This window comes from Pseudonaja textilis, chromosome 3 (assembly GCF_049901715.1).
Source record: "Pseudonaja textilis isolate UNSWEBS1 chromosome 3, rPseTex1.2, whole genome shotgun sequence".
Classification (NCBI taxonomy): Eukaryota; Metazoa; Chordata; class Lepidosauria; order Squamata; family Elapidae; genus Pseudonaja; species Pseudonaja textilis.
In genome coordinates, this window is record NC_141992.1 from 109,979,411 (window position 1) to 110,119,742 (window position 140,332).

The 140,332-nt window shown below is 38.4% G+C and overlaps 1 protein-coding gene across 1 annotated transcript; it reads right to left on the bottom strand.

Moving 5' to 3' along the window:
* Positions 1 to 1,696: 1,696 nt before the first annotated feature.
* Positions 1,697 to 94,360, bottom strand: PSD2 (pleckstrin and Sec7 domain containing 2). Its single transcript, XM_026700897.2, has 15 exons — positions 93,970 to 94,360; positions 79,064 to 79,666; positions 77,226 to 77,714; positions 72,504 to 72,698; positions 56,137 to 56,217; positions 53,958 to 54,070; positions 49,456 to 49,514; positions 26,408 to 26,497; positions 24,629 to 24,672; positions 18,906 to 19,096; positions 16,952 to 17,022; positions 6,409 to 6,566; positions 4,127 to 4,271; positions 3,536 to 3,679; positions 1,697 to 3,195 (listed from the first exon to the last, which is right to left on the bottom strand). The coding sequence occupies exons 2-15, from the start codon at positions 79,600 to 79,602 to the stop codon at positions 2,968 to 2,970; spliced, it is 2,547 nt and encodes an 848-aa protein (XP_026556682.2). The 5' UTR covers positions 79,603 to 79,666; positions 93,970 to 94,360; the 3' UTR covers positions 1,697 to 2,967.
* Between the last annotated feature and the right edge of the window lie 45,972 nt (positions 94,361 to 140,332).

Here is a 140,332-nt window from a genome sequence, read left to right on the forward strand (position 1 = left end):
TATTAAATTAACTTTATGACCATAATGGATAGGGTCTGTTACTGTCAGATCCGTGTATCTGCCATTCTTCAATGGAAGAAGCGGGGAGGGAAGTTGGTAAAAGAAATCCTTTTTTGATGTAACTTGGATATATTCAATCTTATATTGAATTTGTATAACCTACGCTTGATATACAACTGAGAGACTGAAACCAGATGCCCCAGAAACCTGTCACTTCTGGAAGAGACAGCAAAAGAGAAGGGACCATAAAAATTCCAGCCAGGAGACGTTTCCTGAGAAACCCCTTCAGAAGATCGTTCTCAGAAGAGGGGAGGGGGAATTAACATGTTGATTTTTTGTTTTACAAAGTACACATCAAGATAAGGGGAAGGGTCCTAAACTCCCTTATCTATCACTGCATGCCTGGGAGAAGTTAGATGCTGCTTTTGAATCCCTACTTGAATTGTCTCATCTCAATAAAGGATTCCTTTTGAAACACCTAGACTTCAGAAGTTCATTCTTGTCGATTGAAATAGGAAAAGTTCAGTAGCCTGACAGTTACATTCATCACTCAGGAACTACTGTATTTGGTTTCAGACAGAAAGCTCCTTGGATACAACTTACTTGATCCCGGAGATGGTTTCAGTTCTGCTCTTCATAGTGTTGTTCATAATTATTTGATAAACATTTATCAAATAGTAAAACCAAATAAATAATTTTCATTGCCTCTTAGTATTGCTGCCTTTACTGAGCAGTTGATACATTTATGGGCAAGTAAGTTGCAATATAATGTCAACAACAATAGCAATGTCTTGAATTTAAAATTGCTAGAATTAGAATATGTTTGGTACGTTTCCAAGTTTACGGTATTTCGATTCCCCCCTTTTTAAAATAAAGAATATTACTAAGGAACATATGAATTATTTGAGGAATGTCCCATCAATAAATCAATGGCTGAAAGTTTCTATTTGAGAGAAAGAATTGGATGGCACTAGGAGAGTGTCTCAGAAAGAAACAAGGGAGGATTTGTAATCCACTTACAATGACATTAATACCTGCAAAGATTCTATACCAGAATGTAAAGAGAGTGCACTTTACATTCCATGAAAACTCTATGGTAATTTATCAGAAATAAACTGTTCTCAAAAACAAATCATGGAGAATAACATTATCTCATATTCAATCGACTAACTTACTATATGGAAATGCTATAGACACAATGCTTGTTAATTTGAGCAAAGCATTTGACTAAGTAACCCATGGCATTCTAATTATGGAGCTAATTAAATCTACTTGAATGCCATGACAAGTAAATATATAGCTGTCTAAAAATCATAGCCAGTCATTCCTTATCAAATTGAAAGAAGGTATAAAGTGGGATGCTACATGTCTTAGTTTCTGTACTTATCAACATTTTGCTAATGATTTTGATGAACAAGTTCAATACTTAACAGATCTACAAATGACATAAAATGGAATAATTTAATTACAAATAGGAATCTCAGTCAACTGAGCCAAAAAGAGAAATGTCATTGTATTCTGTATCAGCAGTAATCATCACCAGAAGTTATTATTCCTTTATTGCCAACCTGCCTCTATTTGGTTACTACATCTAAAATTGGGTGAATATTACCACTCCCTCTTTCAGTAAATCACCCCAAAGGATCATTAAATAAGGATAAATATTTTACTGAATAGTTAAAAATCATGAAAACACCAAATAGAGCTTTAAATGAATTTTCTTTATTAACAGTTTTAGTATTTATTTGTACATAATTCTTAGTGCATTCTCTCAAATAAAATTATCAAACTATACAAAAATGATGGTTAAAAATTTGGTGACAAAAAGGGTAGCATCCTTGGTGGTAAGAAATATGGAAACTCAATAATTTATAAATTCTCCAAAGCTGTGAGAATCCAAAGAAATCTCTTTATTATCTTTATTTTAAAAAGCTGCAAAAATATAAACTGTAAATTACTGTAATTAGCAGCTACAAGATCCTTTAAAACTGGAACTTGATTGACTGTGGAAAGTGTATAGAAAAAAAGATGATGATGAATCAATCCATAAATAAAGTGCTGGAGGTCTTAAAAACCACTTTCATCACAGCAAGAAAGGAACAGAAGCACCTCCCATTATGCAAGTATATTTATGCTTACAGCAAAATGGAATTCGTACAACTATCTGTGACTGCAACTCAGTTTTCTACGGTCATCACACACAGAGGTTATCTTGCAGATGCTTGGATGGCCAGGAAGAAGAAGCAGAAGGAACAGGAACAAGAACTGTGAATTGGCTATTTACAGATGCTGAGAGCATAGCAACAGCAACTTTTACTGCAGCAAATTCAGATGGATTTTTGTTAGAAATAGAAAGGAAAAAAAAAAGTTAAACTACCTTTTCAAAACATTACTTAGTCTTGCTAAGAGTTCCCTGTATATTAAAGGAATTTTATTCCTGCTATTGTTTTGGCCTAAGTTAGATTGCAAGTTTATATATCTGAAACCAACTACACCTGTCTGGCAGTAGGAAGGTATAGTAATATAGTTTTTACAATTCATGTGGAAATGTGATTCAACAGATACCCTGTCCAGTCCAGAACCTCTTATCAGCAATGAATAAAAATCTTCCCACTGTGTTCCCACTGTTTTCTTTGTAAGACTATTGCAAGGGCTGTGAAGCTACCATTTCACTCATAGTTTTTTTTAAAAAAACAGAAATTAATTCAGTTGGGTTCCCATGTTATCATAGTTTCACACATGTTGTTCATTGGAAAATGCAGATACTCACAAAGCCCTTCTATGGGAACGTTGCCCTTTTATTGCATACTCAGGAAAACCAATACGGGCGGCCTAATTCCAAAAACATAAGCACCAGAATAGAATTAGTGTAAACTAAAACACCTTTGAATTCTTTCTATTGAAGTAACTCTATATCTGAGAAATTATTGTGCTCACGGATTGCAGATAAGGAGAACCAGCTCTCTCTTATTGACTCCCTGTGTGTGAAATATTTGGCTCTAGAGTGTCTTTTTCTGCCTTACTACTTTCAACAGACAACTGCCCTTGGGTTATAGAAGGACTGGAACAAGTCTTCCTCAAAGAAATATCCTGGGTCTCCATTGTGAAGAGGTTGGCTTCAATTCTTTCCACGTCATCTGTCCCAGCTTTTATCTTTGCACACAAGAGGTTGATATATGTCTCATATCGGTTTTTCTGTGGAGGGCAGTAAAATAGAATGAAACATATTTATCTGGCCCAAAATTATTTAGGAGATGTGCAATAAAAAACAATAAGGCTGCACGGACTGTGCAAATCACAGGTATATTTATGTCTTTTACAGTTGAGAATTATTCCTGATTCCTCTAGAGAAAATATAGTGAATCCTGAAAGGACGTAACTTCCTTTCTTAGCTAGGAAATACCTTTTGCTTGATCATAGGATGGAAGTAGATTATTTTGTCATATGCTTTTGTGCACGTCCAAAAATTCATCAAGTTCATTACTCCTACTGACAGCTATCATTTGCCAACTACAGTAGGTGATAGAAGACTCACCTCAAATATTAAGTAATGTTCCTTCAAACGATATTCTTCAGACTCTTTTGACTTCAGACATTTCACTACAGGATGTAGTTTATGTTCAGTTAATTCATCTGTAATTTGCCTCATTTTATTCTCATGGGACTGTAGCTGTTCTTCCTGATACGAGAAAAAAAAGTTAACTCATCCCTTCTGTAGAATAAACCATTTTATTTTAACAAAGGTGTGTCTCTGATTGATTTCAAAAATGATATTTCAAAATGTATTCTTCTTGCTGTTTCAAATTATATAATATGCATAGGATAGCATAGTTATTTTAGGCAGGTTATAAGTATTTTAAATAAAAAGGTGGCATAAGTCACCTAAGATACGGAAAAGAAACTCCTCTTAGGTCTGGCAATATTTCAGCTAACTGCCTCCTGCCTTCATCACAAAACAGACCAGCCAATGCATGTTAAGAGGGAGCAGAAATTACTTGCCTTCTTTCATCTGAGTTTGGAGCCTTCTATAATTTGTGTTGCAAATCCTGCTCTTGCAAAGAAAATGCATGTTTCATTCAGTGCTTGCCTGAATTCCAGGCTGCCCTATGACACATTTCAGTTTTACCTGACAGAGTTTAGTTAATGAAGATGGCAAAAGAGGCCGGCAGAACTTCTTCATGGAGCAAATAGCAGCTGGAAATGCTGGGGCAGAAAAAATGGCAGCTACCAAGTTGATTCTCAGGATCCATGACAGCATTTCTCCTTTACTTCTACGGAAAGCAGGCAGCATTGAAAGTCAAATGGTCAGAAACATAAGACACCCAGAGAGAAAGACATTTACTGTGCCATTAGTATGAAATAGTGGTGGGATTAATTTTTTTTTTAACTACTGGTTCTGTGGGTGTGGCTTGGTGGGCGTGGTAGGGGAAGGAAGAATACTGTAAAATCTCCACTCAGAGGTGGTATTTGCCGGTTCTCCGAACTACTCAAAATTTCCACTACCGGTTCTCCAGAACTGGTCAGAACCTGCTGAATACCACCTCTGGTATGAAAAGGAGAACTGGTGATTGGTACTAAACTGACTTATCATATCGCTGCCTTTCTCTTTCACATCACTAATTAATCCTTTTACTTTGCATTCTTCTTAAAAGATAGAGGTTTCCTCAAGTTGAGTTCCAAAGGCTGATTACATGTAGGTTTCTTGGCAATGGAGCAGTAATGGATTGCCACGGCCACCTTCTGCAATGTTGTTTTCCAATTTGCTTATCAAGATTACAACCCTGGTCTATTCTGATAGTCTCCTAATGACGTTTTTGCTGGCATCTGCTGCTGTCTCTTGCTACAGATTATACGAGATTATGCCATGCTCCTTTTTGTGCCACTTCAGGTTTTTCTTTCTGATATGTACAGGAACCAATTTTTGCAATGTTGAAAATATTAGCTCCTTTTGATGAGGCTTCATTAAAGTTAACCTCTTAGACGATTCCCCACACAGTTCACAGAATAACATCAACACAAATGAACTTAATCGACAATTGGAATACAAGGAAATACAGGAAAGGAGCAACAAAGGGGGCCTGGGTAGGGTAGATTACAGAGGATGCCATTGAAACAGTAAGAAAAAATGATTTTCATTGAATCAGAATAAGCAAACCGATATAAACATATCAAGAAAGAGCTCATCATTTTCAGGATGCAAACAACAGGGTTTACTATTTCAGCCACAGGCTTAGACTTGCACATATTTTTTTTAACCTTTGTCAGTGGTTCTCAACCTGTGGTCCACAAAACCCTGGGCGGGGGTGTGATGTCATCCCAGGGGTCTGCAAAGACTTGAAGAAATGTTATGATTTAAATCTTGAATTAAGTCCACAAAAGGGGGTCTGTGGTGAAGAAAAGGTTGAAAACCACTGACCTAGATTATTACCACTTCTTCATTACAAGGGAGAAACTACAATTGCTTTATGTTTTATAGATATAATTATATATTTGTCTGGACAATTTATGAAACCTGACAATTATGTTGAGATTTATATTCTTTTTTGTTTTAATGTTGAAGAGGATAGATTATGTCTACAATCCAGGAAATTTATAGATTAGATCTACCTCTTCATTATATGTATAATTTATAGATTAGATCTGCCTCTTCTTTGATTATATATATTTTTATTTTACACAGTATTTATAGAGTAGCCCTGAATTGCTTCTATGGTACTATTGCCTTCAGATAATGGCTTCTAATGCTAATTACATAGTAATTGTAGGAGACGACCAAGCTAAGCCCAAGGGAGGGATCAAACGTGTCATATGTCATCAGTCCTTGCACACCACAAGAGATCTAAATCCAACCCAGCTTGAATGCCTTTCTTATCTCCCGCTCTTTTCTCCTGACTGCTAGTTGGTCAGATTCTTGCAGAGAACTTAAGCTTGCAATCAATCTTTATACTCATTGAACTGCCTGAATTTCCTGATTTCCCCAGAGCTTGATAGTAATATCATATTTTTCATTTATTGAACAGTAAGATCTGATGATAATGTCAATTTAAAAAGAATTTTAATGTAATTGTGAGACTTTGCTATATTAAAAGAGAACTTATAACTGAGGAGACACAATCCACAGATCTCAGCTCCCATTTTTGAGGTCTCAGATGTCTCCAAGATCATATCACTCAAATTTACAAACAAAATTAACGGTTGTGATGATTGTTCAGTTTTTCATTAACCTAAGAATGAAACAGAAGAGTTAAGCTTCTGGAGGCTGAATATGCCCTATTTTCCCTTTAAGTTCCCCAGTTTTTATGGTGATGTCATCAGATCCCCAGAGCCTTTGGAAGGTGTAAAAACAACATCTCAAATAAGTTACCCCAAGTTCTAATAATCCTGCCTAATCTTTCCTGTGATACTTACGGAGCTTGAAAGAGAAACACTCTCCAGTCTGCTGTCTTCAGTTTCAGCACATTGGATTTTTTGCTATAATCCGAGGCTTTTGTGGCTAAGGCATGATGAATGCGAATAGCATTCTTTAGATCCACTTCAGAAAGATCTTTATCAGGTTTATATTCGTCCTGTGACAAAACAACAACAGCTCATCCATAACCATTTGGAAATGACCCTTTATATCTGCTGGCAGATATTTCTCCAGATTTTCCTTTAAAAAACCTGAGACTCCAATCCAATGAAGACCATAAAAAGAAATAGGAAAGAGCAGAATCAGATGATACTTACAAGAAGAATGCATAAAGACTGAACAAATGTCTTGGACCCAATAAAGAAAGGAATTCAGCTTTGAATACTCTTCCAGCAATTACTGAATCAAATTTTTTGGATTTATTTAAAATTAAAAGTATAAAGCATGCTAGTTCTTTTATAAATTTTGTGTATGCAGCCTTGGGACTGTTGTTGACAAGTGCTACATGCTGCACAGTTTTAAAAAATCAAGCAAATAAAATAAATGCAGATTGCAAAGTATAATGTTGCATTTTTAATGCATGAGATATATGATGAGGAAGCAAGGATGTATTTTGTTATAAATAAGCCTTTCCTGGAGTGAAAGAGAGGGACTGATGTACTAATGAGTTCATCAATGTGGTGATTCATATGTCGCCGGTGAATGAACAGTGTAATATTTTTACTGTCATGTTAACCAAGATCTAAAAGTAAACTGTCTACAGAAGACAAGCACTTTATTGTTCTCCAAAAGAAGTTTATTAATTCAATGTGGTAAAAATTGGGTACACAATTCTACACAATAACATATACTGGAATTGTATGATGATATTATACTATTTGATGCTCCCTTTTGCTATAAACTGAATAAGGCCTATATACAGACATCCTTGCTGTTAGACTAATTTTCCAATCTGGAGTTTGCCCTAGACTTCGGAGACCCAGGAGGCCCTGTCCCATAACTGAGGTTTCACGGAGTTGTTTATCTCTTGTGGTGATTGCAGGCTCCATGATTTTTTCCTGCCCTAAAAGTCTGGGTACCTGAAGATATTTAACGAGATTCCCTTACAATGTTAAGGCATTGCGTTCCTACTAATGTCTTCACATTCAATAGTTGTTTCATATGATTCATATGTGAGTACCATTTCATCACATCCATTCTTCTTGATATTTCTGTTCCTCATTGACAATCTTTATGTAGATACTGTCAGGCATTTCTTGGCTGTTGGATATATGCCACATATCTCTCCATGATATGACTGGTGACATGTAGATAATTCTTATCTGTATATTAAGAGTATGATGAACAATTAGCTACCATTCATACTTTCTAAAACCTTAAGTAAGAATCACTGAATCCTTCAAATATACATGATCACAAACAGTTCCATTATGTAGTGTGTTTTAATCAGGTGTAAGGCAATATAGTATACTAACATGCATATGAGAAATATAAACCTGGTTTATACTTCTTTCTTCTTAAAGATCCAGCAGAATGTTCCATTGTTACTCATTAATTTATCTATGGTAAGTTAATTTCAAGGTTAATTTCAAGGATGATTCTGATCAAAACTCTGAGGTACATTTTCTACCATCTTTGGACAGTATTTCCACCGAAACATTATAGTACTAACCCAATGCGCAGGTTCCTTGTTTTTACTTCTACATTATTTCCTAGCATTTTTTCTGCTTTCCACTTCTGCTTGGAAATGACTGGTATCAAGTATTTGGAAAATGTCATGTCCTGTCAGTGGGAATATATTTTACATTTTTAAAAACATTTTATTTGATTTGTCAATCACTTACAAGATACAGGTATAAGAATATAGTTTTGAATACATGAGATAGATACTTATAAGAAGCTGAAGTATTCATTTGCAGGTAGGACATTGCAATGTATGATTTTATATACTATATTTAGATCGGACCAGAGGCGGCGTAGTTCTAGGTTTTCTAGGTCTAGAGTTTCAAGTCTGGTGGCATAAGGTATTCTACAATGAGTAGAGGAGTGGAGAACTCTTCTTGTGAAATATTTCTGGACTTTCTCAATTGTGCTAATATCAGGTACGTAATGTGGGTTCCAGACTGATGAGTTGTATTCAAGTATTGGTCTAGCAAATGTTTTGTATGCTCTAGTTAGTAGTGTGATATTACCAGAGAAAAAGCTACATAGGATTAGATTAACAACTCTTAATGCCTTTTTGGCTATGTAGTTACAGTGGGCTCTAGCACTTAGATCATTTGAGATAAGTACTCCAAGGTCCTTGACAAAGTTTGGATCATCAACAGGGTCTTGACTATTTAGCTTGTATTTTATTTTCTGATATATTTTTTTGCCAATATGTAAGACAGAGCATTTATTTGTTGAGATTTGAAGTTACCATTTGTTTGACCATTCTGATACATAGTCAAGGTCTTTTTGAAGGGTAGTAGTATTGTCTGTGGTGTTGAATAGCTTTACATTATCAGTGAAGAGAATGCAGTTGCTCTAAATATGATCACAGAGGTCATTTATGTGGAGTATGAAGAGAGTTGGTCCTAAAACACTGCCTTGGGGGACACCACTGTTGACAGGTACAGAATTTGGCAGGACGCTCCCAATTTTGACCATTTGTTGCCTGTTTGACAGGAATGCTTCTATCCAGTAATGCAGGTGTCCAGAGATAACGTTTTAGGAGTAGTTTGTCATGTACCACTGAATCAAAGGCTTTACAGAAGTCTATGTAGATTGCGTCTATTGCTTTGCCCTGATCGAGTTGTGTAGTCCATATGTTTTTGCAGTGTAAGAGCTGCAGATTACAGGATAGTTTTTTTCTGAAACCAAATTGTTTGTTAGAGAGTAGGTTATTTGTCTCTAAGTGGAGGATAATGGATTGGTTAACAATTGATTCCATGACTTTACAAGTGACGCAGCATAAGGAGATTGGTCTGTAATTTTCAGCTAGGCTGGGGTCTCCCTTTTTGAAGATGGGGATGACCGTGGCTTGTGACCATAGGTTAGGCAAGGAGCTGGTCCTGAAAGATTTTTCAAAGATTATGCTTAGAGGTACGGCTATGGCAGTGGATAGCTTTTTTAAGAAGTAGGCACATATTCCGTCTGGTCCAATAGATAGAGATGGTTTTAGATTGCGTAGTGCTTTTTCAACATTGTCTTCTGTAAAATTGATATGTATTAGATCATTGTAGTTGTCTGTGGTTTGACTAGGAAATACTGGGCATGATCCATTGCTGTTTACAAATACTGAGCCAAAGAATATGTTAAAGAGGTTTGCTTTGATGGTGTCATCGTTGCAGTCTTTGCCATTAGGTCCTTTCAGGGGTGGGATGGACCTTGAGTCTTTCAGTTTGTTGGAATTAGTGACTATCTCTTTGCTTCATGTTTCCTGTCACTTGCTGTAGAAAAATCAGTTTCTGAATTTTAATCACGAGTTATATGCATAGAGGTAAACAGACAATAGATAGAAAAATTATATGGTAACAAAAATTAAACGTGGGGTAGCAACATTTGCTATAATGTAAATAAACAGAAATTCATTACTTTAAATTTTCTTATTCAAGCTGAATAAATGTAGGCACCTACTGCTAGTTGAGGACAGAAAGCTGTCAAATTACATATTCTGCTTATATAATGAAAAACGTTCCTGGGAAAAGTATGATTTGTTCCTGTACTGTCTAGCTTCAAATAATTGCTTTAAAATGGTTATTTCCTGTGTAATTTCCAGGGTCTCCATGAAGAATTGCCTTCAAATACACTGGTTAATAGCTTTTGTCTTAATTTTTTCTAATCTATATTTTGCACTTTTTATTACATTTTATTGCAGATTATTTTGTGCAAATTGTTTTACTGCTCATCAGTACACAAATCAGGCTCCAAAGGAGAGTGATACGTTATGGAAATAAATAAAATAAAATCAAGTAAAATAAAATAAAATGATAAAATAAAATGATTCATACATGATTTAAATGAGAGGAAAGAAGGGGAGCTCATAGGATATGCAGATAGCACCAAACTGAGGGGAATAGCCCACACTTTAGAACAGGGGTGGGCAAACTACGGCCTGCGGGCCACATCCGGCCCATTGGTCATTTTAATACGGCCCACCTCTGAAAAAAAAATCAGGGCCGGCCAAAAGAGACCCCGTGCCGCGCGCCAAAAAATCGCACACACAACACGGAACTGGGCAGCTGCTTCCCTGGTGGCAGGGCTGAGGCCGCCACCCAGGGAACGCCCACTGCTTTCCCTCGCCAGGGCTGATGGGTGGCATGTTGCCCTGCGCCACGTGGCCCCCGCCTGGCAGTGCGCTTCTCGGCTGGTCTCCTCCTCCTCGGCCGTACCGAACAAACAGACAGAGAAGGAGGAGACCAGCCGGCTGGTTGGGGGAAGCTTTCTGAGCCGAAAGAAGCAGCTACTAATCTCCGGTTTTGCTCCGCTTCTCCAATGGTTCGGCACCACCCTGTTCTATGCACCGGCTGCTTGGACTTGCTGGGCCTGACACATAGAACAGAGCATGCTGCAGGCATCTTGCGACAAGCCCCAGGACATGTGGTCACCTGCTGGCTGGCCGGGCCAGGCCGGGCTGGAAGAGGCACATTCTCCAGGAGCAGGAAGAAAGCGTGCTCCGGGAGGGCGGGTGCCGGGCAGGTGGGCGGATGTTCCGGGACCACTTAAAGGTTGACTTTAAGAGTGCCCCCATGGAAGAAGCCGAGCAAACGTAGTGGTGGCAGGGGTGACGGGGCATGTGTGTCCCTCCACAAGGAGTATGAAGGGAGGCAGACACCACACCTCTCAGGAAAAAAGTAGGTGCCAAAGCCCTGGCTGTCACCTGGGAGGGCACCGTGGAGGGACCCATCACATGCCCTTGTTGCCCCCGCAGCCTCTACTTTTGTTCTCGTTCTTGGCTTTTTGGGGCCCTCTTAAAGTCAATCTTTAAGAGCTGGAAGATGATTTGTTACATCGCCACCAACTCATTGTTGGGAGAGGTGTAGCCCCTGAATACACAAGAAGTCTTGGGCAAAGTTCTCTGACTTTTAAAACGCATCCATGCGGTGTTTGCCTCCCTTCATGCTCCTTGTGCATGCCGGGAGCACCTAACTGGAGCAAAAGAGAGCGAAGTTGACTGCTATGAAATTAGCACCTTAGCTTCCCCTCTTGCTCCTCACAGTTGCCCTGAGCTGGTGCGGTTCTTTACTTGGGCAGCCAGATGCCCGCAGCAGCAACAGGCAGTTCCGCCCGGGCTCCGCTCAGGTGTCCGGCTAGGGCTGTCAGGAGTTGCTACCGCTGGCGCAGCTCTGCGCGGTTCCAGTCCCGTATTGCCTTGGGAAGGGAAAGGCAAAACCAGGAGCCGCTGAGCCTGAGCCTCTAGTGCCACTGCTGCCGTTGCAAAGCACTGCCGCAGCTCTTCCTTTTTGCCTTTCCCTTCCCGAGGCAATGCGGGACTGGAGCTGCGTGGAGTTGCGCCGGCGGTAGCAACTCCTGACTCAGGGGGCCTCCGAGGGAAGGGGAAGGAGGAGAAGAAGGGGGGGAAAGGGGGGGGAAATTCCCCCAAAATCTTGTGCTGACCCGGCTCGTCTGTCAAATTTTAAAAGTCAATGAGGCCCCCAAGCCAAAAAGTTTGCCCACCCTTGCTTTAGAAGATAGGCTTGATATCTAGAAAGATCTTGACAGACTTGAACAGTGGGCCCTATCCAACAAATACAATTCAGTGGCAGGAAAATAACGTAGGCAAGAAAACCACATACACAGATATAGAATAGCTTGTATCTGGCTCAAAAGCAGTAACTGGGAGAGGGATCTAGGAGTCCTGGTGTACAACCACTTAAGTATAAGCCAGCAGTTTCAGCTGCAGCTTCTTAAAATGCCAATGGAGTACTAGGCTGCATCAACAGAGGGATAGAATCAAGATCACATGAAATGTTAGAACCACTTTATACTGCACTGGTAAGACCACATTTGGAATAGTGAGTCCAGTTTTGGTTATCATAATGCAAAAATACGTTGAGACTCTAGAAAGAGTGCAGAGAAGAGCAACAAAGATGAAAAGGGGTCTAAACTGTATGATGAAGGGTTAAGAGGACTAAACATGTCTAATCTAATGAAGGGGTGGCTCACCAGTACTGGAAGGGCTGTGATAAAAAAGAGGGGGTTGTCTTTATTTTCTAAGGCATCTGAAGGCAGGATAAAAAGCAAGGCATGGAAGCTTGTTAAAGAGAGATCCAACCCAGAACTAGGGATTTCCTGAAAGTGGGAACAATTAATCAATGGAACTGCTTGTCTCTCCAAATTGTGGGTGCTCCAATTACTGGAGGTCTTCAAGAAAAGTTTGGACAGTTATTTATCTGGGATACAATAAGGTCTCCTGTTTTGGGCAGGGGATTGGACTAGAAGACCTCCAAGATCCTTCCATCCCTATAATTCTGTGGTCCTATGAAAATAATAGGGTTCCTTCCATAGCAACATGTAAAACCACCGAACCAGTAGTTACACCGGTCGGATCCCACCCCTGCTTTAAAGGATTTGTTCGGCGTTCTCACTTGAGTATTTAAAGCAACTGTAAGAAGAATCTTACTTTGTGTTTCTACTTCCCTGTTATCTCTTTGCTTTCTTCCTTTTACTCATCTCAGTCAATTTAATTATTATTTTTACAAAGCTTTATCCTGAGAAAAGAGGTGGAAGGAAAGGAGTGGCAAGACATCAGAAAGTCTTTTCATGTTCATGACAGGTGGAGAAGCATCACAAGCTCATTCTCAAATCACTCTTCAGTGAACAAAATGCCCCCCCCGCCCCCCGCATGTTCATCCTTTTATATCCTGATTCAGACATTTAATTCACCAGGACTGTTTATCAGATTTTGTAGTGCTTTTGCCTACAGAAAAGGTTGAGTTAGGCCTATCACTTGATCTTCCACTGTTAACTGTATACATTGAAATGGAACTTTCTGAATGTCATTTTTTTTACTATATGTTGATTCATTGACTTAATGAATCAAAATGCTGAGCTGATTTTCCATATGTACTCATGCCATGCAAAAGCAGCAATCCAAAGTATTTTACCTTGCTTCCACAGATGATTTGTCAGTTTTCATTGATTTTGAAGAAGAAAATGATGTCAGAATCAAGCTGAGTAACAGTTGTTGAGCAAAAAACTGCTCTGGATTAGAGAGCACACCCATCAATGATACAAGCAATATATATTCTACACGCATATATTTTAAAATATTTTGTTATTTTATTGTTTAAGTAAATTATATTTTACATTTGCTTTGGCTTGTATACAGCATCCAAAAGAGGAGATAGGCTTCTATGGCAGGAAGATTGTTAGCATTGATTATATTTCCTACACTAGAGGAAGTAGAAGGGTGCAAGTGTCAACAGCCGCTATTAAATAGTGTTTAGGCCAACTTTCTGCAACTTGCCATCTGCCACATGCAGTGAACCATAATTTTAGGTACGAAAGTGTCACTGAACTAAGTGGATTTTCTTTTGCAAAAATACTAAGATTTGAGACATGTATGCAATTTTCAAATAAGTAGATAAATAAAAATGTACTCTGCTTTCACACTGAGGAGTTTATATCATTTGAAGAACATACTTGGATAAATCTTTAAAATATCAACAACAAATTTATTTCCATGAAGAAAGTATTCAAGAGACAGAACATTATCAGTCTGTTAACTCTTCCTCATGGAACAGAAAGAAGATGTGTTTAAGGATCAGGCAGCTCATTTGGATACTGTTGAAACAGAAATAATAGGAAATACTTGTAAGCTTGGGTTTTAGATTTTGGCAATGGTTTGCTCTCTGAGCTTGCTATTTAGCTCCCAAATGTTTCCTTACCAAGCCAGGTAACATCATCAGCGGGACTTCAGTAGAAGTGTCTTATTCTATTCCTCTTTACCTTACGTATGTCTTGTGTGTTCATGCGGTAAGTTGGTCATATGACTGGCTATCGGTTTAGTGATATATTTATTTTCTGAGGAGTTGGTTGGTTTGCTGTTGACTGGCTGTTTGGTCGGTCTGGTTCTTATGTATTCATATGCTGCATCTAAATCAATATGCTTGTTAATTGCCCCTTTTGTAGAGTACTAAGCTTCAATAAATTCACATGTGTGGCAGGTGTTAGCATGGCCAATGATTTTCATTCCTTCCCAATCAAACTAGTGTTGTTCATTGTCAATGTGGCTTGAAATCAGGGATTTTTGGTCATGCGGTTTGACTATTAGTTGATGTTCTTGTTTTGAATTGTCTTCCTATTTATCCAGCACAGAACTGGTTACAATAGTTGCAATTAATTTTGCATACCATGTTGCTGTTGTCTTCCTTCTGTATTTTGTCTTTGACCCTCGATAGCACTTGTCTGAATGTAAACAGGTTTGTGAGCTATCATTATTCCTAGGGATTGCAGTATTCTGGCAATCATTTCAGATGTTCCTTTGATGTATGACAGGACTTCTTTCCATATTGAGGTTGGCTATATATTTTGTCTGGATTTGGATGACAAACATTGTATTATTGAAGTTTTTTTGACAGACAATGCAGAGGAAAACATCAAAAACGCATTTCTCTTCTGCTTTTCTTAGTGACTTGGTGGTGAGTATGTTTTGGCTCTTTTGAAAAGGGTCTGGATGCAGCTCCTCTTGTGCGCAGTGGGGTGGTTGCTTGTGACATTTAAAATTTGGTTAGTTTGTGTGGATTTTCCGTATACACAGATTGTTAATTTGCCATTATCTTATCTCCTTATATCAATATCTAGGAAGGGGAGTCATTCTTTTTCTTCCTTGCCTGTAATAAAACTGTTGAAATAGCCTACTCCTAAATCATTTAGAAATATAAGAATGAAAATCAGAACCTAAACTTGGGCCCAGGAACAAATAGACAACCAACTTGGATTCTGGGAAGTGCAACATGATCTGAACATTTATTTATTTAATTTATATCCCACCTTTATTATTTTATAAGTAACTCATGGCAGCTAACATATCTAATACTCTTCCCTCCTCCTATTTTCCCCACAACAACAATTCCAGTTTATTTCTTCCTCCTATCACGTTAATCTACAAGAGTGGGGATTCCACAATTCATGGGGATAATTCTGAAAACCCAGAAAGCTCCAAAATAGCTTAGCCATCAGGATTCCATATAAATATAAAGTTGATCACTCTTTCTTTGAGAAACCAATTTGAACTTCACCTTTGCCAGAATCTTCAGTTATAAGCTAAGGGCTTCAGTTCAGATGGCTTATTGTCGTGAAATCAGATTTCCCTACATAGAATAGGGGTTGGTGAACCAGTCCGAAGCTGATCGAAAATAAAAAAGAGGCATCTCAAAGAAATTGTTTATTTATTCTCAAACTAGTTGTTTAGTCTTTCTCGAGAAACAATGTTCCATGCAAATCCAGCTGTATACCATCTTCTGGTCAGCATTTTCCTGACTCTCAATACTTCCATTTTATCTGGATTAAATTTCAGCTTTGTATGCTTTTATCTACCCAACCTTTTCAATATTTTTACTAGTATCATGCAATCAGAAGATGAACAAGACAGGCAGAATTTATTATTATTTGCTTAACAGTCCAATTTGCAGAATGGCTTCAGGCTCATTTGGATGTGGGGGGTCAAGAATAATGAAGCACCCCAAGGCTAATTACCAAAGGGTAAATCTGTCAGCATCACTTTCCAAACAGAACAGGAGCTATAAGAACTTAGGAGCTACTAGTGACTTTGGTTGTAAATGGCAAAATAGAAGCTAGATGATACTATTCAATGCTCTAGGACCTAAATAATGATTTTTTTCCTTTGTCTCCCCCTGAATTCTCAGGAATTCAAACAAGATAGGATTGTTTTAGTTAACCTCTGTGTGCAAAAAAGTCATCCCCCTTTAATTAGCTCTTTACACAAGACACACAGACTCCTATGACAAAACAGTTCTGTGACATATAGTTAGGAGGAAAATGGGCAGAAATTATTGCCCCTCTACTAAAGATGGGATACAGCATCAATGGCATTTTGATTATATGGAAAAAGAATAATCTGTACTGTTCATGAAAGTCAGATAAGTAATAGAGTCAGAGTTGGCCTTATGTTTAGGTAGTGGGGACCAAATATTAGAGGCATCAGATAATGGGGGAACTATTGGCAGCTCCCCAGAAATTGCTCCTAAGCCCCATAGCCATGCCAATCTTTTTGGAATATCATTATTAGCCTGTAACCTCAATTGTGATGGACAAGCCCATCCCACTGGTATTGTTGCATCAATAGCCAAGCCATTTGGCTTCTGAAATTGGAACATGAACATATGTCTATGCGTACCCTTCTTTTCCAACATTCTGCTGCCTATAAAGCAAACTTGTCAGTTTCCAGAGCCATGGTTTAAGACTAGATTTTGTAGGTTTCTTCCTACATTGCATTTCTTCTAATATCGATCAATTGGGCATTTTAGGTTTTAGTAGAAATCCTTGCCTTGAGAAAATATCATTCTGTGGTAAAAGGAATTTATCAACCATCCTTACCTTTTGCAAATACAGTATGGTCCCTTTAAGCACAGCATAAAATTTCTTCCATCCCCTTCGTCCTCTTGGGGCTAAAAAAGATAAATATTTCCCATGACTTCATGATTATCATGTGAAATCACAAGAAAAATCCACAGAAAAGTCCTTTCAAGATGCAATCCATAAAAAAACAAGATAAGAGAGACTAATGAACAGAACCAACTATCAATACTATATGAAAACATTTGTTTTCAATTTAATAAATATGATAATGTACAGGTAGTCCTCGGCTCAATTCGTTTAGTGACCATTCCAAGTTACAACAGCCCTGAAAAAAGTTACTTATGACCATTTTTCATACATACCGTTGTCATATCCCCATGGTCACATGATCAAAATTCAGGTGCTTGGCAAGTGGTTCACATTTATGACGTTGCAGTGTCATGGGGTCATGAGATCACCTTTTACGACCTTCCCACAAGCAAAGTCAATGGGGAAGCCTGATTCACTTAACAACTGTGGCAAGAAAATTCGTAAAATGAGGCAAACTCACTTAACGAATGTTTCACTTAGCAGCATAAATTTTGGTCAATTGTGGTTGTAACTCAAGGACTACATCTATTTTTAAAATAAATAGGACAAAATATGAAAGGAACACTTTCGAATTATCAAGCAAGAAATGGAATGAGGGGTCACTCTTGGACCACGCCAAAAACAAAAACCTGAGAAACAGTGGTACAGAGTCCATGCTGTAAGATGCTGTTTCCTTTAATCATAGCATGTTATATAGGATGGGTTAGCCATTCACCATGGCTTTCCACTGCACAATGAGCTAATTTGAAAGAAAACACTTTAATAAGAAATAAGAGTCTAGTCATTGGGTTGCCTTTCGAAGCAACCTTTGGATTACAACTTGGGCATATGAAACAGTTTCTAAACCAATCATAATCAAAGATTATTGATTCTGTGGTGCTACATTGACAGTGGAAGTTATAAGCTATCAACAAACAAGAATGGCAACTATTTCACTGGCTTTGTGAGAAAGAAAAATATAGGCTATTGATCTATCAGATTCAATAAGGCCTTCAGATGGTAGCAGGCCCCAGAATAAAGAGACATGAACCAAAGTTTTAGATAGGATGATTTCAAAATGTACCAGAACTGTTTGTAATCCTGCTGAGTCATTGCTAATTGTGAAACATGAGTCTGCAAAGTCTGTAGCTGTATAAATATATTTGGACATGGAAGGACGAAACCATGAGAAATAAGGAACTGAAAGTAGCAGGTGGATAAAGTTTTGAGATGTGGAGATTGTCTGTCAGTAAGAAAGAACAAGGAAGTAAGTTGTGAAATGCATGCAGAAAAGTATAAAAAGAATGCCTTGGGATAAGTTTGGAGCCACTGGCCACAGCTATTCCTTGCTGGACTCAGCTATGTCACTGGACCTCATTGCAATGGGTTATTGATATAAGTTGTGTTATGATGGCTGTTCATGTTCCAAATTGCTCATGAAATAAACCTCTGAATCTTAAAGTAAGAATTATTGTTTGTGTTGCTGTCCTTTTGTTTCTTTATTGGAATTTTCCTGTGACAGTTTTGATTGGCTTAGATTTTACTTAGAATCTTGTGTAAACCTAGTCACTGTAGCTCATTAAAACATGATTAAAAGATGAATTTAATGTTAATTTAACATATGAAACTAGGATTTTAAAATCCGTTGGGGCTGAACTTAACTGAAAGGAAAGGTAATTGAACCTGAAAGTTGCCAGAGTAATATAAAATGAGGAGATGGAGATGATGCTTTCATATGTGCAAAGCTGTGAAATAATTAATAACATGCACAAAATTAATTAACGGTAAAGATTATTTATTCCATCTTTATTTGCCCTGACAGTTATAAATGCATCATAGATTCAACTTGTTATTTCATCATACCAATCTTGTCCTGATCCTGTCCTCCCCAGTTAAGACTTACTTCTCTTCCCATCCATGTCAGCATGGGTTTTCCGAGTGAGAATGCCATGCTTGTAGGTAACAGCATTCTGGGCCTGGGGAGCATCCAGGAAAGGGTTACTGCCATCAACTATCCTTGTGATTTTCTTTGCACTGGCACCAAATTTATCATCCACCAATTCCGATAATGACTTCCTGAGTTCATCTTCATCACTTTCAGGCAAGAAAAAAAAAAGAACAAAAAAATTAAACTGAAGCATAGAATTTTTTTTGGGGGAGGGGAGGAATGCTACGCAGTATTTAGAAAAGCAAAAAAGTCCATCAGTAAGTTATTGTGGCTGTTGCTCTAACGTTACTGATATAGAAATATTCTTTTCATTTTGTTTTTTTTCCCCTTTTTATTAGTTTATAACATAAAATACAAACATACAAAAGCAAATAATAGGAAAAGTAGCGGAGGGAAAAGGGAAGAGAAAAGTGTAGAGAAGAAGGGAAAAAGAAAGAAAAGGCACTGACTCCCTTTGATGCAGTAGAATAAGACAGTAACATCGAACCTCAACTTTTTACTTTTACATAATAGCATGAACTAGCCATTTCTATAACAACAAATCTATCTAATCAGTAAAACCCAAGTTTCATTTTTTTCCTACCTCAAGCCCACTTGTTTCCAAGTAGAAACAAAAGTACTTATGTTTTTTTTCTTTTATCAAAACAGTCAGTTTAGCCATCTCTGCTAACTCTATCAGGTTTTGCAGCCACATCCATCCATTGTAGGAATTAAAGCAAACTTTCATTTTTGTGCATAAAGTAATCTTGTTGCCATCAACATATATAAATAACATCAATGTTCCAATTTTTCCCCAAGTCATTTAATATAGAAATATTCCAGATTGCAAGCATCAAAGAGTGGCCCATATGGAAATGAAGGGATGGAGGTCATTGTCTCAATTTGTCTGCATACTGGCTAAATTCTGAAGCTCTAAAACAGAGGAACTATAGCTAGACAACAAAATATGTTTTCTTTTACACAAGGGGGATGAGCGTCATCTTTGGGGATAGCTTCTGCCATGCCTAGCAGTAATTTTTCAAGGTGAAACCTCATATGTCCTGTGCAAATGGATGAAGATGGGGAAAGTTCTTAAGATTCAGTCGAATCTTTAACCAGATGGGAACATGTCAGGTTATTTTTATGGCTTTCCAAATGAACCAAACTGACCTGATTTGAATATGGATCATCCTGAATCATCACTCACTTTTACAACCTTTAGGCCACTGTTGTTAAAGCAAATCACTGCAGTTGTTGAGTGAATCATGTGATTCTTAAGCAAATCCAGTTTCCCTTATTAGTTTTGTTTTTCAGAAGCCAGCTGGGAAAGTTGCACATAGCGATCACATGTTCCTGGGACTCTGCAACTATCGTAAATGCGTGCTGGTTGCCAAGTGCCCGAATTCTGATCACATGACCCTGGGAATGCTGCAAAGGTCATATACGCAAGGTCCGGTTGCATATAACCCTTTTCAGTGCTACTATAACTTTGAATGGCTACTAAGTGAAGTTATAAATCAAGGACCAGCTCCACAGTACAGTACTCCAAGAAATGTGAGGAGAGGACTAATAGAACTGCCAGGGCTCCAAGTCCGTGTGTGGCTCTAGAGCAGGGGTGTCAAGCTCATGTCATCAAGTTGGTGTCACGTGACATATTGGGACATATTCCCCCTTTGCTAATCTGGGCATGGGTGTGGCCACCACGTGATGCATCTGGCCTGTGGGCCGAGAGTTTGACAGCCCTGCTCTAGAGGAGGAGCAGTGCAGGGAGGAGGAACTGGTGCATATGAAAGATACAGAGAGTATTTTACTAAGCCACAGTACTTCACCCATGCGAGGGGTTAAATAGAAAGGAAGAGGTGGCAGAATAGTCAGTATCCAGTGCTCCCATCCATTTTCCTCACTCAGTACAGCAGGCAGAATTCTTGGGAAACGTAATAAGCACATGGAACAAACGGTCCAGCAAAGGGCATAGATGTTGGCCATCTCGTATGATCCTACACTTAAAGGCAGGGAGAGAAGGTGGTGGGACAAAAAGGCAGATGCTGATTTTGTGGAAGACAGGGGGCTTCCTTATCATCAGTTCCTCCAAATGATGCACATCTAATCCTTTGGAAATTAGTATGTGAAACATGACTGTGGAGCTGATGACTTCAGGACAAAAGAGTAATCCAGGTGTCCATTATCAAGCTGATGCTTATGTTTCTGTGAAATTCTACTAGAAGATTGGTAGAAAATCACCCCTATGACCTTTTGGAGTGTGTCTCAAGTTAGAGGCAGTTTTTGTGATATCATCTGACCATTGTCCCCAGCATAAGCATAGTTTGTGTAGCAGGCAACATTGTAAAACTCGATCACAGATTTTCTTAAAAATTAAGCATTTAGTCATCAATTTCTCTGCCTCCTTATAGTGACCACCAGTCAAAAGTGAGCCCTGAGCCTTATTCATGGCACCTCACCTTTTCTTTCCTTCGGCTTCCCTTTCTGATTTGCTTTATTCTATCATGTCCACCGCTTGCCCATGCCCACATAGTAGCAGCTGCCTTCCTGTCTGCTTGTGCCCTGCCAATCATTTTTGGTGGCTGCCGAATTGTCCCTGTGTCCAGTGCTTGCTTATGCTCAATCTGTCTTCACCACCTGCTTGCCTGCTGGCTGCCTCTCTGCAGTGCCAGAGTGCCAGACTGCCTCTTCTTCATTCCCTGTCCATTGAGAAGACTGAAGTAAACAGTGGGGTCTGACAGCACAAATTTTTTAGCTTCACTTGGCAAAAAAAAGCTATTCAGCAGCTAGGCTTTGGTCTCCTCAGTAGAGCAGAAGAGAACAAGAAAAACACCCTGGAAGGTGTCCGCTGGAATTGTCTCTATTTCTCTGGAGAATTGGAGTGGAATGAATTCTGTGAGGAATGACTGATCTTCAAAATCTCTGCTTCTTTCTATAATTTATTTCGGGCTTCTGAGCAATAGTCACCAATTAGGCAATATCATAGAACTGATGAAGGGTGGATCTCATTCCATTGCACTCACAAAGAATTAGAGAGCTCTGAGGATGCCGCAGAAACCTCAGCAAGTGGTTACTACAGTCGAAAGAAATAAAGAAAAATGAGCCTGTGATTCCTGCAATGCATGTTGCTAAACACAATAAGCTTGCCAGCTTGGGGGGCATTGGGGTATCTATAGATAACATATCAGATCTATCTTTTCCAACAATTTGCCTGATCCATTTCTTTCAAGAGGTTTGTAGGTCTGTGCTCTCATGCAACATAAATAACTTCTCTTGAAGAAGTTTTTTTTAATCTCTTGGAGTGAGTCTTTTTATGTAGATTTCCTCTGAAGAATTAGTGGAAAACGGGGCTTGGCTGCTTAGAAAAGGAGAAAAAAAAAGAGTTCTGGTCTAGTTCTGAAACATTGCATCTGGCCTTGAAACCTGATTGGATTGTCACTGCGTATTGTATCTCAGGAGACATTTAACTTTCAGTTTGTCAGTACTGAATCATATCAACCCTCTTCCTGCAATATTCAACAAAGGGCAAAGCATCTTCGAAGCATCCTCAATTATTCTGAAACCTTTCAGAGTGGGAAGAGGCCATATTGCTTGAAAAGCATGAGGAGTCTCAAATCATTAAATTCTGCTATGATGCTTGAAGTGTATCTTCTTTCTAGTGAATTTTAATTATAAATATTCACTTCTTAAATTGCAAAAAATAGAGCTTTCCAATAAAATAAGTATTTCCCCCCCATTAGTCCAGAAACTCAAGAAGATATAAGAATTCCCACCAAAAGGAAACTTGTCCCTTAAAGAAACCTGCCCTATTCCTGGACTGGGAGGCAGGGGTGGGATGCTACCGGTTTGGGCCAGTTCGGGTGATGATCCTAAACCAGGGGTCCCCAAACTTGGCTGAGGAATTCTGGGAGTTGAAGTCCACTAGTCTTAAAGTTGCCAAGTTTGGAGACCTCTGTCCTAAACACTTGAGCTGCTGCAGATAAAAAACAGAGGAGCTCTGAACAACTATCACAGCCACATTTTGGATCCTGGAAAGGTGTCAGCATAACACTTAGAAGGGACCTTGGGGTGAACCCTATACCATTTCAGAGAAATGGCTGTCCAGTCTTTTCTTTAAAACCTTCAATGTTGGAGCACCCAGAACTTCTGGAGACAAGCAGTCCACTGGTTAATTGTTCTCATGGTCAGGAAGTTTCTTCTTAGTTTTAGGTTGCTTCTCTCTTTGTTCAGTTTCCACCCATTGTTTCTTGTTTTGCCTTCTGCTTCTTTGGAAAATACATTGCCCCCCAACCTTTCTGGCAGCCCCTTGAAAGCCCCTTGTTGCCTATTACCCTCTTGGGCAAAGCATGATAGCCATTTCCTCCTTTCAGTGGTCCATGACAGTACATCTATAGTATGTAGATAATAAAGTTAAAAAAAAGGTGAACAACATTTTTACAGAACTATAGATATGTTGAGGCTGGGTGTGACAAGGAATGGCTGGGAGGGGAGGTGCTAGGTGAGGCACCCCTTGACATGAGTGACATTGAGTTGGTCATGCCCAGCCAGTCACATGACCACCAAGCAATGCCCAGCCAGTCATGTGACCATCAAACCATGCCCAGCCAGCAAGCCACACCAACCAGTCACACGACCACCAAACCACACCCACAAATTAAAGTATGCCCACAGAACCAGTTGTTAAGAAATATGAATCCCACCCCTGCTGGGAGGCCCTTCCCATCATCACCCATGCCCTTGTAACCTCTTGTTTAACAATGCAATCTACCTGGAGCGGCACCTAAAACTTCAACTGGTGCAGAATGGTGCAAATATATGGCATATATAGCATTATTGCTGCTTGAACTGCATTGGTTATTGGTGTGTTTCCAGGTGCTGGTTGTCACATGCACATCTGGTTGTCACAATTCAAGATGTTGGTTGTCACATGTACAGTCCTGTATGGTTTTGGGCCAAGGTACTTGAGGTATCATCTTTTTCCAAGAACCTCCATCCATTCAATTTGATCTAGGAGATTGGGCATGCTGCAGATGCCATCAGCCAGAGTGTTGACTGGCAGAGACTATAAGATGGGCTCTTTCTTCATGGGGGGTGGGTGGGTGGGTGCAGCATGCACGATAAGGACTGATTGGGCAGGGAGGGGAAGGGCGGGGCCAGCCAAGGGTATGATTTGCCAGTTCTCCAAACTGCGCAGAATCTTAACAACTGGTTCTATAGAACCGGTCTGAACCGGTAGAATCCTACCCCTGGTTAGAAGGCTGACTACAAATAGAAAACAATACCAACCGGTAAATGAAATGATGCCTACAGTAGGTAATACAGCTGCAGTCATTTTATTGAAGGTAATATTACATCTAAAGTATTTTAAAGAGCAACTGGACTACTCCATTTAGATTTTTCTATTGTATTCTTTGAATTTTTGGAATTATAGATTTTAACAAGCTAGTTTAAATAATGATTTGCTATATCTTCCTGTTTTATAATACTAAAGAAAACTGCTCTCAAAACAGTGTATATTTATTATTGAGAACAATGATTTTTACAAACTCCTAAAATCGTTCATCATTCATGTCAAGATGTGCATACTGCTTATATTTTGAACATAAGTCAATATCTTTGTAGGGGTTACAGTCACCAGACAATAATCATATATTTAACATATACATCATATAAAATATATATTTAAAACAATTACTTACATTGCCCATTCTAGTTTTTCATTTTTTATGGAGTTATACAGGGTCTGAAATAAGAACATAATATTATCAGAATATTTCTGAATATCTATTAAATTATGGGAAAATATTTTTACAGTTATCCTAATGTAGGGTGTAACAGATAAAAATTGCACTTGCTCAGCAATCTGTGTACAAACCTAGACATATACATTTTGCTTCAGCACTGAAGGCACGGGACAATATCTTTCACTTCCCAGGGACAATAAGCCAGATCAGTTTAGTTTAGAATAAGGTGTGCAGTAGACATTTGTTCTTGAACACCCTCAAGCTGCCTCCTTTGTTTAATGGCCAGCCCTATATGGAAAAATAGGTTTGAAGAGCTTATTTATTTATTATGTAACCATTATTCAGAGTATATGAGCAATTAAAAATCAAGACAATTTACTTTTTTCATCAAGTATGCCTTTAGATGCTTTGGTTTTCCGCTAGCATTTTTAGGACTAGCTTAGTGTTTTATCTTCATAGCTCTGGTTTTAAAAAGATTGTAACTGAAATAAAATTCTTCGATAATAAAGGTCTAATTTAAGTGAGCTTTTTTATAAAGAACCAATTCTAGCAGCTGCTTGATATAAATCTATATTAATCATGTTTACAGTGTCACAGACTACATGACCATTTTGCATTACTTCTTCACTTTTACTTCTTGTAAAACCTGTTGGTTTTTTTTACTGTGAAAAGGATAAAAAAATAAACATCTGTTTGGGAAAACCTATATAGCAATAGCACTTAGACTTATACTGTATATCATTTCACAGTGCTTTACAGCCCTCTCTAAATGGTTTACAGAATCAGCATGTTGCCCCCAAGAATCTGGATCCTCATTTTACCAATCTTGGAAGCATGGAAGGCTGTGTCAACCTTGAGCCTGTGGGAATCGAACTGCCAAACTGCTGGCAGCTGGCAGTCAGCAGAATTAGTACTACAGTACTACATTCTAACCACTGTGCCACCACAGCTCTTATACCCCTCCATTACGTTCTAAAGCCCTCTCTAAACAGTTTTCAGAGTCAGCGTATTGCCCCCAACAATCTGGATCCTCATTTTAGTGACCTTGGAAAGATGGGAGGCTGAATCAACCCTGAGCTGGTAGGGCTTGAATTCCTCACTATGGGCCGTTACATGACAAAATGGTTAGAAATTAGTATGTAATTGGAGGACATAGATATTTGGCAATTGCATCATATTCTGATACTTTATGTTATCTCTATTTTGCTTTCCAAGTTTATACTACTTCATAAGGTAATAGAAGATGCATCCCTTTGAATACTCCTAAGCGAGATTGTCCTACTTACACAAAACAAGTGCTTTAAATAAAAACTTTGTAGCACTGTTAAATCATTTTCATGGTGGCTTTCAAGAGACAGAAGGCTTTAACATGAAAGAAGTCTGAATTCATTACTTTCTATATTTATAAGCTGAAATAGTATAACACTTTCTGATGATCTGCATTTGAGCTTCATCAATCTGAAGGCCTCTATATGTCGTGATCTATAATTTCCATAATCTCCAAGCATCATGTCCATCAGTTATGTAAACTGAATAATATGGATTATAGTCCAAGATATTTGTAGAACAGGGTGACAAAGGCTGACGTAGACAATATCTTAAGAATGAAAATGAGAATTTTCAGGTGCAGCATGTAAGCAGTGGTAGCTTATCATCCACTACTGTATCTGTAGTGTGAATAGGGCACCTGGGCTTTTATCAACCATAATGACTCATTTCTGGGCATAACATTACCTTTAATAGATCCTTTGCAAAATCTTTCCCATCATTTAGTCCATCCAGATTTGCTGTAAACTGTTGGCAGGACATCTTTTTTCCAATATTCTATAATGCAGAAGAGCAGATCACTGGACACCTTTTTTCAAAAAACCATAATGTTTTAAATACTATATGAAATATATGAATATTAAGATAAATGAGGCAGATGTTTCCTATATAGCAATATTTCTCTAGAGATCAGGTCCAAAGTGCAGCAGAATGAAATAGAAAGAAAAACAATGGATTCATTTAATAATCAGCCATCTTTTAAATGAACCAGGTTTGCATGTGAGCATGAAGTTAACTAAAAAATTCTTGTCTAGATTCCATACCTGAAAACATCCCAGAGAAATGAGATAGAGGATTCCTTACTTCAATCTCACTGGTGTCTTTCCTTAAAATCAGTTTGAAAAGCCCTTTTCATCTAGTACTGCATCATGGGACTCCAAAGTGTTTAACTGATAAACTATCAAAAACAGAAGCTTACCTGGAGGTAGGGGAGAGGCAACGGCCTAAACCATTTCAAACAGTTGTAATCCCTGTTCATATATTGCTGATATGTTCCTATAACATATCTAGTATATTTCTTATGCTAGATATGTTAAATATTTTACATTAGGGCATAAAAAACATTCAAATCAGGGAATAACTTCAAACATACTTCCCACATTAATTTAACAAATAGAAAATCACCCGATACAGCCTTCTAATAGTTTTGATGATTAAAATGTTCCTGTTTATGCACAGAAGCTGCATTATTCATTGATGCAGAAATCTGAATTTTATTGATCTGACATAGAGATTCAGTTGAGATATATAAATTGCATTGTTTTTCTAAACAATTCAAACTGACTGATTTTCTGAATTTTCACACAATCATAATTCATAGATTAGCGCAGAGTATAGGTATACCACTGGCATGGCATCCCATATACATAATCAGAAGCTGAGAGTGTTTCTGGATGTGATACCAGAACCCTAATTTTAGGAGGAAGTTATGGCCTGTTAAATCTGAGCAATTGCCAGAGGTGGCCTCCAGTAAATGTTGTGGAACGTGTTGAAATGGATTGCTATGGGGGAAAGTACAAATAGTCCTCACTTAATGATGGTAACTAGGACCAGAATTCCTATCACTCAAATGAGGTTGTTGTAAAGAGTGACGACACATGATCCCCATCCCTTAACGATGGCAATCCCAGCAGTCCTGGCTACTATCAATAATCCAGGATTACAGGCTCGTAAGCCTGGACTTCATGTAACTGGGGTTTGCCACTTCTTGCTGGCTTCCAACAAGTCAATGGCAGCTTACTAGCAGGCGGCAAGCAGGTGACTACTATGGAGTGCAGCCAGGTGTGAGGGTGCTGTGGCACGAATGTGGCTGGGCAGACAGAAGCCATATGCTATGGAGTACAAGTTCCTATGGGGAGGGATGCTGCAGGCAGATACACACTATAGAATTTCAGACCCCAGGATCTTGTACTTGGTAGTAGGGCTCCTCAAGAGAAAAAGGGGCAGCAATTTATAGGAGTGACTTGAAACCTTCCCTGATGGCTTTGACTTTGCTTGGGAAGCCAGCAAGGAAGTTTGCAAATGGCCATCATGTGACTGAGAGACTATAACTGTTGTGAATGCAAAATGGTACCCAAATCATGATTATGTGGCCCTTGGGCTGCTGCAACAGCTGGAGCATCAAGGATCGGTCATAAGTGCCACTGTTCAGCACTGTTGTAACAGTGAATGGGTTGGTCTGAACGAGTAATCCAAGGGCAACATATATTACAGTTTGTGGAGCTTATCTTTTAAGAACTGCGTTGAATAAGGATCTTATTTATTTATTTATTGAATTTATATTGCTGCCTATTCGCCTGTGGCGACTCAAGGTGGCTTACAGAATAAAAAACCCCATTTAAAATAATAAAAACAAAAAGAATCAAATAAATTAAAATAGTACAATATAACAAAATCACCCCCCAACTCCCACCCATTCCCTGACGACAGCAGAACCAGATCTTCAGCGTCTTCTGGAAGAGTATTAGAGTGGGGGCCATTCTAATTTCTGGGGGAATGATGTTGCAGAGAGAGGGAGCCACCACGGAGAAGGCCCTTCTTCTGGGTTCCACCAGGTGTACCTCCCTTGGGGCTGGGACCCTCAACATTCCCTGCCTCCCTGCTCTGATAGGTCAGGTAGATGTGACCGGCAAGAGATGGTCCCTCAGATAACCTGGTCCCAAGCCTTGAAGAGCTTTAAAGGTGACAATCAGCACCTTGAATTGCACTCGAAAGCAAACTGGCAGCCAATGCAGCTCCCGCAGGAGAGGTGATACATGCGCATATCAGGGTCTGCACAAAACCATGCGGGCTGCTGCATTTTGCACCAACTGGAGCTTCCGGATGCTCTTCAAGGGCAGCCCCATGTAGAGCGCGTTGCAATAGTCAAGACAGGAAGTGACTAGGGCATGTGTGACTGTGAGTAGGGACTGTTGGTCTAGGAAAGGGCATAACTGGTGCATAACCTGCAGTTGTGCAAAGGCCCCCCTGGCCACAACCGCCACCTGCTCTTTGAGCAGGAGTTGTGAGTCCAAGAGAATCCACAGATTATGCACGGGGTCTGTTTGGGATACTGCCACCCCATCCAAGACAAAAGGTGGCAATTCTCCCTGAGCCAATGAACCCCAAACCCAGAGCCACTCGGTCTTGCCAGAGTTTAGTTTCAACCCATTGCTCCTCATCCAGCCCCTAACAGCCTCTTGGCTCTGTGAGAGGCAGGACACAGTATCACTTAACTCACCATGGGCTGAGACATACAGCTGAGTATCATCAGCATATTGGTGATACCTCAGTCCATGGTGACGGATGATCTCACCCAGTGGCTTCATATAAATGTTGAACAGGAGCAAAGAGAGTACCAAGCCCTGCAGAATCCCGCAAAGCCATGGGCAAGGGCTGGATCTCTCCTCTCCTATCAACACTGACTGAGAGTGGCTGCAGAGGAAGGAAGTGAACAAGGATAGCACAAGGCCTCCCACTCCCATCCCCAAAAGCCGCTCCAGGAGAATACCATGGTCAATGATATTGAAAGCTGCTGAGAGGCCAAGTAGAGCCAGGATGGATGCACTACCCCCATCCTGCTTCTGTCAGAGATGACCCAAAAGTACAACCAATGCTGTTTCTGTCCCAAATCCAGGCCCGAATCCTGACTGGTAGGGGCTGAGATAATCCATTTCATCCAGAAACCTCTGGAGCTGCTGCATGACCATCTTCTCCACAATCTTCCCTAAAAAGGGAACATTGGAGACAAGTCAGAAATTATTCAACCAGGTGGAGTCCAGCAATGGCTTCTTAAGAGCATGGACCACAGCCTTCTTAAAGTGTTGGGGCACCGTCCCCTCCTGTAGGGAAGCATTAATCATTATGCTGAAATAACTGAAGGGGAAAATACAGGCTGGAAACAAGGAATTAGTGCAGAATAAGACTTTTTTATGATCATGAGAATATCCCAGGATTTCAGGTATTGCACTTTGTCCCTTCTTTTCTTCATTTTGTTTTATCTGCTTGTTTTTTTACATAGCTATAGCAAAATGTATTTTATCATGCAGACAATAAGGAAAATGTCCAATTGTTTCTTCTAATTGCCTGCCTGCCTGCCTGCCTTCTATGTTTCTGAAGAGATTTACAGATCTGTAAACTCCCAAATTGTTTCACCAGATGGCAGCACTGTCCTACCTTTGTCTGTGCTTGGAAGTGATGCAGAGTCAGTCCATAACTGAATGTGAGACCGCAAGAGGATCTGAGGTGCTGCTGCCAAGTAAAGTGCATGGATTTGCAGGAGGTAAATTTGACTAGCAAGTGTCTACCTTTTTTTATTTAAGCTCCATATATAAGGTGATCTCAGCCAGGAACAGATATAAGCTGCTCTGTGCACAGAACACTCCATCCATGGAATGTCTGTTTTCAGACAATCGATGCATGGAGTGAAATTAGCAGGGTCCAGAATCCAGGACAGGGCAGGTACTTTGGACAGAATCTGAAAAGTCTGATATGCAGTTGTAGAATTACCTTATCTTGGAGATCGCTGATGTGTGTGTGTGAGTGTCCTTTCTCAACTTTTTAAAAGAATTTTGATGCACACACAAGCACTTGTTGTTTTAAGTGGCACATTTCTGCACTTCCACATTACAGCTTCTTATGACCAAATAGCGGTACATCACCAGATGACCACATTGGAAGACACTGTAAGATGAAAAGAATGCCTCTGCTGTTTCAGACAAGCGGTGAGTATGCACAGGAGTCTTTCTTAAACTTAAAAAAAGACCCACCACTTGGTTACCTCCAAGGTAAGATACCCCTTCCCCTCTTCAAGGCTCTTACAGAAATTTATTTCCTGTGAAAGAGAAGAAAATACTAATGCAAATTTCACAGGTATGTGGCAAAGGATTGAGTTTAACAAAAGTAACATATGAAGAGATATGCTTTCATTTTTACAGCCTCAAGTGTCAAGTGATTCTTCACCTACATTTCGTCTTCACTCTCAGCTTGACAATAACAGGAAGGGGGTTGTCAAGGGAGAAAGCAAGGGGGAAGGGGGAAGGCAAGGGAAAGAGAATAGGATTCAAGCATCCGTTGGCACCGTGGGACATTGCTGGCATCCCAAGAAAATAACCGAGCAGGTGCCCCGGTGTTGCAGACTCATAGAAGATGCATAACAAAATGAATATGTGTGATTGGTGGACACTTTGGATTGTAGCTCCACACCACAAGCCCCGAGCCAGCCGAAGCCAAGAAAATAACCCGTGAAGCGGAAAGAGAAAACATGGGCAGCTCGTGTCTCCCCAATGCAGCAAGGGGAAGGGAACTCCAACCTATGTCAAGCCCAGCCTGGTCTTCTATGAGAGCAGCAGCGAAGATGGGGGGAAGATGACCCAATGGTATCATTCCCAGGGTGACCCAAGTAGAGATTTTGGTGCCCTCTTTGGGAGTAAGCGAGACCTTTATGGCCTTAATGGACTCGCCAGAGAACCTCCTCCTCCTCCTTTCCTAGTTAGGGGAGAAGAGCACTACAAGGTCAAAAAGATACTTGCTTACAGTTACTACAAGGGAAAACTACAATATCTAGTGTTGTGGAAAGGCAACCCATTGGCAGATGCCGAATGGGTGGCTGTTCCACATGCTAGGTTAGTTAAGAAGTTTCACAATAAATATCCTCAATGGCTCCAATAGGGACTGCAGTGGTAGGTGCTTGTTAAGTAATAATGTATATATGTTTACTATTGTTTCATGCCTACCCTTCTTCTGGGGGTCAACATGTCAAGACTGATTCACACTTTCACCTACACTACTTCTTCCCTCGCAGCCTGACAATAACAGGGAAGGAGGTGGTTGGAATGTAAGGGAGGGAGAATTATATTCAAGCATCCGTCAGCACCATTGGACATTGCTGGCATCCCAAGGACACACCAAGCAGATGCCCCAGCGTTGGATGAAATTTACAGCATTGGCAACATTTTCAAGGGAACACTGATGTTAAAAATCAAGTAGGCAGTCCAAAGGTTTTTGAAAACTATGTTCACAAGAATCTAGGAAGTTTCCTCTGACATTCAGTCAGAAGCTGCTTTTTATGACTTAAATCAATGACTTCATCTTCTGCACTCCAAAACAAGAGACACTGGGACTTGATCTTTTTTTGAAATATTTTTTTAGGTATTCAAGGAATCGTATGGTGTCCCTACTCGGTTATCTTTTTCCAGAGCAATATGGATCCAAATAAATAACCCTTTCTTCATAGGGTTCAGTTTCTAGTTCCAAGGTACTCTTTGTCACCCTATTCTCAACTGTTTCTCCAAATCCTTTGAAAAAGTGGGGTGCCCAGGACAAGACAGTGCTTGAGCAGGATTGGATCAAAGAAAAAGAATGTTGCCTAATAATGATTTGCCACTTTTGACCTAGGTGGATGCCCAATAAAAATACATTCAATAAAACAAATAAGTAAAGTTAACCTATTAAGTTTAGGTTAACTCTGGCTCATGTGAAGTTTGCAGTCAGTAATAAGATCTCCATCATATGGGGTGTGGGTGGGTGTACACAGACCTACGAGTCAATGTTGACTTCTGTCAACTGCAGTTTTCTTGGCAAGATTTTGGAAGTGGCTTGCCATTGCTTCTTTCTTAAAACTGAGAGGGTAAGTCATTGGCCCATCAGCACCCAGCCAAGTGGGATTAGAACTCAGTTTCCAGCATGGTACCTTAACCACTACATCAAACCAGCTATCTAAGGTTTGCATAACCAAGTCAGGTAATTGCATTACCAAGTCAAATTGATGCCAATTAGACCTGTCACCTGAAGTAATTGGCATCAATTTGTTTCGAATCCTCACAGTAGTGAGTTAACAACTTTTAAAGTTGCTCTTTGTCTTCCTTCCGAGGCTCAGCTATATCTTACTCTACAGTGCTATTTTTCTTTCTGAAAATTCAAGAATCTCTTCCATAAGGATTTGAAAACTGTTTCTGGCTTCTGTTATTACTCCTGTTTCCTGAGCTTGCTTCTTCCTTACAGAGACTTGTTGCTTTTTCTGTAATAAATCTTTATTCTTTTTTATTTGAAATATGACCATTGACAGCTGAAATGATCCTCTTCTTCAGAATCTGCTAGAAGTTTCCACTTGCTGCAAGATACTTCATACTCAATTGTTTTCAAGCAGGAACCCATTGTAGATCACGACTGCAGAACCACATCACTTTATCCTTTGCTTTAGGTATATTTGTTTTAGATTTCCCCAATATTCAAATCTAGATTTTAGTGATCTTATTAGGTGTATGCATCCAATTTCCACTCAAGTTTCAATACCCTGAGTATCGATACGATATGCACATTATAATCCATGTAATGTGAGATGTAATATTTCATTCTCTTTTTTGTTGTGGAAGTAGGTATAGTACAAATCATCCAACTTTAGCCTATACAACAAAATAATAACTACACTTTCATGCCTTATAAAAAAAAATTAACTGATTTCTATCCTGAGATCTATGGAACCCCAAGGAGAGTCTTAAAAACCTAAAAGGTTGTTTCTAAAGGTCTTGGACATGATGTGACTCCGTTAGTATATTTCATTTGTTTGTTATTAATTATCATGAGTCAGATATGAGTGGGTGGCCATAGCAATCAAAATTATACTGTACATCAGAGGTGGCATTCAGCAGCTTGTGACCAGTTCTGGAGAACCGGTAGCGGGAATTTTGAGTAGTTTGGAGAACCAGAAAATACCACCTCTGACTGGAGATTTTACAGTATCCTTCCCCTGCCACACCCACCAAGCCATGTCCACAGAACCGGTAGTAAAAAAAAATTGAATCCCACCACTGCCGTACATATCTATATGCTTAAAGAGCCTTAGACTGTCAGATCAGTTCTCGGCTGAGGGACTCATCCAAGCAGACAGTCAACAAGTGCATTCACTGGATAGAGACGCCCCCCCCCTAGGGAATGTATGCCTGATGCATTTCCTCAGCATCTGGAGTTCCCCTTGAATTCCATTTCTTAAAATAATTGGTTAGGAAGAAATTCAATCACTGCACACACTGAAGACTGGGCAACTGCAGAATACAGGACAAGGTCATTCTGCTGAAATTGCTTTGCTCTGTGATAGAGGAAGCACCATCTATACAGCTTCATTTGCATGAAATTAGTGAATTAAATGTACAAAATCTCAAAGAAAAAAACATAACAAAAGCTGAATCAAATGCAAAACAACATTTGGGGGGAGCTAGAATCAAGCTTGACAGAAAGCAGTCAATATTATTATTTCACTAGTATCTGCTGACACTGGATTAATAACACACAAGGTATCTATAATATAGGGGATTGTTATACATTTATGGTGTATTTACATATTCTAATCAGAACTTTTGAAGATGACTTTAGATTGTATAAGGAAGACACTGAAAATATTTTATACATTAAAAATGTAAACATCAACATAACCCTATGTAAGGAATTTCAAAGATGTTTGACGAAAGGATGTATTTTGATTTTAAAGAAAATGGTGCTACTCAGGCATTTGAGTTGTTTGTTTCAGTCAGGCTTGAACTTAATAAGCAAACAATTAGACTAAAAAAATTTTAAACTATGTGTATTATTTCAGCTCTCTAAGAAGTAATTTTTAATTTTCTCCCTTTAGCTAGCTGGTTAGCTAGCTTGTATGTTTTATATATTTGTTTATATGTCTGCTGTTCTGACTACGTAGAAACACCCCCCCAAACAATGAAAGAACAATAGTAGAATAGTAGTGCCTAAGAACAAACCAAACTCAGACCACAAAAACATACAGAATCACATCAATGGGTTCACCCAACATCCACACCCCATTCCTGAGATAACATCCAGGTCTTCAAACACTAATGAAAGGTTTTCTATATATTTCAAATAAACATAGTTAGCTATTTCTTTATAAGACTTGGTACATAAATCTACCTTGGATCACATTGTAATCTTTTGATACTTTTTAAAAGCTCTTCCTAACATGTAAGAAATTTATATTGTATTTTAGTAGCAATACAGGAAGATACTTTTTGACTCAGTATACAGGTAGTCCTCCACTTATGACCACAATTGATCCCAAAATTTATGTTGCTAAGTAAGACATTTGTTAAGTGAGTTTTGCCCCATTTTATGAATTTTCTTGCCACATTTGTTAAGTGAATCACTGCATATTAAATTACCATATTTTTTACTCCATAAGACACACTCCCCCCTCAAAACTGGGTGGAAATGTCGATGCGTCTTATGGAGCGAATATTGCGTCACAAACTGTGAAATGTATTACCTCAGTGGTCCCCAACGGTGGAATACATGAAAGAAGAAAGAAAAAAGCCTTAACTGGGCCTGGTAAGTGTTGAATTTAATAGCTCAGCTAAAACATCCCCAAAAGGAATTTTTAATTGAAGAAGAATCATTCATATACTATTTTTTAATGAAAACATACGAATTGAGCCATCTAAAAACTCACCAATTCTCCCAAAAGGATTGAACTGTATTGCAGCAGTTTGAGACTTTTAAAATATATATATATAGTAAAGCTTTTGGATAATAAACAAAACAACCTGCACATCAACATGTACGTCAAATAGTATTATGACAATATATTAAATAACAACACCTATGAATCACTGTTATATTGATAACCACATTTAATTAATGAACCATAAACTACAGGTAGCCTCTTGACTTACAACAGTTTGTTTAGTGACTGTTCAAAGTTACAACAACACTGAAAAAATTTATGACTGTTGCAGCATCCCCATGGTCATGTGATCAAAATTCAGATGCTAGGCAATGGACTCGTATTTATGATGGTTGCAGTGTCCCAGGGTCATGTGATCACCATTTGCAACCTTCTGACAAGCAAAGTCAGTGGGGAAGCCAGATTCACTTAACAATCGTGTTACTAACTTGACAACTGCAGTAATTGTGGCAAGAAAGGTTGTAAAATGTGGCAAAACTCACTTAACAAATGTCTCACTTTGCAAGAGAAATTTTGGGTTCAATGTAGTTATAAATCAAGAACTACCTATAGTGGCAGTATATAATCTCATAGTATAAATGATATGATAAAGTTAGAGTATGCTATGTTTTATGTTAAGTCACATGTGGGAAAGGTAGACAATGAAAACAGATGAAAAAAGTTTTTTAAAAAAAAATTTTTCCAGGAAAAATTCAGCATATGCAGCTAGTGGAAAGGAGCAACTTCGATGCATTCACAATAAGACACACATGACTTCCAGAACAACAGAATGTTCTCATGTACACCAAATAAGGAAACAAGACACCATGGTGTGTGTGTGTGTGTGTATTGGGGGGGGGGGGAAACGTACCTAGAAGGTTTGAGGAAAGTGAAAAGATAGCTCTGACCAAACTTGGATAGAAAGCATAAAAATGTACACAAATAATAAATGTGGCTCTCTGAATTAATTTCAATCTGTTTTCAGTCTTTGGTAAAGCATGGAAACAACACTGATTATTCTTTCCCGTGATTTTAGACAAGATAGGAAAGAGGAGAAGATGCCTTTATGGGTTTCCTTGATTTCCCATTGTCCTTCAATATCATTGAACATTATATTGTTTGGGGCCTCTAATTAGTTCTTCCTAAAGCAGAGGTGGCATGACTTGCGGACTTCAACTCCCAGAATTCCTGAATCAGCATGGCTGGCTCAGGAATACTGGGAGTTGAAGTCCGCAAGTCATAAAAGGGCCACAGTTCCGTACCACCATCCTAAAGGGACAGTTGCAGGAGGGCCGAGAGAGATTGGGTCCTATATTCCTCATGACGCTCTCCCTGCTCCTGTTTAATACCTTCATGGGTGGGCTCATCCATGAACATTGGGAGTCAGGTCACTAGTATGCTGCTGATACTAATTTTATAACTTGACAGTCAGTCAACCAAATGGTATCATTAAAATCCTGTCTGCGTGTCTCAAAGGTGCTCAGGCCTCGATGGAGAGGAATGGATTAAGGTAAGATAAAGTAGCTCTGGATTTAAAAGATACCATCATTAGTTCAGGACAGGATAGTGCTCTCCTCTGCAGAACTGGTTTGTACCTTGGGAGTTTTAAATTCATATTTCCTGCCTGATGAGTAGATAGCAGCTGCGGCAAGTAGTACCAGTTAAGTACTAGTTGTCCCCTTTAAAGCTTTCTATGGTGCAGATCAATTATACTAATAGCAAGATGTTAATTTTTTTTGCAAAACAACCTGAAATGCATACCTGGCAGTTAACAATAAGATCATGTTAAAATATTTAAATTCTGGGCCATAGTTTCTCATAGCTCTACCATACAGAGCTATCAAAATTAGGTGCAAACATTCAATAGCAGGAACACCACTTTCATTTTGCCAGGGGGTGGGGAGCACAGCATATTCAAGGACTGCTAAAATTATACACTGGGCTCAGATATTGGGACATTTTTATTCCTTTCCCCCTCTGGACAAGATTCAGCCTAAATTGTCTAGAATGAAACCACCAGGTGAGAACATCTGCCACTATGGGATGAGATACCATCAATATGCTGATGATATTCAAACTTACATATGCACCTGATGTTGTCACTGCCCTCTTGTGGTGCCTGGGATCTGGTTGTGGATAACAGACTTTGGCTAAACCTGGTAAGACCAAGTGGCTGTAGGTGTGTGGAGCTCCAGGTTATGGAACTTTCACACCTTTAGTTCTGGATGGGGTTGTACTAATAAAGAAGTAACTTCATGGTACATGGTTCTTTTTCTAATAAATGAGTATCTGCAGACATCTCAGAAGCACGTATTTTGAGAAACGACACTCGTACACATCACATTAGAATGGCCCTTCCTCCTGCCTTAAAACATGGCTACAACATAATGCCACAAGAACTGGAATGTTATAATTCCTCCCTCTGCGGAGGAAGAGTATTTTGATGTTTGGCTCATTGTGAGTGATGTTCCTATTTTTAAAACTTTTATACAAGTTTTATTATTTTTCTGGTTAATTTGTTCTGTTCTTATTGTTGATATTGCTGTACTCAATTATTTGTTTTTAATTTGAATATACAAAGAGGGGAATTATATGGCTCATATAATATAAAAGTGGCTTATAAGTCTCGCAAGTAAATATTACTGATTTCAATAAGCCAAAATGTTTGAAAAAGTTAAGAAAAAATATATGTTGCATACATTTCCTTTTTACAAAGTACATTTTAATAATAAACAAATTTATTTATAAAAATATTCTAGTGACTGAACTTACCACCTGAGAAAGGTTAAACAATACAGTAAAAGTAGAAGATCCAGGAGCAGGAGAGAAAAAAAAGAGAAAACAAACAAACAAACAAAAAGAAATTAATGTCAACATATACTGCTGAATGGATACAATTCAAAGAAGCCTTCCAAACTTACACCTTCATCATATCACCACAACCATCTCACTTACAAAGGAACTTGAATTTGGGATCTCAAAAGTTCTCTGCCAAATGTCCTCTAGGTATAAAAGTTATGCCTAATTCTCAAAAATAGAACATGGCATGCTAAATCTATTTCATGTTTGAGTAATTTTAGCTCAAACTAGAATTTCTGTTCACAACCAAGGTTCTTCTGTGAGTGTGATCTCAGATCATCTACAGTTATTTATCCATGCCCAATATGGCGATAATGCTATTTATTCCCTTGTGTAGAGAGTGAAAAGCCTGTGGGTGAGCTGGTAATCTTAGGTATTCTATGGTTTAAAGTTGTCATTCTTTTCCAAAGAAAGCTTGTGTCAGGATCTGCCAGGTTCGGCTTGGTGCCTTGCACCAAGTAGCTCACTGGCATCCTGCCATCAAGGATGGATGGGCAATAAATCTATCTGTGTAGGTGATGGCAAATTGGGGGTGGGGGTGACAGGCAATAAAGGCCAAAGCAGCTTGGAACCAGTTTGTATCAGCATCCAAGGCCAAGCATCCTGAAAAAGTATGTGGGTTACCCCAAAATATCTCAGCATTCTCAAAACCCCTCAGCAAGTTCCAATTGGCTGAAGTCACATAGGAAATCAGAATCAGAATAGAGCTGGAAGGGACCCTGGAGGTCTTCCAGTCCAGCCCTCTGCTCAAGCAGGAGAACCTATACTATTTCAGATAAGTGGCTGTCCAGTCTCTTCTTAAAAACTACCAGTGATGAAGCACCCACAATGTCTGAAGGCAAGCTTTTCCACTGGTTAATTCTCCTCACTGTGAGGAAGTTTCTCCAGATTGCTTCTCTCCTTGATTAGTTTCCATCCATTGTTTCTTGTCCTGCCCTTTGGTGCTTTGGAAAATAAATTGAAATTGACCCCCTCCTCCTTGTGTCAGCCTCTCAAATACTGGAATACTGCTATCATATCCACCCCTGACCCCAGTCCTTCTTTTCTCTATAGCCAACCAAATCCTGCAACTGTTCTTCATATGTTTTAGTCCCCAGGCCTTTGATCAGCTTAAGTTGCTCTTCTTTGCACTTTTTCCAAAGTCTTCCAACATCTTTTTTGTAATGTGGCAACCAAAACTGGATGCAGTATCCAGGTGATCTTACTAAAGCTTTATAAAGTAGTATTAATACTTTACGTGACTTTGATTCTATGGCTCTGTTTATACAACCAAGGAATGTATTAGGTTTTTTGGCTGCCGCCACACATTGCTGGCTCATGTTTAAATGATCATCCACTAGAACTCCAAGATCCCTTCACAGTTACTGTTTCTGAGCCACGTTTCGCCTAATCTGTATTTGTACCTTTGGTTTTTCCTGCCCAGGTGTAAAACTTGCTTTTCTCCACATTAAATTTCACTTTGTTGGATAGGACCCAGTGTTCAAGTCTGTCAAGATCTTTTTGGATCCTGAGCTTGTCTTCTGGGATCTTGGCTATTCCTGTCAGCTTAACATCATCTGCAAATTTGATGAGTTACCCTTCTATTTCCTGATCTAAGTGATTTATGAAGATATTGAAGAGTACTGAGCCTAAGACAGAATCTTGTGGTACCCCACTGCTTACTTTCCTCCATATGTAGATGTAGTGCCCTTAAGGACGACTCGTTGAGTTTGGTTCATCGGTCAGTTACAAATCCATCTGGTGGTGATGCTGTCTATCCCTACTTATCAAGAAATAGGTTGTGGTCTACTTTGTCTAAGTATACTAGCATTTCACTGGTCCACTAATTTAGTTAATTTGTCAAAGAATGAAATAAGACTGGTTTGGCATGACCTATTTTTAACAAACCCATGCTGGCTTTTAGTTATAACTTTGTTTCTAAATGTTCATAGATCTGTTTTTGATTATTTTTTCCAGTATCTTCCCAAGTATTGATGTTAGGCTGATTGATCTGTAGTTTCCTGGATCTGGTTCCCACCCTTTTTTTTTTGAAGATGGGAACCACATCAGCTCTTTTCCAATACTCAGGTAATTCCCCAGTGCTCCAAGATTTTTTAAAGATATGATACAATGATTTTGAGGTAACAAGCTTCTTCAGAACTCTGGGGTGTAATCCATCAGATCCTAGTGATTTATGTTCATCGAAGTCAGACAGGTGTTCTCTTACCATTTCCTTGCTTATTTTATTTTTTATTTTTAGTCTGTCTTTTACAGTTATGTTTGGGTAGGTTTCTTTTTGTGAAGACTGATACAAACAATGACTTAAGCAGCTCTGCTTTTTCTCTACTGCCCGATACTTCCTTGCTTCTCTCTTTAGTGGATTGTCTGTTTCCTTCACTTTTTTCTTGTTATTTATATGTTGAAAGAAACTTTTTAAAAAAATATCTGACTTTTGTTGCAAGTCTTTGTTCATTCTGAGCCTTTGCTTTCCTGACTTCATCTTTGCAGAGTTGGGCTATCTGTTGATATTCTGCCTTAGTTATGTGTCCCTCTTTCCATTTTTTGTACTTATTGTTTTTGTCTTTCAGTTTATCAGAGAGATCTTGGATTTCTTGTTTTTCTTTTTTAGTGGTATTCTGTTGGACTGGGCTTTTATGATAATTATTTTTCAGTATTTCTCATGCTTCTTCAGTTGTTTTCCCCTTTAGGATTTTTATCCATGAAATTTTGCTTAGGCTTTCTCTGAGTTTGCTAAAATCAGCTCTTTTAAAATTTAAGAAACTGGTTGGATTATATTCTATTGCTTCTGTTTGCATTATGCTGAATTCTAGTATTAATTGATCATTCTCGCCCAAGGTTCTGGCAACTTCAACTCCCTCTATCACTTCTTCTCTATTAATAAGAATTAGGTCCAGTATAATTTTTCCTCTAGTTCCCTCCTTTACCTTTTGGATGACAAAGTTTGCCTCCCAGTTGATATCAGGGTAGTTAAAGTCTCCCATTACTACTTTGGTATGTTTCCTACATATATTTGTTAATTGATTAGCAAAGAGTTCATCTATTTCTTCTACTTGGTTGGGTGGCCTGTAGTAAATGCCTATAGCAATGTCATTTTTCCCCTTTAATATTGACCCATATGGATTCTAAGAGGTTTACTTATCCTTGGTTTTGTGTATTTCTGTAGAGCTGTAGTGATCTTTTATATATAATGCAACTCCACCTCCTCTTTTGTTAGGTCTGTTTCTTTTGAATAGTTTGTATCCTTCCATCAATACATTCCAGTAACGAATTTCATCCCACCAAGTTTCAGTAATGGCAACTACATCATATCTGCCTTCATGTACTAACACTTCAAGTTCACCCTGTTTGTTCTCTAAACTTTGAGTATATAGGCATTTCCGTCCTTTATTGGTCTTGGGTATGTTTCTTATATTTCCTGCTTTGTAATACAACATGTGTATAGCTTGCACAGTGCACCTGAAGGCATTCTTTCAGATTTTTACATCACAGTTTTGACAGAAATTTTTGAAGCTGTCGGGAACAGCCCAGGGCTTAAACTCCTCCCATCACCCCAAAACTAACAGGGCATGTGAGAGAACCAGCTCAGTTCTGGAACAGTACCTCAGTTGCTACATTAATTACCAACAGGACAATTGGGCTGGCCTTTTGCAGAAGTAGTATATAACAATTCTGTGTATAGTCGTACAGGGTTGACCAATTTAAGGTGGCTTCTGGTCAGGGCTTTGTAGCTATGCCAGAGTTGTCTCAAGAGAAACCACATGTACCCTGTTTAGTGGAGTAGATAGCCCAACTGCAGAACATTTGGCCAGTTGCCTGTAATTCACCCTGTGTTTCACTGTACTTTGTTGAAACCTGAAACTGTGTCACCCCTTCACCCTGCACCTGACACTCCTCCTATACCCACTTTAATTGAAGGAGAGCAGCACTTTAAAGTTAAAGAAGTTCTAGATTCCAGGAAACATAGAGGGAAGGTCCAATACCTCACTGCCTGGAAACATTTTCCCTCTGCACAGTCTAAATAGGTGGATGCTAAACATTCTGGGCACCTAAACTCCTCCAGATTTTTCATAGAAAATACACCGACAAACCCTGAAGGAATCGCTGTTCTTGGTGTGATGTATTGTGTAAATTACCTGTATAAATTGTGTAAATTACCTGTACACATTTTCTCTGTATGGTTAAAGCCTCTGTTATAGGAGTGGGGGCGAATATCAGCTAGCCTGCTGCTTGCTGCCATAGCAAAGCAGGGAGGGATCAGTGGAGAATTTTTCATTGCAGCTTTGCAATGACACTCTGAACTTTGCTTATCTCTGCAAGGTGAGATCTTCTAGCATTGGTATGCAGAAGCCCTCTGGTTGCCTAGCTACAAGGGGATTAGGCTGTACAGTTTGTTTCAAGCTGCTGTTTTTATGTGCTTTGTGAGTTTGCCTGGAATTTCTTGCTTTCAGTTCATTCCTAGTAAAAGTACTTCTCTTTAAAACTATGGAACTGATGGTTTTTCTTTCCTAGGAAATCGACAGAGGCAGCCTTGACACTGAACCTTTGCTTTCCTGACTTCATTTTTGCAGATTCGGGCTATCTGCTGATATTCTGTCTTAGTTATATGTCCTTCTTTCCTTTCTTTGTATTTGTCCTTTGTGTCTTTCAGTTTATCAGAAAAATCTTTGTAGTTTTTTCTTGGTTTTCTTGCTTTTCCTTTTCAGTGATATTGTACTGTACTGGGCTCTTATGATCATATTTTTAAGAGTTCCCCATGCTTCTTGAGTTGTTTTCCCTTTTAGGATTTTCACCCATGGAATCTTTCTCAAGCTCTCTCTGAGGTTGTTAAAATATATCCCACCATTTGCAAAAAGCATTACCTATCACTAACCTTCTAAAGAGAGAAAAGCCAAGCCAAGCCAGCCCCTCAAATGGACAATGGAATGCCAAGTGGCATTTGAAAAACTTAAATGCTTGTTCACAGCTGAGCCCATACTAAAATACCCAGACCCAAATATTCATTATTCAGATTGATGCCAGTGACATGGTAGCTGGAGCCATCCTACTTCAGAGAAACAGCCAAGGGGTTTTACAGTGTGCTTACACCTCTAGAAAATTGTCTGATGCTGAACACAGATGGGTAGTCTGGGAGAAGGAGGCGTACACTGTGTGATGGACACTCCTCATGTGGAGACACTTTTTGGAGTTAGCATTTTTATTTAGTTGTAAGATAAAATAAGATACAAAATACAAAAGAAAATAGGAAAACAGTGGGGAGGAAGGGGGAAGAAGAGTGAGAAAGAATTAGGAAAAAGAAGCATTGACTTCTGACTCTGTTGCAGTAAAATAAGGCATTAACATCAAATAATAGCTTTTTGTTTTTCCATAATAATATAAACTAGACATTTCTGTAAGAATCCATCACTCCCCTGGAGACACTTTTTGGAAGGGAGCAAAGCCCGTTCAAAATATGGACAGACCATAAAAACCTGGAAGCTTTGAAAACACCCAGGAAATTATTCCCAAAACAAGTCCTCTGGGCTTAGTACTTAGAACTGCTTCAATTTCATGCTATGCTATCTCTCTGGGGAAAAAAAGCTTTGTAGCTGCCCTTTCCCAGCTACCTCAATATAATAGTTCCAAAACTGAAGTTATTAGCCCAACCATCCCTTCCAATCAACTAGCATCCTCTGCTATCACCAGCACTCAGGTGAAAACCAACCTACAGATGTCTGCAGATCTGCTGAAAAAGTCCTTGAGGAAAGATGAATGGTTTAATAACCACCAAGTGGACTGCACAGTGTGAGATGGTCTCATCTGGATTGGAGCCAAATAATATATACTTGAAAAGAAGCCACGATTCATAGATGGTCAGGCACTTTGGTTTTCTAAAAACTGTTCATTTAGCAAATTGGCAGTTTTGGTGGTCATCATTGAAGGAGGACTCGAATGTCTTGTTGCCATCTGCCATCATTGAAGGAGGACTCGAATGTCTTGTTGCCATCAGTTGCTCCATCTGTTCTGCAGCTAAAGGTCAACCAGGAAAAACCCCTGGCCTCCAGTGGCTAAACCCCAGACATCCTGGAAGGAAATTTCCATGGACTTTATAATGGAGCTACCAGAAAGTTCAGGAAACATGGTGATCTGGATGGTAACTGACCTCTTTCCAAACAGATGAACTTAATACCATGTTCCCAGATCTCTTCGGCATGCACACTGGCCAAGATCTTTGTGCAACATGTATATTGACTCCATGGTGCCCCAGAGCGGATCATCTCAGATTGTGGAGTTCAATTCACTTCTCAATTTTGTCAAGTGTTTCTAAGGACACTGGGCAGCACACAAGGATTTAACTCCTCCCATCATCTCCAGATGAATGGAGGCTGTGAACACACGAATGGCATCCTGGAGCAGTATCTTTGATACTATATTAACTACCAACAAGAGTTGACCTCCTCCCATTCACAGAGGTAGCATATAACAAGGCAGACCACAGCAACAGCAGTTTTACACTGTTCTTTACACTGGGTCAAGACGTTGTGGTCATACCAGAACTGCCGCAAAACAATCCCCAAAACACATCATTAACAGACTGGATCAATAAGCTACAGAGCACCTTGCTAGTGGTCTGCAAAGCGCTGGAAGAAGCACATGAAACACACAAAAAATAAGCTGATAACAAATCATCCAAACCAAAAGACATTGGAGTCTAATTAAGATCTCCAATCAAGGAAACTCAGACCAAAATGTATTGGACCTTTCCCTATAATTAAAATTATCAACCCTGTGACAGTGCAATTGGAATTACCAAAAACCTTCAGATGCATTCACCCAGTTTTCCACTGCAGCCTATTGAAACTGACAATCACTTCCCACTTATTCCCCACAAAGAAACCACCTCCAATCCCTGTCCTTACTGAGGGAGAACAACACTTCAGAGTCAAAGAGATCTCATATTCACATAAACATAGAGGAAAAATACAATACTTGATACCACAGGATTTCTCCTCTTCTGAAACTGAATGGTCAATACTCAACATATTTGAACCCCAAGAATCCTCCACAAATTTCACAATAAATACCTGATAAACCCCACTGAAACCCTTGTAAACATTAACCATTTCTCTTGTTTTCTTTCTGTTTCAGGAATAAACCACTTTTTCAAGAGAAGCAGAATGTCAAGTCTGTCATCACTTTAGCCCTGCTTTGTTTGATGGCATCCTGCCATAAAATGGGGGAGGGAGAAAAAAGGGACAGGGACCAGACTCAGAGGTATCAGCCCAGAAGAGAGCCTGGCAGATCCAAGGACACAAGCATGAGAACAGAATGTGAACACCCACCAAAGAGGTGCCAAATTTTAGGACTGTTACCAAAACACCTAGTTTGAATTGGACAATTGTGAAAGGACCATGGCGGGGAGGGCCCAGGAAAACTGTTTATGCTGGAAAATTCAGATCTGGCTTTCCTTATGCTGTAACAACTTGGCTTTAATAAAAATACACCTTTCAATGCAAATGGAGTTAAGAATCTTTCTTTCCTAAATGTCCAAGCTTGGATACTCCTGACAGAAGCAATGGGTGGAAACTAATCAAGGAGAGAACCAACCTAGAATTAAACAAAAAAATCCTGACAGTGAGAACAATTAACCAATGGAATGGCTTGCCTCCTGAGATTGCGGGTGCTTCATCTGTCTAATGTCTATGTATATTTACCCATGTCGTATAGCTGTAGTATTATTATTTATTATTCTTTACTCCTCCCTTTTATTGGTATGATGATGATAATGATGATTGTGTTGTTTTGCATGTTCATTGAGTGCTTCTGTATCTGAGACAAATTCCTTGTGTGTCTAATCACACTTGTTCAAATAAAATTCAATTGAATTCAACACTGGGGCATTTTAAGAAGAGATTGGACAGCCATTTGTTTGAAACGGTATACGGCACAGTTCCCCAACCTTTCCAGCTTTTCGGATTGGCAGAGGGGAGAGAGGGGATGGTTCTGTAGCAGCTCCACTACTGAATGAAATCATTGATTGTTCTGAGCCAAAGTGTCTCTCACATATTTCTTTTTATCATTTTTATTTCTATAAAGTGAGAAAGGTGGCAGAGACTTGGATAAATATCAGAGAAGATTTATTTAAAAACATTTATTTAAATGTATTTATTATTATTATTAAAAGTATATACTGCCCAATTCCCAGTGATTCCATATAGTTCATAAAGTAGAAACAGAGAACAATAACAACAATAACAATGCAACAATAAAGGAACAAACAATGCCCCAAAATGGGCAACAATAAAGACAGAGCCACAGTACTCAGAAGGGCCTTCAACCACTTTAACCAAAGGTTTGGGCAAAGAGGCAGCAGGAAAATTGAAAGCTGCCAATTATAATTAAAGGGATCAAATTGTCTGGGGGGAAAAAGGAGAACTCAAGCCAATAAGAGAAGATGAAAATCTAGGCAGAAATTTAGATTTTAAGTAAGTCGGCTTCACCACAAAGGACCATACTTGAAATGCAGTGAGGTGCTTGAAAAATGATTCTCAAAAATATGGACTTTTTCCAAATGAAGAAATGACCGGTAGGGACCCAACTGAGCTCCAAAAAAGAGCTGGGATTACATTTGCATTGTTTTATTATATAGATGCATTATGCAGTATTACAGCTATTTATCTTGGACTATTTTAATAGTTGTACTTAAAAAAAGTGATTACTGAAAGTAAAATGTGTGGGAGAAGATATTGGGGGACTGTATTCTTCAAAAGAGTTAATGAATTGCAGTTTTAAATTTGATTGATTAACTGAGCTATAACATTTATGACACATACATAAAGATGCAAATTATGAGATTTAATGGTGCTGATCTAGAATCCATTGGTTGTTGTTGTTTTTAACTGTGGAGTGTTTCTTATTAAAGTAACTGTTTTTCAGTGTACTCAACAAATTTCAGCCTTCATCTAACAAAGACAATAATTCTGATAATTCTATTTTTATTGATGTGCAAGATAAATGTTCTTCTTTTAAACATACTAATTTAACAAACTGAATATTACAAAACAAAAATCAAGAATAAGAGTATCATCAGAATATCCCTGCCTGCCTGCCCTTTGCAGATTCAAGGGCAAGGATGAGAATGGGAAGCCTCCTAGAAGTAGCTCACTTTTATTACCTTGCTTAAAGTAGCTCAACTCCCTGCCCCCCATGGGCCATTTTATTAAAACCCAACCAACTTTTCATCTAATTTCAGTAATACTGTCTTGGGAACTGGGGGTTGCCTATTTCTATACTAATGCAAAACTAAAATGTTCCATGAATAATTTCACATATACAGTACTAAAGAATTTCATGCAAGAGTCAATTTGGTGCAATGGTTAAGATACCAGGCTAGAAACTAGGAGAACATGAGTTCTAGTCTGACCTTAAGCACAAAGCCAACTGGGTGACTTCTTGCTAGTTGCGCTCTCTCATCCCTCGGAAAGAGACAATTACAAACCACTTCTGAAAAATCCTTGCTGAGAAAACTGCAGGGATCAGTTGCCAGAAGGCACACACAATTAACAAACACATTTTTATGACAAATTGTACTATTTAATACATAAGTATGGTTTATTTATTCTATTTAGTAGATTTTTATCAAGCCTTTATTACTTTATAAGTAACTCAGGGTGGCAAATGTGGTTAATACTCCTTCCTTCTCTTTTTTTCCTAGAACAAGTACTGTGTTTGAGGTGGGTTGGGCTGAGACAATGTAACTAGGCCAAAGTCACCCAGCTGGCTTTCATACCTAATGGGGGACTAGAATTCATAGTCTCCTTGTTTCTAGGACAGAACCTTAACCACACCAAAGTGATTCCCATGATTCCCATTTGATGACCTTAAAATATATTTTATTATTCTTTATTTCTACAAAATTAAATATTTTTAACGAGTCTGTCAGGTCCACCATCTTCAACTCGACACCGCACTGGCATCCTGCCATCAAAGGATTGGGAGGGGAGGCATGAGGGACAGACAGACAAATGGGCAACAATAATCTGTAGGCATTTTTGTGTGGGAATTTGGGAGGCGGGGTGACAGCTGAAGAAAGCAGATCACCATGGGACTGATTCGTGCCAAGGTGTCTTCAAGGCCATTTGCCCTGAGTGTGGAAAGTTACCAGCCCAAACACATCCAGGTGACATCACATTGGCTGGGGTGGGGTTGAACCGGCCATGGGGGATTGAAGGAAATAGTCCGGTCTTGTTGCATGGGAAACTCAGATTCCGCCTGATTTTACTGCAACCAGCACCTCTTAGTAAAAGTACTTTTCACTTGAAACAAATGGAGTCGAGGGTTTTTCTCCCCTAAGGGATGAGACTGAGGCAGGTCTGACAGAGTCATTGTTATGAGACTTAACATAAATAAAATTATTTACAATATATGAAGTACTAGATTTTGTATATGTTAAGTTCTAGATTTGTATTTATACCAATTGTGGTAGGGTAACATCAGACCATCCCCAAATATACATTTTGATATTGTATTCTGAAGGATTATTATATCTGTCTCCTCTCAGTAGGACAATATTTTTATTAAGCTAATTTGTAGTCACACATTCTTAAGTAAGTTTCATTAAGCAATATAGCACGTAAAGCAGGGAATGAAAAAAGGGTTGCTGTTCAAGCCTCAAGCCTGTATTTCATTATCAACTTAACGAACTATAGTAAAGCATTCAGACATTCCAGGTAGCTTATGTCAAGATGTCAGGACTTTCTCAAGGGCTGATGAGCTGAAGAAGCAAATCAACAGTAGCTAATCCTTCACTTGAACGTGTTAAACCCAGTTGTTAACTTGAAAATTTCCTCATATTGAGGTAAAACACATGGCTAACTCCTATGGTAGGTGAAGAATAGAAACTAGACTTTTATGTTAACAAATAATTTGGAAATAATTTAACTGATATGCTGGCTAAGATCAAAAGTATACTTTTTAGAAAGCTACATTTGGCAGTTTCTTTTGCTCTATCTAGAGCATGAAAGTAGATTTAATTGAAATGTTTCAGTCGCTCTCCTCTACCATTTCTTTTACAATATTCATTTCCAAACTATTCTAGTGTTCCCAGATAGCCTCATATTTACCATAAGGGAAGAGCCAAAGGGGAAATCTGAGGGGAGAATCAAAGTTAGTCTTTTTTATTAGCCATACTTACATGGCCATGGAGATCAGTGTTCAGCAGCATCAGAGCACAGGTGAGTGTATGGATTCCATCTGGAAAATACAAAAAAATTAATATACTTTAAAATTAGTCACAACTGCACCGCAATCAATTTGGCAGTCTCAAGCGTCTCACAGCTGCCACGGTGCTCTGGTGACTGGACAGGGGGTCAGAATTCAATCCAGATGGCCAGTACCCCCCACAAGGGACAATCCTGGAGACGAACTGCGGAATTGTCCTGAAACGTCTGAAATGGCCGCCAATGCCGAAAAGGGGCAGAAGCGCCTTGCGGTTTTTGTGGCTAGCACAGGTCAATAAGAACGGACCAGGAGAAAGTGAGTTGAATAAGACACTGACTCCCGCCCCCCCCAGCCCAGGTCACACGGGCTCTCAGGGGCACCTCCAACCAAATTTACAATCACAATTCCAAAAACCAGTCTACCAACAAAGAATTTTTTAAAAAGGCAGTAAAAAAAAGCGAAAAATGAAAGTGCTAACCAGCAAGCCGGCTAGCTGTCAAACCTGCCCTAAGCCACTCGAAGAGGGGAAAAAAAACTCAATCCGAGAGGTGAAGATTCTTCTACAATCTTAACTATTCAGAGCCCTTAAAGGGTGGTCTGAACACACTGAGACCAAGTGAAGAACTGGGGACCATTATCAGGGGGTGTGTCCTTAGTTTTCAACTTGGTCTCCAGAGCTATGAGACTAAAGACTACCCATCCTGGCTCAGTGGAGAACAAGGCAGTCCTATATCTGCTTAGCTCACAGGAGAGGACAAGATTTTGAAGTCTGAGACCAAAAAGCTAGAAGTAAGTGATAAGATTAATTTTGTCCCAAATCCAGGAACTGTATTCTATGGAGTCAAGGGCTGTTCTTTCCTAGGGAGTAGCTGGGGCCAGTCTGACACTCTTGATGATATTATATACTTTCATTTATTCTCTAATCCATGTGCAAGTTTTTCTATCTTGTCTTTTTCTATCTGATTCTGAGATGTATCTTTTCATGGCTCTTTGCGCCATTCGTAGCTTTTGTAACAATTGTGAGGTTAGTGTCCATTATTTCTGTGAAACTAAAACTGAAACTCCTCTCCTCTGCTTGCGTTTTGCATTTGGAACAGATTTCTTTTCAGGTGGGGAGGGAGAGTACAACTCCTTAGCATCAATTAATAATAATATATGCAGGGGTGGGATTCAAAAATTTTAACAACTGATTCTGTGGGCATGGCTTAGGTAGTGGGCATGGCTTGGTGGTCATGTGACTGGGTGGACATGGCTTGGCGGTCATGTTATTGGCTGGGTGTGGCCAATTCAACATCATTTACATTGAGGCACGCTTCTCTTCGCCTGGCCTCTCATGACTGTGGGAATGCTGCAACAGTCGTAAGTGTGAAAAATGGTCATAAGTCACTTTTTTCAGTGCCATTGTAACTTTGAATGGTCACTCCACACAAACAAAGTACCAGCAATGGAGGGGAAAAAAACTCCAGAGATGTTCCTAAGACAGGAAGTCTAGTCCTGCCAAGAATGTAATAAGGGTTAATGGAGAGGCAGTTTCTATAAGCAACACCAGAATGTTTCCTTCCTGCCTTCCTAACAGGATTAGGCCAGTAATTTCTTCTAACAACTGGTTCTCTGAACTGCTTAGAATGTTAACAACCGGTTCTAGCAAATAGGTGCAAACTGGTAGAATCCCACCTCTGAATATATGAAATACTAATGCTCTGATGGTGATTTCGAAAAATCCTTTCTTAGTGAGCACCTAGAAGCCAAGAGGAAGCCAAGAGTATGTATGTATGTATGTATGTATGTATGTATGTATGTATGCATGTATGTGTATATGTATATGTATGTATGTGTATGTACAGTATATATGTATATATGTATATGTATAAAAATAACATTCAGACATGATGCCGACAACTATAAACAATTATCTTCTAAAGACCTTCTGAAACAGCCAAATTATTACACCTCTGAAATCTCTTATTTCTAGCCCATTTTGCCCTGCAATGAAGCATCTGCAGATATTTTATGCTTCCCATTATAGCCTTTGGGTTGGTTTTTTTTTCAGAATTTTGAAGCAGCTTGAGTTTGTCTTAAAATCTTAAATCATGACTATAGGCTTTAAGATGTGTGGACTTTAAGATGCAGGGACTTCAACTCCCATAATTCTCCAGCCAGAATACAAGCTGGAATATTTTGGTGGGAAATCCACACTTTTTAATGTTGCCAAATTTTAAAAACACTGATTTAGATCAACCCATATCCTCTTTGAATCTCCAATTCAAATGTCATCAGGCTTACTTGTGAAAGCCTAATTTTTAAGCCTAAATTACATAAGATACAAGAAATATACCCGTGATGATGAATCTATGGCACATGTGCCATAGGTGCAGGCACATGAACCCCAGCCAAACTTACCCTCACTGCGCATCTGCGTGCCTCCCAGCTGATTTTCAGCCCATTTGAGACCGTTTTCGCCCTCCCGGACACTCGAGGGAAATCTCTGCAGCCTCAGGAGGCTGAAAAATGAGCCTTCCAGAAATACCGGAAGTGCCGAAACTGGCCCATTTTCAGCCTCCTGAGGCTGCAGAGGCTTCCCTCGGGCCTCCGTGAGAGAGAAAATGGCACCAAACTGGCTGAAAATCATCTGGGAGGCACACGCATGTGCAGTGCAGGTAAGGGGTGGGGTGGGGGTGCTGCGCGCACATGCACAGGGGGGAGGGGCACATTGCATTGTGGGTGCTGGCACATGTGCTATCACATGCGTGCACACTTTCAGCACACTACAACAAAAAGTTCACCATCACTGAAATATATCATTTGATATTTCAGATATTATCCTTCTTCCATTCTCTGTCCTTTGCACTTTACCCTTATTCCTTCATACAGTATCATTTATATATATATAAAAGCGAAATACCACTCATGCAGCATCATGAAATTTCCAGAACCTACAAACTTGAAATTTGGCACATATGTTCCTCTTGGCTTCTGGGTGCTCACTAAGAAAGGATTTTTTGAAATGACCATTAGAGCATTAGTACGAGGGCTATCCACAAAATAGATTACATTTTGCGATAGAAAAAAAAACAAAGTATAGGAAAAAAAAATTATTATATACACTTGAAAGTCACACTTAAATACTACTTTTCAACATATTCACTGAACAAATTGAGGCACTTATCATAGCAGTGAACAAACTTTGTAATTCCATTGTCATAAAATTCAGCCGCCTGAGATTTGAGCCAGTCAGTCATGCCCGCCCACAGTTCCAAGTCATAGTCAAAGCGCTGTGTTCCAAGCCAGGTCTTCATCCTCGGAAACAAGTGGTAGTCGCTTGGTGCAAGATCGGGGCTGTAGGGTGGATGAGGAAAAATCTCCCACTTGAAAGCATTCAGGACTTCTCGAGTGCGATTTGCTGTGTGTGGTACGCTGACTCTTGTGGTTTTCTGTCAGGATTTTTGGCACCCATCTTACACAAAATTTGTGGTAGCCTAGCTTTTCTGTAACAATTTCATGCAACAAACTGCGTGAAATTTGTGGAAAACTAAGCGAAAGTTCCGTTACTGTGAAACGGCGGTTTTCACGAATCTTGTCATTGACTTTCGCGACCAGTTCATCAGTCACCATGCTCGGACGTCCACTCCGCTGTTCATCATGAACGTTAGTTCGGCCATTTGTAAACTTAATGCACCATTGGCGCACTCCACCTTCAGTAATGATGTTGTCCCCGTACACTTCACACAGTTGCTGAAAAATTTCAACCGGTTTATGGTTTTTTGCCAACAAAAACCTTATCATTGATCGCACCTCACAACTCATGGGATTTTCAATTGCAGCACACATTTCAAACGTTTGCTGTAAAATAACGGGCAACGATAAGAACCTCCCACTAGCACGACTAGATGCAGACTGAGCGGCGGACGAACAGACCAAAGATGGCCACGCTAGCTCCGCCCCTTCTTGCTACAGACGAAAACGTAATCTATTTTGTGGATAGCCCTCATATTTCATATATTATTATTAACATGCTCTGATCCTAAGGAGTTCTATTCCCCCTTCTCACCTGAAAAGTATTTACTGCTATTACATGTCTTTTGAGCCTTATATCTTTGGGCACAAATGTACCAAGAACCCTTCAGCTCACCATACTGTATGGAATTGTCTTCTGGAAAGAGGGACAGGAAGAAAAATGGTAACAATAGTATCTGAAACACTATTCTACTGTTTTAGGAATCTGCATGTTCCATGGAAAAATATCTCCCCTTCTCAGCTGATATCTTTATTCCCTCTTGTTTTATTCAGGAAGAGAAAAGTTAGTTGTTTTTCCCCGCTGCAGCCCTATGCAGTTCCTTTGATAAATTCAAGCACTGTTTCTCTAGTAGCCTCTTAAGCTAGAATTCTGTCATGAGTTGAATACAATTTAAATAAATGAATTACCGAAATAAATTCATCTGAGTTTGAGGCTAAAATCTGAGCGTCATCAGCTCTTACCTTCCAATGTACTCTCCTGGGGATTGCAGTGGCAGTATCTGCGAGAGAAATGGATGAGGACCCGCTCCCGTTCCTGTGTCTCTCCCATAAGGGGAAAAGCTTTTAGGAAAGCTCTAAACATAGAAAGAAAGTATTTAGAAAGCAACTAAAGAAATAAAAGATTTAATATATTAAACTTTTTTCAAGTTTTAAAAGTACCAAACCTTTTGGGATCAAAGACATTCTGTGAGGATTTGAACTCTAGGGGCTGTAAGTCAGGGCTGCAGGCCCGTGGACCAGATCCAGCCTGCAGGCTGCTTAAATCTGACCCGCGGGATTGGCCTGGAACTATCAAAGGACCGGCCTGCGGCTAAAATGGGCCATGTGCACCCCCCGCTGCACCTCATTTTCACCCTCCATGGCCTTCTGAAGCACTTTGCCAGCCAAAAATGGGCTGAAAACTGGGATATAAAGGGATGAAAAACAGGCTGAAAATGGGCCAAAACCAGCAGAAAAATGCCCGAAAATGGGCCACGTAGCCCGTTTTCGGCTGGCAGAATACACAATATTTTTGTGAATTTGAAATGTATGAAAAGAAAAGAAAAACAATGGCCAAAGGGCTAAATACCTTTTACATCAGTCCCACACCAATGAATTTATATCTAGATGTTTCATTGAAAATTTGGCTTGCAAAATGGAAAGCAGAATAGCTTGGATTTACAATACGTTTGTACAATATATGCACAAAATAAAATGAAAAGGCCAGCTTTTTCACAATAATTAATTAGATACCTGCAGGAAATCCATAGCAAAATATAAATGCAATATGTCTTCCCAATTCCTATTCCCCAGGAACCAGCATTAAAAGTGATCCTGCTTCTAAGTACTGCATTTAATATATGAGCATAACGGCTAGAAGTTATTGAGCTATATCTCTTTTGTCAATTGTCAAAACCCCTCTTAAAATCAAATCAAAGTTGTACTCTATTTTAACCCATGATAGTGAATTATATAGTTTAATAATGTGCTGGGTGAAAAGCACTCACTGTAGTACCTGTGAACCAGATCATATTTTTATTAAGCTATTTACCATAACCACTAGATATCTTTCCTGATTTGTCACTGCTAATTCACTGGCTTAGATCTGAAGTTAGAATTGTTTTCTTCAATGTACTTCATCTACTTATTTACAGTAAAAAGCCTTCTGTTTGAGCAGCACAGAATCAATAGAAAGAAATATGTCATAGATACAAAAGAAATGTATATTAACCAAATCAAAGTTAGAAACAGGAGAGGGGCAAAAAATTCACTAGCAGTCACAACTATGCAGATGAAGCTCCATCCCTTTTATATTTTGTAATGCATGTAAAAAAGGGCTGGAATTTAAATCATACGACTGTGGCTGCCCTGAAAACACCTTGATTAGAAATCTGAAATAGAAGGTATAATTTCATTTTACAGATAAACATATAAAATAAAACAGATAGCACTTTAAACAGAAAAAGTTGCTTTAGGAAAATGTAATTTCCAGTAAAGAAGAGGTTAATGACCCTGTTGGAGTTTTCCCAATAGCCTTTTTATTAAAGGGTGCCCTCACACCCTGATCCTGCCTTTCAGCCCATGGAAATTTATTTACTAAATTTATAGGTAACTCAAGGCAGCACCCTCCCACTCTTATTTTCTCCAAAGCAATCCTGTGAGGTGAGTTGGGCTGAGAGAGTATGACTAGCCCAAAGTAACTCAGCTGGCTTTCATACCTAAAGTGGGAGTAGAACTCAGTTTCCTGGTTCTAGGCCAGCACCTTAACCACTATACCAAACTGGCTCTCAATGGAGTCCAAACATCTTGGATGAAAACATCATACTAATTCTTCATAGAAAGACATCTTCACCTTGTTATTTATTAAACATTACAAGCAAAGCAAATGTAAACTGGGGTCATGGTTTGCCATCATGCTCAATGGATGAAGAGAAGAGGCCTGAGAGAATAATACATGTGGATCAGACTACTCAGTGAGTTTCTGCTCAACCAACCAACATTTCAAACTTCTTTATCCTTTATAATATCCAACATTTTCTTTACAGATGAACAGTGCTTGTTTATAAACTACCAATGCTATCTCTTTTTTTAACTCTAAAAATGGTTAAGTAGTTAATCTTTACAAAATTCCAGAAACATAAAATTAATAGATTCTGCTCACCTGAGTGCTTTATCCAAGGTCAACCCAGTAAAGTCGAAGAAACGGAGATATTCTTCTGCTACCATTTTGCTAAATTCATTACTGTAATTAAAGATGACACCATCCATAATTATGGGCATACTCTTCACAAAGAATCCCATAAATGAATATGTTTCTGAGTATACAATATATACTAAACTAGTGTATACTTCAAACTGGGAGTGGAAGAGACCAAATTTTATTGGGTTAAGAGTAGGGTACTATCCTCTCATTGGAATTTGGGGAAAAAAATCATTCTCATTTTTTGCTCTCAGTACAATTCTGAATTTTGTTCTCCTTTTAATGTATAAACAATAAGTTAAACCTCAAATGGAAAATTGGAAACAATAGACTGATACAAGTATCAAACTTTTTTTAGTATAAACCTCTTACTAGTTTGGTTTGGAGAACCTTACACTCTACCTAGCTGTATTTATTTCTGATATGTCTAAGAATAGGGGTTTTGTTTATGCATTTATTGTACAGATGCATTATTCCATCATTCCATATTCTGGAAGCATTTTTTTACTTCCGTACTGGGAGAGCTGCTTTATATATATTTAGAAATGCATCAGGGAAGTGGAGATGGAGAACTGAGGAAGGAGATATATTTATTTGCTTGTTTGTTAAATTTATTTGCTGCCTGTTTCACTATGGGGGCTATTTTTGGCAGCTTACATCAATAAAAACAGAAAAAGAAGTGTAAATATAACAACAGTAAATGGAACAATAGAATAAACAATGAAAAAGATAATAATGGTATAGTGATATGAGAAGATGGGTGGATTTTCCCATCCCTCCCATTGCAGGGAGCAATGGGGGAATTAGGATTAGCTTTCAATCCAGTAGTCACTTCCAGTGTGATACTCCCCTATTGGGGCCCCAGGTCAACCAGCAGAGCAGCTCTTCAGAATGGGAGGCTGGAGGCAGGTTTCACCTTGGAGGGCAGGATGTTCCAAAGTGTGGGAGGGAGGGGCTGATGTCGCAGCAATGCAACGCATCTTATGGGGCTCTGTGGGATCATGCTGAAATCCAAACTGCCAGGCGGTCCGGACAGATCTAAATTGTCTCAGAGGGGCAATGAACAAAGAGAGTGCACTCTGCTGATCTCAGGGAGCCTGCAATCTCCCTGACTGATCCAGAGAAGGTTCTCAAACTCAACAGGAAGGAAAAGACAGCTATTATGCGTTAGACTGAAGCCATGACAGCCAGTTGAAAAGAAGTGTAGATAACTGAATGACAGTGTGATCGATCTAGGTGAGAGATTTTTAACTTTGAATTTTTAACGTTAATGAAAGAAAGAGCACGCTGGAAAACATCTGGGTGTAAGTAGGATCTAAAAAGGAGGAGGTGGAACTGTTTTTCTTCCACCTCCTGAGAAAAATGGCAAGAAAAGCCTAAGAGACATTTTTAAAACAGTAATTTAAGTCAAAGAACTTTTAAAAAAAGTGGAAAACTTTGCAACGGACTGGATACCTCATATATAATATTGATTAATGTAGAAGTTTTTGGATACTACAAAACTTGGACATACTTTTTTATTCTTATTCCAACAAAATTTGAACTGGAGCATACTATACAAAAGGAGGAAGAAAAAGAGAGAAGTAGATCAACAGTGCCACCTACAGGCAGAAGTGAAAGCCAAGAGGTGCAAGGGAGAAAGAGGAAAAATACATAAAATACATAACCTTGAGAAACTGTGAAACTGAAGATAAGAACCGACTGCTAGATAAACAATTATTGTACTACAAGTTGTTTAGACTGAATAACGAGACAGATAGCGAAACACTGAGATTCTCTTAGAACTCAAAAGAAAATAAAACAGATAAAACAAAATAGAAGCTGAGAACAGCAAAACATTTCTCTTTCTCCTACCCTTACCCAACCCCACCCTTTTTTTTTTTTTTGCTCTGTTAACTCTCTATTTGTGGATATAAAATAACTGGTGGTTGAAATCTAGGACTTGGTGGGCCTATGTGAATTACAATTTATCAACTAATCAATTCTTTTTTTTATAAGAAAGGATTAGGATTTGAAGAACCTGAAGAAAAACAAGAAGAATGATGGGGTCAAAAGATTGATAACCTTTGGATTACAATGTATATTTTTTATCTTTTTCTTGGATTATAATTGATAATTTTACCCTTTACTTTTTGTGGATTATAAATATTAAAACACTTCAAAATGAGGAAAGCACCATCTGCACAATTTTCATCAGCAGCAGCAACACCTAGTCCATCAGGTCAGAGCTCTTTGGATGCTATGATACAGCAAGAGAAAGTGAACACGATGCAGGCAGACTTAAAAATTATGATCCAAGCCCTGCATGATGATTTGAAGGAAAGAATAGGAAAAGTAGAGGATAAAATAGAGAATTTTCAACAAATGATGAACAGTGAACAATGCATACAGAAAGTAGAAGAGAAAGCTGAACAAACAGAAAAAAAGAATGGAAGAAGTTGATTACAGACTTACATTGGCAAATAAAAATAAAGAAAGAACAATAATATCACAAGAGATGGACAGGGCTGATTATTATTTGCAATTCCAGAATATTGAGGAAGAAAAGGGAGAAAATCTAGCAGAGAAATTGGTAGAGCTGCTGGTGGATACTCTGGAGGTGACCAAAGAAAAAGTTTTTGCTAAGATTGATGAAATATTTAGAGTTCATGCCAGATATGAGACAAGAAACAGACTTCCTAGAGAGGTACATGTGAGATTTACTAAAAAAGCAATGAAAGCAGAGATTTTACAAAGAGTGAGAGATGATCCTTTGAAATATAAAGGGAAAGAAATAGTGGTCTTAAAACAGATTTCAGGAAGAGTTAAGAGAAATAAGGAAAGAATATCAATTTCTGACAAAACTACTAATCAAAAATGGAGTTAATTTCAGATGGCTGATACCGGAGGGAATATTGATGGCCTGGATGGAACAAAGACATAGTTTGGATTCCATAGAAAAAGCAGAACAATTTTATGAGCACTACTTTGGTTCACAAGAGGAAACGAGAATAAGAGAGGAAAGAGGGAACAGATGACAAGAGGAAACTACAGGAGAGAGAAATATGCAACAAAAAGAATGTGAAAGAGATCTGGAGGAAATAGCAAAAAGAGAAGGAGTGAAACCAAAATAATTGAGAGAGATAAGAACAACTAGAACAACAAAACCCATCTATAAGTAAAACTATGGAGGAAGAAATAAAATTAATATCAATTAACATAAACGAACTGAACTATGCAAGAAAAAGGAAAAGGACTTTTAGTAAATTAGAAAAATTAAAGTTAGATATAATCTGCTTGCAAAAAGCACATATTAAAAACAACAAAACAAAATGTATTTTATTTATTTATTTATTTTTGTCAATTGCTTACAAGATAATAGGTATAAGTAAAAACATAGTTATGAATACATTAATACATATAAGAAAAATAAAAAAATAAAAGAAACAATAGGACAGGGACAGTAGGCATGTTGGTGCGCTTATGCACATCCCCTACAGACCTCTTAGGAAAGGGGTGAGGTCAATAGTAGACAGTCTAAGGTTAAAGTTTTTGGGGTTTGGGGAAGAAACCACAGAGTCAGGTAGAGTATTCCAGACATTGATCACTCTGTTGCTGAAGTCGTATTTCCTGCAATCAAGTTTGGTGCAATTAACCTTGAGTTTGTATCTATTGTTTGCTCTTGAGTTGTTATGGTTGAAGCTGAAGTATTCATTGACAGGTAGGACATTGCAATGTATGATTTTATATACTATCCTTGAAGGCAGCGTAGTTCTAGGTTTTCTAGGTCTAGAATTTCGAGTCTGGTGGCAAAGGGATTCTGCAACGAGTAGAGGAGTTGAGAACTCTTCTTGTGAAATATTTCTGGACTTTCTCAACTGTGTTAATATCAGACACATAATGTGAGTTCCAGACTGATGAGTTGTATTTGAGTATCGGTCTAGCAAATGTTTTGTATGATCTAGTAATTAGTGTAATATTACCAGAGAAAAGGCTACGTAAGATTAGGTTAACAATTCTTAATGCCTTTTTGGCTATACAGTTACAGTGGGCTCTAGAACTTAGGTCATTAGAGATGAATACTCCAAGATCCTTGACAGAGTTTGGATCATCAACAAGGTCTTGACTATTCAGCCTGTATTTTATTTTCTGATATTTTTTGCCAATATGTAGGACAGAGCATTTATTTGTTGAGATTTGAAGTTGCCATTTGTTTGACCATTCTGATACCTAGTCAATGTCTTTTTGAGGGATATCAGTATTGTCTGTGGTGTTGAATAGCTTTATATCATCAGCGAAGAAAACGCAGTTGCTCTTGGTATGATCACAGAGGTCATTTATGTAGAATATGAAGAGAGTTGGTCCTAAAACACTACCTTGGGGGACACCACTGTTGACAGGTACAGAATTTGATAGGACACTCCCAATTTTGACCATTTGTTGTCTGTTTGACAGGAATGCTTCTAGCCAGTTATGTAGGCGTCTAGAGACACCATAAAATTTTAGTTTTAGGAGTAGTTTGTCATGTACCACTGAATCAAAGGCTTTACAGAAGTCTATGTAGATTGTGTCCATTGCTTTGCCCTGATTGAGTTGTGTAGTCCATATTTTTTGCAGTGTAAGAGTTGCAGATTACATGATGGATTGGTTAATAATTGATTCCATGACTTTACAGGTGACGCAGCATAAGGAGATTGGTCTGTAATTTTCAACTAGGTTGGGGTCTCCCTTTTTGAAGATGGGGTTGACCGTGGCTTGTGACCATAGTTTTGGCAATGAGCTGGTCCTGAAAGATTTTTCAAAGATTATGCTTAGAGGTTCGGCTATGGCAGTGGATAGCTTTTTTAAGAAGTAGGCACATATTCTGTCCAGTCCAATAGATAGAGATAGTTTTAGATTGCGTAGTGCTTTTTCAACATTGTCTTCTGTAAAATTGACATGTAGTAGATCATTGTAGTTGTCTGTGGTTCAACTAGGAAATACTGGGCATGATCCATTGCTGCTTACAAATACTGAGCCAAAGAATGTGTTAAAGTGGTTGGCTTTAATAGTGTCATCGTTGCAGTCTTTACCATTAGGTCCTTTCAGGGGTGGAATGGACCTTGAGTCTTTTAGTTTGTTGTTTACAAAATTGTAGAAAGTGCGGGTGGAATTGGTGTGTAGAAGGTTTTCTTCTTGTTTAATGTGATAATTGGTGCATTCAGTCTTTATCTGGTGGCATAAATTTTTGTATCGGCTTTTGAAGTTGGCAACATGACCAGATTTGTTTTTCTGCCAAAGTGATTTCTCTTTGGATTGAAGTTTCCTTATTGTTATGGGTAATTTGTTTTTTCTGGTTTTGGGAGTTGTTAATGGTACATATAGTTTGATGACTCTTTTGACTTCAAGTAAAAATATGTTGTAATGGTCTTCTACAGTATTGCATCCAGAGAATAGAAATTGCCAATCAAGGGATGAAAGATTGTTGTCTATAAGATCAGTTGCCTTTTTTGAAGTTATAATTGGGGATTCCATCACTGTGATTATTTTTGTGTGGACGTATGTTGAGACAAAAGTAAATCATGTTGTGGTCACTGTTGGAAAAGGGTTCTTTAATTTGTATTCCGTAAATTGAATTCAAACTATTGCAGAAGATGAGATCGAGGCAGTTGTTAAGTCTAGTGTTGTTGGTTACTAGTTGTTCTAGTCCCAGATTTGTTACTGCATTGTAGAAGGTTGCATGTGAGGGTTCAGTTGTACATTTGTTAAGGGTCTAGTTAATATGAGGCAGATTGAAGTCACCAAGAAAGATAAAAGCATGTAGGCAAGATGCTGCCCACGTTAGTAGTGTATTTGGCTTGTTTGCATGTTCAATGTCATAATCAGGAGCTCTGTAACATAGTAAGAACTGAAATGTGATATTTAAGGACAGGTCACAGATGATGGTCTCAGGAATAGCAAGCTCCTGGGTAACTTGGATGTTTTTTAGATGTAGGGACTTTTTATAGAAGATAGCAACACCACCTCCTCTATGGATTTCACGATCTGATCGGTAAACATGATAGTCTCTTACTGTGGTAATGGAGTCAGGGAGAGATGTGTTGAGCCATGTTTCACAGACAAATATAATGTCAAATTTAGCTGTATTTAGTAAGAGGAGAAATTCGGGTATTTTATTTACAAGGCTTCTTGCATTGAGTAGTTTGCATTTAAGGCCAGTTGTGGTTGGAATAGAGGTAGTTAGAGGTGTGCATGCCTAGTTTTGAGTGACGTTGGATTGGATGGGGTGGGATTGGATGCGGAGTTGTGGGTTGTGTGACTTTCTTTTGATGCAATCAGCTCTGTAGTCAATGTATAGGTCCTTTTCTCCATTGTCTAGACCGGTTTTGAGTTCTGCGCAGAATTCACAGGAGAGGATTCTTTGCAGTATGGATAAGTCTGGTCTTGAGCAAAGTTTTTTGTGGTTGGGATTAGTTTTTGCAATGGTATTTATTGTATGAATGAATATGGGTTTGCTGGACTCATTTTTGCATACAACTCTACAAAATCTTGGGGCCACAGAGCCGTCATTGTATTTGCACCCAAGGCTATCTCTGGTTATTTCAATGATATTTTCAGGATATCCCCAAATTGAGAAGTTATATACTTCTTTATCACAACAAAAAAAGAGGGAAATAGCCCTTTATGTAAAAGAGACAATTAATGTTAAGTACATTTTTATGTATGAGGAAGGAAGGATTTTGATGGTGGAGATATCACAGATACTCTTAATAGCAATAAAAGCTTCAAATAGTAACCAAGAGGATTTTTATGGTAAAATTTATAAGAAAATAATAGAACTTGAGTATAAAAATATATGTATAGTATAGACTTTAATGCAATTGTGGATGTGGAATTAGACTACAAAACTAGAAAAACAAACAGAACAGCCAAGAAAACACTTCCAAAGGCTTTCTTCAAAAAGGCAGAAGAACTCGGTATCCAAGATGTATGGCAAGAGACACATCCCAAGGGAAATCAATACTCATTTTATTCAAAGAGACATATGTCTTGGTCAAGAATAGACATGATATGGATGTCAGCAAAGCTAAAATCCAATGTACAAGAAATAAATATAGAAATAAGCAATTGGGCAGATCACAATCCAATGAAATTTATATGGAAGGGACAAAAAGGGAAATTAAGATGGATGTTGAATGAATCAATATTAAAAGAAAAGGAATTTATTCAATTTATGGAAAGAGAGGTGGACTTTTTCTTTAAAGAGAACAGAAAAGAAAAAATGTCACTACAAAATGTATGGGACACAGCTAAGACATATATTAGAGGATTAACTATAACATATACGGGAAAGAAAAACAAAAAGAAGAGACAAAATCAAAATATATTAGAAGACGACTATAAGAGACTAGAGATAGAACTACAAAAAGATCCACAAAAAAGAACATAAAAAACCAAGTGGAATTAATAAAACATAAGCTGAACTTAATAGATAAAGAAGAAGTAGCACAAAAAATTGAAAGTGCTAAACAAAATTTCTTTGAAATACAAATACTCCCTAAACCAGGGAGATGGTTGGCATATAAAGTGAAAAAAAGAGAAAGAAAAGAAATTGATACATCAATTAATGGATGATGAAGGAATTCTTCACCATCAAAATTACAACAAAAAAAGTGATTCAAAATTATTGTGAAAAAATGATCAAGAGGCCATTCCAGAAGATAAAATAAAACAATATTTAGAAAAAGCGGAACTACCTAAAGTACCTGAAACAGTGAAAGCAATGCTAGATGAATGTATAACGATGATGGAACTAACAGAAGCAATTAAGAGACAAAAGAATGGCAAAACACTAGGTCTGGATGGACTACCAGTAGAACTATACAAAAACTTACAAATTACTTCAAGTATTCCAATGTTGGAAGTATTCAATGAACTACTGTTAGCAGCAAAAGCACCAAATTCATGGATGGAAGTATATATTACTCTCATACTGAAAGAAGACTCAGATTTACAACAGATAAAAAACTACAGGCCAAGATCTTTACTGAATGCTGATTATAAAATATTTGCCTCAATAATTGCAGAAAGACTAAAAAGATTCTTAAATCAACATATCATCCGGATCAAAGTGATTTTTTTACCTAAGAGACAAATTAAAGACAATATGAGAATAATTTTAAATACACTGGAATATTATGAGGCACATCCAAAGAAGTAAATGGCATTAATATTCCTAGATGCACAGAAAGCATTCGACAATGTGAACTGGCAATTTATGCTAACACAATAAAAAAACATGAACTTTGGGGAGAAATTTACTAATATGATTAAGGCAATATATTATAAGCAAACTGCAAAGATGATGATAAATGGAAATATGACTGAGAGGGTCAGCATTAAAAAAGGTACAAGACAAGGATGTCCCTTGTCGCCCCTATTATTTATATTGACACTGGAAGTATTAAATAGAAATATCAGACAAGATACAGAGATAAAAGGCATGGAAATAAGAAGGGAAAAGTATAAACTATAGGCAATTTGGTTTTTATTTTGGAAGATCCACAAGAAACTGGGCGTAAATTAATAAAAAAAATAGAATAATATAGTGAAGTGGCAGGATTGAAAAGAAATAAAGAGAAAACTAAGATCTTAGTGAAAAATCTTACAGATAAACAGAAAAAAGAGTTAATGAAAAGAATAGATATCCAGATTGCAAAAAAGTAAAATATTTAGGGATTCAGCTGACAGCAAGATGTGTAACGATTAAGGAAGATAATTATTACAAACAGACACAACAAATTAATATAGATCTGGAAAAATGGAAAAATCTGCAATTATTGTTGATAGGAAATATAGCTACAATCAAAATGAATATATTGCCAAGATTATAGTACTTATTTCAAACAATTCCGATAAAATTGGAGGGGGAAATACTTTGAGGAACTTAATAAAATAATACTAAAATATATCTGGCAAGGGAAAAAAGTGAGAATTAGCTTTAAAATGCTACTGGCTTCAAGAAATGGAGGACATTTTGGATTACCAAATTGGGAATTGTACTACCAGGCCACGGTATTAACATGGATGAAAGAATGGATTGTATTGATAATCTGCATGCAAGAATATTGATTATTGGAGGGACATGACTTGCAACTGGGTTGGCATGCTTTCTTGTGGTATGGGAAAAGTGAGACATGGTTATTTTCAAAGACATTACATAAGGAATGCACTATTGTTTGTATGGGGAAAAAATCAGAGAACAATATTATTTGAGGATACCACTTTGGCTTTCAACAATGGAAGCACTGATTCAACTAAACATTATTAACATGGGAAATATTGTTAGATATAATTATAAAGATATTCTGAATGAAAAGGGGGAACTCAAAACTAAACATGAACTGAGTGATCAAGGGATCGATATGGCATGGCATTCACAAGTGCAGATACATTCAAGATATGAGAAACGTTAAATTATATAGTTTCTATAAAGAACTAACTAAATTAGATAAGACATTTACAGGGACAGAAGTAAGATTGATATAGAAACTGTACAGCTACTTACTGGGCATCAAACTGGAAGATGAACAAGTGAAGCAGACAATGATAGCATAGGCAAAAAACTTTGGTTACACAATAGAATGAGATAAATGGCAGAAATTGTGGGACAGGAACTACAAATGGCTATCATAAATTTAAATTCTGTTATCAGTTTACTTAACAATGTCAACTGCATATAAAGAAAATTTGTAACAGAGTAAAATTCATCACAACTATAATTACAATTATTTTACAAAACTCATTGTCTATATAAGAACTCATCTTAAAAGCATCTCAAATGCTAGCATTTCTGATAAAATCAAAATGAATCAATTAGCAGTGAAGCAGAAAATATAAGTCATTCCTTATCAAGCAGTGTTCTACAAATAATCAGAAATATCTCTAAGCCAGAAATAAACAGGACATTGTAAAAGGTATGCAAGATGCATACTTCAAATTCACATGTTACATACTTTAGAAATCAGGGTATGTGTTATATTTATAATCATGCTGCAATACCAAAAGTACAGAAAAGGCAACCTTACATCATGCAACCTACATTTATATTAATGCTACCTTAGGAAAAGAATACAAAAATTGGCAGCTACCATTTTTTCTGCTAGTACAAAATACCAGGGTTTTTTTGTGGGTGGACGGAAGGACATGCAGAAACATCAACTTATGAAAGAATTCCCAATGTGAAATCCTTGTGATAACCTACAATATTTATATGTGTGTCTATGTTTGTGTGTTTAAGTCAGTCTTCATTCCTAGTGACTACCTAGATAAATCCCTGCCTGCAGTTTTCTTGACAAAGTTTTCAGAAGTGGCTTGCCATTACCTCCTTCCTAGGGCTGAGAGAGAGTGACTTGCCCAGCTTCAGGATTACCCAACTGCTTCTACCTAAGGCAGAACTAGAACTCACAGTCTACCAGTTCCTAACTTGGGGCCTTTAACCACTACTCAAAATGGCCACTGAAGTAAGATTATTAATAATGAATATATATTTTAAAAACTATCCTCTAAAGAGAGGAAAGATATGAAACTGTGACTTCTAAAATGTTTTTCTTTTCAAACACAAATTTGGATTTATTTGATTATTTATTAAAATAATGTAGCTTCAAGCATAAGTCGATTGACATGTTTTAGAATTTTCAATGCATGGGAGAAATTCAGCTGAGAAGAATTCTACTGCAAATGCTTTGCAGCAACCCAGACCACAGAAAACATAAGGAAACATCCATACAACCTCTTCCAGTAAAATGCAGTTTTATTGAAATATGCCTGGCCATTCAACCACTGCAGCACAATCAACAAAGGCTATGAAAATGATTGTACTACAATACATCAAAAACATATCAGAAACAACCAACAGCCCATGACAATCACACAATATCACATTAGCACACAAACCAACTAAAATCCTCCAAAACAAGTAAGCCCAAGTAAGCTCAGTAGCCCAAGGGGAGGGGGGACCATGATCAAGTGAAACATTGCATTGCCAACAATTCAGTGACTTGCCACTAATTCTCTCTACTGATAATTTTTTCTCCACTGTTTTACTTTTTTTTTTAACTTTCAACCTTGTACTCCAAATTTCTGTCCATAGGAGACAGTAAGATCACATCTAACAAAATGGTTTATAATCTACAAAATCCTACATTATAATAAAATAAAATGGGTTAGTGCCATCAGCCTTTTTGGTGGGGAGGAGGAGTCTGCTCCTAATGTATCTGTAATAATGCTTTGGAAACTATGGCTAGGTTAGTTTCATTTTGCCATCCTCTGGTCTTCATCTTCTTTCTCTTTCAGGTCTTGGTTTGATGTTATACTGTACACATAATCATGTGACTGTGGTGTTCTTGTACAGAACAGACAATTGGCTGTCAAGGGAAAGTGAGGTTATACTAAATTATGTTTATTTTAAATTCTAATATCGATAAAATGTAAAATATAAAAATTTGAAACAAGACAATAGAGTTTAAAAAGAAACAGGTTTTGGGGGGTGGGAATGGGAACACTTTCTCCTTCACTGCGAATGAGGCCAATATGCCCTTAGAGAATACATAATAAAACAATTTGCTTTCTGTTCAGGGACCTAGAAATTTAAAGAAGCATATTTTGACAAACAGCATCTTCTCTGTAAAATAAGTCCTCTACATTATGTGGCTCTCTTTCCATAACTTCAAACAATAAATTAATAGAAGAATGAGTGTGTGTGTGTGTGTGTGTGTGTGTGTGTGTGTGTGAGAGAGAGAGAGAGAGAGAGAGAGAGAGAGAGAGAGAGAGAGAGAGTGTATGTCAAATGTTAATATATGCCATGTGGCTTTTTCTTGAAAACAATGTCATTTTTTTTCCAATCCCAAAGTATACATTGGAAATTAACATTGTTTTAAAGGAGAAAGGATCTCACAAGCTTCAAATTGCATTAAGAGAAAGACAAATACCCAGAATCACATATACACCTTAAGCCCAAAGTCTGTAAACCTCACAGCAAAGAAGGGAGGGGATGCTTGAAATACACCAGGACATGCTGCAAGCAAACTGAAGGACCCAGATGCCTCTACATTAATACTCAGAGCATGGAAAACAAATAGGAACGAAAAGTCTTGGTACAGGCATTGGGGGAGGGGCAGCAAATTTTTGGTGTAATTGAAAGTTGATAAAAAGACACATGATTGGAGTATAGCACTAGAAGGATATAATGTTTTAAAAAGAACCATTTGGATTAATTCAATATAAAAGAAGAATGTTGAAGAATCAGAAAAACTAGAAAGAGATAGGTTTTACCTCTATCTTAATAGCACAGGAAATAGTCCCATTAATAATCACCTGAACAGAGGGATTGGAGTATTAATTTTTATGAAGAAATGATAAATGATGGAAATCCATTTTTCATAACTTATTCAAAAAAACTTAAATTAGAACATATTGAAGGCTTTTTCTGCATCCTGCAAAGTCAAAACAGCTGTGTCACTACTATTAGAATGCAATTTTAAAATATTTGTCAATAATCTAATATCAGAGCTGGGACATATCATAAAGCCAAATAGTACTGGATGAATTACCTTCCATAATCTTCATGCCAAATTAGCTGTCAATATTTTAGCAACTATATTTAACAAGAATATTGAATGAGGAATGACATACTTTGTGGGATTCTTTCATTTTCCTCCCAGATTAATCACTATAATAGCATAGTACTATGAAAAGAGTAAGGATACATTACAGTATATATCTCTAACAGTATAGGAAAGAAATTCTTAGATTTTTCATTCCTTTCAGTGGGGATCCTGTCTAACCTGTGGGCCTTTCCAGATTATTCTGCCAATTGTATCAAGAATCCTACGCAGTATTAGTGTTCAGCTAAATCTCTTGAATGTGTATACAACATTTTCAGAAGATTAATTCCATATAAAAAATGGTATTCATCAGTTGAATTGATACCTTTGCATTCTTATTGGCAGATTATAAATGTGACTATACAGAGAATGAGTTGTGGACATCAACTGCCAGAATTCCCCAGCCAGCACAGCATAACTGACTGGGGAATTCTGGGAGTTGTAATCCACAGGTCTTAAAGTTGCCAAGGTTAGAGAATCCCTGAGTTGTTATATAGTTTCTATGGGTTATTCTCTTAGAATCACTTATGATAAACATGCTGTTTTGATTGAGTTGTTTCAAGCAAAAAGTGAGTGACTCACCACCTTTTTCCCACCAGTCCAAATATTACTACCTAATACAGGTGAAGGAATAGACCATATTCAAAGTACATAGTTGATCCAGCTCTAATTTTACAGCCTTAAAAACACAATACAATTTCCATAGTACAATTTGTAGTATAATTATTCAAGTGACATCAACATTGATTTTTTTAAATATAACTATCTAGTAATGGTGTCTTAAAATATTATCTCTCTAGGGGTGTCTGCAGGAATGGAAAAATAACATAAGTGAAGATGGCAGTCACAGCGTTACACAAATATACAAAGGGATAAGGTTTCAATCCCATGGTTGACTGCCATCTTGACTTCTTTGACCTCTCTTGCCTCATAATTTGAATTTTCTTTCTTGAATTCGGTGACATTATTACTGAAGCACTATCAGAAACCATGACTGTAACCATGAATGTTATACTTTTTAACTAGACAAACTATGGACTGAAAAATTAATAGTCTTAATGTAATCATGTACCATACAGGATTTATATATTCTTTAAGTTAAAAAATATTGTCTCCCTATATCAACTAGGTTAAATATATTCATATTTGCATTGAGGGCAATTTACCACTGAAGTTTAATTTATTTTTAAAAAATTTCATCTCAATCGATTATGGATCCATGACTGAAAATCCCCAGTAGCAATTACTGTACAGGTGAAACTCAAAAAATTAGAATATCGTGCAAAAGTTCATTTATTTCACTAATGCAACTTAAAAGGTGAAACTAATATATGAGATAGACTCATTACATGCAAAGCAAGATAGTTCAAGCCGTGATGTGTCATAATTTAGATGATTATGGCTTACAGCTCATGAAAACCCCAAATCCACAATCTCAGAAAATTAGAATATTACATGCAATCAGTAAAACAAGAATTGTACATAGAACAATATCGGACCTCTGAAAAGTATGAGCGTGCATATGCACTCAGTACTTGGTTTGGGCCCCTTTTGCAGCAATTACTGCCTCAATGCAGCGTGGCATGGAAGCTATCAGCTTGTGGCACTGCTGAGGTGGTATGGAAGACGAGGATGCTTCAATAGCTGCCTTCAGCTCTTCTGCATTGTTTGGTCTCATGTCTCTCATCTTTCTTTTGGCAATGCCCCATAGATTCTCTATGGGGTTCAGGTCAGGTGAGTTTGCTGGCCAATCAAGTAATCCTACAGTCATTGAACCAGGTTTTGGTGCTTTTGGCAGTGTGGGCAGGTGCCAAGTCCTGCTGGAAAATGAAGTCAGCATCCCCATAAAGCTAGTCTGCGGAAGGAAGCATGAAGTGCTCCAAAATCTCCTGGTAGATGGCTGCATTGACCCTGGACTTAATGAAGCACAATGGACCAACACCAGCAGATGACATGGCTCCCCAAATCAACACAGACTGTGGAAACTTCACACTGGACTTCAAGCATCTTGCAGTGTGTGCCTCTCCATTCTTCCTCCAGACTCTGGATCCTTGGTTTCCAAATGAGATGCAAAAGTTGCTCTCATCAGAAAAGAGGACTTTGGACCACTGAGCAACAGACCAGTTCTGTTTTTCTTTAGTCCAGGTAAGACGCTTCAGACATTGTTTGTTGTTCAGGAGCAGCTTGACAAGAGGAATATGACATTTGAAGCCCATGTCCAAGATCCGTCTGTGTGTGGTGGCTCTTGATGCACTGACTCCAGCCTCAGGCCACTCCTTGTGAAAGTCCCCAACACTTTTGAATGGCCTTTTCCTGACGATCCTCTCCAGGCTGCGGTCATCCCTGCTGCTTGTGCACCTTTTTCGTCCACACTTTTCCCTTCCACATAACTTTTTATTAATGTGCTTTGATACAGCACTTTGGGAACATCCAAATTCTTTTGCAATTACCTTTTGAGGCTTTCCCTCCTTATGGAGGGTGTCAATGATGGTTTTCTGCACATCTGTCAGGTCAGCAGTCTTTCCCATGATTGTGATTCCTACTGAACCAGACTGAGAGACCATTTAAAGGCTCAGGAACCCTTTTGCAGGTGTTATGGCTTAATTAGCTGATTAGAGTGAGACACTTTGAGCCTAGAATATTGAACCTTTTCACAATATTCTAATTTTCTGAGATTGTGGATTTGGGGTTTTCATGAGCTGTAAGCCATAATCATCTAAATTATGACACATCACGGCTTGAACTATCTTGCTTTGCATGTAATGAGTCTATCTCATATATTAGTTTCACCTTTTAAATTGCATTACTGAAATAAATGAACTTTTGCACAATATTCTAATTTTTCGAGTTTCCACCTGTATGTGACTTGCTTGCGAGTAAAAAAGTTTTTGCAAAGCAGTTACGTGAAATATACTTTTCTTGATTAACATTGCCATCCTTCTGGCCACAATCAAATTTCCATTTATGTAAATCTGATCCATTCATTTTTCTAGACAAAATGCTTTTTAAAAAGGAAAATATATATTTCTTGCCGGATATAGACATATAAGACATACACAGAGATAACATCAGGCTTCATCTTTGTCAAAAAATATTACCATTTAACAGTTCATGATGCAAGCTACACCATCATTTAGAAAGAAAAAAGAAAAGAAAGAATCAGCAAAAGAGAGAACCTGTTCCTGGCTCATGGTAGCCGTTTCATTACTGCTAGATCGAGTGTACATTTCCACCTTCATCAAACTCTACTTGTGGGCCGTTAGTAGCCATCACCATTTTCATTTTCCATTCATGTTGCATTACCTTTAGCAATAGCACTTAGACTTATATACTGCTCAGCCCACTCTAAGCGGTTTACAGAGTCAGCATATTGCCCCCAACAATCTGGGTCCTCACTTTTCCAAGCTCAGAAGAATGGAAGGCTGAGTCAACCTTAAGCCACTCAGAATCGGACTCCTGGAACAAGCAGTGAGTTAGTACTACAAACTAACCATTGCATCCCCACGGTTTTAACTGAAATATCTAGTCACAATCTACCCCAAACCATTAAGTTACCTGCAAATAGTTGCAGCTGAATTCTAGAGAACAGTTGTTACGCAATCTGAAACTCTTCATTGGATTAAAGGATCCAGGTTTTTTTTTTTTCACAAAAGGTAACAGCCAATCAGTTACTAGAATTATGTTATCCCTCTGTGTCTCACTTACTTCTTGCCCAACTGGCGGGCCACATCACAGTGCTTGAATCCTTCAAGATTGTAGAGCCTTTTAGCCAGTCTTTTGGCAGCCTCACTGTGTGCCTTGCAGCCATTGATAAGAGTGTCCATGCTTCCCTGGTCAAGTTGTTCTGTGCTGCCCATATCAGAACCTGAATCCAAAAGGCCATCTTTTATGTTGGCATCACTAGATCAAAAAAAATAATAATAATTTTAATAAGTGACAGCTGTGCTCAGATGTCAAATATCTAGGAAACTCAAAATTGTTTCCTCTTCCTACTCTTTAATTAAAAAGTATCAGAGTTTTAAGTTTATTGTTCTCTGATATTTTGACATTTTTTCAATTAATGTTATTTTAGAAGTTACCTTTAAAATTAATTTTGGCCATTGATGCTGTGTTTTGTGTGAGTTTAAAAGTGGAAACAGGAGTAAAATGTCTATAGGAGACAAACAGCTCTCATTCTCATCTTTAACCCCACCAACCCTGCAGTAGCACAAGTAATCCTGAAAAATGACGATATGTGCCTTTGGGAGCTTGAGAATGGAAATAGGTGCACACTGATGATCAGAAACCTCCAGGTCCTGCTTCTACCCTCAAAAACCCTACTTGTAACATCATCATGACCTTGGACAGTCTCTTCTTGAAGGTCAGGAGTCTCACCTGCAGTCTTGGAATCTTGAAATGTTACTAACAAACAATGCATGGAGAGCTCTTCCTTCTTTCAGTCTTGCACCTATAATTGGTTGAGGGCGAGGAATACAGGGGATTGGCAGTGAATGCCAACTGAGAGCAGGGTTTGGGTGGGGCTAGTTCAGTAACAGAGAATTCTGATAATTATCCAACTCTATTGTAAAACGTCTGATAAATGCATTTTAATGCTTACGGCAATAACGATTGTCTAAAGCAAGAGCTTTTATAGAGCCTGCAATGTCACCTTTCTTTAACTGCTGAAAAGTCTTTATCCTGCACTTTAAAAACTTTATTTTTTTAAAGAAATAGCAGCAGCTCAGCAGAAAATAGGCGCCCAGGGTAGTAACCAAGCCCAAGGGAAAAGGCATGGCAAGTGGATGCAGCCAGTCACAGCTGTGGTTATTAACTAAATTAGAATGAAGCACTGCAAATAATCTGCTCTGAAGGGTGGAAGGTGGCTTGGATTATTTTTGAATTGTTGCTAGAAAAGACATGTTGAAAATAGAGTAGGAAAAGAGTATGATGTGCGTTCCTGCACTCCAGAAGAGATGCGTGACACATACGGTATTGGCAACAACCTAAGTGAAATGTGTAGATATGTTCAAAGTGTAAAAGGTAGAAAAGAATTTGTTTTGAATCCTATTAGCCTATTACTATTAAGGTAATTAGTAAATTGGTACTTTAACCTGTACTGTGGCTGAGTTTCAGACATGTTAAAACATGTCCTATATTCTATTAAATCTTTTTACTGACTTTTGGGACTTAACCTGATTTCTTAATCTAGATTTTGCATTGACTTTCAGCATGCATGATGTACATTTAAAAGTGGAAAATAGTGAGACTGATATATTTGTACGGTACAAAGGGAATCCACAAATATCTTAAGAATAAATTTTTATTGCTTGCCATGCTGGTGGTATGCTATAAATTTAGGCTTTCAACTCTACATATCTTGCTTGGTAAATCATTAAGATTTTATTATAAAAATAATTCATATATACTAAATTTCACAAATCTCAATATAGGAGACTGAATACAATAGGCAAAACTCCCACTGTAGTTGCATCAGTTGCATAATAGCATTCCAATAATGACATTACCCCAGGTGACATTTGTGGGTACATGTATATTTGATAAACTGAGGTTTCAGTGTATTATCTTTTTCATTTTACTTGAAAGACTTTGAGGAAATAGAAAACAAATTCACACTGGCATTTAAAATTTAATTCCAGAGTATCTCAGTTGACCCTTTTCCCCATATAAAATACTGCCACACAAGAATTGAATACAGTTTTGGTTCTTGTTTATTTGTCAGAGTTTTATCATGTCTTTCATCTAGAGCAGTGCTTCCCAAACTGTTTCCTTTATTACCGAAAACTGATCACTAGAAAGTTCTTATTTCTATATTCCTGTTGTAAGTAGTTTGATCTAATGGTTAAAGTACCAGGCTAGAAACTGACAGATATTGAATTCTAGTCCTGTCTTAGCCATGAAAGCCGGCTGGATGACTCTGTCATTCTCTCAGCTCAATCCCACTCACAGATTTGTTGTTCAAGAAATAGGAGGAGGAAGGTGTGTTAAATATGTTCATTGCCTTATTTTTGAAAATAAAGGTGGGATATAAATAAATAAAGTATTGTCATTACCACCTAAAAAACCCACTTCTACTCAATTTTGGGTAACTTACCCAGGTGTGGGAAGCTGTGCTGGGACCTGCAAGTTTTAGTCCAAAATTTTAACTTCTAAAAACACCCTGGCTACACGCTTTACTCCAGGAAAACACTTGAAAGCTTTTTATTTTATCAATAGTTTGTAAAAGTGTAGAACATTAACACAGAAGCAAAGCATTCTGAATAATACTTTAAATAAATATTGTTTTATTTATTTGCACTCTAGATTTTTTATTTTTGAGTAATTGAAAGTAATTCATAAGAGAGTAACTCCTTTTATACAGATACATTTTGGATAGCACTATTAAAAGTAGAAAAACAATTAAACATTGCTTCTCAAGAGTAAAATGCATTTCTAAATACTGTCAAAACAGGGTTTTTTTCATTTAAACTCATCTTCTATATGTTCATTAACCAGTTAACAAAATTCACTGTAGGTAATTTACTAAGTGGGTTTAAAAAAAAGCTTGCCCATACCTGCTTTGTACTGTAATAAATATGTAATTTTTTAATAAAAGTAAATATGTTTAATATAGCAGGCTTAAATTGAATGGCTGACTTAAACTGATGGTGTGCACTACACATAATGCCCAAAACTGCCTTTTAATAGATAGTTTTCATATAACAATTTGATAAAATCCAGATAACATAAAATTCATCCAAATCCCATAAATGTTCCTAGGAGTGTTGAATTTGTCTGGGCATATAAACAGCTACTTAAAAATATATGTTCTATAGATTGAATAATACCTAAATAAAATTATTTAGGTCCAGGAAGAGCATTTTAGTTTATCATCTTTCTAAAACTGCTGACATGAGAATATCAAATCTAACTAATGAAAAAACTCACAGGGGGAAAAAAGAGAGAATTGTAAAACAATTTGCTATTTTAAATTTCTGACTCCAACTTTTACAACACTCAAAACCCTTAAATCTTTTCCTTCTCCCACTTCTTTTAGTGCAGGATTTTTTTTAAAAAAAATCCCCCCTTTTGGCTCCTATGATTTTTTTCTAACATTTAGTGTTTGGAAAATAACAAAGCAATATTTTGGTCAATCAATTTCAGGTTCAATCCAGTTTTTTAAAAAAGGCTTTATGAAGCTGACTCTGGAAGAAATCCCTAATTATACATGGAGATATCACTTACATGTCTCCTTAACTTTGCATTCCTGTCATTTGTCATTAACTCAGCAATGTGTCATATGCAACACAATGCAGTAAGACATGTGTAGATCTGTATATTGCTGAAACAAAGCAACCACTTCACAAGGGTATGGCACAACATAGGACAAGACAAGAGTCAACATTGCATTTGAAAGTTGGGGGCACTTTTTTCAAGATACCAAAGTCCACATTTTGGATAGATAGGATCACTAGTTTGAAAGAGGGGTAAAAAGGCCATTTATGTTAACATTGAGCAGCCTTCTCTCAAAAGAGGAAGAGGGATAAGACACCACCTATCCCCAATTTATAATGCAGACCTTTTGGCTGTTCCAAAAAGATTCCACATCTCTGACTCAGGTGACCCTAAGGTCACAGATAAAACCCCAAGTAGCCACAACAGCTCTCAGAGAGTTATCCAGTTGACTGCAAAGAAAATACAATCTTTCCATTCCCACCCCTCCACCAACTAATATCAGCTGTCAATAATTGTCCTTTCATCTCCCACACTATCCAATGCAACTGATGAAGCTTCCAGGATAGGAAGTAAAACATCTTCTTTTGCCTCAAAAAATCAGTCCAGTCGCCTTCTAAAAAATAAAAATCATTTTTGATACAGCTTGCAAATTTCAGGAGTTGAAGATTATTTGCGTTGCCTTAATAGGTACAGTATATATACAATATGGAAATAATTAGGGTTATCAGCCCCAAAATGTATTTGAAGTAATTATTAAATATGAATACTGTTAAATGTTACCACAATTTTTATATAGTAATAGTACAAATATTACTGAAAGTCTAAGATAATAATTTAATCATCTAAAAGTACAAAACAACTTTTGAAGGGAAAAGAATGGTTAACATGGATAGAAGAAGAAAGCAGAGACAATGACAAAGAGTACAAATATGAAATTGCTTAAAGAAGCAATTCTCAACCCTACCGATTAGACTTAGTCCCATCAGACAGTAAATCAACAGAAGTTATCATCCCCACTAATCATTTTAGTGAATCATTTGAAACTAGTATTGTCTGTGTGTTATTACCATTGCTGTTACCAAAAGCTACTATCGCCTTAGCTGCTATTATGAAGAGCAATAAGAGAAAGACTATGCAGTGCAGAAAACTGAATGGATTCATTAAGTGCTAAGCATGCAATTAAATAACAACTATAGTTTGAGTAAAGCAAATTACCTGATTGAATTATTAAATTTTGGAAGCTTTTCTTTTGACCGTTCCATATGATAGCCATTAGGAATATTTTTCAGTGATACTTGGCTCAGCACATTTTCAGACTGGCTGCTAGTGATGGAGTGCTGCAGGGGACTCCCCAAATCACCATCCATAACCCTGGCCATCATTTCACCCTGTTTCTCTGTTGCCCTGGGCTCCAGATCTTCCTTCTGGTTAGTGAGGAATTTCTGTTCTGAAAGTTCAGAACTTTCTTTGGTTCTTTGCTGAATAAGAGGTGTGAGTGGAGCTTCAAAGCTAACACAGCTGTCTGTCTCATCTGTAAGGGAGAGCACATCTAAGGAGTCCAGGCTGCTGTAGTATGTGCCCTTCATAAGGTCAGATTCCACAATTTTTTCAAAAGTAGAACTGAATCCATCCCTGATGTCTTTAAATGCGAAATCTTCCCTGTCGTAACTGCTGCAACGGAGCTTAGATTCTGCAACAATCAAGCTGAAATGGAAGCACATGTTAGATCAGTTAAAAATTTGTGCACAATAGATGCTATTTTTGTTGACTTTAATGAGGTAATTTAGGACAAAACATTGCAATTGCAAAGAAATAATATAATTCAATATTTTTATATATTATATTATATATATTATATATTTCAATATTATTACTCCTAATAATTTCTTCTCTATTTTCAGGAATGGAAAAGACAAACAGAGTGCTTGATTTCTTAAAAAATTCTACAAGATGCTGAAGAGGCAAGATGTTGTCCATGAAGGGTGGCGCTGACTATAAGAGATAGTTGGATACTTAGAAAAATAATCCAATGTAGCTCTTTCTAAATCTGCTTTGATTTAGATATGAATCATAAATAAGAGATTTGTATTCTCTCAACATTTTGTTGTTCAGGAAATCATTAAAGACCTGATTGTTCTGCCTTATGTTGGGAAAAGGTAATTGTAAAACCCCTTTTATTCTGGTATTTTTGCTTTTCCAGTTAGTCGCATTCTTTATATGTTTTCTTTAACTGTCAGAGTTGTTTAGAAGGTGGGTGATCTATAAATTAAGTAAATAAGATTTGGGAAATTGAAGCATTCTATCTCCCAGCAGTAGTTTAAGAGATCTCAGTGTTTTATCAGAGGGACAAAATATTTGCATTATAGAATTAGCATTGTATATCAGTATAGAATATACTGAATCAGTAAAGTGTTTCTAACTTTCCAGTTAAAGAAGAAAGGGTAGGAAGTCTTTTAATTTGTTTTAAAACCATATGCCACTTGTTTTTGTTGCTGGTTTTTTAAATAAGATATGTTATTTCCTGGCATAGTTGCATTTTCAGTGGGAATTAATTTTGACCAGCTTCAGGGAGCCCCCGATGCTCCATTTCCTAAGGCACATCTATTAGGCTCTCAAATCTATTCCTCTCTACACTCCCAAATAAAAATGAAGAGCATGGGACTGGGCAAACTTTCAGAAAGTATTTTCCATAATATTCTTTTATAAGTGACACCCTATAAGTGTTCCCTAGTTATAATGTGCCCCCCTTTTAAAAAGTCACTGCAAAAAGATACTTTTAAACTAACGGCAGCTACCAAATTCTTGCTTTCTTGGGATTATTCTAAAGTGACAAAATAGTTTTGAAGAATTACTGAAATATAAGAATTAATTTAAGTAATAAATGAATGCTAAACTCTGCTGTTCCTTGGCATGAAAAAGTATTCCATGATGAAGCCACCTGAAAATACATTCTAGAACTTTAATTCTACTACATCAATGGAAAGTTGAATGATACCATAGCAGAACCTGCTTCTCTTCTTTTAAAGGAAAATCATGGTTTGCCTATTTGTTACCTTATGTGCTCTTCTCCATCCTCAGGATAAAACAGCTCAGTAACATCCCGACATGATTGCAAACCATGATTGTTCCTTCTATCATTGAGAAACAACTCATTTGCCAAGATGTTCTCTTTGAAAGCAGCACTGCCAGTCCTTGGAGTGAACAGAGTTTGTGCTCTGTCTTTATCGTTCTCTGTACCAGGCTTTGATTCAGCAGGTAACCCATTTGTGTGCATTAAGTTGCTGATGCTGTCACTGTTGATCACTAATTGTTCTTGCTGGCCATTTCTCTTCTGCATACTCATCTCCTGCCATGCATCTATTTCCACTTCCTGATGATTGTTTGCGTCACCCAGGCAGTCTTCATCTGTCTGGGTTCTGTTCTCCATTGCTCTGAAAGTCTCGGCATCATTCTGAATACTGGGTGTGATAGCTGGAACATCTGTAAGCTCTGTAAGTTGCTCTCTCTCATTAGACACAATCATGGCTAGTTGAAACCCGGAGGTATTTGATTCATTACACTCTGAAATTGACAGTGGAATATTTCCATTCATCTTCAGCTGATTGTACCTTTTCCTGGGTTCCTCTGACTTTTTTTCTTGATTATGATCCTTTAGCCTGTGACAAGAAAACAGAAAACTACCTAAATCAATTATAAAGTGTGTTTAAAAAACTCAATTTCTCAAAATCATAACATTTTAAAACATTAAAAGATATAAATCTGCCAACTATGGACACTCCTGCAGATGATGAGATACTTTAGCTCACAGCAAAATAATTGCTTATTGTAATTATCCTTCACAGAATTCTAATGTCTCACAAAGAATGACAAGTTTGGATGCACAAGCTGGATGTTGACAGTTAATTATTAAAATTAAAAAAAAAACAGTAGCAGGGGAAGAAAAAAGCACAGCAAGTAAAAAAAAAATTAAAATTAAAATTAAATTAGTTCAGCACTTCAGTTTGAAAGTCAAAAAGATGCTTTGATGCACAAGGGACACGAATGTAACCCTTGTCTACATCTCCTTAAAACAGCCGTGACTTTTCCCAGGATCAAGCAAACTGGGATTTGCTCTAAAGAGTTGAAGAGAAGTTCTCCATTTGTGTCCCTGCACCCTCTGAGGCTTTCAAATATAGAGTCCCACAGAGGCTTAATAATTATTTATTACTGCCCTTGAAATTGATATTGCCAACTTCCAGAAAGTTGTTAATAAAAAGTAACATGTTTTCTTGGAAGGAAATTTCAGAGACTAAAAGGCTGCCTCCTTGAACTAACTAGAGAGCTCTTGAGGCCTCCAAGAATGAGCTGAAAAAATGAAAAATTCAAATAGGAGAGGTAACTCTTTCAAATATTTGTGCCGTAAATTGTGAGCTTGTTCTAAACTGTTCAGGTCAACAGAATTCTTTAAATTGCTGAAGTTTTAAGTTATTCTATTTCACTAGTATTAACAAACAGCATATAACACTCTAGACCAGTGGTTCTCAACCTGTGGTCTGTGGACCCCTGGGGGGCTGCAATGTCATCACAGAAGATCTGCGAAGACTTAAATAAATGTTATGATTTAAATCTTGATGGTCTTGGTGGTCCATGATCCATGGCCACAAAAAGTATTTAAAGGGCATCCATGGTGAAGAGAAGCTGAGATCCACTGCTCTAGACCAATTTTTATTCCTGAATGCTGTTCAGTCTATTTCAATTAGAATGGACTTTTGCATTAATTGGAAAGCTGTATTTTCCTTCTGATTTCAAAGACCCTAATTCAGCCTAAATCAATCCAATTCAGTCATGTCTAGAAGCAACTAAAAATGAAAAATCACAATTCACTCTTTTTTCAAATTGCTCCATTTCACATTCTTAAACAGTTAGATGAGGGGATTGAAGGGGCACTCATGCCACGCCTTATGAGAAGACCCATATCTCTGGAAAAAGAGTCTAACACTGGGAAAGGTAGAAGAAAAGACAAGAAGGAGATGACCATATTTGCATCATTTCCCCTTCAAACCAATAAGGATCTTGTGGATAGACTCAATTGCAGAATAGGGCGACCTGAAAAATTAGGTTAAGGACAGATTGTCATGGAGGAAATCTATCTATGTGGTCATTAGGAGTTGAAAACTACCTGTAAATATAGTAATGGCAGAGAAATAGTGATCTTTTGCTCCCCTCCTCCTTTACCGCCCCGAGGTAGATCTTAATAGCAACTCTAACTCATGCTCAATCACATTCATTCCCTAATATCCTCTAGTGGTGCTCTAGATGTCTCTTGCTTCATTTCCCTGAATTCCTTGATAAACCAAAGAGAGATCCAAGATCTATAAGATGAAAGTAGCCACATAAGGCTGATCCAACCCAAAGCTCCAGCTACCAACTCTTTCCAAACCATGACTAAAGCTTCTGTTGTCTTATGCAGAAAATCTTCAGGAACAAGCCCAAGCTCTCTGAAATCCAATGGGTCTATCTGAAGTGAACCAATCAAATTGGTTCTGGTTGATCTGAGTTAGCTCATGGCCACCATGTTGGCCTGAACCTATGTCAGACTCCAACCCAAAGAAGACAAATTGAACTCCTCCAAGACCATAAGCTTTAGGGAACTCCATATGGCTACACAACCAAAAAGCTCAGGGAAGTTGCAATGCAACAGGGAAGCTGGTACAGTGGAACGTCGGGTCACAAATGCTCCTGTTCACAACCAAATCGGGTGACGACCAAAAATTTGGGGAAATTCTTGCTTCTGGTCATGAACAGATTATCGGGTGCCGATCAATTTTCCCTTCCATGCATGTGCAGAATTGTAGGTGCATGCACAGTCTTGCTTCCGGTCACGACCAAATCGAGTTGCGATCAAGCTCCTGGAACAGATTACGGTCATGACTCAAGATTCCACTGTATAGGAGCAGCAATCTCAACTGATCCCTAGAGCCCTGGTTAACCATCAGAGTCTGGCATCCAATTATCTGCAAGGCTCTATAAGCCCCCAGAGTACTCTACCATCCCTACTCTAGGCTCTTCGCTAATGCCAAAGCAAAAACACAGGTGGGCATATTTCAGAACATCCCAGGCAGGACTCAGTAACACACACCAGATAAGTCTTCTCATCCATGATTAAGTCACAGAAAAGGAAGACTTTATTACACTGCAGCTGCAACCCAAAACCTCTGAAGGCCCAAATAAGGTAGAGTGCAGGAAGCCAGAACATATCAGGACCAAATACCAGGGACACATTTCCCAAGGGCAGCTTGACCTCTTACCCCTTACCCATCAGTGCTGCATGTTCCTGCCTAGCCTCAAATAAATAAAATGGCTTATATTTCTAAATCTATTAAGACCCCAGTATTATACAAGCACATTTACATTTATGATTGTGAACTCATGGAGAACTTCTGACAGTCTTGCCATTTTCCACAAAATACTGGCCAATAGCTGAATGTGCAGAATTTTCAGCCAGTATCCACATCTAATTTTTCAAACTGAACAAAAATTGAGAATAAATCCAAAAGCCAGCTTGAAGGGGAAATGTGCAAGGAAAGAGCAAGGGGAACAAATGCATGGAATGTTTCCAAAGGTTTCTCAGTTGCCAACACAGCAAACCTCTGTTACGTTACAACCCCTTGCCAGAAATTCTACAGTTGAGCAACTTTCCTATTCCATACTAGCATCTTGCTATACTGGGTGAATTGGTGAAAACATTATTTCTCATGCTGAAAACGTTGAGTATTGATTCTGAAAGCTTCATAACCGCAATTGCTGTATAATGATTTCAGCACCTGCTACATAAAGTTGGGGAGGCAGCAATTTCTCCTCATCATAAGAGGTTGCTAATTTACATGACAAAGTTAGTGAAAATATCAGTATCCAACTTGATAATAATCTCCAACTTTCCATAGAAATAAACTGTAGTTTTATGCTATTCCCAAACACATTCCAAGTAAAAGTAATTTGAGAGTTTCAAAAGCTGCTAACATATCAACTTCAAATTGAGAAACCAAAGAATGTTTTAGTAAGATATATTACAGATAATCCAATATGTCTGTACATCAAATGTTTTGAAAGAAATAAACTGCTTTAGAAAACTATAAGTAGTCCTTGATTCACAATTGAGCCCAAACTTTCTGTTGCTAAGTGAAACATTTGTTAAATGAATTTTGCTCCATTTTACGACCTTTCTGGCCACAGTTGTTAAGTGAATCACTGCAGTTGTTTAATTAGTAACATGGTTTTAAGTGAATGTGGCTTCCCCATTGATGTTGCTTGTAAGAAGATCGCAAGAGTTGACCACATGACCCTGGGACACTGCAGGTGTCATAAATACAGGCCAGTTATCAAATATCTAAATTTTGATCACATGACCATGGAGATGGTCCAATGATTTTAAGTGTGAAAAACAGTCATAAGTCACTTTTTTCAGTGCTGTTGTAGCTTTGAATGGTTACTATATGAACTGTTGTAAATTGAGGATCACCTGTATTAGAAATATTTAGATTGCGATTATATCCAATTATCGATTTCTCATGTAAGTAAGGTTCAAATTAAATTTTTACCTCAGAATCTTTCTAATATGTCTTGAGGTTTTTTTATATTGGAAAAACAACTAAAAAAAGGATTAAGATCTTTACCAAGATATACACTGTAGTACATAAAATCATAGGGCTGGAAGGGACTTAGGAGGTCCTCTAATCCAATCCTCTGTACAAGGCAGGAGACTTTATAGAAAAATGTCAGGTAATACTTTGTAATTGTGTCCATTATGTCTTTTAAAGAAATTATTTGGATTAATGACACATGAAGAAATAAGCCCAAGATAAAAGTTGGAAAATCTGGAATATTAAACCCTTTATCCTTGCATGGAAGTCAGAATTTAGGTAACAGAAACATTGTGTTCATAAAACCTTTCTTGATAATTTTTTTATATATATAACAATTTTGTTAATTTATAATGTAGCATTAAAAAATACAAAAGTAAATAATAGGGAAAATAGAGAAGGAAAAAGAGAAAAGTGGGGGAAAGAAAAGGAAAGAAAAGGCATTGACTTCCAACTCCCTTAACAACAAACCTCAACTTTTTACTTTTACCTAATAGTTTAAACTAGCCATTTCTATAGCAACAAATCTATCTAACTGGTAAAACCCAAAATCAAAGTTACATTTTTTACACCTCAAGCACAAAGTCTAGAAGTGCTTTCCAAATAGAAATAAAACTATTTGTGTTTTTTCTTTGATCAAAAGCAAGTCGATTTGGCCATCTCTGCTAACTCCATACATTTTTGCAGCCATTCGTCTATTGTGATGATCAACGTGACCTTCCATTTCTGTGCGTAGAGTAATCTTGCTGCCGTCAACATGTATAATATCAAAGTTCCATTTTTTTCCCCAAGTGTTTTTCCATTAAACCCAAAAGAAAAGTGACTGGTTTTCTGTTTATACTCACTTTAATAATTTTCTGTACTAAGATGTGAATCCTATTCCAATATCTCTTTGCCTTATCACACATCCACATAAATGATAAGAAGTCCCTTCTTTACATTTTCATTTCCAACATTCATTTGAAATACCTTTATACATTCTTGACAACTTGTCTGGAGTTAAATACCAATGATATATCATCTTATAGAAGTTTTCTTTTAAGTTATAATTTAATGTAAATTTCAAACCTTTCTTATATACATTTTCCCATTGTTCAAGCATTACATTATATCCGAAGTTGCTGGCCCATTGAATCATACTTGTTCATTTTCCAGATTTAAATTCAACAACATTTTACAGACTTTAGCAATAATAGGTTCATCATTACCACACATTAAATTTCCAATTTATTTTTAACAAAGTTAAAACCATCATTCTTTTTGTCTAACTTGAATCTTTTCTTCAATTGTTAAATAATGTAAACCAGTGGCAGACATGACCTTCTGGTTCTAGCTTGTCTTTAGACTTGAGGGTAGAGTCACCCAAGTTGAAAGATATTATTTTACCATCAGATCATCAGTTCGGCCTTGTCACCATTTTTCTAAAAAAAAAAAAAAAAAAGCTTCCTGTGGGGAAATGTAAAGAGGCACCTTTGTGGAAACCCTTGTTTTATATTTATTCCAAACTCTCAGAATGGCACATCTAACAAAATGGGTTGTTGAAATCCACATTTATTTTAATTTTGTCATACCATAGGTAACCATGGCATCCAAATATTAATTCATGACCTTCTAAGTCCAGTAGCCTCTTATTCTGAAGGCTCACCCGTTCTTTTAGCCAAAGCAAACACCAAGCATCAAAGTAAAATTTCAGATCTGATAACCCTCTCTTTCTCAATAATTTCTCAGTTCGTTGATAGAATATTTGATAAAGGAAAAATAACACAGAATTTCCCACTTGGAATATTAAACTTTGATATGGAAGCGGTGTTAGTTCTTTTAACATTTATTCTCACTTATAAATTCATTGGCATTTTCTCCCCATAAGCACATGGAAATTTTATATTATTAAGAATCTGAATTAAACAGCTTGAAATACTAAATCAAGAATGATATTTCCTTAGGGATAATTAGTCTAAGATTTTTAAATGAATGCATAAAATAAGCAAAGTTCTATTGTGCATAAAGTTTCACAGCTCAAAGTTAAACTGTTAACTGAATAACTTGACATTTTACTCCAGTGTTTCTCAATTTTAGTAGCTTTAAAATGTTTCAACTCCCTGAATTCTCAGAGAAACACTTCTTTACCAAATGGCTGAATGACATCCACTCATTTAGGTAAATATCAATAAGAAACAAATATCTTCTGTATACAGTTACAATTTGTGTTCAGCTCAATTTAAAATATTAGTTGGATTTAATTAACACGCCAATGGATTTAAAATGAAATTATTGCTTTCTCTGTCATTAAGCAACTGCCCCCTTGAACACAATTTCCCTCTTTTCTACCACCCTGCTCGCCTTCCATGGTGATACTTTCACCATATCAAAAACCTTGCTTAAATTGTTCTATTAGGCTTATATATCATTCCACTTAACTGGCTGAGAGGCTTTTTCCAGCAAAGCCACTAATGCCAATTCTCCTATTGTGTTTCTAAAATATTAGCAGTCTAATGTTTTTTGAAGGCTGTCACCCATTTATTATGCCAGTTTGCACAAGATGAATTATCAAAGCTAATATAATTTGAAATCTGTGTTCCAGTTATGCTAATGCATGAAATAAATTATATTGGACAGCATTTTAGGAAGCCAAATATGAATTTTGTTTATTCATATTTGGCTTCCTAAAATGCCTGTCCAATTTCCCAACCTGAGCTCAACTTTCCAGATGCTTTTGAGTCCCATACAGATAAGTAATAAGAGGTGACAACAACACTGTGTGGTCAGATGGATAGGCCGAAAAGATCCTTTGAAGAAACTCTGTGGCAATGTGGAATTCTTTGAAGGATTATGAAGTTGTGCCATACGAACAAAAATGTGTTTTTGGAATGCCAGAATCTGTCTTTGTAGAAAGGCACTTTTTTTTTTTTTTGCTTCTGGAATGTCCAATTGACAGGATATTGTAGGGTCATCCTTTCTGATGTGCTGCCACAGAAGAAGATTGAAGGGGGGAAAGGGGACTCCTGTGCTGATATAAGTATGCAGAACTTTAAAAAAATTAAAACCAAAATGAAATACAAGAAAAGAAATGAAATTCCTCTAGCCATAATCTCGTACACCATAAATGCAAATCTCATTTCTCCAACATGATAATTTGCTTCAGAATTCCTTTGCATTCAATCAATCATGGCCCTTTTCCTTCATTCATCCAGTTCAATTTACATCCATTCCTATAATAAAATACAGCACAAGTGAATGAATAGGCTCAAAGCTGTATAGGTGGTCCTTGACTTATGGCTGGTCACTTAGCGACTGAAGTCATGATGGACCTCCCTGGGAGTACTTATATCCCGCTTCCAGTGGCTTTCCCCTATGGTCACATGACTGCTGTCGGGCACATGGTAACGGGCCTGTATTTACAGCCGTTTGCAGCATCATGCCGTCATGTGAACATGTTTTATGACAGTTTTGCCAAAAAAAATGGTATTTACTTCTGGATTTCAGCAAAACTGGCCCATAGTCACCCATTAGTTTACTTAATGACGACAGTGATCATTTTACAACCATGTCATTTCCTTAATGACCATGGCAAAAAAGGTCATAAAATTGAGTTGGTCACATGGGTGACCCGATTTACAGGTGTCACAATTTAAGGCCATGATGAGCAGGCTCCCTTATGGTCATACGCTGAGGACCACATGTAGAAATTTCTAATAACCAGATTTGCAACACTTAACTGCCATGTGACTGGTTCTGGGTAGTAGTGGAAGGCACTCTGACTTGATTTAATAATTTAATTCATTCTTGTCCCAAAGGTGCATTTTTCCACTAAACAATTGGACTTTCTTGATTTTTTTTTCTGAAAACATTTTATTTATGAAAACTTCAGAGAATTTCAGAACTGAAGAAGCTTCTTGGATGAGAAGTGAAACTTTTTCAAAGAAAAAAAAACCAAGAATGTCCAGTCACATTTTATAATAAAGCATCTTTGGACAATCAAAGACTGAGAACTTCCATAGACTCAAAGCTCGAAGAGAATGAAAGAAGTTGGTTCTGCTTGTTCATCACTTAAAAAATTATTTATTTTCGTACTTCAGCTATTTTGCTTTTCATTTCCACAACACTGCTGTTGAGACCAACCCATTTTCTTCTTAACATATCTCAAAGCTAGCAGCACTATTACATGTCTCATTATTTATACAGTCAGAATAGTGGTTTTTAAAAATACATTGCAGTTTATTTTGTCTGCAAAAACTCCAAACTATTTATGGAACAAAGAACTCAGCAATCTAGCTGACGGGCAGGATGAACTTATACAACTCATCTGGCTCACTAAACCTGGACAAGAACAGCACAGCTGCAGCCTGCCTCTCTTCTCTACTGAAAATAACATTACCCCAATATTTTTGGTCAGGTAATTTAGTGTATATGTTTGACAGAGGACTTAAGCTATTGTCAGGCTATTTAATTTCACATATACTCACTGCTTCCCATTTTAGTGCCATTTTTAAAATGGGGGATCATTTATATTTATACACAATTGATCTTAAAAATATTCATACTGCATTTTCATTTTCTCTAAAGAATACATTTTCATGCACATGCACATTTATTTTATTCTTAAAATGCTGTAGTTTCCAAATCTCAGGGAAATATAGAAGCACGAACAAAACAAAATCAGAATGATAATGCATAACATAAAAAGAACTAAATGGTATAAAACCATGATGATGAACCTATGGCACACGTGCCACAGGTGACATGCAGAGCCATTTGTGCTGGCACGTGAGCTGCAGGTAAATTTACCTCACAGCTGATTTTTGGCTGGTTTGAGGCCTTTTTCGGCCTCCCAGAGGCTTGAGGAAGGCTTCTGCAGGCTTTGCAGGCCAAAAACTAGCCCCGTTTTGTCACTTCCTGTTTTTCCGAAAATACTGCTGTGAGGTGCAGTGCAGGTAAGGGGTGGCGGGGGTGGGTGGGGATTGCATGTGCATGTGTAGGGGGCACTCATTGCCTTCTGGGTGCTGGCACGCGTGCAAGTGCACGCACAATATTTGGCACAGGAACCCAAAAAGGTTAGCCACCACTGGTATAAAACATCCTTAAAGCATCACACAGTGAAATAAAGAAAATGAAAATGAATAGGCACAAAAATGATAACAAGATTTGAGCAGAAGAATAGAATTACGATGTATTTTTATGAAACCCCCTCCTCCCCCCCCAAACTCCAAAAAACTATTTATATACTATAGAACTCGGGGAAATTAAGTACAAGAGTATGCCACTGCCCTGGGGCAGAGCTGAAGAGCTCATTTGGAACACATCCCCTCCCATTTTTGACCCCAAACATGGGATCTGCAAAACTCAAAGAAGCATTTACAAATTCAAAAGACAACTGCACACTGATCATAGTAAGGCAAGCAGAAATTGGGTTACTCCATGTCACTTGTTTATGCTCTATATTTCCCTGTGATCTTTTGCTATAAGGAAACTACATTTTAAGAATAAAACAAATGTAAATGTGTATAAAAATGTATTCTTTATAAAGAATAAAATAACTATGTACGTGTATGAAAATGTATTTAGAGAAAATGGAGATGCAGCATAAATATTTTAAGATCAATTGTGTATGAATATAAATGGTCCCCCATTTCAAAAGTAGGACTAAAATGGGATGCAGTGAGCATATGTGAAATTAAATAGACTGACAGTAGCTTAAATCCTCTCTCAAATATATACACAGTTAAATCACTGTGATATTGGGAATAAACAAATTTATTTCAAAAATAGAATTGAATTTAGAAAAACTTGGGACTTTTAAAAGTAGTCTTTTATTTTAGACATTGGCATACAGTAAATACTTTCAATATATATTTCTATTGGGCTATGGCTAAAAATGATAAGGCAAACCTATATTAGCAGTTTATATGAAACCTCCTTCACTTGTGTGGCACATAATGGCTCCCCAAACCATTCCACTGTCAGGATTTCTCCTTACAGTACTTTGGGGCCTCCATGAACTCCTTGATCTCTATTACCAATCAATTTCTTTAAAAGTTTGTTACCTTATAGAAAGTAGCCATGATGAGTAAGAAAAAAAGTGAACACTGAATTTAATTATGTCAGATGCCCTAAAATTAGGATGACCATGATTGGTCTTCAAAATACAATTTCTTTTCTTTTCTTCTGGGGGTGAGAGAATGGAGACATCTTTGGATCAAGAGAGATTTTTTTTTAATTTTATTGTAAGTCTCAACTTATTTTTATCTAATATTTTATGCAGTGACCATAGTTCATTGTATAATGTCTAAACCTCAAACTGTCCTACTCAGGAAGTCCCAGAATGCAGCCAATTCATATTTTTAGGACATAAAATCCCAACATATAGTTTACTAACTTTTGAAAGAAAAAAGTAATTGGCCAGGGTCTCAGCTATCTCTAGGCTTTTGATTCTATACCCCAAGAGAAACTCTGAAGTTAGCCATCTTCATGATCAATCACCATCTTGTCAAGCTCATTCATTCGTTCATTCACTCACTCACTCCCTCCCTCCCTCACTCATTCATTGCTACCTACATTATTGCCTATGCCAAACTGTATAATGTGTGGCCCAGCAACATTTGTTGAAAAATAATCAATCTACTGCCACTAAATGTCACTTCTTCCAAGAAAGACCAGTGGTGGGATTCAAATTTTTTTACTACCAGTTGTGTGGGCGTGGCTTGGTGGGCATGGCAGGGGAAGGATACTGTAAAATCTCCAGTCAAAGATGGTATTTGCCAGTTCTCTGAATTACTCAAAATTTTCGCTCCCGGTTCTCAAGAAATGGTCAGAACTTGCTTGAATAACACCTCTGAGGAGGACCCTATGTCATCATTCATTTTATAGCCACTTGTAACTCGAAAGACACATTGCTGAGCACCTCCCATGCCTTCAGGCCACACAGGCCCAGCCAGCTCCGTCACCCTACTCCGTCATCCCCAAATAGCAGATTGGCACATCAAGTATTCCTTTGTGGCCTGTGATTATTTTTAAAATCTTTTCCTTTCTACAAGTTGTGTTAGCTTGGTTTACTCTTATGTACCTGGGCTTCAGGCAAGGATACTGCTTATAAGGACAAAATCAGGAAAAAAGCAATATTACATAGTTTTAAAAATTAATAAGTAAGGAGTGATTTGCAGAGGGATAAAGAGAGGAGGATTAAGCAAAAACAAAATAATTATATTTATAACTGTTATAACTCTTACTAAAAGAACAGGGTAAGGTAGGTAATTGGAAAGGAGAGCAATCAAAAGTTGGAAAAGCAAACTAAGGAGGGAAAATCAAGTGACAACAGCAATGAGGTTGATGAAAAATAAAATTAGTTGTTAACTAGAGAAACATTGCCATACAAAAATGATTCCTGTGCTTAAAAAAAACAAAATAAGCATTTCACCAGCTGGCCAAAAGGTTGCAACTAGAATAATTAATTGTAAAGATTGTCTTCATTTCAAGCTCAACCTGCTGATCTCTGTGTCCCATGCTTCTTCTCCCCACCAATATCTGATATGAACCAGCACCAGATGGTTTTCCCTTCTTGGTGGATGGCATTCACCTTCTTTTCAGTGCACCAAGTTTCTGAATCATAGGACAGACCCAGGGAGGAGGTTGAATGGGAGGAAAGCAAATCAGACATCTATACTGTGTCTAGCTTCAACAATGCGTGCCAAAGAACAGTACTGAGATAACTTTTATTTTCCCCCCCTTGACCAGCAAGTAATGGGACAGCTCGAGAACTAGGATTCTGACTAGTACAGGCAAGCTGAGTCAAGAATGTCGGAAACGTGCACTTCTTTGCAGAAAGCTGAAATGTATGTTTTCCCCAGAATATTCTGTTTGAAAAATATTTATTTCAAATTCTGTGGACAGCATTCTGAAATTGTGAAATCAAATATTATTATAACCAGCAATAGCCAGAGTTAAAAATAAAATCCATACACTACATAATGTCACAGCCAATAAAGAATTCAAATTTCACCTGAAATTAAACTACTTATCATTTGTATCATATTTTCCTCCAGATTCCTTAGGGGAACATGGATTGTTCATCACAAGAGTTCAGTAAACTTGAATAGAAAATGAACAATTATGATTAGCACAAAGCCACCTAATCAACTTCATGGTTGAAGTCCAAACATCACACAAGCAAACAGACCCTTTTCTCTTCTGACGGATGTGTCTATGTGTGATCATTGCTGTTAAAAACTTGATCAAGCCCCGTTTTAGGGCTTATGCTGCAGTTTATGTAGACTTCCCAGATGTTTGGAAACTGTCACTAAATCCAGCTATGGATTCCATGGAATTGCAAAAAGGGGTTCAGGAGGCAGGTGTCATTGTGGTGCTACAAGTTGCCTACCCAAGTTCAGTTTCCATCTCCAGGAAAATCCAGATGAATCCAATTGTTGGGATTCGACTGGAAGAGATCCCAGATCATTTCATTCAGAAGGTTTGAAACTGAGCCAATGCATCATGCTTTCAAAGCTCAGTGAAAGCTGTTTAGATTGAAAGCATTGGGCAGAAGGAGAAGAATTTTCTTTTGTCTTTGGAAAATGTATAACTGCCATTTCCAGTTCAGTTGAACGCCTCCTTTTTCCTAACAAAGCATGAATAGTTTCTATTCTGCAGGTATAAAGTTCCAATTCAGCCATCTTAATTCTTTCAGAGGAGTAAAAATCAAGCATAGACATGGTTAGCTTCTCTTCTTATAACAATCCAATCTGCAGAGTCAAAGTGAACAGGCTAAGATATATATATGGAAACTTGATAAAGGATAGTTACTACCAATTACAGTTCTATATACCTTGATACAAGATAGTATATGGATTTGTGTCATAAAACAGAGCAGATCCTGATGATGAAATGTTGCTGGCTTGGAGATATTTGCCATATCAATATGCTCTTTCCAACGTAAATTTTTACCTGACATATTACTAGTTATTAAATGGTAAATGGTGAAATCAGAGATGCCTTACCCACTGCATTTCAGATAGGACTTCAAATACATGTTCAGTATGGGTATAGGATAAGGCTAGATTAAATAAAGGGTAAAACTGAACCCACACCCCAAATAAAAGAATCCAGCTACAATAGAATTAAACATGCCTGCATTGTAAAACTGAGTACATTATGGGAGACACATATGTTTGTCACAGGAGCAGCCTAGGTTTTACAGTGTGCCTTAGGGGGAAGCATTTTGCCTTAAAATATATTTCTTTTCTTCAAGAGCTGACATCTTCCCTTTTTTGTCAAATACAAAATATCCCCCTCACTGTGGCTGAAAAAAGTGAAACACCCACCCAGACTAGACTGCATGGTTGAAATTCAGAAGGGGAGGGAAATGCCATTAAATCCTAATAAAACAAGTCAAATCTCCCATTACATTATTTACAAAAAAAACAAAAAAAACCCAACCCTCTGCAAGATTGTTTTTCAACGCATCTCTTAAAATGATTTAGAGATTAAATTCTATTGGTCCCTGCTTCATCTTCATCTCCAGTTTAATGAAAGTGGACATAGGCACCAACGCTAATGCAGCAGCTACAACCAAGGTGTCTTAGCAAAGAAGCCAGAATCAAGTGAAATCATTTCCTTTACATCCTGAAATATTGACTGTTTCTTCCTAAAACAAAAGGGACACATTTGTAATACATAAAAAGCAAAACATGAAGAAAAGGACTAGGTTAAAACAAGACTGCATCACATTTTGATGGTTCACATAAATCTTCCTTGTACCATCTCCATGACAACCCTACAAGGTGGATGTTACAATGCTGAACTGATGCTTAAAAGTGATGATATAAAATACAGCACCAAATGCATCAGAATTTTTTTTCCTTTTTTTCCCTTTTCTTTACATAATGAATGGTAACCTGTGCTAAATAATAAGTGTGTGCGTGCTAAATAATAAGTTTGATTGTGAGTTGATACTTGTTATCCATGTCTGGATCTTTGAGGCTGGACAAGGCAAAATATGAACATAATTATTTGAACAGTTCATTTTTCATTTCCCAGATTTCAGTCTAATAATTCATATATAAAAATAAGTTGCTTGTCTAAATGAGTCAAGGCATATTAAATGAAGATACGATGGTGCTTCAATAAAACAGTAATATTTACATCTCAGCCTATAGGAACATAGAGTATGCTTATTGAGACATATGTACATTTGAGGATGCTAGAGATAAATGAAACCCTAGTAACTGCAGTTGTAAGTAAATGCAAGAGATATTCATGAGTGTAAGATTAATCAAGCACTTATTCAAGAACAATATGCTATAGAGTGGCTAGATATAGGATCAAATCAAGCAGGTTGTGTTTCCACTTACCAAAGCTAAAACGTTTTCCCCCAAACACAGTTCGTTTTGCTCCACAATCCATGCAAAATCAGCAGCAGCTATTTGTAAGAAGTCATCCTGTTCCTCGTGCCTTCCCAGACTTTCTTCTTTCCCTTACCATCACTACTTGCATGGATTTACGCCTCCCTAGCTTTTCCTTCAGGTGTCAAAAAATTGCCAGGAATCAGGTTGCAGAAAAGGCAGGAGGGGACAAAAGGGAGGGGGAAGGAGGGAGAAGTCTGAACCAGAAGGCGGAGATCGTCGGAGCCCACAGCTCACCTTCTGTGCGGAACAGTGGGAGAAAGCTGATGCACGAGGCTTTGGGTGAATATGCAGATAAAGCAGCTAGCCATTGAGGCAGCAGCTCCTAGGGCAAGAGGGAGCAAACCTCGCAGAGTATTTCACATTTTCCTCAAAAATCTGAGAGATGGATGACTCTGCTAGCCAATCAGATATTTGGAAACTGGAAACGAGGAAATTCCTGCCAAAGAGACAAGCCGTCTTTAAGAAAATGGGATGCATACAAATTGAGTTGGTTATTTTTTTTTTACACGACCTTTTTTTGGTTGACTAGTGTTTTCAGACGCAGAAACATACATTCTCCCGAACACAACAATCTACCTATGAAACATCCATGAAACATATATATTGAGAAGTGGGGGGTGGGGAATCACAGGACGATCAATCTGAAGCTGGATGGTTTTAGTTTATTTATTGTATTAAACATGAAAGAAAGACCAATTATGAAAAATCGCTATCGGAAGGAAGAAGCAGAGGCCAAGCATGTACAAGGGCAAGATGGAGGAACAGGCTGGATTGTAGGCGAGTGGAAAAGGCTAACGGTATGCATTGGCTAGTCTCCCCCCCCCTCCCCCCAAAGCATATCTGATTCAAACAAGCATTTGCAGATATTTGACCAAGGAGGGTGTGATTTTCTTCACTCCTGTTCCTGCACTGTGCAAATATACACACCTACTTTCACGGGAATCCTTAGAGAATTCATTTGACCATCTCAGTCTTAAATACCAGTAACAATAATAATAATAAAAATACCCCCAAAGTAACATGGCTTTCCTATGGAAATGACTATGGTAGAATCCAAAGAAGCAATTAAGTAATATAATAATTCTAAAATGATAAAGAATGATTCAATTATGTGTATTTGAGATTGTGTACCAATTTGAAATCCCAATCAGTGAAAAAGCTAAGAACAGTATAACTAGAACCAATTTGGGACAATGATCCTTTTTAATGTTTTAACTTAAAAAAAATCTTGACATTATGCTTAGAATCTTTTGATACGCTCTGGGCATTCAAATATTTTTGTAATACACATAGTTCTCCATTTACAACAGTTCATTTAGTGACCATTCAAAGTTACAACAGCACTGAAAAAAAATTCTTATGACTGTTTTTCACACTCACAATCATTGTATCATTTCTGTGGTCATGTGATCAAAATTTGGATGCTTGGCTACTGACTCATATTTATGATGGTTGCAGTGTCCCAGCATCACATGATCACTTTTTGTGACTCTCTTATAAGCAAAATCAATAGGGAAGCCAGATTCACTTAACAACCATGTTACTAATAACTACAATGATTCATTTCACAACTGTGGCAAGAAAAGTTGTAAAATGGGACAAAATTCACTTAACAAATGTTTCACTTAGCAATTTTTGGATATTGACGCATACTGTTAATTTTTCATTATTTCTTCACTGTTTAGAACTTTGTAACTACATTTAATTATATCTCCACATCAATCAATCAAAATAGAACTGGAGGGGACCTTGGAGGTCTTCTAGTCTGATATCTGATGCTTTGCATATTGTGACAATCAATTTTCAGATAACAATCAATTATTAACATAGCCCAAAGGAATACAAGAAAAAGCAACACATGTATAAAGAATCAGTATTTAAAAATATACAACAAAGTCACAATATTTTAAAAAGTCATTTAATTAATCCAAAACTATTCAAAACAGACTTTTATTTTTTAAATTTATTTATATTCCACCTTTATTATTTTTATAAATAACTCAAGATGGCGAACATACCTAATATTCCTTCCTTCACTTATTTTCCCCACAACGTTGTGAGGTGAGGTGGGCTATAGTGGGAATGACTGGCCCAAAGACACGCAGCCTAAGGCAGGATTAGAACTCATGGTCTCTGACTTTCTAGCCTAGTGCCTTGACTTTAGCTATCCATTTTCTACTGAAGTTTGAGTATAAAAATAGAATCCAAGTCTGAAAAGAGGAGGTTTCTCAGGTTTCACAAGTTCACCAAATCCCATTTTGTAGCATATGAATATAACAAGTCAGCTGCATGCATGCCTTAACTCATGCGATAAACCATACTATTTTGAATAGATTACATCATATCATCTCATTTTTTTTCTTGAACAAGGTGTCTCCGTAGTGAACAGTCAGTTGCCACAAGCCAAATAAGCTGGTAACTACAGAAGATTACCAATTGTGTTGACATATTTCACTTTCTCTCTGTGGTCCTTCTTCATTCATCAACTCCAACTGAGATAAAACCACAGACAATTGTAGCATGTTCAGAATGTTTTGGGACAGCTTGGGAGCTTCTTGCTTATAACATTGCAGGTGCTAAAGACATCATTATATCATGTAGTCCCTCACAGTAGGCTCTGTAGCAAATCACAATGATACCAAATTATAACATTGATACAGTGCTTCATGTACCGTGTTTCCCTGAAACGAGACCCAACTAGAAAATAAGTCCTAGCATGATGTTTAGGATGCTTGTAATACAAGCCCTACCCCCAAAATAAGCCCCAGTTAAGAACGTCAGCACTGGGGGTATGCATGGGCGTGGCCAGCACAGGAGGCAGCAAGTGTGTGGGGGCTAACAGCATTTGGCAGGAGACACAGCCCACCAGCCCCTCGGCCAGCGTACTCTGGGGCTGCACATCCCACGCAGTGCAGGTGAGTCCAAGCGCTGTGACTGCCAAGCTGGTCCTCAAAGCAGCAGTCAGAGGTGCTGGGGGGGGAGTAACATGATCCGGCCTGCCAGATGTGCCACGTGGTCACCTGTATCTGCTGCCGGATATCATCGCCGCCCCTGTGATCTCACTGCCTCTTGTGCGCACGCTAAAAGATCAGGTCTTATTTTGGGGGAAACACGGTAGATGCTGCAATTACATACACTGTATACAAATTTCAGAATAACAGAGCTGGAAGGGACCTTGGAGGTCTTTTAATCCAATCTCCTATTCCAGACAAGTGACTGTCCAATCTCTTCATGCAATCCTCCATAATGGATCACTCATAACTTCTGAAGCCAAGTCAGTCCACTGATTAATTGTTCTCATTGTCAGGAATTTTCTCCTTAGTTCTCAGTTGGTTATCTCTTGGTTTGGCTTCCATCCACTTTTGGTCTTGCTTTCAGTTGCTTTGGAGAATAGGTTGACACCCCCCCCCACTTCTCTATGACAGCCCCTTATATAGAAAACTGCTATCATGTCATCCATAATCCTATCCTATTAGACTAGACATACCCAGTTCCCATAATTATTCATCATATATTTTGGTCTCTAATCCCCAAATCATCTTTGTTGTTTTTCTTTGTATTCTTTCTAGGGTCTCAACATCTTTTTTGTATCATAGTGACCAAAACTGGATGCAGTACTCGTAAGTGTGGACTTATCAGTGCAGTATAAAGCAATACTAACATTTTATGTGATCTTGCTACTATCTTTCTGTTGATCCAATTTAGGACTGACTGGGTTTTTTGGCAGCTGCAGCAAACTGCTGGTTCATACTTAAGTGGTTGTCACTAGCACATCTGGATCCCTCTCACAGATACTGCTGTTGAAGCCAGGTGCCACCTATTCTGTACCTACATGTTTGTGTGGGGTTTTTTTTCCTAAGTATAAAACCTTACTTTTCTCACTGCTAAATTGCATTTTTACTCATTTATTTGTATCTTGCCTTTATTATTTTTATAAATAACACAAGGGGGCAAACATGCCTAATATTCCTTCCTCCTTCTATTTTTTCTAAAACAGCATCCTGTGCGGGGGAGTGAGGGGGGTGGGGGCTATCTTCATGGCTAAGGCATGAATTCAGGACTTGAATTCATTATCTCCCACATTCTAGTCTATGCTTTAACCAGTAGTGGGCCCTTTATAGGGCCCACTGTTCAAGTCAGTTGTGCATGCCTTACGAAATTTAACATAAAATATAAGTTGTGAGGATTTGTTTAATGATGTCACCAGACATGTATCATTTATCTCCTATGAATGCCCATCACCTCTCTCCCCTCAGATGGGCTCAGTAGAGCATGCAAGGGGTTAAAATAGATGCTTTGAATTTTTGCACAGCTTAACTCAAGTATCCTTAAAACTGAGCCATTCTATCCACTGGTAATATCTTTAAAGAAGATATCAAAAGTATTACAAATCACTGAAAAGAAAACTATATTATTTAGTACAACATCCTGCCTTCTCGTACTATTTGGCTGGTTCCTTTGAGTGAGACAAGTCAAATAATAGGCAATTCCTCATTTAATTTCCTTTTTCTCTTTTTAAATAGGTAAGCCTCCCTGAGTCATTTGGAGGTTCTTTCAAATCTTCTAAAATACATACATACGAATGTGCCTCATATAAGTCTCTGAAGTTATCATGTATCATGGACTCACAGACTCAAACAATGAGTCTTCAGCTGTCAGCAAGAGTTTGAAAGCTTTTTATATCAAATGGCTTTCCCAGTAAAAGGCTTTCCCAGTCTCCTTGAATGGTGACAAAATGTTTGCAACCAAATTGCCAAGCTCAGAGCTCAAACCAACAGCCTATATTCCAGTGGTGGCTAACCTTTTTGGGCTCCCATGCCAAAAATGGTGTGTGTGCTCACGTGCCAGCACCCAGAAGGCAATATGCGCACTCCCCCACACCCCCTGTACATGTGTGCAGGACCCCCGAGCACCATGCATCTCTGTGCATGTGCTCACAAACTCCCCAAGTGCACCACACATCTCTGTGCAAGTGCGCATGTCTCCCACGCACCCCCTCCACATGCACGCCAGATACCTGACGATCAGCTGTCCGGTGTGTTAGGAATGATAGTCACCTATCAGTTGGGTTGGCAATATATAAACCAGAATAGTCATTTAATATTGTTGTATCTTTAAGAGAATGTTGTAATTGTGATTGGCTGAGGTTCCTCCAATGGCCATAAGATGGAGCCAGAAACCTGGTTTGTTCTTTTTTGCATTTCCTTTGCTTTGCTTTTGCCTTTTGCCTGATTGTCATTCTACTTGAATTGCTGTGAGTTTTGCAACTATTCACGAACTCCGTTTACTGAATTTTGTTTATGATACTGGTAAAGAAAAGGACTTCATTTTTGGATTATCCACGGACTGATTATTTTGAATACTAACTGCTTTAACTGCATATGATTTGGACTGTTTGTTAGACTTTGTTTACCCGTTTACAGGAAGTAAAACTTACATTTTGCTATTCAGTGTATCTGTGTGCTGGTTGCGTGTTATTCATCACAACTTTCACTATGTTTCCCTGAGTGCACTCATTCTCCTAATGGGGAATACCTTAACACTGGTTATGGGCCCAGACTCAGATAACTGAGAGCTAGTGTGAATGCACAGTACTGTATACAGATGGCTGTCTATTGTTTAATCGTGGGTTACTGTCTTGGTAAAGATGGCACAAGACCCGTCAACAAGTCTATCACTGATAACCCAGTTGGATGGAACAAACTATGTTTCCTGGTCTATGAAGTGCAGTCTACTTCTGCGTAGGGAATGGTTATAGGCTGCAGTCCAGGATCCACCGGATGTAAATGCTTGGGATCCAGATGATGAGGATGATGCCAAAAAGTTAGCTGACTTTAAACGGAACAACAAACAAACTCTTCATATAATTGGACTAACACTGAGTGACCAGCAGCTATTCCATATTCGTGGAAAAGTGTCTGCTGCTAGGTGTTGGGAGTATTTGAAGAGAATTTATGTTTGTGACAGTGTAGGTGCACACATACATCTTACAAGTAAACTGTTTAGAGCACGTCTTCTGAAAGCTGGAGATATGTTGCCCAGCCAGCTTGCCTGCCTTCCCTGCTCCCTTCCCTGCTGTCTTTGAGGCCCAGCTGGCTTGCCTCCCACCACCTGCTCATTGCCTGCCCACTGGCAAGTAATAGATACTGCAGAGACAGATTTCCTACCTACCATTCCAAGCCCCTTTGTTGAGGTAATTCCCCATTAGGAGAATGAGAGCATTCGGGGAGACGTAGTGAGAGAAGTAAAAAATAAGACACACACAGCACACAGATACACTGTACGGTAAATGTAGGTTTTTACTTCCAATAAACGTTTAAGCACAGTCCAAGATAAGCAGTCCAAGTCATTCACAGGTAAAGCAGTCAGTTTTTCAGTTCAGGGATAATCCAAATATCAAAGTCCAGTATCAAAAAATAGTTCAGTAACAGACTTACATCAACAATCAGTAACAGTCATTAGGAGGAATGGCAAAACTCTCCAACAGAAGTAACAGACTCACTGAGACTAAACAACCCAGGTTTCTGGCTCCATCTTATGGCCATTTGTGGAACCACACCCAATTACAGTTTTAGGATTCTCTTGAAGATACAGTATTAAAATGTCTATCCTAGTTTATATATTTCCAACCCAAATAACTGTTAGGTGACTTACATTCCTAACATTCTCCCCTTTTGGATAGGACAATATATACAACCTTACATTCTAAGTCCATAATCCTCGCAGCAAGCCTTAAGCTTTATAGAGCCTTGGGCCTTTGTAAAATGATCTGCTATATTGTTTTCTGACATACAGTATTCTAGCTTAATCATCTTACTTTGCATACATTGTCTCACATTTAAATATCTTAAATCTGTGTGTTTTGTTCTTGTTTTAACAGCAATATTTGAAGCCATCTGTATTGCTGATTATCTTCATAAACAACAATAGAATCTGTTACATCAACTCCCATATCAATTAATAGTTGCTTATAACAAACTAAATCTGTATATAGTAAAGACAAACATGAGAATTCAGCCTCCATTGTTAACAAACTTAAATGTTTCTGTCTAATAGACCTCCATCCAATCAACACCTTTCCCAATAATACTACAGTACCCAATGTAGATTTTCGTGTATTTATGCCTGTAGCAAAACTTGCATCAGCATATGCAGTTAAACTCAGTTCATCTTTAGGCACCAAATACAATGCATAATGCATTGTTTGTTTCAGATATCTTAACACACGTTTAGCAACTTGCCAGTGCCTTTCAGTCGGCTCAGCGTTAAATCTCGCTAATTAATTAACACTGTATGCTATATCTGGCCTTGACCAATTACTGAGATAAGATAAACTACCAATCAAGGACTGATAAATGTTCTTATCAAAAATAGGACTTTGAACATCACTGTGGCTAAACTCCTGGCTCATCGGTGTTTTAGCCAGCTTACGAAGTTCCATTTTAAAACTTTTTAGTAATTGGTTAATTTTATCTGCCTGTGAGATTTTGTATCCTCCCCTAGTTCTAGCTATCTTTAAACCAAGATATTGTTTAATTTCTCCTAACTGTTTTATCTTAAATTTCTTCTCTAACAGTGAGATTATTTTAGTAGCTTCTTGTTCAGTTTTGGTGATTAATGCTATGTCATCAGTAAACAATAGCAACAATGAAATTACACCATTACTTTCTCTTTTGAACAAACATGGATCAGCCATGCCAGCTACAAAGCCTATCTTAGTTAATTCTTTAACTATACATTGATTCAATCCATATCCTGATTGCTTCAAGCCATAAAGACTCTTTTTCAATCTCCAGCAATCAGTTGTATTATCATTTTTGAGACCTAAAGGTTTCTTTAAATATATAGTATGTTGCAAAGGTGCATGCAGATAAACTGTCTCTACATCCAAATGATTTACAATATATTTCTCCTTAGCTGCCCACACTAATGCTGCCCTTAATGTAGTAGCCTTCAGACTATGTGCAAACACCTCATCGTAGTCATTTGCTGTCTGGCTTTATGGGTAACAATCCCATTTACACCTCTCTTTAGCTTTTTATCCATTTACATCCTATGGCATGTTTACCTGGTGGTAACTTAACATTTTCGTATACCTCCAACTTTTTTAATGATTCCAGTTTCTTATCCATTGCTTTCTGCCAAGCAGCCTTGATCCTTAGCAGGATACAGTTTTAGTTCACTATAATCACTTGGAACTGTATTCACTTGGCATACAACACTAGCCTGATATCTATCAGGTGGTCGTGTTACTAGGGTTGAACATCTTGGTAATACAGGGCTAACTGGTGGACTCACCTGTGCCACATGCTCCTGTTCTTCTACCTCCTCCTGTGCTGTTCTTCTACTTCCTCCTGTCCTTCCTCTTTAATGGCTATTCGTGGTTTACTTATATCATCTTTTAGGGACTATTTGGGTGTCAATAATAATATCATTGCTGGATTCCTGTTCCAGTTTATTCCACCCAACGTGCTCAAGAAATTTAGCACTAGCACTACAATTAACATGAGCTGTGCCTTGATCCCAGCAGTTAAACGATCTATGGTTGGCCTCGTAACCTACAAAAAATAATTTCTTAGCTCTATGTTGCCCTTTCAGTTTTACTTGTGAGGGAATATGCACCCATGCTGGAGCTCCAAATGTGTGTAGGTAACTTAAATTTGGCTTTCTGCCATGCCAATGAGTGAATGGCAATTCACCAGTTGTTGTGTTAACTACATTGTTTAAAACATGATTACTACACATTATGGCTTCACCCCACAGTGTTTCAGGCAAACCCGAGTCAGATAACATAGTGTGAGCTATGGCTTGTAACGTTTGCCCTCTTCATTCTACAAACGAGTTATGTTGTGGTCTGTAAGGTGCAGAACGTTTATGCTCAACACCAGCCAATTTCAACATTGTTTGGAATCTCTTGTTAACAAACTCAGTCCCGTTATCAGTAACTAAAGTAATTACTTTACTCCTCATTTTTCTCTCTGCAAACCTTAGCCAGTTAAAGAAATGTTGGAATGTTTCTGTTTTGTTTTTCATAAGATAGCAGAAACCGTATCGTGAGTAATGGTCCATAATACTCAAAATATAGCAGGCACCTCCTAAACTAGATTTCTTAGGACCAATTATGTCAGCAAACACAACCTAAAGGTTCTTTGGTCTTAAACCCATTTAGTCTGTTTGTAGGAGTAACCTTACTCTTCTCTTGGCTATAAGCATTACAGTTTAACTACTTGCTACAGGGTTTCAATTTTACTCCCTCTGATAATTCAACAGTTTGTTTGAGCATTTTGAAATTAATGTGCCCTAGACGTCTATGCAGTAAATGTATACATTCATCATGTGGCTTAACATTGTTATAAACTGAGTTAGCCATCTGCAACTGGTCATCATGTATCACATATAAATCATTCTCTAAATTAGCAGTAACACTTTTACCCCCTTTCTCTATTATACAGTTATCTCCCCTAAAGGTTACTACATAACCAAGATTAACTAAAGCCCTTACTGATAGCAAATTAAATTTCAGTTTAGGTACATATAACATAGTTAAATGTTCGTTTATACAAGAACAATATGCAGTACCTTTACCAGAAGCCTTCATATTCCATCCATTTGCCAATGATACATGTTGTTTACTCGTGGACATCTTTACAAACCTCTCTCTATCTTTAGTAATGCATTGCAATGCTCCACTATCAACAACCCACAAATCATGGTTTACAGTTGAATTGTTAGACCTTCCGGTTATGTCAGTCAATGTCAGTTTATCTCTGGGCAGGACTTCCAGTGAAGATACGTAATCATCATAACTTTCATCCAATGAGGAAAGAATGATGTAAACTTGATGCAGCTCAGAAAATATCAGTTCCTTTTCATGTAGCTCTTGAAAAGTTCTTTTCATAAAATTCAAATGAGCTAACATATCTCCACCTTTCAGAAGACGTGCTCTAAACAGTTTACGTGTAAGATGTATGTGTGCACCTACACTGTCACGAACATAAATCCTCTTCAAATTCTCCCAACACCTAGTAGGAGACTCTTCTCCACAAAATATGGACTAGCTGCTGGTCACTAAGTGTTAGTCCAATTATACAAAGAGCTCGTTCGTTGATCTGTTTAAAGTCAGCAAGCTTCTTGGCATCGTCCTCATTATTTGGATCCCAAGCATTTACATCTGGTGGATCTTGAACTACATTCCATAACCCTTCTCTATGCAGAAGTAGATTGCACTTCATAGACCAGGAAACATAGTTTGTTCCATCCAACCAGGTTATCAGTGATAGGCTTGAAGTGTCTTGTGCCATCTTTACCAAGACAGTAACCCACAATTAAGCAGTAAATAGCTGTCTGTGTACAGTATTGTGCATTCACACTAACTCTCAGTTATCTGAGCCTGATATGGCCTGGGCCCATAACCAGTGTTGAGGTAATTCCCCGTTAGGAGAATGAATGCATACAGGGAGACGTAGTGAGAGAAGTGAAAAATAAGACACACACAGCACACAGATACACTGTACAGTAAATGTAGGTTTTTACTTCCAATAAATGTTTAAGCACAGTCCAAGATAAGCAGTCCAAGTCATTCACAGGTAAAGCAGTCAGTTTTTCAGTTCAGGGATAATCCAAATATCAAAGTCCAGTATCAGAAAACAGTTCAGTAACAGACTTACATCAACGATCAGTAACAGTCATTAGGAGGAATGGCAAAACTCTCCAACTGAAGTAACAGAGACTCACTGAGACTAAACAACCCAGGTTTCTGGCTCCATCTTATGGCCATTTGTGGAACCACACCCAATTACAGTTTTAGGATTCTCTTAAAGATATGGTATTAAAATGTTTATCCTAGTTTATATATTTCCAACCCAAATAACTGTTAGGTGACTTACATTCCTAACACTCTTCCCCTGCCCTTGGGATGACAAAATAAAAGCCCATCTAAAGATCACAACTGCCTACCGAGCCTGCCTGGTGCATGCTGGCAAAAGTATGCTGGGGGGAAAAAGAGAAGGGCCGATGGAAACGCCCCATTTTCTGCCTCCATTGGGCTGTCTGTCCCTTGCTGGATTGGGATGGGGAGGACCAAGAAGAGATTTGTCTCAAAAAGAAAAAAACACATTTTATTTAAATTGACAATTACAACCTGTACATTTAAAAATTCTTTCTAGAACTCAAAGTAGAACATCCAGATTTGGTAGAAACTTTAGTGGGAATATTCAAGGACAAATCTGTGGACTTAAAAGGAATAGAATAGAATAGAATAGAATAGAATAGAATAGAATAGAATAGAACAGAATAGAATAGAATAGAATTCTTTATTGGCCAAGTGTGGCTGGCAAACAAGGAATTTGTCTTGGTGCAGATACTCTCAGTATACATAAAAGAAAAGATACATTTTTCAAGAATCATAAGGAACAACACTTAATGATAGTCCTAGGGTACAATAAGCAATCAAATCATACTAGGAAACAGTCAATATAAATCGTAAGGATACAAGCGACAAAGTTACAGTTATACAGTCACACGTGGGAGGGGATGAGTGATAAGGAGTGGTAAGATTAACAGTAACAGTAGTGCAGGCTTCATAATAGTTGAACAGTGTTGGGGGAATTATTTGTTTAGCAGATGGCTTTCAGGAAAAAACTGTTCTTGTGTCTAGTTATGTTGGTGTGCAATGCTCTATAGTGTCGTTTTAAGGGTAGGAGTTGAAACCGTTTATGTCCGGGATGTGAGGGGTCTGTAAATATTTTCACAGCCCTCTTTTTGACTTGTGCAGTATATAGGTCCTCAATTGAAGGCAGGTTGGTAGTAATTGTTTTTTCTGCAGTCCTAATTATCCTATGAAGTCTGTCTGTCCTGTTGGGTTGCAGAACCAAACCAGACAGTTATAGAGGTGCAGATGACGAACTCAATAATTCCTCTGTAGGACTGTATCAGCAGCTCCTTGGGAAATAATGGCAAATAAACAGTAGCTATTCCTGTGCAAGCAAAACCTGGCAAAATACAATAACATTTCAAAAGAGAAATTACTTCAGCCACAGTGTGTTTTGAATTGTAAATCGTCAATACTTTTTGAATTGTGCTTGTCTGTCAGAACGCGGGTCTTTAAATAGCTTTTTACGAGATGCAAATTAATCTGAATGTTGTTTGTTTGGATATTTCTGAGATTTATACAATACCATATGTTGCTATCACAAAAGAGTATAGGAAGCCCCCCCCCCTCCCGATTAAAATATTATTACATAGGAACAGGCATTTCAATCACAAAGCCCCAAAGAATGTATAAAAGCCCACCTATCTCAATCCCATTTTGTCAGCCACTGCAGAAACATGCTGTTGTCATTGAATTTTTCTGGCATCCAAATAAACAGAGACCTTTCCTGCAATCAGCCTTCAGTGTCTTTCTTCCAGACCAGATTTTTCTTCCAACAAGAAAAAAACAAAATACCTGACATGAACTAAGCTGTCTTTTCAAAATCTATTTTGTCAAATAATATAATTAGAATATTTGTAATCTAAAATGTTCTTGCTTAGTTGTCAATCAAGACTATTACAAAGAAATGGCATTAATACATTCAGTTTGGATACTAAAACATACAAAATAGTACTGATCTATTGGAAGGATTGGAAGAAAGCATTTGATGAGGCTAAAAGGAAGAACCTAGGATCGTTTTGTAAAATACACCAGCTGTTAGGCACATACACAATACTATCAAGTGTTTAAGGACAAAATCAACAACGGGTTGGATTTTTTTTTTTTTTTCAAAAAATGGGTCACACACTAACATTGTTTATTATGTGACTTAGGGGGTACAGGTAGTCCACAAGGTACAACCCTAATGGAGCCTGCCCATTAGGGTCATAAATAAAAAAAATTCCTCAAATGAATCAGGCTCAATTTAACAATTTTTAAAATCAAACTGGTTAATTGAAACATTTAATGGGTCATTAAATGAATGAAGATCTATTTCCTCCAATTCATTAATTGATCACTACTTATTGTTAATTGAACTGAGGACAGTCTTTCTCTGTTGCTAGAGGCTGCCCATCAGCTGTTTCCGGTGCAGCCCTCTCAGGAACTAATTTGTCTCCGAGCAGGCTCCCAGAGCTCTCCCTTTGCAGTTGCTTTTTTAAAAAAAATCACTTGCTGCTAGTCAGCTTAAGTATCCCCAGGAAGCTGCCCAGAAGGAGATGAGGAAGGAAATTTGCAGATCTCTCAGCTTGGGCGCTTTAAAAAAAAAATCACTTGCCCCTGCTAAGCTCAAGACTCTTCGGGCAGACAAGGACTTAAAAAAATAGCTAGTCAATTCAAGCCTCTCTAGGCAGGCAGCCAAAGGGGGTGGCGTGGATTTAGAGCTGTCGGCTTAAGTCACTTAAAAAAAACCCAAAACTTTACACGAATTAGCTTAAGTGTCTCTAGGCAGGTACCCAGAGAGAGATGGGGGAGGGATTTATAGAGCTCTCAGTTTGCAATCATAATAGAGTTGGAATGGATCTTGAGGTCATCGAATCTAACCCACTGCTCTCTCGAGACACCTATACTACAGTATTTCTGATAAATGCCTAACCAGTCTCTTCTTAAAAGCTTCCAAGTTACTGCAAAAAAATACTGCAATGCAACATACTTTTGAAATACACTTTATGTATCCCTTCTCCTGTTTTTCATACATTCTGTTAAGTCCGATAGATCGGTCCCGGGTAGATCGGGTCGCATAGAGAGGCGAGACTCAAAGTGCACATTCAGCTCTTTATTGAATATAGAGTTGGGTTCAAGACCTGCGAGACGCTTGGCTTTATTCAGCCAGCCGGTGGCTCGGCAGCCAATGGCAGCGCTTTGAATTTCCCGCGATTGGCTCGGCCAATCGCGGTGGATTCTTAGTGCACCAATCACAGGGATTTAGTTAGCCAATCAAGTTGTGGTCCGCATGGACCAATCAGAATTCAGGATTTCGAGAATGTTAATATAGAACACATTCCAAAAGATGTAGTGCTTCTACAAACTATCTACAGTAATATACACTAATCTCCAAAATAAAAGCAAGGAAATACAGCACTTTGTGTAGATGCTGGCTAGCATTTCTACAAGCAGTTTCAAGGCAATTTCCAAACTTTGTTTGCAAAATACTGTACTTACAAACACAATAGTTTGCAAAGTATAGTATTTAAAAAGAAGCAGAACAGTTTGCAAAGAGCTTACAAACAAACAGTACAGTACTGTAGAATAACAAAAAAGAATATTTTAAAATACTTACAGTAGCAATTCTACTCCAGTCCTCAAGCCAGCAAAAAATGATCCTCCATGCAGCACCAAAAAACCAAAAACAAAATGGATGCCAGCTAAAAAATCATCCAATCTTGTTTGGCCATGTGACCAGGAACAAACAAACAAACAAAAATACCTTGCTGGCTTCTGGAAATTGCATATCCTAATCCCAAATGGCACAAAGGAGTCACAATTAAAAATGGCCACCGCTGCAGCAGTGACTGAATCTATATAGTCACATGGCTACAGAGGCCTCTTTTTGGTCACACTTTTGAATTTCTAACATAAGTACCCTTTCTGAAGAAATTGGTTCTTGTGAAAATTTGCTAAATGAACAGTTGTAGCTGGGGGATTAGCTGTGCTGGATTTAGACATCATCAACAAGATTGTATACAGGAACAGAGGTTTTTTATTTTGCTGAAACTCTAGCACTTGAGGCTGAACACTCTCTCTCTCTCTCTCTCTCTCTCTCTGTAGCCAAAACTGATTAATGGAGTTTTCTTGCAAGTTTCTTCCTAGGTGGTTTGTCATCACCATCTTCCTACAACTGAGAGAAAGTGACTGGCCCAAGATCACCCAGCAGGTTTTGTGCCGAAGGCAAGACAGGGTGGGTTTTAAGAAAATGTGTCATTTCCTATAACAATCTGCTATCCCAATTATGATATTACCTATTAAGAATTCTTTTTCTTTCCAAGATTTTTCCACCACCATACCAAAATGGGGCAGCCAGTGGCAATATAACTGGGACACTTTAATTTAAGGTTGGGTTCTCTTAACATCTATGGGCCATGTGCAGCCTTTTTGTGTCATCCAACAAAAATTTAAGGTGCTGCCAGAGCCCAGTTGTCTCCCACTGTCCTGCCTTGCTGGCTTTCTCAGAAAACAGTCTTATGCATGGGCTGCTTCAACCATACTGACATGCAGCTTAGAAGGAACATCGTGTTGATGTCATTCTTTGCCCAAGAGTGTTTGTGCCTGCTAGTTGGTGCCAGGCTGTAAGTAGAAGAACCCAGTGGCTGAAGTATGTGACAAGAAACAAGCAGTGGCTTGCAGAATTAAAACTGGATGCTGGCAAGGGGAAGGGCTTTCCTGGTTAGGTGGGACAGATAAGGGAAAGGAAACAGATAGGAGTGCAGCAACGAAGGAAAGAGATTAAAAATTTCCCAAGAGTGCTATGGGAGGGAGAGTGCTAGGAACCTTAGAAGAGTGGAGGATCACAAAACTCTTTGAGAACTTACAAGAAGTACATCAGAGAATAAACCATGAGAAAGTCAAAGAGAATTCAATACCTGGATTGTAAACTGAGTATCCCTAAGAAGGAAAGAAATGCAAAGATAACTGAGCCCTCGTAACGCAGTGGTTAGAATGCAGTATTGCAAGCTAATTCTGCCAATGGTCAGCAGTTCAACCTTGACTGTCTTCCATCCTACTGAGTTTGGTAACAGGTTATTGGGGGGCAATAGGCTGACTCTGCAAACCGCTTAGAGAGGGCTGTAAAGCACTCCGAAGCGAAGCAGCATATTAGTCTAAGTGCTATTGCTATAACAGAGAGATACCTATCTAACTAAAGTGACAAGGAGAATAATGTCTGTTCCTTAATTATTAGAGGTATGGGAATTTTGTTATGTTTCTTACAATTCTGTTAAAGTTGATATAATTGTATTTCTTTCCCTGGATAACTTGGGCTTTGCTATTTACTCATTTTGTAATCAGAACAATAAAAAAGCCAACTACAGTAGTTCTATCTGATGCTGTTTAAAACGTTTATGGCAATTCCAGACTAATGATTTATAGCATCTTCTAGCATCATTCAGTCATCGCTGTGACAATATAAAGTCTGACCTTATTACTGTGATATCAGCACTGGGATGCTAGTTGATGTTAGAACATGCTGTAAATCACTATTCTGGAAATAGCCTAACAGCTCCAGTTGCTTTAATGCCTGCTTTTTATATTTGCTTTTATAGCGGTATAGTAAATGTTCCCATTACAGCAGAGGGAATAGGTTTCTAAGGCCATTTTACGGAAATGGAGTGCCTCTTTATTTTCTCAAATTATCTAAACCAGGGGGTTCCCAACCTCTGGTCTGTGGACTGGCACCAGTCCATAGCATGTCAGAAACTGAACCACACAAACAAGCGAAGCCCCATCCGCAAGATGCAGGCAGCACACAAAACCATGTCCCCTCCGGTCCCACTCTCCAAGGAACCAGTCCCTGATGCCCAAAAGGTTATGGGTCACTGATCTAAACTACCAGATGTGATACTTCGATGTTACAACAATGGAAACAATGGGAAGATCACTTGAAGGGAACATTTCAAAGTTCAAGTAAAAGTGGCTATCATGTGGCTCACGGTATAGACATGCTTGATCAAAATGTTGTTGGACTACCTGTTTTATGGGGTTGCTGCTTATGGTGGGTGCTGTTGTTGATTTTCTCAGGGGAGTTCCTATGGCCACTTGCGCTCTAAGCCTGTGGTGACCTACAACCTCGCAATCTTTACCACCTTGAGTGAAGGAACCAATTTGACTCCTTTTGGGTCAAGGAAGCAGTGGATGATCATGAGTATTCATAATGTTGAAGGGTACTTCTCTCAAGTGGTGCTCCAAGCCCCTGTTTGCAGAGTTTTCATGGAGCCATGGGGCCTTTCTCCTCTATGCATTTTAATCTCTTTCTCTGGAAAGAAGCAACTTCACCTGTTCTTTTCTCTTTCAAGTGACCCATGCCGTGCAGGTGAGTGTGTAGCTGTATATGTGGTCAGGAGTGGGATTCTACCAGTTCTATCTGGTTCTATAGAACCCCTTGTTAACTTTCTAAGTAGTTTGGAGAACTGGTAGTTAGAAGCAATCTCTGTTTTTTTCCACCCTTATTACATTCTTGGCAGACAGCCTAGACTTGCAGTCTCTGGAGCTTGTGAGGCTTGGCTTTCTTAAAGGGGAAGGGTTGTTTTAAGATTTTTACACTACTGTTGGGAGGAAATACTTCCCTGGACAATCAGCATTTTGAAGAAATAATTGAATAATGAAGCAAAGCCTTTAGTGACACTGGTACCAAGATGAGTGAGATTCAGTAAGACTTCTTGGCTAGCTAGAAGGATTGACATTGAAATGTGAGTTTACATACCCTTTCTGAGTTTTGGTCTAAAACTGGTTTTTGGTGAAGCTTAATTCTGTGCTTGGTGAAGTTTAATCTTATGTTTATTGATGGGATAATTTTTCCTATTCAGCTTCAACAAGCAACAGCTACTGTTGTGATTTAATTATTTGTATTGTGTTTGAATTTTTTCTTGCCTCATGGTTTCTTTTTCTATTTGGGGAGGGGGTCTTCCTCACTGCTTTAATACTATCTGGCACTGTCCTTTTGGGGTATACTTCCAGGAGGCAGGATGCAAGCTTGGCACTGATTTTTTACTGCCTTTCTGGGGGGCATGTGACCTTTCCTTAAATCTAGGTGATTTCCTTAGGATGCCTTGTGAGGTGAGTGAGACCAGCTGGTATCTTTAAGTGGTGCAAATAGATTTAAGGATTGCTTTTCCTTGGTGTGCTCTTTCTGGAGAACTTAAATGACCTTTCTGCTAAAGGGTTTCACTTTATGAGCAAGAGTTGGCTGTTTGATAGTTATCACTGCATTTTAAATATTTTCATTCTCAAGGTGCTCTGGCACCCTGCCTGATTTGTAACTCCAGCTTGCGGGTATTTTTAATCTAATGATTGCCATTTAGGGCAGCTTTTTGCAAGCAAAGAAGCTTTTTGCATTTTTGTACAGGTAATCCTTGATTTACAACGGTTCATTTAGTGACCATTCAAAGTTACAATGACACTAAAAAAAGTGACATGACCATTTTTCACACTTATGACCGTTGCAACATAACTGCAACTGTTGTTCTTGGTTCTGACCTGGTTCAATAGCTTGTGATCAAATGTAAGAAGGATGTTGAGGAACAAAGAGTGAAAGGGTGCAGAAGTATTCATCCAGAATTGAAGGTTGGGCTCCTGGGGAGAAGGAGCATCTTTGGGACTGAAAGTCATGTATTGTAGATACAATAAGAAGCCTCAGTTGGGTCTTGGAAGGGTCACCAATCTGAAACGTTAAAGGCCACATAATTCTGCAGCCCTCAGTAGGGTCCGTCCTTCCTTCCTTCCTTCCTTCCTTCCTTCCTTCCTTCCTTCCTTCCTTCCTTCCTTCCTTCCTTCCTTCTATTGCCTTTCTTCTGGACTGTTCTTATTCTATGATACTGTAGAACTGCGGTTGCTCTGAGCATCCTTTTGTTTCTAAGCTGCCTCATTTGTTTCTGTTGATTGCATGTGTTTTTTTTTAAGACCCTGCACAAAGATTAAAAAGCACAGTCCCTGCCTGCAGGCTTATTCTCTGATAGGCAGAGTACAATAGAACAGGGCCAAACTGGGAGAATCCCACCCCTGTGTGCATGTGTATGTGTGTGTTTCAGGTGGGCTTCCTAGCTTTTAGAAGGAGATAGGGAAGGAGGAAGGGACAGAAAGAGAGAGAGAGAAAGAGGGAGAGAGGGAGGGGGAGAGAGAAACAGAGGGGGATACAGAAAGAGAGAGAGAAAGAGAGAAGGAAAATACAAGAAAGAAAAGAAAGAGAAACAGAGGGAAAGAAAGAAAAAGGGAGAGAGAAAGGAAGTGAAAGGAAGAAAGAGGGATGTAAGGAAGGGGCAGAAAGAAAAGGCAAGAAAGAGGGAGAGAGGAGAAAGTAAATGAGATATATGGATGGATAGATAAATACATGGAAGGAGGGAGGGAGGGAGAGAGAGAAAAAGGAGTGGAAGGAAGGACATAAACCCTGGCTTCAGAAGACTTTGAAGCAACACAGCAATCTAGGGCTGGCCTGCAAGGGATCTCAGAGGTCATCTAGTCCAACCCCCTGCTCCAGCAGGAGATCCTTACAGAATCAAAGAATAGCAGGGTTAGAAGGGTGTGTGTGCAGGGGTGGGTTTCTACCGGTTCGCACTGGTTCTATAGAACCAGTTGTTAACGTCACCAGTAGTTCTAAGAACCGGTAAAACTGACCCCTGCTTGGCCCTGCCCCTCTCCGCCATTCCTAAGGGCCAAAACCTGGTTTTTATTACTGCACGTGCGCGAAAATCCCTTCCTCATTCTCCCCCTCTCATCCCTTCTTTCGCTGCCCCAGCCCCCGCCCTTATCCGCCACTCCAAAGTTAAAGAAAACCTGATTCTTTTTTTAAAAAAGGGAGCACATGCAAAGATCCCTTTCTCATTCCCTGCCACCCCGCTCCTACGTATAGTGCATGTGTGCTAATTACAAAAATTTACCCACGTGGTGCCATTGCTCACACCAGCAGCAGCAGCAGCAACAGTCGAGCCAGCCAGCCAGCTAGCTGTCCGTCCCTGCATGCCTTCTGCTGCCCTGCTGAGTGAGGGCAAGTCGCAAGCACTGGTCTCCACTGCCGCTAACCACCCTCGCCTGGCTGGCATGCCTTGCCCTTCCTGCCTCTGCTTAAATCAATATATAGCAACATCAATGTAACAAGAAGTTGCATGCATACATAAATGAATTTTTTTAAATAAAAGTGTTTTATTTTTTTAAACATAAACAGAAGCATAAAACATAAACCATCTTCAATTACATAGTGTGTTGTTTGGAACAAATCACTTGTGCACAATCTCTGCAGTGTTTCCTTTTCAATTTGCATTAATCCTTATATCATGCTAGGCAATTGGCCACTAAGCGAGCACCTGGTCATTAAGTAAGGACCACTTAAATTTGGTTTGCCAGTCATATGGCTACCTGCCTGGGCCTCGCCCTGCCCTCTCCAGGGATCCCCAGGCCTTGGAAACTGGCAAAAAACACTTGCTAAGCAACTGACTGGTTTGCCAGTCACATGACCACCTGGCCACGCCCACCCCAGTCACATTACCACCTAGCCATGCCCAGTCAGCAAGCCACTCCCACTCCAGACACATGATCACCAAGCCACACCCACAGATTAGGCCACACCCATAGAACCAGTTGTTAAGAAATTTGAATCCCACCCCTGTACGTAGGCTACAGAACTTTTTCCCATTCAATTGACAAGGATGAACTTCTGAAAACCAAACGTATCAAAAGGAATCCTTTACTGAGATGAGACAATTCATGTAGGAGTTCAAAGCAGCATCTAAGGTCTCTCATGCATACAGGGAGAGATAAAGGAGTTTAGAACCCCTCCCCTTATCTCAATGTGTATTTAGTGATACAAAAGCCAGTATGTTAATTCCCCCCCACCCCTTTTGTAAGGAACGATCTTTTTCACAGTTTCCCAGGGCATACCTAATTTCCCCCCGCCCCCTTTCAGAACGAACTTTTCCAGAGGTTCCCAGGACACATCTCACTGTAGAAGTTTTATGGTCTTCTCATCTCCTGGCTGTGCCTCTCAGAGGTGATAGGTTCTGGCCATCTGGGTTTCCTCCCTCCACTGTATCATATGTAGGTTATACAAATTCGATATAAGATTAAATATATTCAGGTTACATCAAGAAAGGATTTCTTTATCAGTCTCCCCCACCTTTTCTTCTTCCACCAAAGAAATGACAGATACACGGATCTGACATCCTGCCCTCCCTAAAAAACAAATAGGTCTACCTGGAAGAAAAAAAATCATGCATTACATTTGCAATTCAGGATGGTTTATCAGGGTATTTTAGGTGGAACTTTCATAGTAATGTGGGTGCTTTTACGTGTTGTTTGGCTACCCACTCATTTTCTGAGGAAGGAAGGTGTTTCCAAGCTACTAAATATTGTGTGGATCCACGGTGAGTGTGTGAATCAAGGATATCTTTAATTTCAAAATGTTGTTCCCCATGTACCATGATGGGGGTTGGAGGTGTGGGAAGGGGGGGCTCTGAGGTTTGAAGTGATCTCTGGTTTGAGCAAGCTACAATGAAATACTGGATGAATCTGCTTAAGTGTTTTGGGAAGTCGAAGCTCTACCGTCACGGGGTTAATAATTCTGGAGATGGGGAATGGGCCAATGAATTTTGGCCCAAGTTTCTTAGGGGGTTGTAATGATTTTAAGAATTTTGTGGACAAATATTCATGGTCCCCAATCTTGAAAGGTTTAGGATCGCAGGGTTTTTTATCTGCTTGAGCTTTAAAAACTGCTCTAGCTTCCTATAAAGATAATCTTACCACTGGCCATATGGCTTGTAAGTTATTGATCCACTCCTTAAGGGTGGGGATTTCAGGTTCTTTGGTGGGTAGTTCCGGCATGGGGTTGAATTCTTGGCCCGTGGCTACCTGGAATGGGGTGAACCCCGTGCTGCTATGGACTGAGTTAATGTATGCTACCTCTGCAAAAGGAAGAAGGTCAGTCCAATTGTCCTGTTGATAATTAATAAAGCATCTTAAATATTGTTCTAATATGCTGTTGATCCACTCTGTCAATCCATCCATCTGGGGGTGACTTGATGATGACAAACCCTGGGTGGAGCCTAATAGGTTTAAAAACACCCGCCAAAGTTTGGATGTGAACTGAACACCCCTATCTGAGATAATCTGTTGGGGAGCTCCATGAAGGTGATAAATGTGTATTAGAAACATCTTTGCCAATGCCTTGGCAGTTGGGATCTTTTGGCATGGAATAAAGTGAACCTTTTTGGAAAAAAGATCAGTTACAAACCAAATGACAGTATTTCCAGCACTTTTGGGACACTATAAGGTCCATAGAAATCTCTTTCCAGGATGCAGAAGGGTCTGCTACTGTTTGTAAAAGTCCAGGATATTTTCCTTGTCTTCTCTTTGCAGCCACACAGGTGGGGCAGCTCGCAACATAGTTTTCAATGTCCTTTTTGAGGGATGGCCACCAAAATTGTCTTTTGATGAGGTGCAGGGTTTTTACAAACCCAAAGCGTCCCGCTATTTTGGAGTCGTGGCAGCGTTTCATGAGGTCCATTCTCTGGCTTGCAGGGACATAAAGTTTATTTTCTGCCGGTCCATCTTTGAGTAAACAAGTGTTTTTGTTAGCCTGAAGCCAGTCGTCCTTAAGTAGTGCCTCCTTAAATATTGACATCGTTGTGTCTTTAGTCAGGGATGATTTTTGTTTCCTCTTGTGCCTGGGTGATTACTTTGGCTGCTAGTTGGGTCAGTTGGATCATCGGTTTTATAACCTTAATCTTTTTGCTGTTGTATTGGGGTTTTCTGAACAATGCATCTGCTAAGAAGTTCTTTCCCCCAGGAAAATATTTGAGAGTGAAATTAAACCATTTAAAATATTGAGCCCACCTTGCTTGTTTTTCGGAAAGTTTCTGTGGATTTCTCACAGCTTCCAGATTTTTGTGATCAGTACATACTTCAAAGGGGATTTGGTTTCCTTCCAGGAAATGTCTCCATGTGAGCATTGCCCACTGCACAGCATATGCCTCTTTCTCCCATATGGCCCATCTTTGCTTGGTTTCCGCCAGTTTCTTGGATATATAAGTGCATGGTTGTAATTGTCCACTTCCATTCTTTTGGAGGAGGACTGCTCCAACTGCAACATCACTAGCGTCTGCTTGGATGACGAAAGGTTGTTCAGGATCTGGGTGCTTAAGGACGGGTTCTGCTGAGAATAGACGTTTGAGTTTCTCGAATGCCATTTGGCATTCCATTGTCCAGATAAGGGGTTGCCTTGGTTTGGATTTCTCCCCCCGCCCCCTTCGTTTTTAGCAAGTTTGTGATAGGGAGGGCAATGTTTGCAAAAGTTGGAATGAATTGGCGATAAAAGTTCGCAGACCCCCAGGAAGCTTTGCAGTTGTTTGCGGGTGTGCGGTGAGTCCCAGTCCATTACAGCTTTTACTTTTAAATATATTCAAATTAAATATATTCAGGTTACATCAAGAAAAGATTTCTTTATCAGTCTCCACCCCCACTTTTCTCCTTCCACTGAAGAAATGACAGATACATGGATCTGACATATGTATATGTAGATGTGGCTAAGAGGGGGTGGGGTGTGAGCACATGTCGATAAAGACATGTGTCTCATGGGAGATGGAAAGTTGGGCTTACAGCTTCATGTATGTCTCCTGAGAGGTTATAGCATAAACATTCCCATGTTTAAAATTAAAATGATATTTTAAATGTACAGTGTAAAGTAGAATAGGTGGCATACATGGGAATATTGGTACCTATTGATGCCACACTGGAACTTTGGTATGGACCTGTGTCTGTCTGGAGACGAAGCTACTGTAAAAAAAATTTTCAACTTTTGTGTCCAATGTGTCACTTTCATTATCATTTGGCAACATGGACATTTTAATGCAAATAAGTGAAATAAATTAGAAAAAAGAACTTGAGACACTTATTGCTAAAAATATCTTTTAGAAGAAATATCAGTACCAAAAAAAAAGCTGATCTCCAGACACAATTGTGCAACATCATCAACATTAGTGTTTTTATCGAGTGATCTAAAGAACAACACATTTTTAGGGCATGGGAGGAACAATGTGGGACCTGGGAAATGGCAATTTTCAAAAGCCTGGACATTAATTTTAGCAAGACAGAAGGGAAATTCTGGGAATTGAAGTTTGGAATTATGGAGTTGCCAGGATTAAGAAACACTGAATTAGCCTCACACCTGCACAACTGGGCAGTAATCACTCTAACATACAGTAGATTAATGAAGCACGTCAAACGACAGGTCTTACCAGGGGAAAAACAGCGTGATGCCTGCAAAGAGAAGCTCTTGGAGATGATTGGTGACTAGTGCAATCTAATGCAATCAAGCATGTGGATGGAGTGTCTAGATAAATATAGCTTCTATAATTTGATTCCTTGAGCTTTTGATTAAAAATCTTTAACCCAAAGCTCCCTGAACTATAGATTAAAAAAGAAATATTCAGATCCTCATGCAATCATCATATTCATTGGTTGGATCACCATGCTAGACAAGACCAAAACAGCATGAGTGTGTAAACCAATACATCATATAATTGTTCGCACCATTGCAAAGCAGGCAAAGGAGAAAAAATTATAGAGCATCTTTAAAATGATTTTGAGAGATTGGGGTGTAGAAACTATGGTAGTGAGAAAATGCCCAAACTGTATGAAAGATAGAAATTATGTAGTTTTTTTATATAAGGTTTAGCAAATTACTGTTGCTTGAAACAAAAATGTGAATATTTAAAGAAATCAAAAACTTGTTTGTGTATCCCAGTGATCAGAAGTTCCTGATAGTTTGAAACAAATGCTGTTTAGGCCCATCTTGTGTCTACACACTGAACTGATGTATCCAGTTCATGTTTACTACATACATACAGAGAAAATAATGGCTTTGATGCCTAGGAAACTGGAAAAGATTTTTCCTGCTATAAGATAATGACTGCTGCAGGAGAGTCAGATTGTGAATCACTTCTGTTCATGAATTTAAATATGCTTAAAATCACTAAATATGCTTAAAGGTTCAGGGGAGAACTGATGGGAGGGAGAAAGGGAGACGAGAAAAGCCCAGCGGTCATAAGGAATGTCACAATCCAGAAATAGCAGAATTGAGGCATAAGAGGAACAAGAATAGTTGGGAACACATAACAGGTGCCAGATTTTCCTCCCCTCTCTATCCGCCTGACATCTCCAAGGAAGATGATAAGAACCTTGAAAAAAATTGTTGTACACGCGTGCAAGAATCCAACATTTATACTTCCATACTGATTATTGTATTCTTTTTAAGGTAAGACACATTATTCACAGTATAGAAAATGAGAAAAAAACAATAAGCCAAATGGAGGAAAGAAAAACAGAAGGAAAAATAATTAAAATTACTTTATATCAATACCATTTATTGTCTTAACAACTTTGCAAACCATACTTGCTTTCATCATACTCATATTCTATTGTATACACTCCGTCTCCAAACTTACCACCTGTCTTTTTTTGAGATCTAATCAACTTTAATTATGATTTTAAGAGATTGGCCTTCCTTTCTTCCCTAGCCAAATAAATTTTGTTGCTACTTTATTTAGTTCTTCAAAAAACTTTCTTCCTAATTTTATTGGTATTGTTTAGAAGAGAAACAGGATTTTAGATAGTATGTTTATTTTAATGGTGGCAATTCTTCCTATCAGTGACAGCTGTAATTTCCCCCAGTTATCTAAATTCTTTTGTATTTGTAAAGCAATAAAATGTATTTGGCTAGGGAAGAAAGCCCAAATAAAATTAAAGCTTTTGCAGGATAGTAGGAATAGGGGAGGTTTCGGGTTCCCAGATTGGGAACTTTTCTACAATGCAGCGGCCGTGACATGGCTTAATCAGAATCAGCTTCATCAAAAATGGGAACATTTTAGCAAAGGATATACAATTTTCTGAGGAATGTATTCATTTATTTATAAAATTTGTTGGCCTCCCATCTTACTATCTTACTTCCCATAGGGTAACTCTGGGCGGTTTACAGTTACATAAAAGCTAAAACATAAAAAGTTAAAAACAAACATTAAAACCAAAGACATGTGGGGAGGACGGGAGTGGAACGGGGGAGGGGGGAATCTGTTATTACTTAATGAACCAGCTCCATTGCACTGTTTCCCCACTGGGGTTCCAAGCCGACTGACAAAGCCACCTCTTCAGGCCCTTACAAAAAGACCTCACATCGGGAGTGGGGAAAGATGTTCCAGAGAGCAGAAGCAACAGCGGAGAAGGCCCTCCTCCTGGACCCCGCCTATCAGAATAATACAAATTAATATAAACATTAAAGGCTCCAAAATAGACCAAATCATGGTTCTTGAAGAGGGGGCATACCATGCCTTTTTTCAAAGGCTATGTAGAAAATCATTGGTTACTATTCAGAACCAATCACATGTCACTCCTTAACCCTGGTCGTGCAGTAGTTAAAATGCAGTCTTGCAAGCTAACTCTACCAACTGCTAGGAGTTCAATTCCTATGAGGCTCAAGGTTGACTCAGCCTTCCATCCTTTCAAGGTCAGTAAAATGAGGACCCAGATTGTTGGAAGCAATATGCTGATATTGTAAACTGCCCAGAGAATGCTCTAAAGCACTATGAGCATAAGTCTAAGTGCAATTGCTATTACTATTTCTTAGTCATGAAGGACTTGGGATCTAACTAAGTAATGATGGAACTATCACTACAGTGAGCACTATATACAGTATTTCCTCAGAACTCACAGACTGAGTTCAGATAATTTCATAAAATTATTGTGGGAAAAGTGCCCTCTTTAAATAAGGAACCATCATGCTTGGAGATTTTAAAAAAAGTAAATGTAATTGGCATGCACAGCAACAGTAATCACTGGACCCCCAGGCCAGAGAATGTAGAAGAGTCCCAAATAAAGGTTATATTATACCCACAGAACTGTACCTACAGAACTGATAATAGAATAAATGTAAATCATATGACTTTTACAATGAGAATGTAATATCTGGTAATACTATGGGATGACTTTAAAGTCTGTCTCTAAATTCCACCTTCCTACAAATGCTCCAAGCTCACCCTCTTCTGCCGATATTAGCAGCTTCTAAAATAAGCCGGGTTCTTTACTGTACCACGTGCCGTCTCCTTGCATACTAGTGAGCAGGTAATAATCTAGTTTCTGCTTTCTGCCTCCTTCCCCTTGAGGCTCATCAGACTCCTTCAATTTGTCTGTTCTGTCTATTATACATTTCAGAACCACAAGGACAGGATAGAACCTTGTTTGTCCCCACAAGATAACCCCCGGTTGACCAATCTCCATTGCAAATAAAGGAACAGGAGGAAAAGCTGCTATTGAGACAGTGATTAGATAAGCAGGACTGGAGCCCATTCCAAGAAACTATTTTTCAAAAAATAATTTTATTGAATAAATCTTAAAAACAATTGAACATAGTGCGACTTTCTTGACCATCCTTTTGGCCATACAAGTTATAGTATAGAAATACATATAACAGTTAATTTTCCTCCTTCCCTTATGTTATTAGTATAACGCTAGTTGCATATTATTTCTATTTACATTTATGTACAATTATATACATATTTACAACCATCTTTTATACTCATGCATTTGTATCATATCATATTTGTCCATTATATTCCATTCTCTTTCATTCACAAAACTTTAGCTTTCATTCCTATAAAGCGTCAACCCTTTCTTTCTTTTTCTTTGACTCTAGTCATTGATACATTTTACTCCAGACTTCACAATACTCTATCTCACCCTTATCTTTGATTTCTAAAGTTAGTCTGTCCATCTCTACACAGACTAATATTTTCCTTATTATTTCACTTTTTGTAGCGGTATCTTCATTCTTCCAGTTTGGGGCATACATCAATCTCGCAGCTGTTATTATATGTATCATTAATATATTGTTTCTTTACTGTATTTATCATTAATAATTCCCAGTAAAAATGTTTCCGGTCTGAACTCTACTTTCTGTTTAACCATCTCTTCTATCCAAAAGTTATTTTCCACCAGTACTTTTTTGCTTTTATACATTTCCATCACATATGATAATAGGTCCCTATCTCTATGTTACATTTCCAACAATGTGATGATATACTTTTACTAATTTTGGCCAATCTAGTTGGAGGAAGATGCCATCGGTAAAACTTTTTATATTGGTTTTCTTTATACGAAGTTACCAATGTTAATTTTCTATTTCTTTCCCATAACTTTTGTCAATTGTCTAATACAGTATTATAACCAAAACTATTTTGAGCTAATATTACAGACAGGCCTCTCCTCTCCACCTGGCCTGTGGGAACCCTCCCCGCCCACTCACTCCTTACCCAGTAAACTTGCCCGCTAAAATTGGTATTTTTCCTTTTTCCGACCATTTTGGGTAAAAGTTGCTCTTTTTTATTAAAAAATCAATATATACATGCATGGTATGTTGTGAGTTAATTTTGGGAGTTTGCTTGCTAGCAAATTTTATGAGATTGCTTGCAAGCAAATTTTATGTGACAGACTGAGCTAGCCAGGTTCTGTTTCTATCGATGTTCTATTAAAAGTAATTTATACCTATATGGTTTTTAGTCTGATCTACTGTACAATGGTGAGATTCAAATATTTTTACTATCGGTTCTGTGGGCATGGCTTGGTGGGCCTGGCAGGGGAAGGATACTGTAAAATCTCCAGTCAGAGGTGGGATTTGCTTGGTTCTTTGAACTCCTCAAAATTTCTGCTACCAGTTTTCCAGAACTGGTCAAAACCTGCTGAATACCACCTCTGCTATTGTACCTTATATGGCTGACAACTGGCATTAATGGCCAATAGAGTCCAACTCAGCTTGGACTCTATTGGCAATATTATTAGATCAGGTTTATCTACCAAATGCTTCTAGAATTCTCACATCAGGTGTTCTTGGCAATCATCTCTGCCTAGGAAGCAACAGGACTTGCTACTGGATGATGTTCAATAGATGTAAGACTAAACATTTCTTTTTTACCATCCACATCACCACCACGTAATCTTAGTCATGTATTACAATACTAATAGGGACTGGTCAGATTTGAGATGATGGGCCTTCTTCCATCAATGCTCTAGGGATCTCCTCTGCTCCCTGATCTCCTCAGTAATCCGAGGCGTTGCAGAAAGTGGGAGGCAGTTCCAGTGCAATCCGTTTCATTCATTTAATTAATGTAAGCTCTTTCCTTTGGACTTTTCTTACGTTGCAATTGTTCATATCCCATGGTCCTCACCAGACAGGCCTACATATCTCTGCTCCCATCAAGGCTTTATTCAATCACATTTTTCACATAAGACTTCAGATACAGATGAGATTACCAGCTTTAGCTGTAATGCTATGCAGAGCTTGCCCTGCTGTAAGGACAGAATTGGTCAGTTTGGATGCATTTAGGCCAGTAAGAGCAAGTGCAGCCAAAGCCCATTTTTACCTAAGCACATATTGTTTCTCTCATTCCACCTATGATGTATGCAGTGTATGGAGACATAGTCAAAATGTAGAAGAATAGCAGGATTTAGAAAAATCGTGGATTCAGTTTCATGGCATCAAGGATTCAGAAAGAGGAGCTCAGCCTTCTGATAGGGGTGTGAAAATTCCAAGGGCCTCTAGATGGCAAAAAGCAACAGGAGATGGGAGCTCCGGCCAGTTGCCTTTCCTGAACCATGGACGGTTTGTGTACTTTCACGATACGGTTTTTTTTAAAATGCTGTTTGTATGAGATATTCCACTTCCTTTATCTACATTTCTTGAGTTTACCTAGCCTTCATCCTCCTCCTAACCATACAACCAAATAAAAATATTAATGACTGTTGAATGTATATAGTATGCTAATAATAAAATTTATAAATGTGAATACAGAATCAATGTCCATGAGAAATTAAAATGTGGACCAGAATTGTTGCTTTTGCTTTGAAACGCTGCCCATCTCTCTGGTTCAGTTTTTCCACAAATACCACAGCAGACTTTCTGCTATTTTTCTGCTGGGAAGGGGTGGTGTGGCTAGAGAAACGATTTGCCCCATCATGCGAGAAAGCAGCAACAGGTTCTGATCTCAAAATGCTCTTTCCCTGTAGTGAAATAAGGAGCATAGAGACCATAAGATATTTTCTGCCTTGCTTCGGTTATCTGCTGGCACCTCTGCAATAGCTGATAGGCTGGATGGTACACTCTCGGCCTTTTCCTTCTGGGTAAGAGAAGTTGCTAAGCAACCACAACCCTTGGGAGTCTGCGATGCCAGCATGCTGATCCCATTATGTCAGCGGGGTGGGTGAAACCATCCAGCAGCTTTAAGTAAAGATGCCAGAATCTGACAGTCTGGAAGAGGAAATGGTTTGAGCTGTGAAAAACTGCCCTGAGACAAAGACCAGCATTCAGAATTACCTATGGAGGACTTACTACCTAGATCTGGAAGAGCCTGGTGTTTAATTGGAAGAGAATATAACGGAGGAGATATGAACAATGGGAAAGAAGAGCCAGATCCCCTTCTCTGTAGATGAAAAGTAGGGGCAGTGTAGGCAGAATGTGGTTTGCACTTGCAGCATGCTGTTTTCGCTGTATCATGATGCAATCGCAACCAAGAAATCTGGTCTACCATCACATCAGTCACAAAATGAAGCAGACTGCTTGAATGTTTAATCCCTTCCTCTCAAGCTCAAAGGATGAATTAATTGTCACTTCAGTTGTCATCTATATATGCCCTTTGCTAATATGTCTGACTATTTGTCTTCCATCTATCTATCATCCATCCATCCTTTGTGTTCAAAGCAGCATGCAAAATGTTACACAAACGTTTAAATATTATCATTATAAAACTATAGACCAAATTATTATCAAAGAACAAGAATTATCACATAGTTATTGAATAAAGTTTTTATAAAGCACTTGGGGCACCATCACCATAAAGACCTGGAACTTGCTACTCACATGTTCAAGAGATGACAAAGAAGATCCACCCCCCACCCAGACCACCCTAAAACACCATCAAGGTTGAGGAAAGTACAAACCTTCATGAAGAACAACCTTTAAGGAATCCTGAAGAATGTAATCTTTGAATGTAATCATTGGGATTTACACATTGTATCACTACCTATGAAGTCAGCATGCTGACATTTGCATTTGGTATGAACAAGAGTTTCTGAGTTGTCTTTAAAGGCAACTTCACAAGGAAAACATCACAATCTACTCGCACAGTAGTGACTTGGAGGTAAGGCTATTTCATCTTGGAAAAATGTGCCAGATCAGGCTACTAAAAGCATGCCTGGCAGCCAACATCACTTGGACATTTCAGAAGTAATGCTGGCCATAGCAGTGAGGCCACATCTGCAATACTGCATCCAATTCTAGTCAACAGAATACAAAAGAGGGGGAGGAGTGGGAGCGGGAGGAGGAGACACTGAGATCTCAGAAAGGGTGCAGAGAAGAGCAACAAAGATGAAAAGGATTATGGAGGCTAAACAGTGCAGGTTAAAGGAACTAGGTATATTAGCACAATGAAGAGAAGGAAGGTGACATAGTAATTGTCTTCCAGTACATAAAGGGCTGTCAAAGGGAGGAGGGGATGATTTATTCATCAAAGCATTAAAGGCAGGACAAGAAATAATGGGTGTTAAAGAAAGATTCAAGCTAGAAGGATAAATTTTCTGACAGTGATAACAGTTAATCAATGGAACAGCTTGCCTTTCACAGTTATGGGTGCTTCCATAAGAAAAGATTGGACAGCAAAATGTTAGAGGGTCTCCTGCTTGAGCATGGGATCGACTAGAAGACCTTCAAGGTCTCTTCCAACTCTGTTATTCTACTGATGAAGAATCAGCTATGCACCCCAAAGTGAACCCACAAGGTCCCATAATCATGTCCAATCCTCAAATGAAAGTTTTTAATGCTACTGGGGAAAAAAAAACTTCCTTAGAAAACAAGATTCTTGTGAACACAAGATTATTAACTTTCAGATATCTTCAGTTCCGAGATTTTCTTCCATTTCAATTCAGGAAGACACATTTTAATTGTCCGTTTACATCTTGCTTAGTTGGATTGCAGCCTTCTTTCTGGTGAAGATCTCTAAATTAAAGGCAGTTTCATAGCTTGGTCTGAATTTGACAAGGTCACAATGGAAATCCCTGAACATACATCATTTAAAAAGAAGACTACCCAATATCTAATTTGGACTTCAAAACTGAACGAGGACATCCTTAACATTTAAGGACAGAGAAATTCTTAGCCTCAATAATTAGGTTTACATCTGATTGCAATGGAGTCTTAGACTGCCACCATGTGCCCATTTATGGTAATGTAACACATTTCATAATGAGAAAATGATTCATTTTTCATTTATTCCTTTTATTTGGAAAAAATAAATAAATACTTTGCTTTCAGTTAATTGTTGCGTCCCAGATTGGTTAAACTGAACAAAGTATTTTTCCATATCTATGAAAAAGTAATGTTTCTGGACAAGCTTTCAAAATTCAATTAAAAAAAAATTAGAATCCGTATAATATAACAAAATAGGAATGAACCCATAAAATAGGTTTCAGTTAATATTATCACAAAAGAGTAATGTTTACCCTTGGCCACTTTAAGATGTGTTGACTCTAGCCAGCACTTCCGGGAGCTGAAGTCCACATATCTTAAAATGGCTAAGGTTGGGAACCCATGCAGTAGAAGAAAGACAAGTTAATTTGATTCAATCTATGGATTCTGAATAATGCCAGAAAACAATGTTTTTAAGAAAGGCATTTGGGTGGTAAGAAAATACCGGGAATATAAGGATTTTGAGGAAAAGAAAAAAGAAAGGAAATACCTAAATATTCAATCAATCACAATAGAGCTGGAAGGGACGTTGGAGGTCATCTAGTCCAACCCCTTGCTCAAACAGGAGACCCTATACCATTTCAGACAAGTGGCTGTCCAGTCTCTTCTTAAAAACCTCCAGGGATTCAAGCAACCACAACTTTTGAGGGCAAGCTGTTTATCGATTTATTTACTTATTTTTATTTATTTATTTATTTATTTTGTCAAGCGATTATAAGATAACAGGTATAAGTATAAACATAGTTCTGAATACATGAAATGGATACATATAAGAAAAATAAAAAAAGAAACAATAGGACAGGGATGGTAGGCATGATGGTGCGCTTGTGCACGCCCCCTAGAGACCTCTTAGGAAAGGGGTGAGGTCAATAGTAGACAGTCTAATGTTAAATTTTTGGGGGTTAGGGGAAGAAACCACAGATTCAAGTAGAGCAGTGGTCACCCACCGGTGGACCGCAGCCCACTGGTGAGCCGTGAGAAAATTTTGGTGGGCTGCAGAGAAATCTCACACCAGAGCACCCCCACAAAGCAATTAATCCAGGCTGTGCAGAAACAAAAGGCTACACCACCCACATGGCCCGCGGGAACCCTCCCCGCCCACTCATTCCTTACCCAGTAAACTTGCCTGCTAAAATTGGTATTTTTCCTTTTTCCGACCATCATCTGTTCTCTGTGCTGGGAGATTTAGATTAGCTAGGGAGCAGGAAATGGTTGGATTTCTTGCTTTCTAGCTAGTCTTTAGGTCTTCGGCTCAGCACAGCTGACCTCCCTTAGGACTGAAGGTTTGCTTGCAACCAAATTCAGTGCAGACTCAGGGCAAGCAAATTTGAGAGACTGAGCTAGCCGATGGCAGATAGATAGATCACTGAGATTGAGCAACTTAATCTGCCTGCTTTGCCTGATTTTGGGTAAAAGTTGCTCTTTTTTATAAAAAAATCAATATTTACATGCATGGTATGTTGTGAGTTAATTTTGTGAGTTTGCTTGCAAGCAAATTTTATATGACAGGCTGAGCTAGCCAGTGGCAGATAGATTTCTGAATGAATCTGTGATTCTGTGAGCAATTCAATCTGCCTGTTTTGCCTGATTTTGGGTAAAAGTTGCTCTTTTTTTATAAAAAAATCAATATTTATATAAATATTTATAATATTTACATAAAAGCTGTGCCCAGCCAGTCACATGACCACCAAGCCACACCCACAAATTAGGCCATGCCCACAGAACTGGTTAGTGGTCTCTGGGATCTAAAATTATGAGGTCCAAAAGATTGGCGACCCCTGAGGTAGAGTATTCCAGACATTGACCACTCTGTTGCTGAAGTCGTATTTCCTACAATCAAGTTTGGTGCGGTTTACCATGAGTTTGTATCTATTGTGTGCTCTTGTATTGTTATGGTTGAAGCTGAAGTATTCATTGACAGGTAGGACATTGCAATGTATGATTTTATATACTAAGATCGGACCGAAGGCGGCGTAGTTATAAGTTTTCTAGGTCTAGAATTTTGAGTCTGGTGGCATAAGGTATTCTGCAACGAGTAGAGGAGTGGAGAACTCTTCTTGTGAAATATTTCTGGACTTTCAACTGTGTTAATATCAGATACGTAATGTGGGTTCCAGACTGATGAGCTGTATTCAAGTACTGGTCTAGCAAATGTTTTGTATGCTCTAGTTAGTAGTGTGATATTACCAGAGAAAAAGCTATGTAAGATTAGGTTAACAATTCTTAATGCCTTTTTGGCTATGTAGTTACAGTGGGCTCTACCACTTAGATCATTAGAGATGAGTACTCCAAGGTCCTTGACTGTTATGAAGTTTTTCTTAATTCCAGGTTGCTTCTCTCTTTTATTACTTTCCTCCCTTTGTTTCTTGTCCTGCCCGCTGGTGCTTGGAAAAATAAGTTGACCTGCTCTTCTTTGTGGCAGCCCCTCAAATACTGGAATACTGCTATCATGTCACCTCTAGTCCTTCTGTTCTGTAGACTTTCCATATCCAAATTCTGCAACCATTCTTCATATGTTTTAGTCACCAGGCCTTTAATCATCTTAGTTGCTCTTTGCACTTTTTCCAAAATCTCAACATCTTTTTTGTAATGTGGTAACCAAAACTGGATGCAACATGTGGTATTAAAAGCCGTTATAAAGTGATGTGATTTTGATTCTGTGCTTCTGTTTATATCACCAAGGATTGTATTAGCTTTTTTGGCTGCTGCCACACCTTGCTGGCTCATGTTTCAGTGATCATTCCCTAAGGCTCCAAGGTCCCTCTCACTATTACTGTTTTTGAGCCAGATTTTGCATAATCTGCATTTGTACCTTTGGTTTTTCCTGCCTAAGTGTAAAACCTTGCTTTTCTCCACACTAAATTTCATTTTATTGGATCGTGAGTTTGTCTTCTGGGATGTTGGCTATTCCTGCCAGGTTAGTGTCATCTGCAATTTGATGTATTCCCCTTCTGTTCCCTCATCTAAGTCATTTATGACAATATTGAAGAGCACTGGGTCTAAACGGAACCTTGTGGTACCTCACTGTTTACTTCCCTCCATGTGGATATAATACCATTAAGGACTATTCATTGAGTACGGTTTGTCAGTCAGTTACAAATCCATCTGGTGACTATCCCACATTATTCTAACTTACCAAGAAGTAGGTTGTGGTTCTACTTTGTCTAATGCCTTACTGAAATCTAACTATACTATGTCCACAACATTTCTACTAATTCAGTCATTTTGTCAAAGAATGAAATAAGATTGACTTTCTTGCTTACAGACTACCATTTCTATTCCCCTAAGAATTGAATCTCCTATCACCAATACTTGCCTTTTTTACTCAGGGATGTCTGGGATACTTTTTTTTCCTGTCACAGGAATGCTAGGTTATGCCTCTTTTTAAGAAACTATTGATCAATGATGAATGCTCTTCTTTAAGTGCTTGCATAGTTTCTTCCAGGGGGAGGCTATGAAAGTGATTGTTCAGTTCCAGAGGACTTCATTGGAATGGTCTAGGGTAGATGGTCTAGGGCTTTACACTTTGTTCTTGTTTTCTTCTAAAAGTGACATGTTTCCACCAATCTTCCTCTTTAGGTTCATATATAGGGTCTTTTTTATTTTATTTACAGAAGCTGTTTGTTCCCTATTGTGTTCAGTTTGGGTGAATCAGTTTTCTTCTTTAGGTTCATTTATGGGGTCATCTTTTTAGAAGCTGTTTGCTCCTTATTGTGTTTAATTTTGGTGTAATCTTCTTGCTTAGGTTGGGATTTCTCGCCTCTAGACCCTTTACTTTTTCTTCTAGTAATTCATGTAATTTATATTTGATACATATGTAGTTTGGGTCTTCTATGGGCATAAGCTCAAATATATGACATATTTTGCAAGTCACTATAACGCCAGTCTGCATTTCCAATGACTTTTATTTGTTTGTTAAAAAATTAAAAATTTCTAAAAATTAAATATTTTTTCCAGTTGTGAAGTGTCAGTTTATAATACAAAATTTCTTGGCCCTTTATTCTGTCTTGAAAAATTCATTGCCATCTTCCCTGTTTTGAAGTGTCTGTCTCTTTTTCTGTGATTTTTCCCCCTTTTAGATTTTTAAGAATTTAAACATTTCTAAAGAATTAAAATAAGTAAACTGTTTTTTTCATTTTTAATTGAAAAAAGAAATTTATGAATTGGAAATATTGAAAAAAGAAATTTTAAAATTTTGAAAAATTTGAAAAAAGAAATGTTTAAATATTGAAAAAAGAAATGGAAACTTGAACAAGATTTAGAAATTGAAAAAGAATTGAAAAATTGAAAAAAGAAATTGAACAATAAAAAAAGAAATTTGAAAAAAAAATCCAGAGATTTTTAAATTTTACAAAATTTCTTGCTCCTTTATGAAATGAAAATGATTTTGCCTGGAAATCTCAGGCTGTTTTCTAGAAGATGCTTTGTTTTTAGCCCTCTACTCTTGGTCTTGAAAGTTTATCCTTTTCCTCCCTGCCTTCTTGCCCTTCAGTTGCCTGGCCACTACCAGGTTTTGCAGGTGGGATGTGCTGACCTGGGTGCTCTGCTCTACTTAGTTGCTGCTGGGCTCGTGTGTCGTGCTGCTCTCAGCCACTACTGTGCTGCTCCAATCTGCTGTCATACTTAGTTCTTCACCTCCACTGCTGGTGGCAGTGCACTGGTTTACTGTACTGCTCTCAGTCACTGCTTTGGGCACTGCCCTCCTCTGCCACTTAGGTCTGCACCAGCGCTGCTCAGGTTCCACCATGCTGCTCACAACCGCTGGTCTGCTGCCACCTAGCTACATTTCACTGCAGCTCAGTGGACTCTGTTTGTACTGCGCTGCCTCAGTAGGTCAATGGGCCACCAACATTTTTTAAAAAGAAAATTTAAACTGAAATTTCTATTTTTAAATGATAGTTTTCTAGAATAACAGTAATAGAGTTGAAGGGACCTATACACAAACTTAGTACATGTTATTCTTGTAGCCTGCATTTGTAAATTCACTTTCAACTCAGTCTTTCTCTTGTCAAGTAAAATCTGTTGTTCTTCTCTATAACACAGTCTGTTCTTAGACACAGTCTGTCCATAGAAGCAGATATCAATGTTGACATTTTTCAAAACATCCCTCAATATTTCTACTGTTAGAACATTTTGCACCATTTTGTAAAGTTTAGTCAAGTTTATGTGTTTTTCTTCTTTAACTGAAATCTTTAATTCCCTTTAGTGTCCAATGTTTAAAATCTTATTATTTTTTAAATTCAAAACAAAAGAATTTTCCCAAGTGAAGGATTCTTTATAATTAATTCCAAAATGTTATTTCAAATATATCTGGATCTTTAGTCCATTTGCAATCAAAGTTTCAATCAACCTTTTATTTTTATTTTTTTAATTTTGTAAAAGTTCTTAAGCTTTTGGTTAACATTTTTCTTTTTGAAATTGAAGGCAAAGTGATGGCATACTCACCCAATGTTTTCAGATTTGTTGATCCAAAGATTTATAATACTAAAAACCAGTTAATAAGCAATTTCTGAATGTAATTAGTAAAGAAAGTATGCAAATGTAGTGACCTTTTAAAGCTGCTGACCATGGTTTTACCATGATGTCTATTCCCTCATTTCCCAGTGCTCAAAATCCAGAGACTGATGTTTTGTGGTCTTCTTGTGAGAAGGAACTGTTTGGAGCACTTGTGGTTGATCTCCCATCCTTTCTTTGTCCAGAGAGTTTCAAAGAACTGGGCTACTCATCAACTGGGCTACTTGTTCTTTGTGCATTCATACGTTCCACTTTTTCCAGAGCCATCTTTGGTCTGCCATTTCTTCCCCTGGAAGTTAAATATACCTTTCTATGTATTTTCTGATACTTTTATTTCATAGATTTGTATTTCAATTGATTTTTCTAATAAAAATATTTTAGATCCATAGAAAGATATAAATTACTATCTACAACTAAATCTCTCAACCAAATATTTACAGACCACCTAGAAATCGAAGAAATTGGGTCCTAAATATGTGGGTCCTTTCCCAATTGAACGAATTGTGAACCCTGTGACTGTCCAATTGACACTACCAAAAACTCTTCGTCGAATTCATCCGGTTTTCCATATTAGTTTGTTGAAACCCGAGCATACCTGTACATTGAGACCGACCCAGACTGATCCCCCCATACCATTGCTAATTGAGGGCAAACAACATTTCGAGATTAAAGAGATTTTGGACTCTCGGAAATGGAGGGGTCGTCTCCAATATCTTGTAGCTTGGAAACATTTTCCTCCATCTTATGCCGAGTGGGTAAATGAGAAAGATATTAGGGCTTCTGAACTGCTGAAGGACTTTTATGCAAAGTACCCTGATAAACCATAGAAATGTGTGCAAATGTTAACATGTTTTATGTTATTCTCTCTTACAGGGACTAATGTCCTTCTTCTAGGGGGTCCGAATGTCAGCATCAAAATATCTTCTACCTCTTTCTGCATCTTCTCTGCTGCTATGCTCATTGCTTTCTTTCGGCTGCCATTAGCAACAGGGGGAGGGGGGACTTGGAGGGGAAGAGAGCTGGAGGTGTTACATTCTTGTGCTGTGGGTAAGAAAGGGGAGGGGATGTATAAATTCTTGTCTTTAACTTTCTATTTCCTTGCTAGCTTTCTTTCCTTTTGCGCAGCTGCGAAGTCTTATCAAAATATGTCAAGGTCAACCGACAGAGGCCTCATCACCACCTGAAGATGCCCACATGATCATATTCAGAACTTTTAATTGGAAGAATCATTTGGACTTTGGGGGGTGGGGACAATTCCATCCCTTTATATGTGTGATCTGCGCGTCAAATTCTTAGATCCAGAATTCAATCTGTAGCTTCCACTTTGATTTCCAGTAAAAGGAGAACTTTGCTCTAATTCATGGAGTCTGAGTATTTCTTTCTTGGATCTTGAAGGGAACACACACTGACAGGTACTTTCTACCATCAACAAATGCCATGATCAAACACAGAGAAAGGCGACTGCTACCGGGCTGTTCGTCATCCGCCGCGCTGCTGTGACAAGTAGAAGCAGAAATGACGTCACGTATTGCTAGCTGGCTAAACACTTCTATGAAACGTGGAACAAGAGCGACTCCAAGTGGAATAAACTAAATTTGGTCACACCCTCATCATGTCTTTGTCAAAGCCAAAGCCTGCAGTGAAGAGAAAGATAGGTGATGAGCACAGACAATTTCAGCAAAGGTGGGAGACGCAGTATTTCTTTGTTGAGCACAGGGGCAACCCGACATGCCTTATTTGCGCTGAAAAAGTTGCAGTGCACAAGGAATACAACCTGAAACGTCATTATTCAACTAGACATCCTGAGGAATGTGCAAAATAACAGGGGGATGAGAGAGCCAACCGGGTTGCCAGCCTTAAAACATGTCTAGTGAGGCAACAAGATTTCCTCAAGAAAGCAACCAAAGAGAATGCTGCAGCAGTCGAAGCTAGCTATATGGTTAGTGAGATGATTGCTAAGGCAGGAAAACCATTCCCGAATGTTCAAGCGGACCATGTGCCTTTTGGGGAGCACATATTTGTGCGAAAAGTTCTTCTCCACCCTGAACTTTAACAAGTCCAAGTACAGGTCCAGACTTACTGATGATCATCTTCAAGCCATACTGAGGGGCTCAAGTGCCTCCTCTCTCAAGCCAAATGTGGCTCAGATATGTGAGAGGAAGCGTTGTCAAGTCTCGGGAAGCAAGGAGTAAGCTAGAGAAGCCATGTTCTGAGGAACTGTTTATGATCTTCTTTCAATGTTCCATTCATGTGTTCAGGACAGTTCATGTATTGGAGAAATCATTAACTGTTGATGACATTTGAAGATATTTTTTTAACAACTTTTTTTGTGGAATCCCTTATGCGGCCCAGCCTCATCCAGACTCTGCCTCCAGCGGCCCCCAGGTAAATTGAGTTTGAGACCCCTGTTTTAAAGCGTGGGCCAAAACCCCCAGAAATGGCTGGAGAACTCTGGCCATATCTCTTAAAGTTGCCAAGATTGAGAAACACTGACTTAACCAATAATAACAATTTCAGCAGGTTTCAGCACAATATTAATTCTGTCTGCAGAATTTAGAAGGAGTAGGAAACGAAGTCCAACAACTATCAAACTAATTGCTCTTCCAAGGAGCTACCAACCCAGAAAAAAATTGCAGCCTGTCAAACACTAGACTAAGGTTCAGAGACAAAAATCACATAAGCCAAGTAGAGAATGGGCCCAAGGCAATATTTGGAAGCTACAATTGGACCAAAACGGAACAGTGCAGACAGTTTTGGAGGCCCTAGAGGAGGCACATTGTTACATGAGCTGTACTGGGTACTTGTTGGTTATTACCTTTAAAGCTCTTTATGGCATGGGTCCAGGATACCTGTGGAATGGTCTTCCCCCAATTGGATTGGCCTATCACACTCATGCTGGTAGAAAGGCCCAATTGTGGATCCCATCAGAAAAGGAGTTTTGGCTACGAAATCCAGAAGAGTCTTTTCTGCCATGGCTCCTATTTTGGGGGGGGGGGGGCAGGGGGGGCATCTTGCAACAATAGGTAAGATCTTTTAGCCTTCAGAAAAGGTCTTAAAACTTGGCTATGCTGGCTGGCATGGGATCCTGAAGGAGGATCCTATTGGCTGGAGGCAGTTGGTGCACTACCTCTTCTCCCTTCCAAACCCTTGTTTTTCAGTTTGCTTCACTTTTTAAATAGCTAGTTATAGATAGATTAGATGGATGGATGGATGGATGGATGGACGGACAGGCAGATAGACAGAAGATAGGTAGATGGATAGATGATAGATAGACAGATAGATAGATGATAGATCTGAGAGGCACCCAACTGAAGCCTTAGCAAACTGACAAAGTTGTCTACCTAACTAGACATAAGAAATTAGGAGATAGTTAAGGGTTCTGAGGCCAATTTATGCTAAACAAAATCTGTGTTGGGTGTACAACTGCCTTTTACTGTTAATTTTCCCTTGAGAAACCAATACTCTTGAGGTCATTTTGATACTAGGTGAAGACCTTTTTTATTTCCCAGGTCTTCTTAAATGTTTAAATATTTCAGGTCACTAGTTAATTGTGTTTTACTTCATTTTTATTTAGTCTTCTTTTATTCTTCCAACTCCAACACTTTCTTTCATTACACAATTGCAAATACACTAAGTTCACAGTCATACATACATAGATTCACCCAGATTGCCATCTTTTTTACTGGACGTATTTTCATCCCATTAAAAAGAGTTTCTGTTTTCATACAGGAATTCTATGCTTTAAAAAAAATAAGAATAATTAGTTGCATGATCCTTATCTAAATATGGATAGAGCCTACAGGACCACATTGTCTTGAATTTCCCTTGTGAGCCAAGAGCCAAAGAGATCCTTTTTACTGGCATCAGATGTCTCAGCACATCAGATTACAGAACCGTCAGTGGGGAAAATAGTTCCCCAAATCTTGCCTTGCTAGTGAGCTTAGCTAATGCTGGAGTCTGTGACATAGTCAGCTCTTCTGCTTGGCCTGACCTGAGAGTGTTAAAAATAGCAAGGTCAGGCGGTTGGTACGGATGAAATTGCCTGACAACAGTTGTGGGTGATGGCTGGAACTAATAGATCTCCCCATTAGTATTCTAACGGCAACAGCGTGACACCGAGGAGAAGCATCGTCTTCATAAACTTAATAAGGGAAGGAGATAAAGTGGGACATCCGCAGCTCCGGTTCAGGTGGCTGCTTCCTCCCACAGCCTCTCACTCTCTCTCTCTCTCTCTCTCTGTGTCTCCCTCCCTCCCCCCCCCCCCCCCTCTCTCTCTTCTGCAGCAGGCCATGCGGCATTTGGCAGCCTATCGCAGCCCTTCCTGGAAGAGCTGCTCTGGCTGATTGGCACTCACACACGCGCCACAAAGGTTAATTGATGCTCTAACACTCCAGAAGTCCCACCATCAGCAATCTGCCAACAGCCTGCTCACAGCCTTCCTGCTAGGGCTGTGTCTCTCTTATCATCAGCCTCCTCTTTTACTCTTGGATAGTTTGCCTGCATGTTGATAAAAACAACCGGTCTGCAGGCCTTTCTCTTCTTAGCAATGGCTAAGCAATGGCTTAGCCTCGAGGTTTTTGGAAATCTTTCATTAGACATTGTTATCTCCAGAATGATGCCTTCCAAAGGTTCTTCTTTGACTCTGTGATTCTTTCCTCCATCTTCCTCAGCAGAGCAAGTCTAGCACTGTCAGCAAATGGCCATTCTTGATTTCTTGTTACTCATCCCTTCTCTCATCTTGGCATTGCAAGTGGATAGATAGTGGGCTGGTGAGATTCATTTGGGGCTAGAAGAGGATAACATCTGACATTTTCACTGACTTATCTCAGACCACAATCTTTCTGCAGCATTGGGGTTTTAAGTGAGGAAACCAGTCATGTGGCCTCCTCCGGTCTGTAGGAAATGACATGGTTGCAATCCAAATTAAGTGGTTGAGCATCCAGAAACTTGAGTGGGCTACTATGTGTATGGATGTACTTTATCCTTCCTAATTCCCTGGGTACTAGTTATCACAATAATCGTTCATGAACCATGCAACAAAACAGTTGTATTACTTTTTCTAATTACTTTAAACAAGTACTTCTATTCAGTGTTGCAAACATATGTGCAAACATGTACCTGCAGGGATAGAGAAAAAGAATTGCAATTTTTATTTTTCAATTAATAGCCCACATCTTGTATATCAATTGGTAATTTTTGAATACTCTTTTTAATGTTATACATTTTCTGACCATTCCATTAGTCCATTTATTTCCAAACTGTCTTTGATTATCTCAGGAGAGATTTAAGCAAATAAGTAGCCAAACACTTGCAACATAAAATTCAGGACATCTGAAACTTCTCATGTACTTCCCACACACAGGGGTCTTCACAGATTCAATAGAGTGCAAAATAACACTCCTGCCCCCAACTCCCCAAGATTGCACCCAACTATCCCTACCCCATTGCCCTCCTTGGATTCAGGGCACTCCTTTGCAGATGAATGAGAAGCTGCTCACGTTTGGAAGACTGCAGGCTTTTTGACTGGAATTTTTTTCTAGACAGAAGGAAGTCATAAATCATGTATATCCTGAATCAAATTTTAATTTTCTGGATGACCCAGAAGTCCTGTTGCTATATGCAAGTATCTTTTAAGTCTTCCAGTGTTAGGGAGAAGTGGAAAACTATCCAAGTGTTGTTATTGTTGCCCTTTTTCATCTCCTCCTTTTTCCAGTCAGAGGGCTATGTATTGCTAGCATATCAAATACCATTCTATAGTTCATTGGGAAATATTCTGAAAATTTCAACCTGTTGTTAATGAATTAGAGCCTAGCTGTACCATAACCATATTTAACAGCTCAATAATTCACAAACAGGGTTGTGAAATACTGACAGAAGTAAGGCAAATAGGAGGAAATTGTCAGATAGAGGAGTTCAGTAGCTCTTTTCACTGCAAAGTGATGTGGAGCATGTTTGACTGAATCAGAATAAAGCTGGAAGGGACCCTATACCATTTCAGACAAGTGATTGTCCGGTCTCTTTTTAAAAATCTCCAGTGATGAAGCACCCATGTCTGAAGACAAGCTCTTCCATTGGTTAATTGTCTTCACTGCGAGGAAGTTTCTCCTTAATTTCAGGTTGCTTCTCTCCTTGACTAGTTTCCACCCATTGTTTCTTGTTCTGCCCTCTGGTGCTTTGGAAAATAAATTGACCCCCTCCTCTTTGTGACAGCCTTTCAAATACTGGAATACTGCTATCTATCCCACCTAGTCCTTCTTTTCTCTAAGCTAGCCAAATGCAAATCCTGCAACCATTCTTCATATGTTTTAGTCTACAGACCTTTAATCATCTTAGTTGCTCTTGTTTTGCACTTTTCCCAAAGTCTCAGCACCTTTTTTGTAGCATGGTGACCAAAACTGGATGCAGTATTCCAGGTGTAGCCTTACTAAGGCTGTATAAAGCAGTACTAATACTACACGTGATATTGATTATATGCCTCTGTTTATACAACCAAGGCTTGTATTGGCTTTTTGGCTGCTACTACACACTATTGGCTCATGTTTAAGTGATAGTCCACTAAGACTCCAAGGTCCCTCTCACAGTTACTATTTTTGAACCAGGTTTTGCATAATCTGTATTTGTACCTTTGGTTCTTCTTGCCCAGGTGTAAAACCTTATTTTTCTCGACATTAAATTTCATTTTGTTGGATAGCGCCCATTGTTCAAGTCTGTCAAGCTTCCTTTGGATCGTGAGCTTGTCTTCTGGGGTGTTGGTTATTCCTGCCAGGTTAGTGTCATCTGCAAATTTGATGTGTTCCCCTTCAGGTATTGATGTTAGGCTGGTTGATCTGTAGTTTCGTTGGTCTGTCCCCCCTCTTTTTTTTTTTTTTTTGAAGATGGGAACCACATCAGCTCTTCTCCAATCCTCTGGTATTTCCTCAGTGCTCCAAGGTTTTTTAAAGATATGATACAATGGTTCTGAAATAGCATCTGCCAGCTCCTTCAGAATTCTGGGATGTAATCTATCAGGTCCCCATGATTTATATTCATCAAGGTCAGACAGGTGTTCTCTTATCATTTTCTTGCTTATGTTAATTTTTATTTCTAGTCTGTCTTTTACAGTTAAGTTTTTGGTAGGTTCAGCTATAGTTTCTGTGTGAAGACTGATGCAAAGAATGAGTTAAGTAGCTCTGCTTTCTTTCTATTGCCTATTACTTTCTTGCCATTTTTGTCTCTTTAGTGGACTGTTTCCTTGACCCTTTTCTTGTTATTTATATATTGAAAGAAACTTTTTAAAAAATTATCTTTGACTTTTGTTGCAAGTCTTTCTTCATTCTGAGCCTTTGCTTTCCTGACTTCACCTTTGCAGATTCAGGCTATCTGCTGATATTCTGCCTTAGTTATGTGTCCCTCCATTTTTTGTACTTATCCTTTTTGTCTTTCAGTTTATCAGAGAGATATTTGTGCAACCATGCTGGTTTCTTCTTGGATTTCTTATTTTTCAGTGTTTCCCATGCTTCTTGAGTTGCTTTCCCCTTAGGCTTTTTATCTATGACATTTTTCTTAGGCACTCTCTGAGTTTGTTAAGACCAGCTCTTTTAAAGTTTAAGACACTGGTTGGATTATATTCTATTGCCTCTTCATTATATTGAATTCCAGTGTGATGTGATCACTCTCACCCAAGGTTCCGGCAATTTCAATTCCCTCTATCACTTCTTCTCTATTAGTAAGAATTAGGTTCAGTTTAGTTTTTCCTCTAGTTCCCTCATGTATCTTTTGGATGACAATATTGTCAGCTAAATTGGTTAGTAATCTCCCAGTTGCAGTAGAGTTTGCCTCCCAATTGATATCAGGGTAGTTAAAGTCTCCCATTGCTACTTTGGTATGTTTCCTGCATACATTTGTTAACTGATTAGCAAAAGAGTTCATCTACTTCTTCTGCTTGGTTAGGTGACCTGTAGTTTAGGCCTACAGCAATGTCATTTTCCCCCTTTTATATTGACCCATATGGATTCTAACAGATTTTCATCCTTGGTTTTATGTATTTCTGTAGAGATGTAGTTATCTTTTATATATAATGGAACTCCACCTCTTCTTTTGTTAGGTCTGTTTCTTTTGAATAGTTTGTATCCTTCTATCAATACATTCTAGTCATGAGTTTCATCCCACCAAGTTTCATAATGGCAACTATATCATATCTACCTTCATGTACTAAGTCATATTCATTTAAACCTGAAGCATGGACAACGTAAACATGCTCAGTTAATCTTTTAGGCATGTGTATGGCACTAGAACAAAAAAAAAACCAGACTTGATAAATAATGACAATTTGAAAAATAAACACCATATTTTATTCTATAATCACACAAAGGTTTTAGCAAAGATTATCTCTTAGACTCTTTGTAATTATGAGCTGTCCTTTGTTGTGATTACTTTCTATTTTAAGCACCAAATTCATGGTAAGTACAACAATGTATCTTAGAACTGACAGTGAAGATATTCAAGTGATGGCTAGCTGCTGCCTTTCAGGATCAGAGTATCACCAGTAAAGGACCAGCAGTCAAAAATACCCCACAGGTTAGCATTTGGTGAAGTAGCAATGACATTCTTGAAAAGATATTTTGATGCCATGATGTTTATACCAACAAAATTAGAATTGTTCAGGAAATTGTTTCCCTGGCTTTCTATGGACTTCAAAGAGACATAGAAATAGTACTGAAGTTTTTGAGCTTTGGAGTTGGGAGAGACTCTTGAGAATGCCATGGATGGCCAAGAAATAAACAGAAGTTATCAAACAAATCAAATAGCCAGGGTCAATTTATCCTACCTCAAATGTATTACACAAAGAACTATTTTTCTGGAAGAAA

What these genes read in the sequence shown, in the direction of transcription:
- PSD2 (XM_026700897.2), bottom strand. Translation starts at nt 79,602, where the DNA reads ATGAATGGAAATATTCCACTGTCAATTTCAGAGTGTAATGAATCAAAT. An exon ending in ACCTTGGATAAAGCACTCAG is followed by an intron (nt 54,071 to 56,136) that starts GTGAGCAGAATC and finishes TTCTATGTTTAG; the next exon opens with AGCTTTCCTAAAAGCTTTTC. An exon ending in TGACATGGATGGGAAGAGAA is followed by an intron (nt 17,023 to 18,905) that starts GTAAGTCTTAAC and finishes TATCTTTTTTAG; the next exon opens with CCCCAAGAGGACGAAGGGGA.